Source organism: Trichosurus vulpecula, chromosome 9 (assembly GCF_011100635.1).
Source record: "Trichosurus vulpecula isolate mTriVul1 chromosome 9, mTriVul1.pri, whole genome shotgun sequence".
NCBI lineage: Eukaryota > Metazoa > Chordata > Mammalia > Diprotodontia > Phalangeridae > Trichosurus > Trichosurus vulpecula.
In genome coordinates this window covers 119,710,394-119,841,829 of record NC_050581.1, presented here as the reverse complement: position 1 = coordinate 119,841,829, position 131,436 = coordinate 119,710,394, and the positions used below count along the sequence as shown (strand labels likewise).

Here is a 131,436-nt window from a genome sequence, read left to right as displayed (position 1 = left end):
CTTGGGAGACCTGGGTTACAGTCCTGGTTCAGCCTCACTCCAAGTGTGACCCTGGGCCACTTGGTGCTCTGTGAGACTCAATTTCCAACTCTGTAAAAATAAGAAAATTGGAATAGATGTGGTTCCTTCCAGTTCTATTGCTGGAAAACCTAATTTTATTCCTCCTCTCTGTTCCAGTCCTTCTTTGTCTTTCAGAGTTTCTCCTCCTTTCTCCTATATGGACATCTGGAGCGCTCTCCTCTCCTCACCTCTCTTCTCACCTCTCTCCTCTCTGTCTCTCGTCTCTCTCCTCAAATGGATATGTTAAACTCAGTTACATTAAAGAAATAAGAAATTTGAAAGAGGAGCAAGAGATGACCATGCTCCCATCAAGCCAAACATCCAATATCGCAATTAGAACAGAATGTCAGATAAAAGGGGGACCTTAGAGATCATCCAATCCAACTCTCTCATTTTTCAGAGAAGGAAACTGAGGCACGAAGAAAAGGAGCATGATCAGTAGTAGAATCAGACTAGAATCTAGGGCTCATTCCAATGGGCCACACTGCCTTTGCAAGTGGGCCTAGGTCATCTCCTCACTCTGCCCTTGCCCTGGGCACATGATGCTCCTGTCAGAACCTGTAACCCACTTTCAGCCCTGCTGTACTAAGATATTTAGGACCCACTCAGAGATTTATGGTGGGGAGTTATGGGGGAGTATGGTACAGTGGGAAGAAGGGTCTGAGAGTAACGGTTCCACCACTGGCTAGATAAATGAATGAATGAACAAACGAATGAATGAATGAACAAATGAATGAGTGAATGAACAAACAAATGAATGAATGAACAAATGAATGAATGAGTGAAAAAGTAAGCACTCACTATGTATGAAGCACTGTGCTAAGAATACAAACAGAAAATTGGACAGTCTTTGATCTCAATGAGTTCACATTCCAATCAAGAGAGACAACACAAAAAGGAGGGTTTGTTTGGAGGGCAAATGGAAAAATCTAGTAATCTTCAGGGTGCAGAAGCAGGGTGGATTGTGACTTTGGACAGGTCATTTGGCTTCTCCAGACTTCCTCAGCTTTCCTTATCCCATCCTGCCTCCTTCACAGAGCTGTTGTGAGGACCCATTGAGAGGACAGATGGGGCAGCTCTTTGAAGAATGCAAAATGCTATAATATGTAAGGTATTCTTGTTGCTGGTATGATGCTAATGCCTAATAGACACTAATAGATACTAATGCTACTAATAGATCAAAGGATAGGGGCATTTTGCTGTTGTTCAGTTATTTACAGTTTCATTTGACTGTGACCCCATTTGGGGTTTTCTTGTCAAAAATACTGGAGTGGTTTGCTGTTTCCTTCTCCTGTTCATTTTACAGATGAGGAAACTGAGGCAAACAGGGTTAAGTGACTTGCCCAGGGTCACACAGTTAGTAAATGTCTGAGGCCAGATTTGAACTCAGGAAGATGAGTCTAGCTGACCCCTGGCCAGCGCTCTATGCACCATGGCGCCACCTAGTTGCCCTGGGTGCATTTTTAGGAACGATATCTACCTTTTAGACTCTGGGCACCCTGAAATTGGGCATGTTCATTTCGTTCTCTACTCTTCTCCAGTTTGATGACTGTGGCTCCTTCTTTCCCTGGGGTGTCTTAGCCTCAGTCCATCCACCTCGGAGGCCTGGAGATGGCATTGCATTAACCTCCTCCTACTCTGTTTCCATCCCCAGGGGCTCTTTTCTGTCTCCATCACCATTCACTCTAGCCTGAGGCTCACCATCTGCTCCCCGTCAGCTGTAGAAGATTTAGGAGGCCAAGAGTCAGGAAGGACTCTTGGCTTCTCTTGCCAAATTCCTTCTTCCACTGGCTCATTGTATGACCTTAGCGAAGAAAGGTATTTCATGCCATCTTAACTTCTAGAACTGGGAGATGCCTTAGAGAAAGTTAAGTGTAGCCCAACCCACATCTTACAGATGGGTAAACTGAGTGATTTGATCAAGGTAACAAAACTAGTCATCACCAGGGTCAGACTTTGGTCTCAGGACTTCCGACTCCAACTATAATGTTTTTACCGTTATATCACATGGCCTCTTACCCCCTCTGGGCCTCAGATAGGGAAATATCTGTCAATTTCCACCCTCTTTTAAAAAATAGATTTAATTTTTTTCCAATTACATGTAAGAATAATTTTTAATGTCAGTTTTTTTTCTTTTGAATTTTGAGTTCCACATTTTCTCCCTCCTCCTTAATTCTCATGCTCTCAAGGTTTGATAGGCCACAATATATGAAATGTTTAGAGATAGCTAGGAACCTAGGTCAAGGGTTAAAGACGGAAAGTGTGATACAAGGAGGGGATAGTGAGGGGAGGAGCCTGGATAATTCTAATTTGAAAGGTGGGTTTAATTTTTTTTTTTCAATAAAGTCTCATTCTAAGCAACTGTTTTTTCCTCAGCCCCCCCACCTTCTGCTGGGAAAAAGCCCATTGGAAACTGGGTACTTTCTCCCCTTCTACTTCCCAGAAAACAAAAACTCCCAATTCAGTCCTAACTAAGGACAAGATGACAAATATTTGAAGAAGCAGTGGGCGCATGAATTTACAATCAGGAGACCTGGGTTCCAGGTCAGGCTTTCTGGTTGTAGGACCACTAGTTGGTAAATCATTTTCCTCGTTTGTTCTTTCGTTTACTCATCTGTCAAATGGAAATGATCATACTTGTACTATCTACTTCACAGGGAGGCCGTGAGCAAAGTGCTTTGGAAGCATTAAAAGACCATAGAAATGGGAGTTATTGTTACACAGAAGAGGACTTATTCTACTTAACTGGAGGGGGGACCATGAGCCAATTAATCAATCTATCAAGTAAGTGTCGATTAAGCCCTCTAATTGCATACCTACTCTGTGCTAAGCACTGGGGATAAAAAAAAAGAGGAGGAAACAGCAGTTCCTCTCAAGGACCTAAAGCTCTAGGGGCAAACAACATAGACACTTAGGGAAATATGAAATGCATGAAAGTAATTTTTAGGCAGCCCCTTCTTAGGGCAGGTGGCCCTTGGGCTGAGCTAAGAGCAATGGGCCGGAAGTTGCAATGAGGTTGATTTCCACTCGAGATAAGGGGGACAGTATCCTAACAATGAGAGTTGTTCCCAAAGTGAAATAGGTTGCCTAGGAAGGAAGTGAGCTCCTCATCCCCAGAGGTCTGCAAGTGGAAGCTAGATGACCACTGGTGAAGGGTGTTATATTGAGGAATCCCATTTAGGTCCAAGTTGGACCTACTGAGGATCCTTCCAGATCTGAGCTTCTGAAAGGTTTTAAGGGTCTGTGTGGGTGTTGGCTCCAGCTTGGAAGCCTACGCTTCTTCCTCCCGTGCTCCTGTAGCCAAGGTACCTAGAGAGTGGGTTGCCCCTCCTCCCTGCCTTCTTCCTTCCCCACCAGACAGAATTCGATCCCAAACATCAGGAAATCCCAAACTGATTTCTACTGGTCAGGGAAGGTGTTATTTGATTAGCACCTGTTGCCTGGCAGGGTAGGAGTGCGGGATGGAAATGAAGATTGAGATGGGGGAGAGATTTTCGATCTGATTTTGGTCTGCCTCTGACTGATGACGCCATATGTTTGATTTCCCTGAGTTGACCGGAAACTGTGCGACTTGGGAATATCCCATCCGCTTTTTGGGCCCTGGTCTATGAAGTGAAAAGACAGGACATGATGGTCTTTCAGGCGTTTGAACTTATGACAGCGTCTGGGGTGGGGGTGGGGGAGAGGCTCGGGAAGAACAGGGAAGCCCATGATGAAACTCTTCCTGCAGACGGAATAATTTCTGGCCCAATATTGCTACAGTAGAGAGCAGTAATGGGTGGGGGAGGCAGAGCAGAGGCCAAGCTGAGGCCCAAGGCCCTGTGTGGAGGCAGCTGTTGTTGGCCTCTGCTGTGATGTTGTTGTCGAACCTTTGGGATGAGAGCCAAATCAAACCTCCCACATCATACACCACAAAGTGCCTTGGCCACCACCTGCAGAGCCTCCCAGTTCCAAATGCCAAAGGTCAGGTACCACAGTTGGGCTCCAGCTGACTGGCTGGGACCTGGTAAAAACACCCTGTACCCTCCCCCAGCCTGACGGGAGGGTTTCTGGGATAATGATGAGGGTGTGGCTACTGTAGACTTGACTGTATTGGGGTTGGAGGGGTGTGGTAAGGGGAGCCTCTATCCATTGTTCTCCCTGAGAACTGATTAAAAGCCTCAAGCTACTACCCTGGGCTTGACATTGGGACGACCTGGATCAAATCTTGCCAGCACTTACTAGCTGTGAGACCGAGAGCAAGTCACTTAACCTTCTGGGTCTCAGTTTCCTCAACAGCAAAACAGGGTAGAGGGTTAGACTCAATGACATCTAAGGTGTTTTCCAACTCCAAATCTACAATCCTACTTGGTACCTTGTGACCTTTGACCTGTGCGATCCTCTCAGTGGTCCCTTCCGGCTCTACATTTGTGGTCCTATGATGGGTGAACCACCTAGGAAACAAGCATCAGGAAAGAGCCAGGAATGAAAAAAACAACCTACTCCAAGGATTTGGGTCTTTATCATTGTTGGTCCCCATCACACTTGATGGAACCCTGTAAGTCTTAGTAAATAGTTTTCCTGGATTGCCACAGCCAATTTAATGATGTATCTCTCAGCAATCAGGCTAGCCCTCAGATGACATATATCATCTCTGACGGTGTGGCCAAGATGAAAAATCTTTCTGCCTGGGGAGGGCCCACCAAACCTTATCTTTAAAAAAAATTAGTTTTTACTTATTTTGGAGAAAAGACACCCCAAAGAGGTAGCCTGGTGTGATCTTTAACTGAGGTATATGGCTGGAGGCAGCAGGGCCTGAAAGGTGACCCCAAGACCACAGACATCAGAAACGCTTCTGTCTGGGCTACCAGGCCGGAATAAATAGGTTTTCTCCATGGGTCTCCCTTTCCTTGCACTGACCCAACTACAGTGAATGATATGTTGGTACTGAGGAAGGTGAGCAATGCAGAGAACATGGGAGAACTTCCTGATCTGCAAGAAATATACTCTAAGAAGGCCTCTCCCCACAAATAAGGAAATGGAATAGATCATCCCACACCTGTGGTAAGATGGAAATGAGCCCTCAGTTAGGAGCCAATCGAAGGGTATTGACAAGAGCCTGGCCCCCACAAGAGGATCTCTTCCTGATGGTATCAGAAGAGCTGAAAGATCTTGGGAAAAGGGAAGCTGTGAGCAGAGGTGAGGGCTTATGGTATTGGCCAGGAGGGGTGATTTCCTATAGCGACCTCTTTGTAGGGACCTCTTTCCCTGGAGTTCCTTCAGGTGTTGTGTCGAAAAAAAGTGAGCGAGACCCGGATATAACTTTAGATGTGAATTTATTCAAGAGTGGGACTGTTCGGAGTAATCACTCAAATCGAAGAGCTGTGAGCAAGGGAAGAGAAAGGGTACTTAAAGGGAAAGAACACAATTAGATTTTCGTGGAGATGGGGACACAAACAGTGGGACAAGCTGAGGCAGGATTATTACCGTGGAGAAGGGAACACAAACAGTGGGGTCCATGGAGATGGGAGTACAAACAGTGGGGTCTGTGGAGATGGGAGTAAAAACAGTGGGGTGAGCTGGGGCAAGATGGAGAAACTGGAGGGGGTGGGGCAGGGCATAACACAGGGATTAAGGGGAGGAGTCTTATGTGAAGGCATAGCCTTCAAGAATTCAGGGTCTGAAAAATTTCTGCACAAACAAAATTAATGCACCTAGGATAAAAAGAGAAGAGGTAAAATGGGGGAAAATCATTGTATCATATTTCTTAGATAATGGTCTGGTATTCATGATATAAAGACAATGAACAGAAATATATAAGATGAAAAGCCATTCCCCAATAGATGATAAAAGAGTATCTACAAGCAGTTCCCAAGAGAAGAATTATATTAAAACTGTATGAAAGAATATTCCAAATCAATAATATTAATAAGAGAAATGCACATTAAAACAACCCTGAGGTTTTACTCTATGCCCAGAAAATTGGCAAAGCTGACAAATGATAGGAATAGTCCACAGCAACCCAAGTGAGAAAATAGAGAGTTAAAGTGATTGCCTTGGTCCCAGGATTTATAAGTAGCAGAGGACAGGTATCTTTGCTTTATTTAGCACCATCTCTACCCATGCCCCTGTCCCTGTGGTCCTGCTATTGCAAGGAAGGAGTTAACATCCAGCCAATGTGTTCTCCATCCCAGAATTCTTCCCAGACCAAGACGAAGTGAGAGAAATCCCAGCTTTAGCTCACATAGCACAGGAAGAGTTTTTTTTTGGTACTTGAATGCACACATTGCTGCACCACTCTCCACCTCTAGACTGGGTGGCAAAGCTGTCCTCCCTGTGGGGAAGGGATGTTGGCCTGTTTAGCTGCTAGCCCTCCCCCTTGCCCTAGGAGTTACCCTCATGCTGAGCTCTATATTAGATGTAGAGCCCTGACCATTGCTGCTAGGGTAAAGGCAGACAGAGGAACTCTGTCCTAAGTCCTTTTCTCATTATAATCTTTAAAGCCTTCCTAACAACTAGATAGACTGAGCTGTCTTAGGAGGTAGTGAGCTTCCCATCACTGGTGGTTTTGAACTGAAGGCTAGAAGACCACATCTTGGGAATGTTGTAGAGGGAGCTTCTGTTAGGATGCAGGTTGGATTAGATGCCCCCTCAAGTCCCTGAGATTTCTAATAGCCTGTGATTCCTCTTTTCCACTGACAACATTCAAACCTGGGTCACTTCTGCCATTTCTCCTCTGCTCCTACTCCTGAGCCACTGAAGACATAGTGAAGGACATAAAAATTATGCAAATTGGCTTCACTACAAATTTATGTTAGTAAAACCATGAACTGAACCAAGTGAGAGGAGAAGGACTCATCTTTCCTCTGTTTACCTACTTTGCACCCCAACTCGAAGAAAATGAGTCTGGGGGTATTTATTCATGTCCTGTGTTGTTTGTCCTCATCAGTTTCAAGGGTTAGAGGTGATCTTCAGGGACCCAGAGTCTGACCTATGGTGACCTTGGAGCCAGGATTTCAGGTGGGGTGGTGCAGCAGCCAGACTGACATGGGAGCCCTGGAAAGCCAGGGAATCAGGGACTTGAGTCCTAGGGGGGCATTTTTGGATTTGGGACTGTCTGCATAGGACCCGAGCTAAGCTCTCCCCTTCCCCTCCCCAGAGCTTGAGGTGGTATAGGAAGGGAAGAGAATTATGCCTCCCATGTTTTAGGGAGTATATTTTTATGTTTGTGATTATACTGTTTGGAAGTCAATATGTTCCTTTGTTAAAACGTCACTGTGTTACACTCCACATGTCTTTTGCTCAACTCTAAGGAAGAGCCATATGCCCGTACCTCCTCTGTTTCATCACTAGCTGATGTAATCAACTCTACTGCTCCCACTCTACTGAATCAACTTTTTCAAAGGTTAACCTCTTCATTGCTAAGGCTCAGTTGATATCCTTCCTGACCTTTATGCAGTATTTGAACATTAGCCCCCATTTCTTGTGGATATTCTTACCTATTACAGCACTAATCTCTCCTGGTTCTCCCACTTGGCTGTTCTTTCTTGGCTTTAGTCAATCAGTCAATAAGCATTTATTAAGTTCTGATCAGATGTCAAGCACTATGCCAAACACTAGGGATACATAGGCAAACACATGGTCCCTGGACTCAAGTAGCTCACATTCTAACAGGAAAGATAACACACAAAAAAACCTATGTAACCCCGGTTCATTGACCCCCTAAAGATGGATGTACCCAAGCCTCTGTGTTGGCCTTCTTTTCTTCTCTATGCTATTTCTTAGTCATTTCATCTGCTTTACTGGTTTTGACTCATCTCAGGGCACATTTCTCCTAAAGCTATGTATCTAGCACCAATCTGTGTCTTGAACTCTAATGTCATCTCAACAACTGAATATCTTGCCAGCACCTCAAGTTCAACATACCAAAAACTGTACTAGTCACCAGCCCTCCCCAAGTTCGCCCCTCCTGTCAACTTCCCTGTCTCTTAATGGCACCACTATCTTCCCAGTCATCGGTATTCTCCTTAACTCTAACATCTTGATCGATGTCCCCACCCCCATAGCCAATCAATTGACATATCTTTTCAATTCTTCCTCTCCAACACCTCTCACATCTGTCTTCTTCCCTCCATTCGCACTTCCACCATCCCCGTTCAGGTCCTTATCACCTCTCCCTTAGATTGTTGTGACAGCTTCCTGACTGGTCTCCCTGCCTTTGGTATCTTGCAAGTCCACCTTGAAATAGCTACTAAAATAATACTGTTAAGGCATAGGTCTGACCTACAGGGGCTCCCAAAGCCTCTAAGATAACCTATAAACTCTTTAGTCTGATGGCAATCTCTCTTTCTAGTTTTATTTCACCAAAACCCACGTATCACAGGAGGTGGCCCCTGAGCCGATCCTTGAAGGAAGCCGAGGATTCTAAGAGACTGAGGACAGATAAATCACATTGATTCTGAACACATCGATACTAATAATATCATCTGCATTTAGCCCACTGAAGGTTTTGTGAAGAGGAGTGATAGGATCAGATATGTGCTTGAGGATAAGTTATTTTGTCAGTTGTGTAGACAATGGATCAGAAAGGGGAGAGACTGGAGGCAGGGGGACCAATTAGGAGACTGTTGCAATAATTCAGGCAAGAAGTGGTGAAGATCTGGACCTAGAGAATGGTTGTATAAGGAGAGAAGGGGAAAGATTTGGGAGATGCTATGGAGGTGGAAATGACAAGACTTGTCAACTGATTTGGGTACAGGAGGTAAGAGAAAGGAATAGTCAAAGATGACTGGAGTTTCAAACCTAAGTAATTGGAAGAACAGTGGGACTCCCCTGCTCTTACCAGCAATGGGGAATTTTGGAGGAAGAGTAGTTTTGAGGAGCAATACAATGAACTCCATTTTGGACAAGCAGAGTTTGAGGTATCGGCAGGACATCCAGGTCGTTTGTAATGTAGGACAAGAGTTTCCAGAGAGGTATTAGGGAGGGATGCATATTTTTGGGAGACATTCATAGAGATGGTAATTGAACCAAGTGAAACAGATGAGATTAAAAAAGAGAGCAAATATAGAAGAGACATGAAGGGAGAGGAGAGGAGAAATAAGGGGAAAAGAAAGGAGAAGAGAAATGAGGGAAGAGGAGAAGAGAAGGAGATAGAGGAGAGGAGATGGAGAGGAGGGCAGAGAAGGAAAAAGAAGAGAAGAGGAGAAATGAGAGGAGAAGAAAGGAGAGGGGAGATGAGGGAAGAGGAGAGGGAGAGAGAGAGGAGAGAAGAGAGAGAAGGAGAGGAGAGGAGAGGGGGGAGAGAGAGAGAGAGAGAGAGAGAGAGAGAGAGAGAGAGAGAGAGAGAGGAAGAAAGAGAGAGGAGAAGAAATGGAGAGGAGGAGAGAGGAGGGGAAAGAAGAGGAGAGAAGAGGAGAAATGAGGGGAGAGAAGGGAAGAGGAGGGGAGATGAGAGATAGGGGGAAAGGAGAGAAGGCCTTGGTAACACTGTAGTCAGGGGATAGGAAATGGGTGATGATCTAGCCAAGAAGACTGAGAAACAACTGTCAGACAGATGGAGACAACCAGGAGAGAGCAGTGTCATAAAAGCCAAGGGAGAGCAGAGCATCCTGTAGAAGTAAATGTTTGATAATGTCAAAAGCCACATAGAAGTCAAGTAGGATGTGGATAACCATAAAAAGGCCATTAATTAGACTGAGCAATTAGAGAGTTTTGGTCACCTTGGAGAGAGCAGTTTCAGTTGAACTGTAGGGGTGGCAGCCTGATTGAAAGAGTTTGAGAAGTGAATAGGAGCTTCAGGAAGTGGAAGCAATGATTTTGACTGTGAAAAAAGGAGATATAACATCATAGCTTAAGAGGATGTCAAGGTGGAGTGGAGGTTTTTAAGGATGGAGAAGACCTAGGCATAATTGTATGTGTAAGAGAGAATGGACCCCAGGTTCCTACAAAGTATTTCCCTTTGGATTACACCTCTCAGAAGCCTATGCATGGGTTCCATGGCATGCCAACACCAAAGGTGTGAACTCTGATTGGGCAGGTACACTTTCAGCAAACCCAATTTAAAATCATTGGCTATTTTTTTTTTCTTCAGAGGAGAGGCAGCATGGTACAATAGTGAGGAAACAACCTGGGAGTCAGCAAGATTTGGATTCAAATTCTGCTTAGACTTACTGGCTGTATAACCCTGAGCAAGGCACCTGTCCACTCTGTGCCTCCATTGACTGGTCTATAAAATGAAGGGGTCAGATTCATTGGCCTCAAAAGTCCCTAAACTCTGAGATTCTAGGATTTTATGAAGTAATTTGCCTACAGTCACAGGGCTAGTATCAGAGCCGGAATTTGAACTCAGATCTCCTGACTCCAAGTAGCTTTCCTTGATTCTCCCAGCTAGAAGATCCTTCTTCCTCTTCTGAACTGCTGTAGCACTATTTTTAAGGCAGGATGGTATAGTGGATAGGGTGCTGGACATGAAGTCCAGAAGACTTAGGTTCAAATCCTTCCTCTGATGTTCAGTATGGCCCTTGGCAAATCATTAAAGCTGTCTGTGCCTCAATTTTCTCACCCTTAAAATGAAGAGGTCAGTCTTGAAGGGCTCCCTTCCAGCTCTGAATCTATGATCCAATGATGACAAAATGCTGGAGAATCTCATGAAGCAGACTCCATAAAGAGAGATGGGAAAGGTGGGATCCCATGGATTAAAATTCTGTAGGAAAAGTCAGAGATGGGGAATTCTCCATAATGAAATTCTGGAAACAATATGAATGAGGAGGAAGCACAGAAAGTGTCAGAAGAGACCATTTGATGCACAGAAAATTCACCAAGCAGCAATGATTTAAAAGATATTTATAGAGCAGTAATTCTTAAACTTTTTGATCTCAAGACCCTTTTACACTCTTAAAAATCATGCAGGTTCTATCTATTAGCATTTATCTATTATTATTTTATTAAAATGTATTTATTAACCCATTTAAAATAACAAAAATAAATTCATTACATGCTAACATTATTATGAAAATAAGCATATTTTGAAAAAAGTTATGAGAAGAATGTCATTGTTTTACAAATGTTTTCAAAGCTCTTTAAATTCTGGCTTAATAGAAAACAGCTGGGTTCTCATATCTGCTTCTGCATTCAATCTGTTGGGACTGGTTATTTTGAAGGGAAAATTTCCCTGACCTTTCCTATAGAATTTTAACCTATGATTATTTTGAATGAAGAAAATCCATCCTCACACAGATATGTAGTTGGACAAGGGAGTATCTTAATAAACAAATTAGTGTTACTATAAAAATAACTCTTGAACTATTATTTTCATAATAAATATGATAACAAATAAATAAATGAATGAATGAATGAATAATGAGAGTCCTTGGGCCATGTTTTGGAAACCACTGGTGGAGCAGATGGAAGCACAGGCAGGGGCCAGAGGATGAATATAAAGGCATGCAAGAAGACTGTCAGTAGTGTTAAAGCTCAGAATGAGCTGGGAGTGATTAGCAAAAAGAGCTAAGGAGGAGCTGAGCACTGGAGAAAAAGATGAGGACCAAAGAAAGGAGAGGACCTCAGTTCAAGGCTGATGGGAGAGTGATAACTGGTGACCAAAAGAAGGTAGAAGAGATCAGTTTTTGTTGACTTTTCTTTTGCTCAAAGAGAATGACCTTTGGACTAGAAAGGATGGAACAGAAATGGTTCTAGGGGATTTAAAGCCTGATATAAAGGAGGGGATAGTAAGAGAACCTTACCTACCCGGGATAAATTCAAGTCACCTGACCCACAGGAGCTACACCCTTTCATGTGTTATTGCTGAGCCACGACTGGGGATTTTTTAAAATTACAGTTTTTAAAAATTATCAAGCATTCATTACTTCCAGTCTCTCTCCCCCCTTAATGAAAAAAAAAAGGGAAAAGGAAACCATTGTAAAAAACACATACACACACAACAAAAAACCAAGTATAGTCAAGAAAAACAAATTCCTATGTTGGCCATGTCCAAAAGTATGTGTCTCCCATGTGCATGTGATCCAGCACCTCTCTGTCAGAGGGGGTTGTGTCATTCTTCATCTCTTTCCTTTGAAATCATTATCCATTGGAATCATTATCTGGAATCATTATCATCGATCAGAGTTCTTAAGTCTTTCAAAGGTAACCATTTTGGTGATATTTGTTTCCTTGTTTTAAAAACATCCGTGTCGAAATACACAGTAATCATAATTGTGAAAAAATTTTACAACAAGTTTCTCTGATGAAGGCCTCGTTTCTCAAATAGTTAGAGAATTGGAGTCAAATTTATAAAAATAACAGCCATTCCCCAGTTGATAAATGGTCAAAGGATGTGAACAGGCAGTTTTCAGATGAAATAATCAAAGTTCTAGTCGTATGAAAAAATTCTCTAAATCATCGTTGATTAGAGAAATACAAATTAAAACAACTCAGGTACCACCTCACACCTATCAGGTTGGCTAGTATGACGGAAAAGGAAAGTGACAAATGTTGGAAGGGATGTGGGAAAATTGAGGCATTAACGCATTGTCAGTGGAGTTGTGAACTGATTTAACTACTTTGTAGAGCAATTTGGAACAATGCCCAAAGGGCTATAAAACCCATGCATACATATCCTTTGACCCAGCAGTACCACTATTAGGTCTGCATCAGGACCTATACGTACACAAATATTTATAGCAACTCTTTCAGTGGTGGCAAAGAACTGGAAACTGAGGGGATGCCCATCAGCTGGGGAATGGCTGAACGAGTTGTAGTATATATGAATGTGATGGAATACTGCTGTATTATAAGAAATGATGACTACGATGTTCTCAGAAAAACCTGGAAAGACATATATGAACTGATGAAAGGGAAATGAGCAGAACCAGGAGAACGTTGAACACAGTAAAAGCAATATTGTACCAACAATCAGCTGTGAATGACTTATTACCATCAATACAATGCTCCAATACAATTCCAAAGGCCCTACAATGAAAAATGCTATATCCACCTCCAGAGAAAGAACTGATGGAGTCTAAATGCAGATTGAAGCATACTTTTTTTTAAAAAAAACTTCCTTTATTTTTCTTGTTTGTGTGGGGTTTTTTGTTAGTGTTTTCTTTTATAATGTAATTAATTTGGAAATATGTTTTGTATTACTGTGTATGTATAACCTATATCAAATTACTTGCCTTCTCAATGAGGGGGAATGGAAGAGAGGAAGAGTTTTGAACTCTTTTTAACCTCAGAGTTTTAAAAATGAATGTTAAAAATTGTTTTTACATGTAATTGGGGAAAAATAAAAATTGGGGGAAAAACCAAAATGTTAAATAAATATATTTTTAAAATAAAGAAAAATATCCCTATTTTTTCCTGGAAGTATAGGCAGGAACCACTCCCTCACCCAATTCTATTTGGATTAGCTTGCCTACTCTGTTTCTGATCTGGGCCAATTTGCCTCAAGTCAACCCTTCCTAGGGGCTCGCCATATCAATGGCAAACTTAGCTATACTGCAGCTTGTAACTCCCAAGCTCGAGAAATCCACCAGCCTCAGCTTCCCTGGCAACATGAATTAGGGCATAAATTGATCTCCTGGTTCTGCTCACTTCACTCTGAATCAGTTCATACAAGTCTTCTTAGGTTTTTCTGAACTCATACCTTTCATCATTTCTTTTGGCATAACAATATTCCATTACATTCATATACCATAATTTGTGGGTGCCCTCTTAGTTCTTTGCCATGACAAAAAGAGCAGCTACAAATATTTTCATACATATAGGATCTTTTCCTTTCTTTGATCTTTTTGGGGTATAAGCCTAGTAGTATATGTGGGTTAAAGGTTATGCACAGCAACTTTTGGGTCATAGTTCCAAGTTGCTTTCCAGAATGGCTAGAACAGTTCACACCTCCATCAATAGTACATCAAGGAACTCATTTTTTTTGGAGGGGAGAAGGCAGAGCAATTGGGGTTAAGTGACTTGCCCAAGGTCACACAGCTAGTATGTGTCAAGTGTCTGAGGTCAGATTTGAACTCAGGTCCTCCTGACTCTAAGGCTGGTGTTCTACTCGCTGTGCCACCTAGCTGCCCCGAGGAACTCATTTTTCTGAAGCCCCTCCAGCATGCATCATATTCCCTTTTTGCCAACTTTGCCAATCTGAAGGATATGAGATAGAACTTCAGTGTTGTTTTAATAGTGGTTCGGAGCATTTTTTCATATGGTTTAGATAGCTTAGATTTTTTTCCCCCTTAAAAACTGCCTATTAATATCCTTTGACCATTTTACCAATTGGGAAATGGATCTTATTCTTATAAATTGAACCAGTCTCTTCTACATCTTGGACATGGGACCTTTATCAGAAAAAAACTTGTAGCAAAGATTTTTTTTCCTAGTTAAATATTTGCCTTCTAATTTTAGCTGCCCTGGATTTGTTTGTGCAGTTTGTTTTGATTTTTATGTAATCAATATTCTCTCTTTTGTGATCCTCTCTATCCCTTGTTTATGAATTCTTCCCCTCTCCTTAGACTTGAAAGGTAAATTCTTCTTCATTTCTTTTATTTGGCTATGATGTGACCTTCTATATCTACGTTATATCCATTTAGAGCTTTTCTTGCTATCAGGGGTATTTCGACAAGATTGGAAGGCTGTGAAGCACCAGAGCAGTTCTACAAGACCAGAGAAAAGTGGATGCCCTGATTTTTCAAAAATAGGAAGAAGATAGAAGCTTCGATGACCTTGACTCTGATTCCTGGGAGAATTCTAAAAGGGATTATTGAAAAGATGGAGAGTGAATACCTGGAAAGGAAAGCTGGGAGCACAACAAACCAGTATGGTTTCAGCAGAAAAGATCATATCGGATGAACCCTGCTTTCTCTGCTGTCAAGGTTACTAAATCAATACATCAGGGGAATGTTGTAGATAAAGTTTACCAAGATTTTAGCCAAGTGTTTGCTAAGCATCTCAAGCTGGAAAAATGGGGACTGGATGATAGTATAATTAGGTGAACTTCAAACAAGTTGAATAGCTGTTATTCCACATCAAACTTGGGAGAAGATCTTCAGGGGAGTGCATGAGGAATCAATCTCTGTCTTGGGCTATTTACATTTCTTTTCAATGACTTGTATGAATATATAAATGTTATTCCTTTAAAATTTTCATGTGACTGGGGGCCTAATAAAGCTCAAACAACATAGTAGATAGCCTTAAAGAGTTATATTATTACGCCTCTTCTTCTTCTTGTTCTTCTTCTTTTCCTCCTCCTCCTCCTCCTCCTCCTCCTCTTCCTCTTCCTCTTCCTCTTCCTCTTCCTCTTCCTCTTCCTCTTCTTCTTCTTCTTCTTCTTCTTCTTCTTCTTCTTCTTCTTCTTCTTCTTCTTCTTCTTCTTCTTCTTCTTCTTCTTCTTCTTCTTCTTCTTCTTCTTCTTCTTCTTCTTCTTCTTCTTCTTGTCACTGAGCCTCCAGTCTGTTAATGACTTCATTCCCTGAGCCCTCCACTGCACTCCTGCTAAACTCAAGCAATGTTTATAGAGCTTATGGAGTGAGGAATCAATGACCCCTAGGTTGAGAGCTTAGGTGAACAGGAAGATGGTAGCACCCTGAATGGTTATAGGCAAGCTAGGAAAAGGGGAAGGTTTGGGGGGGCAGGGAGACAATGAGTTCAGTTTTGGGCATGCTGAGTTTAAGAGTCAAATGGGCCATCCAGTTCAAGATGTCTAGTAGTCAGCTGGAGATGTGAGACTGGACATTAGGACTGGCCAAGTAGATCAGAGAATCATCAGCAAAAAGATGATCATCAGTCCAGGAGTGCTAATGAGATATACAAAGCAAAATAGTATAGAGGGAGAAGAAAAGAAGGCCTAGGACAGAAGCCTAGGGGACACCCACAGCTAGTGGTCACAACCTAGATGAAGACGCATTGAAGGAGACTGAGAAAGAGCAGTTAGATTGGTAGAAAGAGAATGAGGAAAGAGCCGTGATATGAAAAAAAGACTGGAATATACCAAAAAAGTATTCACTGAGTCCAAGTGGGATTTATACTAAGAATACAAGGATGATTCAACATGATGAAAACTATTAATATAATTAATCATATTAAAAACAATATGATTGTACTAATAAAGGCAGAAAAGACTTGGAAAAAGCCTAATACTTATTTATGCTAAAAACCACAACTCCATGTAGCACAGACATAAAAAAGCTTAATATGAAAAATATAGATAGAAAACCAAAAGACAACACTATATACAAGGGAGAAACACTAAAAACTCCCAATAATTCCAGGAGCAAAGCAAGGGTTCCCTCTTCCCTGTTGTTTGACTTAGTTCTAGAAGTGCAAGAAATTAAAGGCGCAGAGTTTGGGTGAATTGCCCAAGGTCACACAGCTAGTAAGTATCTAAGTCAGGATTCAAACTCAGGTCTCTCTGACCCCCAGTGTGGCAGTACAACCACTAGGCCTCCTAGTTGCTCAGCATTTATTTATTTAGCTAGTTTTTTTTAGTTTTCAACGTTTGCTTTTATAAGATTTTGAGTTCCATATTTTTTTCTCCCTCATTCCTTCCCCTCCCCCCTTCCCAAGATGCCAAGCAATCTGATATGGGCTATACATAAACAATCATATTAAGCATATTTCCACATTAGTCATGTTGTAAAAGAAGAATCAGAAGGAAAGGAAAAAACCACAAGAAAGAAAAAACAATGACAAAAAGTGAAAACAGTCTGCTTGGATCTGCATTCAGACTCCATAGTTCTTTCTCTGGATGTGGACAGCATTTTCCATTGTGTGTCTTTTGGAATTGTCTTAGATCATCGTATTGCTGAGAAGCTGCTCAACGTTTATCATGGAGTAAAAAAGACTCACTCAGTAGCTGTCTTCAAATACTTGAGGCTATCCTGTGAAGGAGGGGTCGGATACTCGGCCCATGGGCATTGGGTCTGGCCTTCTAGAGGCTTATAATGGGCTGGTCCCTCTGGGGTTGTCTCTGCCTGGCAAGGCCCTTAGAAGTAATTTAGTTTAACCATGCCCCCTCAATATATAGATGAGGAAACTCAGGCTGAGAGAGTGGAAGGGCTATGTCTAAGTCACACACCTATTAGAAACAGAACAGGAATTAGAATCCAGGTCTCCCGACCAATAGTCTATAGCCTATACAGTCTATATCTGGCTGTATAGACAGGTAGCAGTTTATATCATGCTACCTGAACAAGTTTGGGTTTTTGGGTGGGACAGGGGAGAATAGCTCCTTCTTGCCTCAAAAAAGGCTTTCCTCAATGTCCCTGACTTGCAGTTATTCAGATTCATGACAGCCTTGAGGTAGGGAACCAAAAAACTATTTCTATTTGGGCCCAGCAGGAGAGCTCAAAACCCTTTTGCCACTCCCTCCCCATTCGCCCCCCACCCCCCGCATTAATTCCAGCACTAATGATGATAAATACTCTTAATGGTAATGACTTTTGACTAAAGTGGGTCATAAAACACAGCCTAGGTCTAGGGTCAGATTGAATCAGAGAGGGTGGTACTGCTGGCTTCCTGGAGTTCTCAGCATGGTCAAGGGGAGGGAGAGGCCTGACACGATCCTTAACTCTACCTGCCCCCCTCCTCGGCCTCCTTCTGGCCACTTCTCACCTGCCTTCTTAATTCAGTTCCCAGAAGTCCCTGCCCTTCACCTCCCTGAACCCAGTCAAGAACTCCTCCCAGCCTGGTCCCCACTGAGCTCCTTCTGTCTCAGAGTATTAGAATTCCTGACATTCTCCCACCCCACCTCCTCTAAAAAATGTGAAAGAACTTTCCACGTTTCTCTCTCTCTCTCTCTCTCTCTCTCTCTCTCTCTCTCTCTCTCTCTCTCTGTCTCTCTCTCTCTCTGTCTCTCTCTCTGTCTCTCTCTCTCTCTCTCTCTGTCTCTGTCTCTCTCTCTTTCTCTCCCCACCCCGTCCTTCTCACTGTGTCTCTCTCTGTCCTTCTCTTTCTCTCTCCCTCTCTCCCTCTCTCTCTCTCTCTCTCTCTCTCTCTCTCTCTCTCTCTCTCTCTCTCTCCCCCCCCATCCTTCTCACTGTGTCTCTCTCTGTCTCTGTCTCTCTGTCTCTGTCTCTGTCTCTCTGTCTCTCTCTCTCTCTCTCTCTCTCTCTCTCTCTCGCTCTCTCTTTCTCTCTCCCTCTCTGTATCTGTCTCTCTCTGTGTGTCTCTGTCTCTCTGTCTCTCTCTCTCACTCTCTCTGACTCTCTCTGACTCTCTCTCTCTCTCTCTCTCTCTCTCCAGCTCTCTCTGTCTCTCCCTCTCTGTCTCTCTCTCATTGAACTCACAAGGGGCAAAGGGGCAAAGGGGCAAAGCTGATCTGTCACATGGGGAAGGAACCAATGGTGCCCTTTCCTCCCTTCCCTCTCCTCCCTCACTCCATCAGAGGCCATAGCTGAGAGGGAGGGCCCTTCATTGGAAGTTAGCAAGGTCAGGGCCCTGCCAAGGTTCTGCTTAATCTCTCATCAGCCTAGAGGCTTCTGGGCCTCTGGGGCTTCCGCTGGCAGACTCCGGAGCCACCTGGCGTGTGTGAGTGTGTGTACGTGTGTGAGGGTGACCTTGAGGTCTGGCCTGGGAGAGCAGAGGGGCCCCTGCCCCAAGGGGGCCAAGCAAGGGTAGAAGAGGATAGATAGACTCAGGCCCCAGAGGAGGCCAGAATCTTCTCAATGTCTAGGGGCTCGCACTCTAGATTCTCCTTGTCCTCCTCCTCCCTCCAGCACCCAGCACTTGTGTCACCCCGTGTCAGTCTCTCCTCTGATGCTCCCTCCTCCCAACGCAGAGGACCTCTTTGATCCCACAGACTAGAGCACAGAGGCTTCCCTGGCTGTGAATCCAAAGTTAATTTTTATTGATCTTCCTCATTAGTGCCTAATTACACTGTGGGGACGCAGGGAGGAATGAGTCGGAAGCTGCTTTGAGTTCGCCCATAGACTCTCTGGAGGTTCGGTGACTCAGGCTGGTCTTGGAGATCTGGGTTCCAGGCCCTGACCCCAACACTAGGAAAGTCACTTAACATGCTCGCAGCAGCATTTAACCTGTAGGATCAAATGGAAGCTCCTCTGTTTGGCATTTAAAGCTCTTCCCAATCTGGCCCCTCCCTCTCTTTCCAGCGCATTACTCCCCTCAGCCCTGGGCCAGCCACACTGGCCCACATTCTGGCTCCCCGGGATTCCATCTCCGGACTCCCTGTTTCTGTACTGGTGATCCCCCCGTGCCTGGCATGTTCTCCCTCCCAACTTCTGTCTTTTTCTATTCCCTGGTTTCCTTCAAGATCAGCACAAGCACCAAGGATTCCAGGCCCCGCGACTTGCTGGTGGCCTCTCCTCTGAGACTACTTCCCATTTGCTCTGAAATTTTTTTGTATGAACCCAGTTATTGACATGATGTCTCCCCCATTAGAACGTAAGCTTCTTGAGGGCAAAGGCTGTTTTTGCCTTTCTTTGTCTCCCCAGTGCTTAGCTCAGATCCAGGAACGTGGCACGGACTTAAGAATATTTTTTGACCATTCTATATGTACTGGTTTACGCATGTTGACTCCTCTGCTAGAACGCACACTCCCTGAAAACAGGAATTGTTCCTGTTTTTTCTTTCTTTTACTGAACTCAGAGCAATGGTGCCTAAGAAGTGCTTAATAAAGCCCCTATTGATTGATTTCTTTTATCATTAGTGATTTGGAACAATCTCACATAGTCTTAAGAGTGTGTAATTTTTCTTTGGAGAATTGTTTATTCAAGGGGCTGCCCTGGAGTCAGGAGGACCCGAGTTCAAATTTGACCTCAGACACTGTGTGTGACCCTGGACAAGTCACTTAACCCTGATAGCTTAAAGCAAAATTTTTTTTAATTAAAAAAATGGAAGAGAATTATTTGTTCATACCCTTTGGCCATGAAGGAATGGCTTTTGATTTAATAATTTGTGTTTTGGTGGGACTTTTGAGGGGCTATGATTTTATCTGTGTAGGGAACTCCTGGTAAGGAAACCCCCTCCACCGATGCAGTTTGGCAACTGCCCTGAAACTAAGATAGTCTTAGTCACCTGGGCCACTGAGAAATTCAATGATCTGCCCAGAGTCACACTTAGTGATGTGATGGGGTGGGAGCTGATCTCAGGTCTTCCAGAGTGGAAAGTTAGCTCTCTGTCCTTTATCCAGAACTGCCTCTTGGTGGCTTGATATCAGACCCTTAGAACCTTATATAACCCCCCCCACTTATTCTAGTTGCATTAATTTTGTTCCTACAAAACTGTTTCAATTTCATGATCTATTTGTCTTTTGTGATTATTTCTCTTTTGGTTAAGAGCTCTTCCCCTCCCCATAGCCAAAAAATCTATTTGAGCTGGTTCTCCCCTTCGTTTTTTTAACCACATCTGTGGAATAGAGATGCCACCCGTATGGCCTACTTCACAGGGTTGTGTGGAAAGCATTTTATAAGCCTTAAAGTGCTATGGAACTGCTATTATTTAATATAGTTATTGATGCTAATTAATAGGAAAAGAGAGACCTTGTGTAACCTGGGCCACTCGGCCCATTGATGGGCTTTCCAAGAGATGGGCATGGTTGGTCACCCAGCCTGCCCCTCAAAGAACCTCAGCATCCGAGACTCAACTCTCTAGGGTGACCAATGATCTCTAAAGGACAAATCTGATGGCCTTGTCTCAGCCTTCATCCTTCATGCTTATCCTTTTTGGTCCTGTATCCTCAATATTCCTCATCCTCTGTTCTGTAGCACTTGACGCTGCTGACCATCCCCTCTTCCTGGATACTCTCTCCACCTTTGGTTTCTGTGACACCAGTCTCTCTTGCCCATCCAGCTCTCCTTCTCAATTTCCTTTCCAGGATTATCTATCATCCATGTCCTGCCCCTTAACTGTGGGCATCTCCCAAGGTTCTATGTTGGGCCCTCTTCTCTTCTCTACCTTCTCTCCTGGTAATCTCATCGGCTTCTGTGTGTTCAATTATCATCTCTAAGCAGATAACACCAAGATATCTATATCTATAGATATATCTATAGATATATAAATGTATAGATAGATATAGATATATATATGTGTGTGTACGTATATATATGTACAATGCACGTAAGTATATATAGGTGTATACATACATGTATGTGCATGTATGTATAATGTCTCCTGAGCTCCAATCATATCACAAACAACCTGTTGAACCTCTTCAACTGGACATCTCATTGGCACCTCAAACTTGACTTGTCCAGAGCAATTCACCATTTCCCCATCAGCCCTGCCCCAAACCACCTTTTCTCCAGACTTCCCCTGAGGGCACAACCATCCTCTCTCGGGTTTGAAACCTTGGAGGCTTCCTCTCCCTTCCTCACCCCACCCCTATATGTCATCAGTTGCCAAGTCCTGTCCATTGTACCTCCAGAATCATCTCTCATATCCTTCCCTTTCTCCCCATTCACATGGAGTTCAGCCCCTCAATGCCTCTCACCTGCATTTTTTTTCAATACCTTCCTAGCCGAACTTCCAGTGTCTCCCCGTCTCCTATTTATCCTCTACACCAGTGGCCTCAAACTCAAACAGAAACAGGGGCCACTTCATCCACACCTAAGGATCCCTGTGTGTTGTATTGACTTAGTTTTCAAATGTGATATCTATCTTTTATTGTATTTTAATTTATTTTGTTAAATGTTTGTTATCGCTCAGTCATTCCAGTCATGTCTGACTCTTCATAACCCCATTTGGGGTTTTCCTGGTGAAGACGCTGGAGTGGTTTGCTATTTCCTTCTCCAGCTCATTTTACAGATGAGGAAACTGAGGCAAGCAGTGACTTGCCCAGGGTCACACAGCTAGTAAGTGTATTTCCTAATTACATTTTAATCCAATTCCTTGACCCCTGAAGTGTTGCAGGAGACACGCTTGTTTGCCTGCACTCTACAAGGCTGCCAGAGTCATCTTCCTACAGCATAGGTCTCACCATGACACCCTTACCTCCATCCACCCCAATCTACTCCAGATCCCTCAGTAGGTCCCCATTGCCTCCAAGATAAAATACAGACTCCTGGGCCTGGCTTCCTGTCATGTCTCCTGTCTACCCCTCTAGGCTCATCGCTTTTAATTTCCTTCCCCCTCCTTGACACCCCCCCCCAACATTCTAGCCAAACTGGCCTATTGGTTGCACCCAACCTCAGCACTACAGGCTGCCTCCTGGCCTCTGCAAGTCCAGTGGGCCATCCTTCCTCAGCTCCACTCTTGGAATCCCTAAACTGCCTTCATGTTCAGCGGCCACAAGAGATCTTTCCTGACTCACTGAATCATCAGGATTCCCCTTCCCCTTCCCTGTCTTTCCTGAGCCCCCTATTATTGGTACTTTGTCACACCTCTTAAAATTATTTTATACGTACTTATGTTTTTTACAGTGTCGTATTGGCCCTGTAGAATACAAGTAACTTGAGGACAGGATATTTTTTTTTTCCTTCTTGAATCTTGGTGCTAAACGAAGAGCTTTCGCATAGTAGGCACTTGAAATGACTTTTGGATTGGACTGCAATCTCGGGTTGGGAGGGGGTCACTCGATCCAACGTTCATATGATGCCAGGCCTCACCCCATCCCCTGGCATCCATGACAAACTCTGTCAGTGACAGACAGCTCATTACTTCTTGTGGTCTCCCGTTCCGTTAGTGGGCAGCTAGGCCTGTTCAAAAGCATTCATTGTGGCCGGCCTCCTCTGGCTGCAACCTCTTCCCTACCCAGCCAGGAACCCACTCCCTTCCAAAGAGCAAGCCAGGTGCAAGATACACTATTTATTGCTGATTGCTGAGAGTAAATGGTTGAGTCTCTGAGTCCATCTGTATTTGGGTTTCTAGCTGGGGTACACTGCAGATTTTGGGGGTACCCTGTGAAGGGAGCTCACCTCTGCATCTCCTCTGTTTCTTCTGTCTGCAGGGCTGGGCCCAAGGTGGCTCAGTAAAAACCTGGTGATGGATTGATGGGGGGCTGAAGGGGCAGTAGAGGAGCTGGGTTCCAGCCTTGCATAACTTGTTTGGGCTTTGGTTTTTCCAGAATAAAAATTGATCTAGAAGGGGAGGGGACAGCGCTTGGGCTCTATTGGAGTAGGGAACTCTCTCCTTAGGAAAGCCCTTTCTTACCCTACCTTCCCTCTTCTTCCCCCTCCAGCAGTGTACTCCCCTAACCCTTGATGTGTGTGAGGCTCAAGGCTCCTGTTCCCAGACCTGGCTGGATCAATAGAAGCCAGTACTCTGCCCCAGCCCGCCCCTCGGGACCCAGTGGCTATTGGCCAGGCCTTCTGTACGGGCCTTTGCTCCTAAGGATTGTCAACACTAACCCATCCTCCTACTCCTTTCCTGGTCCTTCACCCCTACTCTGGTGCCCATCTGATGTCCCCATGACAGTCCTACTGGAACAAGTCGAGGCCATGGGGGAGCCTTGAAGTGAGGGTTTTTTGGGGGTGGCAGGAGGTGGAGGCCAGCCAGGGAGAAGAGAGGGGCCCTAAAAGGGAAAGTAGCTTAGACTCAGTAGCTCCGCACCCATCCGTCTTGGATAGCTCCCTTGAGCCCCTTAGCTCCAGTGGTCCAGAAGGAAGGGATCTCCCTTAAACCCAGTCATTCAGACTCCCATGTCCCTGGAGTAGGGACAGCAAGGTTTAGGTTGAACTAGGGAGTCCCAAAGATCTCATGCCTCTACCTCTGATATGTCCTTTTTTCAGGAGCTGGGGGAGGTCTTTCTAGGTTAGTTTGGGTTTTGATTCCCCGAAATTCCTTATTGAGTGAAGGCCTTGGAGCTGGTCAATGCTCTCTGCCAGGCTTGGGCACACCAGGTGCTCATTCTCTCACATGGTGGTGACAGGGTGAGGTGGGAAAGAGGTGGGGTAGATTGTATTCCTTCGGGAGACTAGGGGGAGGAAGCTGAGTCCCCTCCCCCCCAGAGTCAGCCCTAGGTCAAGGCCAGACTTGGAAGGCTATTGGTCCTAAGGAGAGGGTGGCATAGTCCTGGCCTTGGGGATCCTGGAGAGAAGGAACCAGTTTTTCCCACCCTCACCCTTCCCCCAGCAGAGGGGTCTTTCTCTTGACCTGTAGGGTACAGGCTGTGGGCAAAGCTGAGTCATTCTGCTTCATTCTAACCAGTGGCCTGACCAGGGCCGGCCAGTGTGGGGCTCAGGGGACTATGAGAGCCGAGCCGTGAAGGGCAAGACTGGGGGAGCCAGGATGTCCTCCCCCCCAATCTTGTTCCTGGGCTGTCCGGCTTGAGGGAGACTCAGCCAGGAGCCTGGGCTATGGTGTCTGACTGGAGAAAAGGAAGGTGGGGTTCATTACAGGTAGTTCCCTGGGGTGTGTGTGTGTGTGTGTGTGTGTGTGTGTGTGTGTGTAGAGAGAGAGGGTGAGTGGGGTGGAGGGTGGAGAGGGGAGTGCTCTGCTCAATGGGCCTTTTCTGAGTCCTAAACCACTTGGACAGTGGCTACAGGAACCTGTCTGAGCAGATGGACTTTGGGAGGGTCTCCTCAGTTCCCCAAGCCCACTTCAGCTCTTACTTCCACTGTTCTTTGAATGCCACCATCCACCTCATGAGAGGTTGCCCTTAGGGAGACCTAGGCCCAGAATAACTTAGAAGGCTGGTACCTGGGCCTTACCTTGCTAAACAGGAGAGCTCTTGGCTGAGCTGGAGTAGGGCTGGGGGCTAAAAGAGATAGCGCCCCTGGAGTCAGTTGGGGTTCCCATTCCTGGGAGAATAAATGAGAGGTCTGGAGAAGGAAATGGTTGGGAACTCAAGGAAATCAAGCTGGGGGGCTACCTATGGGGCAGCATGCCCTAGGCCTAGCAGAAAGCAAGCAGGAGACCTGGCACTGAATCCTGACTTCCTCCCACACTTACTAGCTATGTGACCTTGCAAGTCTCTTCATATCCACCAGTTCAGTTTCTTCATCTGTAAAATGCAGAAAATCATAAGCGCGCTACCTACCCCACAGTGCTGGTGTGAGCAATGCTTTATGCAACTCAGACTGACATCTTAAAGAGCTATGGATGTGGGAAGTGCGTATTCCTAGACAGCTTAGCTTCTGAGGCCAAGATCCTGACTTAGCTAAATTTCAGAGCTCCCCCAGCACGATGCTCTGCACACAGTAGGTTCTCTGTGCACAGTCCTGTTGGAATGAATGAACAAGTGCTGCAGGATGGTTCCATCGTCTGGGCGGCCTGGGGAGAGAAAAAGGGAGAGTAAGGGGTGTGTGTGCGTGTGGTTTGGGGGGGGCGAGGGAGGTGAGTGTGGGTGTGGGTGTGGTTGTTGGTGTGTGTGTGGGGGGGTGTGTGTGTGTCCCTACAGAGCCCCAGGTATCCCATGGTGCTGGTGGCCCTGGCAAGGGGAGGCAGGGGACCCAGGAAGCTGGGGTGGCCTGAGAGGGAGGATGAGGTTGAAGTCTGGAACTTAGTCCATGTCAGTGTCCAGCACAAGATCAGAGTCCAGGGATGTGATCAAAGTCTGGAGTGGAGAAGATGATGACCAATGTGCCCAGACTGAGCTCCGGGCAGGGTGGAGCTGGGGTGGGCAGGGCACCCAGGCGGGGCCTGCGCTGGCCAGGCCAGTCCTCACCGGCTCAGAAGAGGCCGCAGTCCTTCAGGTTCTCCTTAATGATGATGTCAGTGACCGCGTCGAATACGAACTTGACGTTCTGGGTATCTGTGGCGCAAGTCATGTGCGAGTAAATCTCCTTCACGTCCCGCCGCATGTTCAGCTCCAGGAACTGTACCTTAATGTAGTTCCCTGCGTCTTCGTAGGTGTTGGGGCCTGAGGGGATCCAGAAGGGGAAGGGGCTGGTCGTGTGGACTCTAATGGGGCTCAACGTCCCGACCCCCTCCAGTCCCCAGCACCCTGCCCCTGCCTAGGCCACCCAGCTGGGCGCAGGGGAGGGAGTGGAGAAGGATGTCAGAGATGAGGTTGGGGATGAAGTCAGAGTTAGAGATAGAGGATGCGATGGGGAGGGCGGAGTGGGGGTCAGGACAGATATGAAGGAGTCAGGATAGGATAGGGATAGAGGGTCAGTAATGGAGGAGTTAGGACTGGGGCTGTCTGTGTTGGGGAGGTGGGAGTTGGGAATGGAGATTGAGGGCTGGGGATGAAGGAATCATGGATAGGAATGAAGGATCAAGGGCTGGAGGGTCAGGATGTGGGATGAATGGCCAGGGCTGGACATGGAGATGGGTAGGACTGGAGATTGAGGGGAGGGTTCAGGGCTAGAGGGTCAGGCTTAAGAATAGGACGTCTGGGATGGGGGAGAGAGAGCTTGGGGAGGTGTGGTGGGGTCACGGCTGGGAGATGGATGGGTTCAAGGATGGAGACTAAGAACTGGGACTGAGGATCTCCATTCAGAAATGGAAATGGAAAATCACAGTCCATTTCAGGAATCTATAGGAGACACTCCCAGGAGAGCCCTATTCCCCCTATCAAGGACTCCTAGAGATGAGGTGGGGATTTTGGTGGAGATGGGATACCATCTAGTGGTCATCCTTGGAACACAAGGCTCCTGGAAGTGAGGAGGGCAGAGAAGTAGGGAGTCCCTCTAACTTTAGATTCTGAAGTTAGGAGCCTTCGACACTCCTGGCAGCCCAGGCGGCCCAGGGGCTAAGTATCTGGCAGCTGCACAGGGCTAGCCCTCTCTCACCATCATAGTCAGGGAAGCAGATGCTGAGGTGGGCCTTCTTAATCTTCTCAGTGAAAACATCCTTTTTGTTAAGGAACAAGACAATGGATGTTGTGGCAAAGTAACGGTGGTTACAGATGCTGTTGAACAGGTGGAGACTCTCATGCATCCGGTTCTGGGGGCAGGAGTGGAGAGAGAGCAGGTTGGGTGCTGGCAGAACCATAGCTAGGAATTCTAGAGCCCAGGGAAAATTCATTTGAGGGGAAGGGGTAAGAACTTAGGATACAAATTCTTGTGAGGGAAGAGACTTGGTCACCCTGTCACTGTGGATGGGTGGGTGGGGACAAGCTTCAGGTTTCCTTTCTAAGCAGGAGAAATGTCAAGTATGCCCATGAAAGTCAGGCCATGGGTTTCTAGGACAACCTGTCCTGGATAGGTGCGATCATGCTGGGAGATAGGGTGGCCCATGCCCCAGATTCTTACCTAGTTTCCTATTGCATGCCTGATACCCAACCGCTGATCCCTGACTATCAGAGAGAGGGCAACCAATGAAGTGTCAGTTGGGAGCCTAGTGGTAGGCCCTGGAAGAACGGCTTCAAGATGAGAGGCCCCTGAGTATTAGCTAATCTAGGGGTAGGTGAGGGACAATGGACAGAGGACCATGAGATGCAGGGATAGACTGATAGGCCAACAGCGAAGAACACCCTGATATTAACCTTTGACTGAACCCCCAAACCTTAACCAAGGGTTTTCCCTTAGACTAAGGGTTTATTTAAGATAAGGGCCTATACCCACCACTTCGTCATCTTCCACCAGCACCATATCATAGGCGCTGAGAGCCGCAATGAAGATGATGCAGGTGACACCTTCGAAGCAGTGTATCCATTTTTTCCTCTCTGAGCGTTGGCCTCCCACGTCAAACATTCTGCCAGAGAATAGGGCTCCTCCTGGAACACCACCTCCAAATCTCCTGACCCCACCTCCCTCTATCTTTTACCAGAGGAGGAGGGGGCCTGACCCATCATTCTCAGAAAAAAAACAAACCAGTAAACATTTAGTGAGCTTCAATTTTGTTTAAGGAATCTCAGCCCCAGGGCCCGAGGCTTGAGAGGCAGGGGGAGCTCATAAAGGGAGGCTTATGGAGCAGAAATAGAGATGGAGATTGTTATGGTTGGTGCTGGAAGATTCAGTGAGAGGGGTGGAGGGCTCAGGGAGGGGGGATGGAAGTTCAGTGAAGAGAGAGGGCTCAGGAAAGGAACAGGGCCTCAGGAAGGGGGAATGGAGGCTCAGTAAGTTTGTCCTCCTTACCTGAAGTTGAGGTCCTTGAAGGAGAATTGGGTCTCAATGATGCCTGTTGTCTTGACTCGGGACCTTAGCACATCCTGCTCCGTGGGCACATAGCCAGGTGTCACCAGACGCTCCAGGTCTGAGAGGTAGCTGACCAAAGAGTACAACCAGATGGCGTTGGGAAGGACCCCCTAGAAAAAGGGCTCTGTGCTTGGAGACCAGGGGAGACCTCGGGGGAACTCTGAGCTGGGTATGGGGGATGGGGAATGGGAGCTGGACCTGTGATTTTACTGGTGTTCTGACCTCCCTGGTGAGGAAAGTCCTTCTGCCTGTCACTTGTCACTTTCTCTGCCATGTACATACCGGTATAGTGGAGAGAGAGCTGGCCTCTGAACCAGGAAGACCAGAGTCAGCCTCTGAGTAAGGGCCTCCATACTGGGGGCAGGGAGGGTCAGGATGACTCCCAGGGAGATGGAGCATATGCCCAAGGGCTCTTGCCTGGGGGCCCTCTCCCAGAGGGTATTGCAATGGCCCTCCCTGGCCCACCAGCCCAGCCCCTTTTCTCTCCTCTTTCCAATCTACCCTCAGCACAGATCTGACTCAGTCTCCTGCAGACTCATCAGGCATCTTTCCTTTCCTCGTGCCTTGCCCTCGGGCCCCCCTTTCCTACCCTCCCTTCTTTCAAGGCCTGTCTCAGGTATCATTTCCCTCTGAAGTCTTTTCTACCCACAGCCCCCCAAAGTGAAAGGGATTCCTCTACAGCTCTTAGCCCTTTCCTTTTCTGCTCCCCCATGCTCTCTCAGCTATTTGCATGCATATTGTATTCCCTTGCGTGACTAGGTCCTTGAGGAGGAGAATTGTCTTGTTTTCACCTTTGTATTCCTAATGCCCAGCACCAGGCTCTTGCTACAGTTGTTACTTTATAACAGTCAACAAGCATTTATTAGGCGCTTACTCGGTGCCAGGAACAGTGCTGAGCAATGGGGGTACAAAGAAAGGGAATAACATGGCCCCTGACTTCAGGGAGCTCACCCTCTGATGGGGCAGAGGATAGAAAATGTAATTGTGTAAGTGAAATGGAACCTTAGAAGGAAGGCACCAGTGGTATGGTTGCTGTTTGAATTGAATTGGTTTGAGGCAGCAACTGGGTTCCTGAACTGTGCCAACCTCCTGGCTAGGGGCAGACCTAGCTTCTCTGCCCACCACATCTGGTCCCTGGGGTGCCTGGGAACTCACTATCCTGCAGAGTCATTGAGCTGGTATTCAGAGGCTCGGTCAAAGCAGGCCTGGATGCCTGAGTCCTTCCACAGCCGTTGAATGATGTCGGACATCTCCTTGGGCATTGTGCCCTCCTCAATGGTGTCGGCCATATGCATTAGCTTCCTTGCATCATCCTGGGGGTAGTTAAGGTCATGGTCAGAGGTCTCTGGAGTGTAGGTTGGAGGAGACAGGGAAGGAGGGAATGAAAATCGCAGCATGGGGGTGGAGAGTGGGTGGTAGAGGCTGGGTCAGGGATTAGAGGTGGGGAAAGGGAGTTCATAATAGAAATCCTCTCCCTGACATGATTGGCTGTAGCCTCCTAGACCTCACCTGTCCAACCCAATGATTCTTATCCTACCCTTCCCTTTTCTGAATGACCTTACCCCAGGACTCTAGGTCCCCAGGCTCCCAGACCCATCTCTGCCTTGGCTGACCTGTCCCAGGTATCCCTGCCTCCATAATCTCTGAGCAAACCAAGCCTATCCCTTTTGGTGCTCTTATCTGACTTACGGTCCTTCCCAGCCTCCCTGAGTGACCCAGAGCAGAGGTCTCTGCATCCCCACAAGTTCATTTAACCCCACCCCCCTCATCCCCAGTGATCCAGGTCCTACCCATCTGTCCAAGTGTCCTTTATAGACACCTTTTTGAGTGTTCAGGACTCGGGGCTCCTTCCATATTTGGCAAAGTAAAAAGAGTAATAGATTTGGATGAAGAACTGAGTTTGAGGCCCTTCTCTGGGCCTCAGTTTACCCTCTGAAAAATGAAGGGTTGGACTCAATGAACCCTATGGCCCCTTCTAAACCTGAAACTCTGTGATTCTATCAGCTGCATCCTAGGCTCCCAGGCTGTGTCCCTCCACTAGTACGTCCAAGGCTCCCAGGCCGTGTCCCTCTACTAGTACCTCTGTTTTGCCCCTACACTGTGCCTGCTACACCTGAGCCTTACTTGTCTGGCCGAGTCTCCATACTGGATGTTGAGGGTTGTCATGGCCCGGACAATGGCCAGAATGGACTGCAGGGTGTTGCCATAAATGATAGCGATAAACTCCAGGCACTCCTCCAGGGAGTAACCATCTTGATGGATAATTCTGGGGACAGCCAAGAAAGAGTAGGATCAGCAACAGGTTGGAATCATGCCCAAAATGGGGGTGTCTGCAGGTAGGACAATGGGATTGATGCTCTGGTTGGTGGTGGTGGCTGTGCATGTGTGTGGGGGGGTAATATGTGTCTGTGCATATGTGTACAGAACCAGTGTATTTGGAGTCTTCCATTTTACAATCCAGGACTTTCCTAGAAGATGGTGCTGGGGTGGGGGGCAGGGGAGAAAGTGTATAAGGAGAAATACTCACTTCATCTGCTTCACGATGGTGCTTTTTCCCGATTCACCAGCACCTAGAGACAGAAATACAAATCTACTGTGAACTTCCTGAGGGTATGCCCTCTATGAGGATTGTGTTACCTGTGGTTGATAACACCTCCCGTGCCCTGCACCCAGGAAGTGCTACTTGAGTGAATAAAGGCCTATGAGTAAATTGATGGGCTGAGTGGACTCAAAAACACAATTAGGAAGAGGATGGAAAATGCTAGACCTTGGGACAAGGGCTGTACCCTGGGCCAGTTGAGCTGTCTCCAAGAGGTCCATGGCCGGGCCAAGGAACCCAAGGACTATTCCTTCCCCAAGGGAAGGGTATCCAGGGCACCATCCCTCCCCTGCTCTTCCTCCCAGGGAAGGCATGTAGGACCTGGTGCTCCTCCCACTCCCCCACTGGGTCAGGGCAAGGGTGAGGGGCAATGTCCGGCCAAGGATCACCCTGAGAGGCTAAGAGGGAATTAAGTTCTTTCTGGGCTGGGCCTTGGGATCCAGGTAGATTGGGGACATGGGAGCAGGGGGAGGAGGAAAGTAGGGATTAGAGAAGAAAGAAAGAAAGAAAGAAAGAAAGAAAGAAAGAAAGAAAGAGAGAAAGAAAGGAAGGAAAGAAGAAAGGAAGGAAGGAAGGGAGGGAGGGAAGAAGGGAAAGAGAGAAAGAGAGAGAGGGAGGGAGGGAGAGACACAGAGAGAGAGGAAGGAAGGAAGGAAAGGAAGGAAGGAAGAGAAAGGAAGAGAGAAAGAAAGAAAGAAAGAAAGGAAGGAAGGAAGGAAGGAAGGAAGAAAGAAAGAAAGAATAAAGAGAAAGGAAGCAAGGAAGAAGGGAGGGATGGAGAAAGAAAAGAAAGAAAGCTAGATAGCTAGGTAGAGAGAACATTTATTAAGCTTTTAGTATGTATCAGATAGAATACTAACTCCAGGGGACAGAAATACAAGCAAAAAAGGATGTCTCTTCCCTTATGTTCTTTTTCTTTCTTTCTTTTTTGTGGCGATCAAGGTAAATAGCTTGCCCACCATCACGCAGCTAGGACATGTCTGAGGCTGGATTTGAACTCAGGTCCTCCCACCTCCAGGGCTGGTACTTTATCCACTGTACCACCCAGCTGCCCCTACCCTCACATTCTAACAGAAGAAGACAAGGCTGGTGGGGCAGGGGGAAGCATGGACATTGAGCAGAGCCATCGGTGATCAGTCCAGTGTGGTTTTGTGTGCACTGGGGTTTTGGAGGGACGTGGGATGGGGACAGTAATTAGGGCAGAGTTCATGGGATCGGTGGGTTTGCCTCCCAGAGTAGTTTCTGCTACTGGGGAAAAGCTGAGATTCCACATTGTTCACCCAGAGAAGCTGCTAAGTGGTTCCGTAGCTAGAGTGTTGGGCCTGGAGTCAGGAAGAACTGAGTTTGAATCTTAACTCAGACACATACTGGCTGTGTGACCCTGAGCAAGTCACTGAACCTCTTTGCCTCAGTTTCCTCATCTGTAAAATGGGGATAATAAAAGCACCCATCTCACAGCATTGCTGTGAGGATCAAACGATATAACAATTGCAAAGCACTTATGACAGTCCCTGGCACACAGTAAGAGCTATTATTAAAGTCACTTTGCAGACCTTAAAGATATTATTGTTTGTTATCATTAATCCAAAGTTCCATTGTACTAAATGGGGAAATTTTAGCCAAGCTCCCTTGATTCCCATCGATGGAAATTCCGCCTGGCAGAGCAGCGTCCTTGTGGCACCGAGATGACCTTGGGCTCTTAGGGGCTATGCCAGAGGAAAGAAGGCTCTTGCAATTTCTAGCAGGGTGGAAGGGGCCACCGGGTGACAGACAGAGCTCGCTGTCCCAAGAGCAACCCTGCTAAGAAGGGAGAGGCTGAGCAGGCTGGCCACTAAGGGACGAATTCTCTGGCCCTGGTGACCCATGAAACAATACAACAAACATGCTCTGGGAATGTGTGTGTGAGAGAGCCAAACCTTTGTAACTTAATACCCAACACATTTTAAATGTCCTTGGGGAGTTGGGCTAACTGAAGAGTCCTGTGGGGACCACAGTGAAATGAAGATCTGAAGCTCATAGGAGCTTAGAGCTAGAAAGCACCCTGGGGCTCATCTGGTCCAGCGTCCTTATGTTACTGAGCCTGAGGGGAGGGAAGTGACTGGCCCAAGGTCACGTGAAGATCAGGGACAGGAGCACAGCAGCTCTGACCCCAAACCCAATGTTCTTACCACCCCAGTGGGTCAAATCCTTCTCTAAGGTCATGGCTGCCTTTGATGTATCTGTTTGGTAACTGGATTTGTTGTTTGTTGTTCAGTCATGTCCAGATCTTTTTAATAGTTAACATTTCTTGGCAAAGATACTGGAGTGGTTTGCCATTTCCTTCTCCAGCTCATTTTAAAGATGAGGAAACTGAGGCAAATGGGGTTAAGCGACTTGCCCAGGGTCACACAGCTACTAAGTGTCTGAAGCCAGATTTGAATTCAGGAAGATGAGAGAGAGCTGGGATAGAGCCCAGTGCTCTACCCCCTGCACCAGCTAGCCGCTCTGGATTATGTACATGGAACTGGCTTAGAGTGAGTGACTTTTATTCTTACTACAAAAGAATTCCTCATTTTACAAAAGAACTCCCCCAAGAGCTCCTTCTCTGCAGAGTGGTACCCCAGTGGTGCATTTAATTGTTTACAAATCAGATTGTTTGTTTACAGATACAGCAAACAGAGTACACCAGAGAGCTGTCGGGTTTTAAGACTTGGCTTTGTTACTTGCTGTGTGACCTCTAGCAGTGTGCCTCACTCTCTAGCCTCTTATGTGAAAGTAAGAGTTGGACTGGCGAATCTCCAAGATGTCTTTTGGCTCTGACATGCTATGGTTCTCAGGATTTCCTCAACTATAAAACAGGAATGATCATCCCTGCCCGAGTCCCACCTTGGGCAGAAATGAGCCCCAAAAGAGTAACCAACCTGCACATGCTTCACAAACTAAATATGCATGGTGGCTCGGTATTACTGAGTTAGAAACCTGATGTATGGTGAGATTCAGAGCTAGAAGGAACCTTAGAATGTCAATGTGTTACATATACATTGTCTCTAGGACCTGGGCTTTTGCTGCTGTGGGAACCTAGGTAGATGAGAGTTACCTCTAAATTATTTGAGAGGTTAACTGACTTTCCCATGATCATGACATGAGAGGTGAGATTCGAACCCATTAGTCCCAACACCAACCAAGTCTAGCACATTCACCACAAACTACCGTCCCCTTCATTTTCCATATACTAAGGACTTAATCTGTGTTTGTTGATTTGAGTTAAGTTGAATGGAAGTGGGAGGCATCTTAGAACACAGAAGGGGTCTTAAGGATGATCTAGTTGCTCCCTTCTCATTGTGCTGAGAAAGAGAATGAAATCACAGAAAGAAAGGGAGTTGCCTAGCATCGCACAGAGTAGTAGTGATTGAGCTGGTACTCGAACCCGGGACTCCTTGATTTCTATACCTTTTTAGGAGCCTGGAGATGGCCTCAGGCAGAGCCCCTGGACCTCCTAGCACCCCCAGAGAAAACATCCAACCTTTGGGGGAAGGGCCAGGGGTGATGAGGGCCATGGTTAGACTAAAGGGCTACCTCTGCTTTCTCCATCTATCCATTCGTTGATTTATTCAGTGAATATTTGGGGGTGCCTGTCATAGCCATAATCCTATAGCAGAGGCAGTCTAGACTCACCACATAGCTTAAAGGGTAATTATTTTCTTCGCAGAATGTCCTCAGGTAGGCTGAGGGTGGGGGTAGGAGGTGATTATCCACTTTACAAAAGCTTCTCTGGTTAGGGGATATCCATTTTACAAAAGGGTTTTCCCTTTCCAGAAAGAATCCTTCCAAATTCCCCTGTGCAAGATTTAGAATGAGGTTCCGTGGTCACCAAGCTGTTTGGGTGTTCACCAATCACATAAAAGGAAGGGACCTCTGGAATCCCTGCCCAGCCTATCAGGAAAGGGACAGCATGTCCTTTGCCCAAATTTCCTTTCATATACAATGTATGATTTCCTTGCAATGGCATACACTCATTTCCTCCTTGTCATTTGGGAGGCCTGGAAAGACATGCCCATTTTCCCACCTCTCCAGATCTGTCAAAGGTCCCCACCCCAGGGCCCCTCAGTTTACCCAGCAGAAGCAGCTTCACTGTCCTGGCATCCTTCTCAGCATCTTCCTTCAGTTTCTTTTCCAATTCCCTTGAGTGTTTCTCCTCAGCACTGGCTCCAGCCCCCATCTTCTTGGCTGGGCTGGGGTGAGAGGGTGTGCTGAAAGGCAGAAAATGTGGACCTAACTCTTCTGAGGAGACAGGACCTTCAAACCTTGGGCTTAGCCCGGGGCCCCTGGCCCTCTTCCCTGATACCCTCTTGGTCCCAGGGAGTTCGAGGACAGAGTGAGTGGGGCCCTTCCATACCTCCCTCCAGCTGGGGACTACTTAGCAGGATTTAGGGGCAAAGGGGCTGCCTGGGAACCAATCAGGGCCAAGGACAGGTGAATCCGGCTCAGGAGAGCCCCTGTCCCCCTCCTTCCCCAGCCATAATCAGGCAATGGCCCTGTCCCCAATCCCTTACAAGCTGACTCTGTGCTTTCCCCCCTTACCTTCAATCTGGGGGCCGGGCCAATCCTGGAGAGAGAAGAAGCCCCCCACCACTGACATAGGGATTGTCTTTTCTATGTACATCCTGAGCCTTTAGCACATGCTTTGTACATAGTAAGTGCATAATAAATGCTTTTTTTCTTGCATTTGTTAGGAGAAGCCAGAAATAACCTTGAACCTGGAGGTTAGCTCTGGTCCCCTCCCTGGACCACCCCTGGAACCTTGCAGAGACCAAGGGGACAGAAAAGAACAATACTCGAACCATGACCCCACCCCTCTCCATCAACCACAAACTGGAGCTCAGAGACATCCAGGGTGGAGGGGGCCTTGAGGAGTCCGTACCCCCACCCTACATCGCGCCCTCCCTAAAGTGGTGGCAGACAGAGCCTTCCCCACCCCTCCAAGGTGATCCTGGGACATGTGCTCAGACACCTTGCTGTTGGACTGCTTCCTGAGGGGTGAAGGGAAATGACTGGGGCCTGAGCCCCAGGACACCAGACCCTGGGACTCCTTGGGTATAGGGGCAGGAGGCCCTGTGACAGGATGGCCATGAATGAGAGTGAAAGGAGTGTTTGCTGTGTCCACGTGTACATGATTGTGTGCGATAGCGTCTGTAATGTCACTGTATGTCTGTATGTAATTATGTCTTGGGGTGTGTATATATTTGAATCTACAGGTATGCGCATCTCTGTGTATATTTATGTGATCACTAGCTCTAGAGACTTAGAGTTGGGTGGGAAGGAGGGAGCAGGTATTTTTAAAGCACCTAATATGTTAAGTGCTTTATAAGAACTACCTCATTTGATCCTCAGAACAACCCTGGGAGGTAGGTGCTAGGCTCTCCATTTTTTTTTATTGAGGACATAGTAATTTGTCCAGGTCACATGGCTAGTAAGTATCTGAGACCTGGTTTGAACTCCTATCTTCTTCTTCTGTTTTTTTAGGACTTCAAAAATATTTTTATTTTGAACATAACAATTAGCAACAAACATACATTTCAGGACAGATGACCAAGAAAGAAGATTACATAAGAAAGTGTGAACTGTCATATATACTTTTTAAAAAGAAAAACATATATGTCACATACATATAATACATATATAGATGCATGATATATATGTATACATGCCTTCTCATTCTATGCAACTTTTGTCCAGATTGTCCCCAGAATGTCAGGGATCCACCCAAGAAGTGGGAGACTTCCTCTGGTTCTTTTAATATCTGAGGGGCTTAGCATTTGGATAGTCCATCTGGCGTCTCTCAATCTTGATACATGCCTTTTCCCCAAAATACAAGTCCTTGGTAATGTCTTTCCTTTCCTTTCTCCAATTCAATTTTTCCAACACAGCAAATATTTGACATCTACTTACTTTGTACAGAACACCATGTTAGGTGCAGGGGGGATAGAAAGTTTAGTTCAGATGCAATCCCTACCCTCATTAAGCTTATAGTTTAATAGCAAGATATGACACGCACACAAGTTCAGTACTTTGATGGATGAGACCTGATCAGTGTGAGTATTCCCACCAATTGAAGTGGACTGAAACTCATTCATGCCCTGTCATCCTGGGTAATGCTTGTCTGTGTCCTCCTATCGATTCTCCAAAGGGGGGCTAATCCAACAGGATGGGAACCCTTTTCTAATTCTTTTGGCGCTGCGTGAACACCGATGGAGTTGTCCATTGGTTCGTGACCAGACCACCTTCTTTCCTGGTCACCTATCTCTCTAGTGACATTCTCCGGCCAAATTCTTGGCAATAAATAAATCTCTGACGTTCTAGTATGACCAGGTATGTATGGCACTCTGTCTAGATGCAGCATGATCTTTCCACTGCCCTTTGGTGCATTTGTCACTTGGATTCCCTCCAGATCAAGGCATCTCAGGATTTTTGGAAGCCATAAAACATGATAATTGTGGCAGTAGTAAGCATAAGGGCATTGAAAGGTCCCCGGCATTTTCCTAAATGGAATCTTGCCCCATCTTCTGCAGTTCAAGACAAGACCCTAGACTCGTAGGCTTTAGAACTAGAGTCTGATCCCCAATTTTTATAAAGGAGAGAAGGGAAATGACTGGTCTAAGGTCACATTGGAAATAATTGGCAAAGCTGGGATTCTAACGTGAGCCCTCTGACAATATAAATCCGTTTACTCTCGTCACAACACCAGGCTGACTTTCTTCTGTCTTTATTCTGTCACCAGCATTGACATGAGGCGTGACCTTGAGCAAGATTCTTCTGTTCTCTGTGACACAGTTTCACCATCTGTAAAATGAGAAGTTTGTACTGGAGTCCCAACTCTTCTGTTAGGTTAATTTCCTATCATGACTTACATGGACTTGCAATCTTGCGGAGGAGTCTACAGTGGCCACTAGGGGGCCCCAAGTGCTCAGAGACAGAGCCCTCTTGGAGACTCACTCCAGTCCAGGCTGAGAGTCAGGCTAGCCTCAATTTACGAAATCATCCCACTTTTACCTTAAAAAAGTTGGCCATAAACTGAAGTGTCCGAAAATCGAATCTTGCCTTCTTCTGATACCCATTGGAGAGACTCCATAGTTTTCTCATTCTTCTCTTCTTCCCCTCATATTTCTTAGAGGACTTTCTCTTCCCTTGTCTCATTGGCCCATCCCAATGGCCAGGCACTTTATAATTAAGGAAGCTCAGACTCTGAGGGGTTCAAAGGATCATAAATCTACAGCTAGAAAAGACATAAGAGGCCATCTAACCCAACCCTCTCATTTTACAAATGAGGAAACTAAGTATTAGTGAAAAGTTATTTATCCTAAGGTCACAGGTACCAAATAGAAGGATTGAGACTCCTATCTGGGTCTTTTGGCTTTCCATCCTGGGTTCTTTCCCTTACTCTCTGCTAGCTAGAACTTCTGGGATAGCAGGGAGGGCTTCTTGACTCTGTCCTGCTGCTGTCATCACTTCCAGCCTCCGCCCCACCTTCTCCCAGGTAAATTGGGAACAAGTTCAGATGGCACCACCCAGGAAGGCAATGTTAGGCTGGCTCTGACCAGAGCTTCATCATGGCCCATTCCTCTAACTTTCTGGGTGAGGGCACTGGAGCTTGGACTGTAGATTGACAATGACCACGAGCTCCCCCATGGACCACAGGTACAGCACAAGAGAGGAAGGAGACCTGAGACCCAAGACCCACTGTCCCTCTAAGACCCTTGCCCCTTTACTCCCTCTCACCAAATGCTGTCTCTCCTCACCATAGCCTCCAAATACTTGCTCTGACTCTTCCTTGGGCTAGATCACCTATGTCTCAGTTTACTTACCTGTAAAATGAGTAAGTTGGGCTAGATTATCTCTAAGGGGTGGAGAACCCAGGTTCAAATCCCACACTTGATGTTTACTGCCTGTGTGACCCTGAGCAAATCGCTTAATCTTTGGTTTCCTTATCTATAAAATGAGGGAGTCCAAGCAGGTGGTTCTTGTGGTGCCTTTAAGCTCTAAATCCCCAATCCAGGCAGAGACTCAGGAAGGGGGCCCTTCCATCTCTACATCTGCTATCCGAGGATTCTATTCTGATTTGACAAATACATGCCAGACACCAAAAAGAAGTTTTAAGTCTTCTTCCAAACTTCTTTAGGGAAGAAAGTTACCTCACACTGAGGAATGGTCTGAGAACATCTTCATCTGTTGAAAGCCTATGCAGCCTTTAAAGGGCAGTTTCAATGCCCTTCCTTCCAGAAGCCTTCCCGGATCTCCCCATGGCTTGCTGCTTTGCCCTTCAGACCTCACACAGCACTCCATTCAAATGCCTTGAACGCTCCTCCCCTTTTTATTTTTGGACTAGACTTGTGATTTCATTTATCAGTGTACGGGGCTCCTGGTGATAAACTTCCTCCGCCAAAGCAGATCTTGGCCATTTGGAGTCTCGGAGAGCTGCCTAAGGCCCGAAGACCTGACTCCCAAGACAGCTCTCTATCCACCATGCCAGAGACTGTCCCTTGACTACCTTTATTATGTGCCATTGGGTATTCTCAGGATCTGGGTATATCATTCATTATCTGTGTCTTCTCCAGCATTGCTCAGTGGAAGGAGAGCTAGATTTGGGTTCCGAGTTTGCCTCTGCCACAGTCGTTGGCACATCGCTTTCCACATTTGGGCTTCAGTTTCCATTTTGAAATAAGAAGATTGGACCAGACCCAATCGAAGATCCTTTTCTAAACCCCATGACACCTCCCACGCCCTTTTCTAGATTGCCAGCTCCACAAGGGCAGGGACTGCTTGAAATTTCTCTGAAAGTTATCACTCTCTGGGCTCAGCACTGGACTGCACACAGTAGGGACTTAATAAAAGTTCACTGAATTAAAGTTTGGGCGCGCGCGCACACACACACGCACGCACACACATACATACACACTCCACCACCACCGCCACTGCCGCCTTCCTTCCTATGATCTGGTCATCCTGCCTTGGAAGTGTCCTCAGCACCTCCTTCTCCTTGCCTCAGTATCCTTCCAATGCCATTTATCAGCGATGGCCCTCTGCTTGAGGGGTCTCACTTCCCTACTTTGCTGACACTGTAACATTTAGCTTCTCTGCCTGCCCTGCCCTCTCTTCAGGGGGGCAAGTTAATGACCTACTGTAATGCATCAATGCACCAGGGTGAGTGGTGTGTGTGTGTGTGTGTGTGTGTGTGTGTGTGTGTGTGTGAGAGAGAGAGAGAGAGAGAGAGAGAGAGACAGAGAGAGAGAGACAGAGAGAGAGATAGAGACAGAGACAGAGACAGAGACAGAGACTGAGAGGAGAGAGGGAGGGAGGGAGAGACAGAGAAAGCATAATGTCATATGAAGGAGCCACATAGGGAATTCCTCCGCACCGGGGCTAGGGGCTAGGGATCAAGAGCCCAGGCCCTGGTGTCAGAAGACCTGGATTTGCACCCTGGCTCTGAAACTTCCCAGCTCTGTGACACTGGGCATTTTGCTTCTCCCTAAAACTCAGTTTCCTCATTGGATAAATTTGGATGAAAACTACCCCCCAAGCAAGAAAATCATTTCATGAACCTGAAAGCACTAAGGAGGAAGCAGCCAGGTGTAGGGAGAGAGATATGAGTTCAAATCCTCATTCTGCCCCTCTGGGCTGTGACCCCAGGCAAGTCAGGTCATTTAATCCCTAAGTGTTTTATCAGAGAGTAAGTACTGACCAGCATTGGTAGGAGTTCCCTACCTCAATAAAAGCACAGGTTGGGTCTCTATCCCTAGTAATTGTCCTTTGGTGCATCTGACATCCGAGGGTGTTTATGTGTTCACATAAAGGTTTACTGGCCCAGTCTAAACCAATGGGGAGGACAGGGGGTAGAAGATATGGCAATTTTTTTTCCCTTAGAACTCGGCCCCAGAAGGACCAGAGAAGAATACTGGGAAACAGTGGGTGTAGAGAAAGACTAATATGAAGGAAGCAAGTTTCACGATGAAACGGAAATAGTACTGAATTCGGGGCCAGAGAATCTGGGTTCAAATGCCAGCATTGGCCCTTACCAGTTGTCTGCCTTTGGGCAAAATCTGAGCGCTGCCGTCCAACCTCAGAGGCCAAACTGGGCCTGAACAAAGATCCTCTCTGCAACCTTCAGTTTGATTTCACCATTTGCTCAATGTTTACCTATGTCTGGGGCTGGAGGTAAAAAGGAAAAGAAAACCAAATAGCCCCTGTTCTCAGGGAGCTTCCTTTCTTTGGGACAAATGGTCGTCTAGGTTTGTCTCAGAAGACCTGTAAGGAGGCAGCCCACACCATGGGACAGCTCTGTCGATAGGAAATGTGTTTGGGGTTTTTTCCCCTTTAAGCTGAAATCTAAGTTTGTAACTTGAACCCGGCTCCTGGTTCTGCTCTCTGGGGCCAAGCAGAATAAACGTAATCCTTTTCCACAAAAGAGAGCTTCACATGCTTAAAGACAGCTACCTTGATCCCTTGAAATCTCCTTCAGGCTAGATGACCTCCCTTAACTCACTGGCAGGTCAGTCGCCCCAGGTCCCAGTGTCCTCATCTATAAAAGCGGGGTTCCTTTGAATCCTACTTTCCTAAATGTGAGGTTTAGACTTCTGAGGGAGATGGAGGAGGTTACTTAAGTGAGAGGCTGGCCTGAGGGCTCGTTTCTCCAGAGGCCCACAGGACAGGACCCTTTCAGTGGCCTCCTTTCCCTAAGGTAGAGGCCTGATTGCTGGAAAAATGCCACCAGGGAGTCCCAGGGGCTGGGTGGAGGAGACTGAAAAAGCCACTTTGGGACTTAGAATCAGGGCTGAACCAGTCCTTCCTTAGACAATTTAATCCAATTCCATATAAGGAAAAAAGTCCTAACAATTCATTTCATCCAAGTGGGATGGGCTTCCTCGAGTTCCACACAACTGGAGGTCTTTGAGTGGACACTGGCTGACCACTCCTCAGGGAGGCTGCAGGGGGAGGTGGCAGACAGGGTGGGGAGTGACCTGGAAGGGTCCTGAGGCACATGAAATCTAGAAGCATTTATTAATCTCCTGCCATGTTCAGGGCACTGGACTAAGCACTGGGATACAAAGAAACACCAAAACATGAAGTGAACCTGCAGACCGTCCCCTCATCTTACAGATGGGGAAACTGTGGCCCAGAGAGATTATAAATGACGCCCAAGATCACAGATTGTACCAAGTTACTTAGATACAGGTAGAATTGGGGGCAGCTAGGTGGCGCCATGGCGCATAATAGACTGCTGGGCTCGGAGTCAGGAAGACTCATCTCACACACTTACTGGCTGGGTGACCCTGGGCAAGTCACTTAACACCGTTTGCCTCGGTTTCCTCATCTGTAAAATGAGCTGGAGAAGGAAATGGCAAACCTCTCCAATATCTTTGCCAAGAAAACCTCAAACGAAATCACACAGACTTGGACAGGACTGAAAAATGGCCAATCAACATCATAGGTTAAAAAAAAGGAGCTGAGCTTCCTTCCAGCCCTGAGCCAATGAATGAACATTTTACAGTGGGGGAAAGGAAAGCTCAGAGGATGAGGGGGCTTGCCCAGGGCCACGCTGCATCGCAGGGTGGGGAGCTCACCCACAGGAATGTATTCATGCACGTATGATGATAGACAGGGTGTAGCCATTGCCCCATTCCCACCAAGGAATACTCGGGAGTCTATAATCAGAACCAGTGTTTATTAGCACGATCCCATCCACAGGAACTTCCCTTGACCCCGTGGCTCAGGCCCCTTGTCTCCCATCTCCCCCCTCCCCCAAAGTCTCCCTGTACAACTATTTACAGCCCCAGGGTGGCCCCCATGGGAGGGGAGAAGGGGTTCTGATCTTCCATCCCAGTATGCCTTGGGCTACCCCCATCACCACCCCCTTTGGGGCTGGGCTTCCCGGGAGAGAAGTTTTCTTGTAGGGCAGGGAGATTGGGAAAGGCTGTGGTTGACAAATGCTGGCCCAACCAGTAACTGGATTTTCCAAGGCCCCCTGAAGGAAGGAGTCCAGAAAGGTTAAAGGAAGGCTGGGTGGCTGGGAGAGGGTCTGGCATGGATTGCCCTTCCTTCCTCCTTCCCCCAATAAATAGAGAATAAATATCCTAAAATACCCCCTCTGCACCTTCCCACCAGCCCCTTAGCAAGACCCGATCAAGGCTCTCTGGGGCCCGAGTCGGCTGGCTCACAGGTGGAAGGAGGGGCTCTTCCCAGCATCACCCAGGACCTGTGTCCTGCAGCTCGGCTGGAGGTGGGAGGGAGGAGGCCTAGCATAGACTCTCTACCTTCACTCACACCCCCTGCTCTCCTCTGCTCACTGTTCCCTCGCCCCTTCGGTTTGCACACAGTCTGGTCCTTATGGCTTCCTCCTCTACCTCCTCCTGGTCCCCCTGCTCTCCTCTCCTGCCTAGAGATGCTTGTCTGGTTTCCTCCCAGGCCACGGGTACATTGTCCCTGCTTAGGCCCAGACCCATGACTCCCCATTCCAGCCCCAGCCCAAAACACCCATGCCATATTGGCCAATGATCAGCGACCAACCCCATACCCTGACCCAGTCCATCCCTCCCTCTCTTCGTCCTGTCCTCCACCAGCCCCCAAAGTGGTTTGGCCCCTTCCTGCCTGCACACGCCTGCTCTGCACATGCTCATTCTGTGTGTACTCCTATGAGATCTGTGCCCCAACCTGAGTTGGGAAAGGGGTGGGAGGGACTGACCCTCCATCCTCAGAATTTTGGTTGCCCCAGCCCAGGCCCACCACCCTTTCCCCAGATGTGGCTATTAGCCAGAGGCAGCTCTGGTCCCAGCCACAGACACACTGCAACTGCTTAGAGACAAATCCTTCCCCAGGCTTTGGGTCTTCTCACAGCTGACAAGTCCAGGGGATGTTGGTTGGTTGAGGAGCCTGCCATCTTGAGTCCTAGCTGGGAGGCTCTTACTCCTTCTGTGCAGACCAGTCTTTGTCCGAGGTCCAGACTCCCTGCCACATGTTAGGGCTGGGAAGGGGATGGCCCTGGGCTTCCGATCCCAAGGGACTATGTAGGACTTACCAATAAATACTGATAAAAGGGACGTGTGTGTGTGTGTGTGTGTGTGTGTGTGTGTGTGTGTGTGTGTGTGTGTGTGTGCATGTGACGTCTCTCTTTGTATATATATATATATACTATATATAGATATTTATATATATATCTTTTTATATTAAAATGGGAGAGGGGGTAATGGCCTGGGGATGGGGGATGGTGGGAAAATAGAGATGTGATGAGATAGTTTATGGCCCCCCAAGCTTGCAGGGGCAGGGCAGCAGCAATGGTGATTTCATGTGTCCGGCTGGTGATTCCGACGGTTTCGAGGCTTTTTCTGGTCTGGGAGCTCAGGGGTCTTGAGCCCCCCAGGGGCCTCTTTGTGGTTTGGGGGCGCATGGCGCCAGTATCCCTGACAGTACTGGTTGATAAGTCCCATTTCGGGCTGGGCCAGGAGCTGTGCCAGCTCCTGGTAGGGGGGTGTAGGGGGCCTGAGGCTGGCTGTTGCAGGGTCAGCCCCAGGGGGCTGCAGGGCAGCAACGGCGGCTCCTGGTGGGAAGAGCACAGCATGGACGGCTTCTTGGCTGAGGACGTGCAGCTGGACACGAGTGACCACGTGCTTGAAGTTATTCTCTGTGGCTGTACAGGTGTAGAGGCCGGCATCGCTCAGCTGAAGGGCCCGAAGGAGCAGGCCAGGCTCAGTCCGCAGCATGCGGTCCTCTGATCGAAGCTGGAGAAACACAGAGCAACAACCTTAGGGAATCAGGCCATTGCTTGCATCCTTCTCCCCTGGGGTCCCTTTTGCAGGGTCTCCTCTCTGACCTAGGACTTTCACCTCCGCCCCCAATCCTACCAGCCCACTCTAGTTCAGGATTGGATTTTCCTAAAAGGCCAAGGGGCATCTACCTAAGGGCTTTGAGGAGGGAGAAATAAAAACAGCTCCTTATCCCCATTTTGCAGGTTCAGAAAAGTTAAATAGCAGGTCCAGGGACACACTGCTAGTCAATGCCAGATGGAAACTCAGCTTTTTGGATCAATCACAGATTATCAGAGTCAGACAGAATGCCTGGTCTAAACTCTTCATTGTACTAGGGAAGGAAGTAGCCCAGCTGGAATTCGAACTCAGGTCTTCTGATTCTAAGACCAGCGCTCTGTCTTTAACACCCTATGGCCTCTACTTCTGGGGAGGGTACCTCCTTTGCTCACCTCCTTTCTGCGGTCACTGGCATCTCGTTGGAAAAGCCACTTGATGGTGGCCTGGGGGGATCGAGGTTGACACTCCAGGAAGGCAGCACTGCCCTCAACCCCATACTGCACCGACTCCACTGTGTTCTTATTAACTAGGGAAAGAGGTACCCAGATAATTTCAGAAAGTTGATTTACTAAAGACCCCACCCTGTGCATCCTTTCCATGTACCTCCACAGCACCCTCCTCCTGCCACTGAGAGCTTCCACAGGATACATCTCCCATGGATCAAAAGCCTGAGACATTTCTTTTTCTTCTGGCACTCGAGCCCTCTATAATCACACACCACTCTACCTTCCTAGTCAGTTTCATCTCATGAATTCCTCTTCTCCAGTACGCTCCTGGCCATAGCAGACTGTTCTCTCACACCCAAAAACATGTTCTTCTGTCTCAGTGTCTTTACTCAAGCTGCTTCCTATTCCTGGAATGGCCTCTTGCCCACTTCCTCATCTGCTGGATTCCTTTTTGTTGTTGTTGTTTCTTTGTTTCTTTTTTTAAGGCAATCAGGGTTAAGTGACTTGCCCAGGGTCACACAGCTAGTGAGTTAGTCAAGTGTCTGAGTGCAGATCCTCCTGACTCCAGGGCCAGCGCTCTATCCAGTGCACCACCTAGCTGCCTCTCATCTGCTGAATTCCTAACCATCCTTTAAGAGCTAATTCAAACACCACTTCCTCCAGGAAGCCTGCCTTGATTCCTGCTCCTCCACCCCTTCTCTCACTAACTGTCAGATGTAATGGATGTGATGTATTCACAGGAATTTAGAGCAGGAGAAGACTACATAAATCATTTTGGCCAAGTGTCTTGTTTTATAGATGAGGATGCTGAGGTTCAAGGTTGAACCCAGATCTTTCTGACTTTGAGGCTGGCTCTCTCCAAATTAGTTTTATTTTTTCAAAATCAATAAACCTCCCAGGAATTACAGAGAAAGGAGCATGAAATAACATGCCATGACTTCCCAAGGATTTGAAATCATTGTACCCAGTGGTATGTAAAAGTTGGTTAAGCTGTAGGATAGTTTTTGTATATGCACATGTGTGCGTATGTATGTGCGTGTGTGTGTGTGTGTGTGTGTGTGTGTGTGTGTAGTGGATAGAGGCTAATAGCCTACCTCCCTTCTGGACCTCGAGGACCAAGAGGGCAGGGACACACTGGATCTTAGCTAAACTGTGTCCCTCTTCCTAGGGCCCACTCAATGTAGGGCTCTGCACACAGTAGGCACTTAATAAATGTCTGAGACTAGCTAAACCGTGTCTCTCTCCCTAAGGCCCACTCAATGTAGGGCTCTGCACACAGTAGGCACTTAATAAATGTCTGAGACTAACTAAACTGTGTCTCTTTCCCTAGAGCCTACTCAATGTAGGGCTCTGCACACAGTAGGCACTGAATAAATGTCTGAGACTAGCTAAACTGTGTCTCTCTCCCTAAGGCCCACTCCATGTAGGGCTCTGCACACAGTACGCACTTGATAAATGTCTGAGACGAGCTAAACTGTGTCTCTTTCCCTAGGGCCCACTCAATGTAGGGCTCTGCACACAGTAGGCACTTAATAAATGTCTGAGACAGCCTCTTGGGATTTCTTTACAATGAGGCACGCCAGTGATTTTCAAAGTCTGATAGATGGGCTTTCTGCAACATGAGAGACATCTAGCCGACTAACAGATTTGTGGGGGAGGACTCCCAGAAAGGATTTGAGGCCATACGCACCATTGGAATTGAAACCTCTGCACTGACGAATGGGGTTGCCATGGCGGATGTCTTGGCGGCGGCTCCGTCTAAAGGAGAAGAAAGGAGAGACTGACTCTCAAAAGAATCGTCCCTGCCCTTGCCCCCATCCTCCCTAGCTCCCCTCTGACCCAGGGCCCTCCAACGGCAGGGGCCGTGTCTGTTCCCCAGACCAAGGGCACCCTCGGATCAGGGTCTATGTCTCTTTCATAGACCAGACCAGGGGCTCCCTAAGGGCAAAGGTCCTCTCCCATCGGGGCTGTGTGGGCTTCCGCTCAGACTAGGCTGGTCTCTCCCCTGTCCCCTCCCCCTCCCCCTCCACCTCTTACCTTTTGGAGGAAGCTGAGTAGCGGGAGCAGAATTTGCCATCCCAGGCACAGTAGGGGTCCCTGGCAAGACAGCAGTCGGCACAGGCGGCCCCATAGGTGTGGCAGCGATGCAGGCCCAGGTGGGTTACTCCCACAGCGGAGGCCACATACAGTTGTTGCTAGGAAGGCATCAAGGGCTTGGTCAGAGTCCTGATCCTACCCACGCCCCTTAGTTCCCACGCCTCAGTGGGCTAGGGAATGCCTCTCCTTGGGGGGCGGCCAGGTGACATGATGGATAGACCCCTGGCCCTGGCATCAGGAAGACCTGAGTTCAAAGTCGGTCTCAGTCACTTCCTGGCTGTGTGACTCTGGGCAAGTCACCTAAACCTGTGTGCCTCAAATGCAAAATGGGAATTGATAGTAATATCCCTCACCTCCCAGGGCTGCTGTGAGAATGAAATTTTTGTAAAGAGCTATAAAAATGCTAGCTCCTCCTTCCCTTCCCATGTTCAGAGAAGAGTCGTGGGACTTAAAGCTAGAAGGACCATAGACAGCCAGGCTCTGGACAGACAGGGAAACTGAAGCCAAGGCTGGAAGTGGAGCTGGAACACTTAGGTTCAATTCTCCACCCTGACACCTAGCATCTGGGTGACCTTGGGTGAATCACATGCCCCTTTGAGTCTCAGTTTCTTCATCTGTAAAATGGGGTTGCAGTACTAGTCTGGTCTCAGTCTCCTACTAGCTGTGTGACCCAGCACAAGTCACTTAACCTCTCCACGCCTCAGTGTCCCCATCTGTTAATAAATGTGTTGGACACGATGTCCTCCAAGGTCCCTGGCTCTAAGCATATGGTCTTATCATCATCCTTTTCCAGATCCAAATCCCAGGAGCTCATGATTTGCCAAGAGTCCCACACATAGTACACTTATATCCCGGCTCGGCTTCTATTCCCCCCTCCCCAAACTTCCATCTCCCTATACTGTGGGGTGTTGTCTCTAAAAAGCTTTGGAGAAAAGAGCCTTGGGAATTCCAAAGGGATGAGCCTTAGAAATGAGGGATGGGATAAAGATGGGAAGAGAGGAAGGTCACCCTCTTTGGAAAAACTCTGAGATCTTTGTTCATTACAGAAGAAGGGCTGGGGCGGGGGAGGGGGATGGACTCCTGGCCCTGGGATTGTCCTGCTGTGTCCTGCCTAGTGCTGGAGAGGGGATGAGAAGCAGACCCTGTGAAGTGAGCACTGATGTCCCAGGGACTCACCCGCTTGGAGGAGATGGTCATTGTCTTAATGGGGGCTGGAACCTGGAAAGAGAGGTGAAGGTAGGTGGTTAATAGGGGTGGGGACTCCCCCAAGACACTCTTCCCCTAACCTCTGACCTTCCCCACTTCCCCCTCCAGTGATGATCCACCCTTCCCATCCCCCTGGACAAGAAGCCAGGGATGTTAGGGAGAGCCAGGGCTGAGCAGACTCAGGGGTCCAGTTCTGGGGCTCTTTGGGTTAGATTTCAGAGTCAAGGCTTGGGAAGAGCTAGTTTGGGGGACCTGGGGCTTGGGATAGGCTAGGACCAGGTGGGGTCAGGCAGTCACTGGGTCAGGGATGGGGCTGGTAGGGGAAGGTCTTAGGACAGGGGGATTTCCACCTTGAAAACTTCGACCTCCTCCAGCATCAGCTCCTCTGTCTCCATGTCATCCTTGGGGAGCACAATGACTTTCTGCACGGTGCCTCGATCTAGAATGAGGCAGAGGAGCCCTTTAGCAGGTGGGGGATGAAGGGGGAGCAGGGAAGAGGCCAAGGAAGGGAGGGGTCACTGGCCTCTGTTCCGCATTCCAGTCTGGGACCCTGATCCTTCCCTAGACTAGGAAGTGAGCGCTCAGGGCTCGGGAAAGGGAAAGGGAAAGGTCAAGGGAGCCGTTCACCCCATGGTCCCTGGGGCACTAAGCAGCAGAGAACCCAGCCAGGGCCTCCAGCCCAAGGGACTTGTCCCCAGCTTTGGACTAAAGACAGGCCCCAAAGGCAACAGAATCCAGATCCTTCAGAAGGAAGTCACACCACCAGCCCTGCCCCTTGTGGCCATCAGAGAGCCTACAGAGAGCTAGGTTGTCCTTGGCCCCTCACCCAGGGCCATGCATGTGTGCATACATGTGTCTGTGGGGAAACTTAGGCACATGTGTATATGTACATATGGTGGGGGGTGCACACTGGATAGAGCACCGGGCCTTGGAGTCAAGGAGACTTGAATTCAAATCTAGTCTCAGACACTTCCTAGCCATGTGACCCTGGGCAAGTCACTTACTCTGTCTGCCTCAGTTTCCTCGGCTATAAAACGGGTTGTCAGGAGGATCAAACGAGATGATATTTGTGAAGTGCTAAGCACAGTGCCTGGCACATAGTAGGCATTTAATAAACATTTCCTTCTCTCCCCCTGTTCCTGAGCATGAGCACGACCACATTCATACGTCACATGTGTTGTGTGCAAGACTGAGCATGGGCTTGAGAGCACGGCATTGCAATGTGAAGTTAGGAGCCGCGGCTCAGCCTCTGCCCCTGGCACCAGATATGTGGTTTTGGTTGGGTCCAGATGCCCTTGAGGGTTTCCTCCGTTGATGATCTTATAATCTCTGAGCCTCAGTCCCCACATCTGTATGATGGGGATGATAATACCTGCAGGATGGACCTTACAGATAATTATTAAAGAGTTCTACAAACTTTAAAAGCCATATAAATGCCAGGAGGTGTTATTATTTATGTCTCAGATATGGGTGGGTGTGAATGTATATCTATACACAGGTGCATGCGTGGGTTTGTGTGTGTTTGCACATGACAGGCCCCGCCTACTATGATTTGGCGCTGGGCCCCCTTGCCAAGCAGACACAACAGCTGCTCCTCAGGGGAGTCTGCCAGGAATTGGGGGTGCCCACTCCCTTTCCTAACTGCCGGGGGGTAGGGCAGCTCCAGATCCCTGGTTTATGAAATGATGGGGACCTGGGAGGGCCTGGGAAGACTTTCTCTTTCTACCTCAAACACTCATGGGAGGATAAAGGGGAGCAGAGATTGTCCTGGGTCTGAGGCTGGCCCTGAAAGGGGAGGGCCCTGGGTGCTACCCCTCCCTCACTACAGGCTCTAGCCCCCTTCACTCTCTGGACCCTGGTTTTCTCCCTCAAAAGTTGAGAAGGAAGATCAATGGTGGTGACCATGTTCCCAAGGAGCCCTCTCCTCCACGGGGTGGAGTCCCATCCCACCCCGCCCCTTCCCCAAGGCATCCCAGTGTGATGTGAGGGTGCTGGTGGGTGTGGCAGTGGGTACCTGTGCCCAGGAAAAGCACCTCATAGCGCCCGTCGGCCGCATCCACCTGATCCACAGCAATGGTGGTAAAGCGGTAGCGGGCGTTGGTCCTGACCACCAGAGGCCGGCGCTGCAGGGGGTACACCGCGTTGAACATCAGGGGGTGGGTACGCATGAAGTTAATGACCTCGTCTGGGTAATCCTTGGTTGACTTCATAGATGGTGTGAAGGTCCCCCCTGGACACTGGAGTCACCAAACACAGGACCAGTTAAGAGGGTTAGGGGCCCTGGGCCCTACCCCCTTCCACCCCAGCCCTGTGAACTAGCCCCCAAGGGTACCAGGAATGAGATTCCTGCCTGGAATCACCTGTTTTGCCCAATCCTGAAGAGGGACAGCCCTGACCTTGGGCATTAGTTGCCTTATCTACTATCAGGGTCCTGGGACATGGGGAGGATTTGGGGTGGGTTGGGGTGGGTTGGGGTCAGATTTCCAAGATGGGGGATCTGGGATTTAGAATGAGCCAGGATAGGAGGCCCAGAAAAAGAAGGCTGGAACAGGATTAGGTGGGAGACTCTCAAGGTCAGGATCCAGCACCTCCATGCCCACCCCAACACCCCCACCTAATACACACATCCCAGGCCTTCTATCCTGCCAGTCCCTGTCCCTGAGTCACTCCTTATCCCCACCCCACAAACCCACACAAACCCTCTCTTGGAAAGAGGCTTGCTTTCAGCCAAGCACCTTTTCCCCAGTTCTATTCCAGACAGTGGGAGTCAGAATTGGGGTAGGGAGGTGTTCGGCTCAGAGCTAGTGAGATAGGAGGGTTGGGGGCCCAAGGGGGCCATGGCAGTTATCATCAGGATCATGACTCACAGTGCCAGGTCGAGGATACGGCATCTTGCCTGTAAAAGGCATCCATTGGTAGTTGGGCCCCTCCTTGTGGGCAAAGGGACCATTGAAGACCATTCGAATATCGGCCATGGAGTACACACAGACTGCAGAGCCCCTGAACACAGAGCTGGAGGAGAGAGCCGGTGGTGGGTCTGAGGCTCTGGGTCGAGCCTCCTGCCCTTCCCCTGGCTCTCCTCAGCCCCAGAGAGAGAACCCAAGCCCCAGCCCGCTGCAGGCCTCACCCTGAAGATGTGAACACAGCATAGATGACGGGGTTCTTCACATCCTGGGTTTGTTGCACAAACACGTCCTCTGTGCAAAGAAGAACACGGGGTCAGGGAGCTAGGGCTCTGGCCAGGCCCCCAGATATCTAGAGGCTGGCCAGGTTGGCCCTCCTGCCTGAGCATGGGGTGCCCCCATCCTCTGACTGGGCTCCTCTCACCCCCTTCATGGGCACTCACGTAGCTCATCAAAGTGGGTCTCGATGCCATCTGGGCCAGGAACAGAGCAGATGAGTCTCGCCTTCAGGAAGGTGCTCCATTTGTTTACTAGGCAGCAGTGGCCTCCATCATCATTCTGTGGGCACAAATAGCCCCCCTCCTGTGAGACTCCCCCCATGCCTCTCCCCCAGAGTCAGTCCTGACTTCTAAAGATCCCTTAATCTGTCCTAGATCCAGGCCGTGGCAGTGACCCCTCCCCCAGTCTCCAAGCCTCCCAGAGTTAGCCCCCCCACAAAGCCCAGCATGAGAGATGGGGGGTGGTCTGGACTCCCAAAGAGCCCACACACGTGAGAAAGCTTCAAGAGCCTGGGCCCAGATCCCTCCCCGCCATCCCCCCTGCCAATGCTGTACCAGGCAGATGCGGCCAATTCGGGCGTAGACGGCCGGGCTCTGGGGAGCCTCTGTGGACTTCTCTCGGAAGAAGAAATAGAGTTTGTCATCATTCCGCTCAGCGCTGTCCGGGATGAGCTGGGCATGGACGAATGAAGGATCTGGGACCAGGAGGGGGAGTGGTCAGTCTGAGACAACTGTGCAAAATACACCCCTTCACTCCACCCTCCACACACCCTTGCCCTTCTCCCTTTGGTAGAGAAGGGTCTCTGGGTACCCTGGCTCAATGCAAAATCTACCCCTTCACTCCACCCACACACACACACCCTGGCCCTTCTCCCTTTGGTAGAGAAGGGTCTCTGGGTACCCTGGATCCAGGTAGCATCTCACCATTGAGCCAGCGAGAGTTATACTGGTCCGTTCTCATGGCCGTCTGTTTGCCCAGGGTCCGGAAGATGGCTGCGTCTGTGCCCATGAAATCTATGTACACACCAGCATATAATTCTTCATCTGCAGAGAAAGGGGGCTTTGTGAGTTACTCATGTCCCCAGTCCCTGGGAACGGACAGTCGGGAGCCTTTGTGTCATGACACACTGCGCTCAGAGCTTTACTCTCCCAGGTTTCTTCCTGCCCCTAACTCGAACACCCAAATCATGCACCTCCCCAGGTACTTGTGGGCTGGCGTCTGCCCAAGCGGAAGGTGCATTTCCTGGGAGTTTGTTGAGTCTCCCAGAAAAGTCACAGAATCATGGGGTTCCCAGGTGAAGAAACTTTGGAAATCCTCTATTTGAGGCCCAAGGAGGCCGAAGTGGCTCAAAGGCAGGGACCCGGCCTCCTCCTTCCTTGTCTTATTTATATTATCTGTGTCCATGTTGTGTGCCCCTTCCCAGCAGAAGGTAAACCCCTTGAGGGCAGGGGCCCCTTATCTTTGCCTTGGCACTGTCTGCTTAGCTTGGCTCACAGTAGACATTTAATAAATACTTGCTGAATGAACGAATCGACCTCTTAGTTCCTGGTACTGCCTGGCAGTGGACACCTCCCAGGCTGTCCAGGGAGGAGGAACAAGGAGGGGGGCAGCCACCCTCACCCGGCTGGCTGTTCTCAGGCTTCTCCTGTGGGCACTGGGCCTAACAGCTGTTCCCAAATGAATAAAGCCTGGCAGTACATAGCCTGGGAGCCGATGCCAACCTGAGGGGGGAGGTGGTTATGGGCAGGCTGGTCTGGAAGGGGGTGCTCAGACAGACGGACACAATGACGGAGGTCACTTAGCGGTCGCTCAGTGCATCAGTAAGGATATGTTAAGCACCTACTGTGTGCCAGGCACTTTAAGTACCTACTGTGTGCCAGGCACTTTAAGTACCTACTGTGTGCCAGGCACTTTGCTAAGTGCTAGAGATTCAAAGAGGGGCAAAAGACAATCTGTTTTCTAGGAACTCACATTCTAGTAGGAGAGAGAACTTGTAAACAACCACATTCTAAGGAAACACGGACAGGATAAATTGGGGTGAGCAGAGGGAAGGTGCTAGCATTAATGGGGATCAGGAAAGGCTTCCTGGGTTCTAGGTTCTAGGTTTTAGCCGGGACTTGAAGGAAACCAAGGAAGATGCCCCTCTTCCCACACCTGGAGACGCCATTCCCTGCCCCAAGTGTCTCAAATCATAGGAAATCAGAGTATTTATTTAGAGCTAGGAGGGGCCACAGAGGTCATGTTATCCAACACCCTTATTTTACAGATAAAGAAATTCCATTTCAGAGGGGAATTGACTTGATTAAAATCAGACAGCTGGTATGCAGCAGTCAGGATTTGAACCTGGGTCACAGAAGCATAGATTTAGAGCTAAGGGGTCCTGGGAGTCATAGGGTCAAAGAATTAGGGCAAGAAAAGATCTTAGAGGTCATCTCGTCCAACGCTATCACCTTATAGATTAAAAAAGCCCCAAAACTGTAATCCTACAGTGAGGTTAAATCTCTTATCCAAGGTCACACAGGTGATAAGTGATGGGATCAAGATTTGAACTCAGGTCCTCTGACTCCCAAATCCAGAACTCTTTCCACTGCACTGGAGAGGATGCCTCTCAACACAGTAACCTCCTCTGATGCTGCCACTGTACCATACTGTCCCCCTCCCCCCAAAACAGAATTTCATTCTGAGCTGCTTCCCACCTCGGAGGCTGTGCATACGGAGCATCAGCCAGGTGCACCTTCTCTCTCCCACACCCTCAGCCCTCTCCTGATCCTGCTCACAGTCCCTTTGAAACCCTCCCCGGCCTTCTGATCTTGGTGGAAACCAACCTAATCGAGGGAGGATCAGAGAGGAGGACACTCACTGATGAGGGCAGAGACGCTGTCCACCTTGGGATCGTAAGGACACTTGCCCTTTCCTGACTCCAGTTTCTCTGGCTCCAAGTAGAATATATAATCCTGCCAGGGAGAGATGGGGATTCAGAGAGGTCAAGGGAATGGGAGGAGATTCCACACACGCCCTCCCGCCCCTCCCCCCATCAGTGGCCTCGAGAGTTGGAGCCATAAGTAGGAAGGATAATTCACATATTTCCAAGGATTTAAGACTGATAAGTAGGTCTTACAAGTATTTCTATCCCCATATTACAGATGAGGAAAACTGAGGTCCCGAGAAAAATGCCTTGCCCAAGGTGATCTAGTATCACTGCCTGAGCTTGAACCCAGGCCTTGCGGCTACAAGTCCACGGCTCCATTCAGACTCCGACCAGAGTCACCAGCCAGTCCTTGGCCCAGAATGGCTTTTACCCCACCTACCCACCCCCACTGCCCCCAACACTGAAGGGCTAGTTGTCAAGGGAAGGTTTGTGCTAAGGATGAGTGTGACTTAGGGAAGGAATCCCTGGGGTTCCAGTCCCACAGGAGGGGGATAAGTGCCGTCTTTTGGGGGGGACAGTGCTGGAGTGGGGAGGTCCCACCACAGGACAAAGGCAGGTGCCTGGGGGACTGTTTGGGTGGGGAGGGGATACAGCTATCTTCTCATTACCCATTCCCAGGCCTTTTCCTCAGCCTCTCTTTTCCACAAACCCTCAGGTGCCCAGAGAAGGCAGACACAGAATAATATCGGTCTGGAGCCAGACAGTGAGGAGGGCAGGTCTGCAACCACAAACTCTCCCGGGAATTCCCTAGCCAGAGAGAAAACTGGCCTTTGGATTTTCCGGTTCTGGTTGGTACAATCCTTCCATCAGAGGACGGATAACTGAGAGCTGGTTAACTTGACATTTCCCTGTAACCCCAGGTCTGAGGGCCCCCAAACAGGCAGCCCGGCCTAGACAATGTCTTCCAGCCCCAAACACTTCTATGTCAAGTCAGTTCATGTCTGTCTCCAAGGCAAGGGGGCAGGAGGAGCCTAGCTAGGCTGTCTCTTAGAAACTGCTAGCCCAGCTGATTCCTGCCTCATAGGAAGGATGGGGGGAAGGAAGCAGGCACCCTTATCCCTCATCTTCCCCAACTCCAAGAAGCAAGTTCCAGCCCCTCTACAAAGATTCTGTCTGCACTGACTTATGTTAATAGCAGACCAGCTGAGCACAGGCCCAGGGTGAAGAAACCCAAAGGTCTGGGCACTCAGGTGTGGCCCAGCCCTGGTCACTATGGATCCCAGAACCCTGAGATTGCCCCAGGATGGGGGGTTTGTGAGCAGTGCTGGGACCAAGCCCCAGTTAGACAAGGCAGATTCGGGAGTGAAGTGCCACAGACCCAGCCTGGGCCCCAGCAGGGGTAGGAGTGGGGTACACATGGCGGGGCAGGGAAGGAAGGGGAGGGTGAAGGAGGCTGCGGCAACAGAGGAGCGGAATTACAGGAGCGGAGAGCAGGCGCCATGGATGGTGATGGGAAAACACACGAGTGACCCTCCCAGACATTCCACGCCCACCTGCATACAATACAACCCCTTCCACACACGCCATGCCAGGCCCCTGCCCCTCAACACACAGTCTTCCACTCACCAAGCCCCCAGCACTCACATCCATGTGCACACAACCAGGACCATCTCATGGGCACTCTCCCACACAGACCCAGCATCTCACATCTATCTCCCACACGGACAGTCACGCTCTCACCTATCCACAGCACACACAGAGCTCTCACCACTTTCAAGCCAACTCTGGCCTGGAGAGAGCCCCAGGACAGGTGTCCTGTTGACTCCAATGAAGGAGGAATATGTGCTGTGTGTGTGCTGTATGTGTGCTGTGTGTGTGTGTGTGTGGTGTGTGTGTGAGTATGTATGTGTGTAATCAAGTATAAGTGTGTGACATGGGTGCCGTATGTCTGAGCTGAGTCCTGTGTGGGGCTCCTGAGTGACACAGATGTGAGCTTGCTCATTTCTCCTGAGGCCTTGGCAGAATGGGGGGGGGGGGCGGTCCTCAAGGGTTCTGCCCTAGTGGGGCCTTCACAGTGCTCACAGCTCCAGCACCTTGGTTTGGGGCTGAAGGTGGGGATATTTGGGGGCCCTGGGGACAGACACTGGGGCACTTAGGTCAGGAAGGCTCCTTACAAGGATGGCAGGTGGTAGATGGACGTACCAGTGCTCCAGGTAGGATGGCGTGGCTAAGGGGTGAGAGGGCACACTTCTGTGCTGGGCCAGGGGGAAGATGAGGAGGGAGGGAACAGGGTGGAGGGAGCTGTCCAGGGTCAGCCTGGTGGTGGGTCCTGTCTGGTTCAGAGTATCTACAATTCTGGGGGTAAGGGAGTCAGGATGCTGGGGCCAGGGCCTATGCTGGAAAGGGGCCGGGGAGACTGAGGCCTGGGTCCCACCTGGTGCTGGGTGGCCACAGTTGGGCTGACAGCGGCGGCATCCGTGGCTCTGCTGCCCCGGCCTCTGGCCTGAAGGGTGTGTGTCAGCTCCACAGCCTGAGAAGAAGGACAGAGTCAGGTTAGCCCTGGGGCTCGCCCACTGGGGCAGAGAGGGCCACTGAAGGTAGACCAGTCGCCCAGTTGGAGAACAGACACGTGATCATGCATACTCTCCTAAGGATACACTCGCCCCTCAGCACACTCACACACACACACACAGCCGCTCAGGACCCTGTTCAGTCAGAGCCACACTCCAGCTCAGCATACATGTACTACACATCAGCACTGTGGGTGTCTTGCAAACTCCCCTTAGCCCCCAAGCCTTGTCCACACGCACTGGCCCAGCAGCAATCAACCACCATCACACAAGCCCCACTAGAAAGACGACCAGCCACATGAGTTTCTCCTGGGAGAATCCATGTGGCTCAACCAAGAACATGCCTGCTCACACATGTTCCCTGGGAGAGAGGCCCCATGGAGGGCACACACATGTCCCATGACACGCAGGAGCCACAGGGCCCCAACCGAGCCCAGATGGAGATGGAAGAAAGCAGAAGCGGAGGGTGAGGAGAGACAAAAATGGCAGGTGTTGGGAGAAGGGAGAGGAGGCATCCCAGGGTTCCCTCTCCCAAAGACCCCCCTCAAATACTGACATGAATATTGATGAGCTCATCTGCATCCAAAGAAAGTGGTTGTTTTAGGTAAATTTCTTCATCCACCCTACCTCACATCAGTTGGTGGGGGGTGAGGTAGCTCACACAAGGAAACCGAGGCACAGTAAATCCAATATCCCCTCCCTCCAGCCAGTTGGAGGTAGCAGCAAAGGAAAAAGCCCAGAACTCCAGCTTCCCGACCCACCATTCCACTCCCCACATCCTCTGATATCTTTCCTATTGGTGATCTGTCTATCTCAGGGGCTATCCAGAGACGTCCCTCCCCTCCAAGGTCTGAGGCAGGGCCACCTGGCCCCTGGGGTGGCACTGAATCAGCTTGGAACAAGCCCTAGAATCGCAGCCCCAAAGACCTCCCCGGCAGCCACAGAGGAGGGGGTGCTAGGGGCATGAGAATGCTACCCACCCCTCATCCAGCCCAGGAGCACCCCGAGAAACCTAATGAAGGGACAGCGCTAAGCTAGGATTCAAGGGGTCTGGGGAATTATGGGCAGGCCCAGGGCCACACTTGGGGGGGATGGGAGGGGGGACAGGAGGGGTCAAGGAAAAGACGTTCAGGGGGTCTAGACTTTTTGGGTCAGGACTCAGAGGGTCAAGTGCCAAGAGTCAGGGGTCAGAGGCTGGGGGTTCAGACCCTGGGCTATACCTGTGCCTTGCGCCCTCGATTGACATAGGTACACACAGGATTGTAGGCACCTGTCCCACACACATACAGATGTGTCCGATTCCAGGGCTGGATGAGCCGAATGAAGTTTCCACATTCCCCCTGATGGAGGAAAGAAGAGCGAGAGGATCCTGTAAAGCCCCCTCCCTGCCCTTCTCCCCAGCTCCTCCCACGCCCTTAGTGCTCACAGACTCCTTAGGGCTGGAAGAGATCTCAGAGATCTAGTCCAACACTGTCATTTGCAGAAGGGGAAACTGAGTCCCAAAGAGGGGAAAGGGATTGTCCAAAGCAACAGAGTAGTGAGGTAGACGCTCACAGCTGGATCTGCTGACTTTGGGGCCAAGAGGAGGTATAGAAGTAACCTCTGAGGAGAGGGAAGGGGGGAGAGTAGAAGGGAGCCCCGCGAGAGTCACGGTAGCCTCCTGCCTCTTGGTCTGAGGGGACTTCCCAAGGGGGAGTGTCAGCTCTGATGGCACAAGCTCAGAGGCATTGACAGGTGATAGTCAGCTGGGTGGGGGGAGTTCTTGGGAGCTCCCTGGTTTCAAAATCAGCATTCAGCCGTGGAATATTCAATGACTGGCTAATTTGGGGACCTGGAAGAGGGAGCATTGGGGGGTTTAAGTGGCTTGAGTCCAGGGTTATGGGGCTGTGAAACTGGGATGCTGGGCATTGAAGTCAGTAGGCTGGGAGTCTGGGGTCTGAGAGTTTAGGGGCTGTGAGATTCAGGGGCTGAGTGCTCTGGACTTCACGGCTCAGGGGGATGGTCTCGGACCCACGTCTCCTCCCTCCCTGTCTCACCGACATCCACACCTGTGGACCCACACCTGTGACCCAGCCCTTCATACTCACATTACTGTTCTTCCCTGAGAGCACACACTCCTCAATCCTCTGAGGGGAAGCTGCCCAGTGGATCTGGTGGGGATAGGGGAGAGCGAAGGTCAGAGCAGGAACCTCATACTCTCATTCACCCCACTCCCAATTCTGAGACCCCCAGTGAAGCACCCATCATGAGGCAGGAGGCCAGGGACAGGGGATCAGATCAGGAATTCCTCCCTCTCTCCCCTTCCCTGCCCCCCATACCCAACACACACAACCAAGTTGACGGTGCTGTGTTGGTATCAATATCCCAGCTACACACTGTCTTTAGTCAGCTATCTGTTTATCTTGGATATGGTGCCTGTAATTCTGCCAGGCTAAAAGTCCTTAAGGGCAGAGGTGTGTAGGGGTGTGTGTATGTAGGGGTGTGGGTGCGTATTTAGGGGGTGGAAGGCCAGAGCTTCAAGAGTCTGTCCCAGGTAGGCAGCTCTGGGGGAAGTCCTGATGCATCTCCCACTCCCTCCCTTGCCCCCCTCTTACGATGAGGGGCTCTCTGTTGATGTCATGGAGGTCCAAGGACAGGATGTAATCCTTGCTGCCCACATACATCCGGTCGTGGTCTTCATCCTTCAGCAGGATCCGATAATCTGTTGTGTTCAGCAGGAAATTGAAGAAATGAGCAGTACCCGTAGCCTTCAGCTCTGCAGGATACAGAACAGGGAAGGGGCCGGTCATTAGGAGTGGGGCAAAAAAGTGGAGATGGAAGCCTAGGGCTATCTAATCCCCGCCACGTCCAAGCCCCAAGCTGGAGGGTTCCCGTTCCTAAACTGGCCAAGAATCAAGTCCTCTGCCTTCCTCGCCATTGTCCAGAGTAGGGGGCTGGGAGGGGGCCTGAGTACACACAAGGCACTGTAATGTTTAGTTGACTTCAGGGTTATAATAGGAATCTTGGTTTGTTGTTGTTGGGTCATTTCAGTTGCGTTCGACTCTCTATGACCTCATTTGGGATGTTCCTGGCAAAGATACTGGAGTGGTTTGCCATTTCCTTCTCCAGCTCATTTTACAGATGAAGAAACTGAGGTAAACAGGGTTAAGTGACTTGTCCAGGCTCGCACAGCTAGAAAGTGTCCGAGGCCAGATTTGAACTCAGGAAGATGAGTCTTCCTGACTCCAAGCCCAGAGCTCTAGCCACGGCGCCACTCGGTGGCCCCAGGAATCCTGGTACTTGGGGCAAATTCATTTGGATGGTGATAGGGGGACCAATTTCTCAAAGAGTCTATTTAGCCTGTGCCCCCTCAAGAGGTGGAGAAAGCAAGCAGGCTTTGGAAGAGACATCATCATCACCACCACCACCGTCATCATCATCATGAGGGTGACAGCTGGCATTTATATAGCACTTTAAGGTTTGCAAAGCACTTCACATGCGATCTCACTGGATCCTTGCAACAATTATCATTATTATTATTAAATGTCTATTGTTATCCCCATTGATATGGGCTTCTAAATTGAGGCTGAGAGGTATGTCCACTTGCCCACATAGTTAGTAAATGTTTGAGGCATGATTCAAACTCAGGTCTTTCTGATTCCAAATGTAACACTATCCACTATGCCACCTGGCTGCCAGGTGATCCCTGGGTACATTCACGGGGAGGAAAGGGGTGGCTGGTCTCACTGCCTGACTCCCCTGGCTTCTACTGACATGGACTCTGCTTTCTTAACCTCCTTTGACCTCTGGGAAGGATGCCTTTCCCTCCCACTGCCCTCCCATGGGGGTGTGGGCTGTCAGAAGACCAAGAGGCTCTAGGTGCAGGGCTTGGAGTCTCCAGACCAGTAGGGATGAATGTTACCCCTTCCCCTTGAATGTCAGTACCTGGGACAAAAGCCTCAGCTGTCCCATTCTAGTTACTAAGGTCCAAGGTACCAGATTCTTCTCCAGTCTTAGGGCCTGAGGGAACCCATGACCCTTATAACTGGATTCAGGCACCAGTGCTTTTGGTGTTAGGGAGAGAATAATTTGTGCCTCTTCCCCACCTTCCAGGCCCAGCCATCCCCAGGGGCTCCCCTAGATCACTGTCAAGAAGCCCCTTCTCCCTACTCTTTCCCAGGTTATGGATCCGAGGCTCCTGGGGCCCACCCAACCTCCCTTTCTGCCCCTTTGTCCTCAGCTGGGAGTCGCCCAGCCCTAGAAACTGCAGCCTCTCCTGAGGACAGTGAGTGTAAGAAGGCCATGGCGCCAGGCCGGGCTGGGGAGAAGGAAGCTGGGCTGGGCAGGGCCACACCTCTGGGCCAAATCCTTGATTCATCAGCCGTCTCACTAAGCTGGCACCCCAGCACCCCAGCTCCTGGAAATTCAGGATAAAAGGGCTCAAGGTCCCCACCCCAACCTAGCAGCTGCATCAAAGGTCTTTATGGGCATTCACGGGTTAAAGAGCAGCCAGCCCCACGCCTATTGCTCCATCACACGCAGTGCAAGTCAAAGCACCACTGAGAGCTGAAAAGGATCTTTGGGAAAATTTAGTCCAATCTCCTCATTTTACAGATGAGAAAACCGAGGCCCAGGGAGGTGACCACACACACACACACACACACACACACACACACACACACACACACACACGGCAACAAATTGGGCCATGGGAGAGGAAAGGAAAGAATGAGGAAAGCTGAGGAAAGCATCCAGGAATCCTGACCCAATCTTTCTACTCTTAGATAAGGCCTCTCTGGATCCAGAACAGCCCTCAATAGCCATAGAGGGCATCGGGAATTGGTGAAGGGGGTGACCTGCTGGGGTGGGGGAGTGCACAAATATCGCAGGAGGGTGGAGAGGGGCTACCCTGGTGGGTCTTTCAGGGTGGAGGGAGTGAGCCCTGGACATGTGCTTGGGGCTCCAGCCTCCACGGTCTGCCCACTTCCTCCACCAGCACCAAGGGCATCAATTTCAGAATTGTGTAGCACCCAAAGGTTGAGTCCAGTGGATTCAGGGTATGGTGGCCAGGACTGGGACACTAGGGAGCATCTTCCTGCCCCTTTGGGAACTGGCCAACCTGCCTGATACTGGACAAGGCCCCCACCAGCTTGGTTTATGCCTTACTTCCAATCAATCACTCAATAAACATTTATTTATTTATTTTGAGGGGAGAAGGCAGGGCAATTGGGGTTAAGTGACTCGCCCAAGGTCACACAGCTGACACACAGTGTGTCAAGTGTCTGAGGCCGGATTTGAACTCAGGCCCTCCTGATTCCAGGGCCAGTGCTCTACTCACTGTGCCACCTAGATGCCCCTCAATAAACATTTATTAATCACTTACTGTGTGCTAGGGCACTGTGCTAAGCCCTGTAAATACAAAAAGAGGCAAAGGATAATCCCTGCCCTCGAGGACCTTACAATCTAATAGGGGAGACGGTGAGCAAACCAGTATGAACAAACAAGCTGCAGGCAGCAGGTTCTTCTTTCTGGGTGCTGTGGAGCACCACTGGGTCTCTCTCCTCTCCTCCTTCCCCTGAGCCTCTCCCACACCTAGCATGTGGCTGGCACCCCACGAGCTGCCCTCACCGGCTGGCCGGCCCCAGTTCCTCCCCTCCACATGCACTCAACCCCCCTCGCCTCCCTCCATACCCCCCCTCCACCAAATGCTGCCAGACCTGTTTCGACAGCTGGTGAGCTACAACTTCCCCCAGGACCACCTCCCTCCTGTGCCCCCCCCCCATCCCAGAGTCCTGGTCTAACAACTCCAACCTGTTCTTCACCCAGACTTTTGGGGCAGGGCAGAACAGATGCCCAACTGCTAGGCCCCCAAGGCAGGGGAACTACCTTTTTCTTGGCCCGCCCCCCCTGAGCTGGGGCTTGTTCCCAAGCCCTATTTCATGCCTGGTGCTGAGTTCTGAGGAAGAGCTTCTCAGCCCAGGCTGGCCGAGACTAAAGGGCAGAGGCCTCAATCCAGTTTGGGAGTCAGCATCAGATCCACGTTCAGGAGCTGACAGAGGCTTGAAGCTTTGTGGAGTCTTCTCTGGGCATAACCTCATTCGAGGCCCACAATAGTCCTGCCAGATAGGCACTGAGAGCATTATTCTCCCCCTTCTACAGACAAAGAAACTGAGGCTCAGAGCTTAAGTGACTGGTCCAGGCTCCTGCAGCTGGTGAGCATCAGAAGCGGGATCTGAACTCAAGTCCTTCTGACTTCCCAGTTCAGCTCTCTACCCACTAAACCAAGCTGCTTTCTGCTTGCCCCTCCCAGTTCCCTCCTGGTGAAGATGTGATACAGTGGAAGTCAGAGGTTCTGGGTTCAAATCCCTATGATACTCCTTGCTATCTGGCTTTTAAGGCTCTCCACAGTCTTTTTAGAGGCCTCTAAAGTCCTATGCCTGGAGTCAGGAAGCCCTGAGATCAATTCCTGCCTTAGCCACCTAGGCAAATGACTCAACCTCCCTAGACTCAGTATTTCCCATCCGTAAAGTGGGTACACACTGTAAAGTGGACACACACACACACACACCGCAGGGCTGTTTCAAGGACCAGACACCATCATTTATGTAAGGCACCTGGCAAACCTTGAAGCTACTACCTTCCTAGCCTGACGTCATTTGGCCCATCTCAATCTGATAGCTCTTATGTTTCAGCCAGGCCGGGTGGGCCCCCTACAATGTCATCCTCTCCCATCCTGCTACGACCCACTCCCTCCACTTCTTTTAAAAGGAGACCCAGCTCAGACGTCGCTTCTTCTAAGACAACACCTTCTCTGACGTCTCCAGTCAAACGTGCCTTCTCCCACCTCGGATCATCTGCAGTATTCTGGATCTCTCCCACGTGCCCATCACTCCCTACCTTGTATCACACTTATCCGAAGCTATGCCACGCCCCACCCTCCAAAAGCTGTGAGTTCCACGAGGATGGGGACTGTCATTCTTAACTCTTGTGTCCCCACTGCTAAGCTGAAGGACTCTGTCAGCAGAAGATTAATTAACTGGGTGACCTCGAGCAAGTTACTTCTCTCTGGCTCTCAGTTTCCCTGTCTGTAAAATGAAGCAGTTCTCCGAGGGCCCCTCCAGCTGTAGTTCCTAGGGTTCTATGACTGGACACCAGGAAAGGGCAATGCTTAATCCCAGAGGACCCAAGTGCTAGAGAGGCAGCTCCAGGACAATGGAACGGCAACCAACAGGTATTTATTAAAATGCCTACTCCGCGTCAGGCACTGTAGACACACAAAGACAAAAACGAAACAAACCCCTGCAATCCTGCCTTTGACTCTTCATTGATGAGTGGCCCTGGGCAAATCATTTAACTCCAGTTTCCTCATCTTTAAAGCGGAGGTAGCAGGAGCACATACTCCACAAGACTGTTGTGAGGATTCAATGAGGCAACACATAGTAAGTGCTTTGCAAACTTTAAAGTGCTATATAACTGTAAGCTATTATTATCAGGCAAGAGTGTGTGTGTGTGTGTGTGTGTGAGATATCCCAAAAGTCTTAGTGGAATTTTAAGCTATTAAAAGCTTAAAATTCCACTAAGATTTTCAGAATATCCCATACATATGTGCATATATATTATACAAATATATACATATGTATAATATATAATAATATATGTTCATAAATACATACATATAGAAAAATACAAAATGGATAGGAGATAATTTAGGGAAGGTAGTTAAGAGTGTTAGCAACCGGGGGGATCAGGAAAGATTTCTTGGCAGAAAGAGTAAGCATGGAGACCCTCCTGGCATTGGGTCAGTGTCCCAAGAGAAGCCTTGTTTGACCAGGACCACCAGCATTAGTACAGCAGAAGCAAAGATGGCCTGAGTCAAGAGCATAGCGTTCCAGCTCTGCTCTGGACACGTTATGGGACCCTAGATGAGTCAGTCTCCGTCACTGGGTCTTGGCTTCCTTTTCTGGAAAGTAAGGACAATGATATTTGCACTGACTACTAATTCACAGAGTGAAGGAAGTCCTGTGGAAACCACATCTTGTTCAGTGGAAGCCCACAGCCCGGGAAAGACAGGAGGACGGAGGGCAAGGTCGGAGAAGGAAAAAAAGGAAGAAGACAACCAGGCTCCACGTCGATCACCAGGATGGACCATATTCTTGCTCCTTTTCCCATGACGACCCCCTCCAAGTAGTTCACTAAGACAGCCCCCTTGGTGTTTGTCCACTGAGGCCTCAGAGGTTCCACCTTAGAGTGGGGAGGCAACATCACTCAACCCCTCTCCATCCCCCATCCCCCCTCAAGAACCTTATTTTTAGCTCCATGGTTAGAGAAAGAAAAGCACAATGAAGGTCATGAATATTCGAGGTCTGAATGAGGCCTGGCCAGATGGGAGCCAGGAGTCCTACAGATGTAAAGGCTGGGGTCTGGAGTATGGTACCCATATACAGTTATTGACATGTACACGCACACATCTTGGTTGAGGGGGGCCCTAACCTGAGGGAGGAGACTCTGGCCTTCCTCTCTGACCCATGTGTGAGCAGGAGGGCAGGGCGAGGTTCCAGAGGGAGAGCTTGGGGGATACTTGCTGAACCAACACACACTGTTTGGCCAAGGAGCTCCAAGCACCTAGCTGTAGTGGAAGGAGTTTGAATCTAGGCTCTGCATGACCCTGGTCAAGCCCAGTAGTCTTTCTGGGCCTGCTTCCTCATCTGTTGGGTGACTCCTGACATTTCTGACTACTCTAAATCCTATGGAACCTGTAAGACAGCACAGGGTCTAGCCAAATCTTTTGGCAGCCACCCCACTTTGTAGATGGAGGACCTAGGCCAACTCTATGGAGGTAGCCCTGGACAGAAGGACCAGAGACATTGAAACAGTTTCTTATCCCCATGGACCAGTGGCCCACCTCAACTGCTTGAGGTAGGATCCTGGAGGGTTCAGGGCCCTAGCTTGTGGTTCCTTTGCTAAACAAGGCAGAGGCCTTAACACTGGGTGCCAACTCCAGCTTCTGGGGTTGGGCTTTGGAGTGTTTAACGAATGAGGGTGGGCAGGAGCATTGGCCCTGGGCTCCCAGAGCAGAGTAGGGGATAGGCAGGAGCCTCCCTTCTTCCCTCTCTTCATATCCCACTCTATCACTCCCCACTGCCCAAGGTCACCCTTCCTTGCCAGGCAGCTGTCCCTTGGGCTGGCCAGGATCCTGCCCAAGCCTTCTCCACCCCCATTCTCTTGGCTGCTACCAAGGGGACCCCAAGGGTAAGGACCTGGGGGGTGGAGCAGAGAGCCAGCTCAGAAGAACCAGCTTCCAAGGTCATTCACATAAACTCTTAGGGAACCTGTTCCCCCTGGCATCCAGAACTCCCAGACATGGGGAGGAAGAGTTGACTCAGTTTCCCCTCCCTTTGACCTTAGAGCCTATATCCCCCTTTAAGAATGGCAGCAGCCAAAAGCTACAAGGTCACTTGTAAGGCTAAGGCAGGGGGATGGACAAAATGACCTGGGTCTGGGAAAGGGATCAAAGATAATCTTCTCCAATTGAGGCCCTCTCCCCTACCCAGTTAGTCGGTGCCTTTGAAGTCTTAGCCAGTCACCTGTTGGTCAGCTGGACTGGGCTTCTCCTGGGACCAAGATCCTACCCACTCCCACCCTCTGTGACCCCTCCCTAGCCAAGTTTGTGGTGACAAGAAACTAAATAGCCAGAAATGGGGAAGCCGCCAGAGGAAGCCAGACTTGCCAGCTGGAGGTCACCCAGGAGGCGGGAAAGCCGGCCCAGGCGAGACTATTTATAGACAGGATGGGAGAAGGTCTCCCTCCCACCCCCCACAGTACCCCCCACCCCATCCAGGCCTGCAGGGCTTGGAGCTGTGGCTGGGATTGGGGTTTGCTGGGAGACAGGGAAAGTAAGGAACATGTGATTGATGGGAGCTTGCTGCTGGGAATACAGACAGACAGATGGAGGGATACAGAGAGAGACAGACAGACGGATAGATAGATGGACAGAGAGATGGAGGGATACAGAGACAGACAGACGGATAGATAGATGGACAGACAGATGGAGGGATACAGAGACAGACAGACAGATGGATAGATGGACAGATAGAGGGATACAGACAGACAGATGGAGGGATATAGAGACAGACAGATGGATGGATGGACAGACAGATAAAGGGATACAAACAGACAGATGAAGAGACATAGAGATACACAGAGAGAAGACAGATAGATGGACAGACAGACAGACAGAGGGATACAGACATAGATGGAAGGACAGACAGGCCAGAAGGAACCTCAGAGGCCATCTAGTCCAATGCCTTCATTTTGCACATGAGAAAACTGAAGTCCAGGTGTTTAAGTGACTTGTACAAGGTCACATAATAAAAGTCAGATATCAGCAGCAAGACTTTGAATCCAGGCTCCCTGACTCTACAGCTAGCATTCTTTTCAGGACTCCATGCTACCTCCTCCCTAATTCAAGCCCTCATCCTCTCTCACTTAAACTATTTTAACAGCCTCCTAACTGTCCTCTCTGGCTCAAGTCTCACCCCTCTCTAATCTGTCCTTTTCACAGGCACCAAAGTGATATTAAAGCGCAAATCCGACGAGGTTGCTCTCTTGCTCAAGAAGGCTCAGTGACTCCCTATGGCCTCTGGTATAAAATGCAAACCCTTCTCTTTGGCATTTAAAGCCCAATCTATTTTTATAAAGTGATTTCATATAAATCCCTATGGTGCACTTTATGTCCTGGCCAAATCAGTCCACTCGCTGTCCCCTGACCATAACCTAGCTCCTGACTCTGAACCTCTGAACACAGGCTGCGTACCCCTTGCCCAGAATCTTCTCCCTCCTCTCCTCCAGCTCTTGGAATTCTGGGCTTTCTGTAATGCTTAAACGCCACCTCCTTCCTGCAACTCTTTTCACCTCTGAAGCCACTTTCTATTTGTTTATCTGTCATGTTCCCCCAGCAGAATATAAGTTCCTTGATGACAGGGATGACTTTGTTTTTGTCACTTAAGAAATGTTTGTTGACATGACAAATGTAAAAATATGTTTAATATGAACGCAAAGGTAGAACCTATATCAGATTGCACGCTGTCTTGGGGAGCAGAAGGAGAGGGAGGTGGAGAAAATTTGAAATTCAAAAGCTTATGGAAATGAATGTTGAAAACTAAAAATTAATGAATTAATTAATTAACAAAAGAAATTTTTATTGAATTAAACTGAATTGACAAGATTCACAGACAAAGAGACAGGCAAAGTCACAGGCAGAATCTCACAGACATTCTTTCTCTCTCTTCCTTCTCTTTCTCTGTCTCTCCTCTTCTCAATCTCTCTCTTTTTCCTCTCTTTCTCTATTTGTCTCTCTCTCTCCTCTCTTCTCTTTCTTTCCTTTCCTCTCCTCACCATTTTCCTCCTAAGGCCAACAGCTAGAAGCCAGGTAACCCCTCAAGTCTTTGGGATACGGGCCCTGGCAGGCACCTGGAGCCACAAGACCTTCAAGCCACAACCACATCCAATGAGAGCCATCCTACCTACTGTACTTGTGGGGATCCCACCAGGCCCTTCACACCCATTGGTGTCTTCTCCTGCTCCCATAACTCAGCCAGGAACACCAAGGCCTAGGAATTGTAAAAACCTGACCACGGCACCCCAGCAAGCCCAGATGAATCATAGGGGATTCCACTCTCGCTCCTGCTTCTTTCTTCCACCCCAAGTGGATCCAGGTCTGCCCAGATAAGCCAGTGCCAGCAGTCTGCATCTGCTCAGGCCCGGCTTCTCTCCCTTGTGTACCTGCACCCCAGGACTCAGGACCCTACATTGTTAGAATTTTCGATGTTTTACTGGACTGGGGTACACCGGATCCTGGCATTAACTGCCTGGTTGTTTTCAAAGTCCAACCCACTGGGAACTGCGAATTTGTGGAATCTTTTTAGAGAGAATCAGTCAGCACCCGGTAAAAGTTACAAAAATAATCATGCCCTTTGATCTTAATAATGCCATCGCTGGGACTATTCTCTGCAAGTACATTCAGAAACCAAAAAAAAAGCCAATTTTTTCAAAGATTTTCCAAGCAGTATTACTTGTAATTACAAAAATAAAAATAAAAATAAACGGGAAGCGAGCAGCCTGAGAGCCTCAAAACAGGGAAATGGTTGAGTAAGTCAGGGCCCATGAGAGGAGTGTAACACCATATCTAACGAGTACTAAGAATACAAAGGAATCTGGAGAGAGCTTTGGGAAATAATGTGGGGGGTGGGGGGACGACAGGAAGAAAGGAGCTCACCCCAGCTCGGCCAGGCCAAGGACAAGAACAGTGACTAGCAAAGAATCCGGAGGGAGGCCTAACGCCTAGGTCAGAAGAAGTGTTATGATAATTGATGGTGGTTAAATGAACTGAAATGTAAACAGTTACTGAGAGAGTCTGGTGCTCTGTACTGATGTCCAACGGTCAGAGTATCAAAGAAAACTTCAAACCACTTATTCAGGAAAAGCCCAACCAAGCACTTGGGCGTCTGTGGAGGGCAGCTGAAAGGGGTCCCTGAAGCAAGGGAGGAAAGGTCTGGAGTGGGCAAGTGGGGCCGGCTAGGGGCTCCCAGGGAAAGCCACAGAGAAATGAAGAAATTCAAAGACTCTCCAGGAGCAGCTATGAACACTGAGGCAGTGCAGGCTCACAATGGGCTTTCCCATGCCTTCCCTCAATGGCACCACAACAGCCTGGTATAAGAGGCAGGATAGGCAGGGGTTATCAGGTTCATTTTTACAAAGGATGGATAGAGGCCCCAGAAGGAGAAGGGGAATTGTCCAAAGTAGCTCATCAAAGCCAGGACTAGGCACAAGGTCTCCAGGGCCACAGGTCTTTCCATTGTAGCACAGTGCCTTCTCTCACTGCTGGCCCCTCCACACAAAAGGTACCTCCCCATCCCCTCCACCCGGCCTCTACAAGGCCAGGTGGAGGAAGCTGAGTATAGTGGGGACGTCAGGAGAGGGTGACTCAGTGGGATCGGAACCCCCCCACCCCACTGGCTGTGATCTCAGTGGGTATGTCACAGGATATGATGCTGTGGATTGCAGTGGAAGCCCTTTCCCCAGGAGGCTGCTTTCCCATGCTTAAGAGCCTGGGTTGTTTGGGGGTGTATTTGATCCAGGTTATACATATCTCCTCCAGCCAGGGCCTGGAGAGGCCAGGCTGTTCTATAGGCCAAGCCTGGGCTCTGCTTTGTTTATAGCTCCTGGCTCCAGTTTCGAAAACCTGATGAGATGCTGGTGACATTTCTCAGGCCTCTGAACCCCTCTTTCCTTCCACCCCACCCCTGGAATGTTGCTGACCTGTTATAGGGCTAGGGTAGGCAGCCAGAGGTCAAAGGTAGGAAAGAAGATGGAGACCTTTGGGCTCCCTCTCGCAGGGATACCACTGACTCAGGAGGGCTCCCCCTTCTTAGGGGGTGGGGACTGGTGGGCAGCACTGATTATCCTTCCCAGTACTTGAACCCTGGAGGGCCACAAGTCCTAGTAATAATTCAATCTCTTCTGACCTGGGACCCCACCCCCAAAGTCAAGAAAAAGCCCCGGACGATCACCACTAACAAGACCAAGTCCTAGTTGAATTATAAAGTACTTTCCTCACAACAACTCCATGGGACAGTTAGTGCAGTATTTTTATGACCATTTGAGGTGATGAGAGACCCATGGTCACACAGTTAAGTGACATCCTCATCACTGAGTCCACAAGTCTAGAGCTATCCATTATCGCTGATCTCCCAGCCGACAGTGATGATGCTAGGCAGGAAAGATGACTCCTCCAAGGAGCCCTCAGGGACCAGGAAGAAGCAGGGAGAGGCTTACAACTGTTGACTCAGCCTTACCCTCCCCCAAATATGACAGCTGCTTTGCACGTCCTCCCCTCCTACAGTCTCAGGGACACAGGATCGCATTATGGCAGGGGACAGGAAGAGATGGATGCCTCCTGGGCCAGACCTTCCCTAAGCTGGACTACAGTTGAAGAGCTAAATCACCAGGCCTTGGGTTCTGGCTGCCCCCTCCCTGGGGGCTCCAGGGCCAGGCCCACTAGAATGCAGAAGTGCAGAGCCCATGGCTGGAAGTAACCCTTTAATTTCCTGAAATGGGGGTTGTGAATCGAGGAAGAGAGAGGACTCAGGAATCCAAGGAGATTCAGAACCACAGAACTGCTGAGGCCATATTGTCCAGTGCATCCACACAGAAACAGGAATCCATCCCCTCTCTAGCATCTTTACTTGGCCACTTCCAGTGATGGGGAGCTCACTACTTAGGGAGGAAATTAGGATAATAATAGGACCTTCCTCCCAGGGCTGCTGAGCAGATAACATAAGGTAAGTATAAGCGCCTGGCATGGTATAAATACTGGCTACTATTACTCCCCTCAGAATAATGCTTTTAAATGCAAAGAATAAAATACATAGGATTAGAAAACAAGGATTGAAATGTTTTCATAAACAGATCTCAGGTTAACCAGATGATATCTACCATCCTTTCCAAGCCCCAGACCCTATAACCCTTTGAACCTTCCCCTAGGACTCAGCTTCTCTATTTATAAAATGATCCTCTCTAGGGTCACTTCCAGCTCTAAATCCTACGACACCATGACTAGCCCAAGGTAACAGAGCGACCCAGGCCTCTGTCCACAGCCTGGTGATGAAAGCAAATTTCCAACAAAATTGAAAGTGAAAACTTGTGTGACTTGCAAAGACAACAAACAGAAAAGCAACGCCAGTGCCGGGATCTGGGCCTGGGCCTGAGCTGTGGAGGCCATAGGAGGCAGGGAATCTTCGTTATCAATGGAAGGAAAGGTTCATTTCCACTCATCTGAGCAAGAGGAGAAAACACCTTTTCCGGCCTGGAAAGTTTTTTTCTTCTTTGTGAATAGGTACCTGCCAAACAACGCTCTCCACCCATCCTCAGCCAACTCAGCCTGGCAGAGGCACCCACTTGAGCAAGCTTCTGCCTCCCGGGAGATGCCTTTGTCCTCTACCCCCTGAACAAGGACCCGAGAGATCGGGGTGGGGAGGCACTTGCTAGCTGGGTGACCTGCTTTTTCCTTTCTTGAGTTTCAGGCTCAGGAAACTATCCCCCAAAAGTCAGGATAATAATATGTATATGAAAGCGACTCAGTAACAATAACTCCCCCGTTGTCTTTCAGGATCTTAAGGTTTACAAAGTGTTTTTTCTTCCCTCGGAAACAAGTAGTACAAAGATGTTCCTCATTTTACTGGGGAGACTTAGGGGTAGAGAGGGGAATAACTCCTCCAGGATTGCACCTCCAGTTCTGCAGCTGGGTCTCCTTACTCAGAGAGCAGCGGTTGGTCGCCCCTTCCACTCTCCCTGCTCCCAACCACTTTACCCCACAGGGTCTGCCATGAGGAAAGGGCTTCATAAATCCCAGTGAAAACAAGAGCTCTCATTTCCGAAGCACTTTAACATTTCACAAAGAGTTTTCCTCACAAAAGCTCTTGGTAATTATCCTTTTACAGCTGAGGAAACAGGCCTAGAGACAAAGTGACTTGCTGGGTCATCTGGCTAAATATTACAGCAGAAGCTTAATTCCAGTCTCCAGGCCCCAAGTCTACCAACATGCTGTTCACTGCCCCATGAAAGTTGGCATTGCTGTTGCCTGAGACCATCTAGGGAGAGACATAACTCACACACAGGAGAGCAGAGAGGTGAGGGTGAGGGAGGGAGAGTGGGGACAAGGGTGTGAGGGACTGAGAGGGGAGACAGAGACCAGTGGGCTGGGGCGGTACGGGAGGGCTTCCCAGAAGAGGCGATACCAAGCTGGGCCTCTAATGAGAGGCAGGATTGTGGATAGGCAGACAGCTCAAGGGCATTCCAGGTGGCTGTGACCATGATAAATAAACAAAGGTGGAAAGGCCAGAATGAACCTGGCTTGTGTAGGAGAAAGAGAGGAGGCAGACAGGCACAGGGGAAAGAACACTGGATCTTGTCAGAAGACCTAGATTCAAATTCCCATACTGCCACCTGGACCTCCTCTGGCCATCGCTGAGGACAGCTCTAAATTATGATCCTTTGGGACTGGCCCAACTGGGCAGGCCTGTGTGTCAGGGAAGGGCAGGTAGTTGGAGGCCTGGCTCTGGTCAGACACATCTTGAAGCTTGGGTTCAGGTCTGGCCCGAAAAATGTGAGAAAAAATGCTGAAAAGGTGGACCTTGTTCAGGAGGGCAACCTGGCTGTCGAGGGGATGGGAGGCCATGTCACGTGAGGATGGGATGAAGGACTTGGGAGGCTGAGCCTCCCGGGAGAAGAGTTTGATGACCCTAAAATGTAGACAGGGCATGGTAGCTGTCTTCAAACATATGAAGGGCGCTATCATGTGGAAACTTTCGGGATTAGACTCACTGATTTTGTTTGGCCTCAGAGGGCAGAGCCAGGGGTCAATGGACGGAGGCAGCAGAGGGGAAGATTTCAGCTCAACCTAAGTAAAAGCTTCCTAATCATCCGAACTGTCCAAAAATGGAATTGGCAGCTGCTTCCAAGCGCGGGCAGGAGGACTGCTTGTGAAGAATACTGCAGGGGGGGGGGGGATTCTGAGGTTCTGCGATTCCAAGGAGGGATTCGAGTAGTAAGTTAGGGTGAGATCCGGTATTCTGGGCAGGACGGATGAGAGGTGGGAACAATGGAGGTGCAAAGGCTGTCATGAACCTAGAAAGTGATTTTGGTTGGTACCCTGGTTTCCCTCACTGGCAGAATAGAGGGCTGAAATTCCCAAAGCCAAGGCTTGTGAGAAGAGACAATGAGATGGATGGCAGATGTCAGAGAGAAAGGATGTGCCCCCACCTACCCACCCACCCTATAACAAAGGCTGCCCTCAAGGCCAAGCGAGGGCTGAGTGATACAGCCCCTAGTCCCTCCCTCTGCTTCCCCTTTCCGGGATGGAAGGGTGGAAGCCTCCTGGGGAGAGGACAGAGAAGGAGCTCTGGAACGGCAGGGAGGCAGGAGTGGAGGTAGGTGGCCCCACCCCCTCGCTTAGAGGGCCACAAAAGCCCTGGAGAGGCTAGCTGGCCCTGATGGACAGCAGTCACTCCCCCTCAGCCTTGAGGCTGACAGGCCTTAAGCATGATGGACAGGCCCTTGAAGCCCACACACTGACCCCTGACCCTCTCCCCAAAGTCTCACCCTCCCTAATCTCCAGACCAGAGACAAGGGATTTGGGGAGGGAGGGGGAAGGACTATGCTATGTATGACCTCTGCCCTCAGTTGCTGAGGGTGGGGGTGTGGACGTTGTATGTGCCAGACATGGGAGCAGGTGTAGAGATGAGGGGGTAGGGAGAAACAAATTTCTATCATAGAGGGGGAAACTGAGAAGAGAAACCCCAAAACCTTAAATCCCAGGGCTGGGGCAGGTTAAGTTTATTACTGGAAGGAACCAGAGGGATGATAGCCACTGTGATCCTCCCATTCTATAGATGGGAAAACAGAGGCCCAGAGAGGAGAAGGGAACAGTCCCATGTCACACAGCAAGCTAAGTATGTCAGAGCTGGGACAAGAAACCAGGTATATTGGGGCCTAGCCAGACCCATGCCACCTCTGTCTGCTTAGAGACTCTAAGCTATATCTGAGGAACTGTCAGGCACTCTCAGCTGGGGCTGACCTGGCCCAGTTCCGCTCTGAGAGCCTGGGAACTGTCTCTGCAGGCTCCCTGATCCTCCTACCTTTGTCAGGGTCCTTGGGGGGAGAATCTTGGCACTGCTGAGCCCCCACCCCCGACTACCCTAAGGAGCCAACAGCTCATTAAGGTCGGAGGCCCCTAACGAGGCACCGCCCCCAGCAGGAAGGAGCCTGGGACGAACCCCCATTGCCCCCACTGGCCTCCTGCCTAATCCCTTTTTAATGAGCTCCACAGCCCGGAAGGTCCCTGCCCCCTGGCCAAAGCCTGGCAGCACCGAACCCCTTCCCTACCCTAGGCCAGCACCTTTCAGAATGAGGAGGGGGAAGAGAGATGCTACCCTCCCCTGCGCCTCTCTCCTAACTAGTCAGGCCAGGTGAGAGCAAAGCCGAGGTCAAGAGGTGGTGTCAGATTCTATCTATCACCCCACCGTACAAAGAAGACACAGGCGGACGTTTCCTTCTTAAGCCCTGGCCATGGGAGCTCAGGTACCTACTACCCCTGAGGGCTGGCAGAAGAAGAGAGTTTAGAGGCAAACCAGATCATCACCCCACAGGGAGACGCTGGGAAAGTCTCCCCCCAGAGATTAAACTGGTGCTCAGAACAGGGACCGGCTCAGGGAGGCCTCGGAGAAGTCCCTATGGGGTGGATCCCCAGAGAGAGACCATGAGGAGTAGTCTAGGCTCTATGTACTCTGGGAAGCCAGCATCTTAGAAGGCAATCTTTCCTTCCCTCCCACCTCCCACCCCCTCCCTAGCTATTGCCAACAGCCCTGGACTAGAGAGAAAGAATGCAAAGGGCCAGTAGAGTAGGCAGGACCTCAATATATGGTGAACAGGGACAACCTAAGATGTCAAATGAGATGATATTGTACGGTTTGGGTCACACAGTAGGTGCTTAATAAATGCTTATTCACTCCCTCTTCCCCCTGAATACACACCACTCTATGCTATTTCCAGTGCAGGGCCCTTCTCCCTGCTCCTTCCCACTCTTCTCTCCCCACCCAGACTGCTCCTTCTCTGTTCCCACCAGACTAAGAAGCCTGGGCATCCTCCTTCCCTGCTCTTCTTACCCCATGCATTCCCAGAGGGTGCCCAGCTCCTTCTTCATGGAACAGAGCTCCTGACCACCACATAATCACTTGGGCAGGGGATGGAGAGAAGGGGGGATGTCATATCCAAGCACACATTTGCTAAATGGGAATGAAAATTTGCCCAAAGGCAGTGCTTTGGAGTCTAGGAGAGATATCAAGAGCTGGGTTCTAGTCCCAAGCCTGGTACCAGCTTACTGTATGACCTGGTCCCTTCAATCTTCTGGGCTTAAATTTAGTTGGACAAATATTCATTACATGCATACTATGTGCAAGGCACAATCTTAGGTCCTGGAGACACAAAAAAAAAATAATCAAACAGTTCCTGCCTTCAAGAGGCTTATATTCTACTGGGGGTCGGAGAGACAGTTAATATACATACACACACAGACAAAGTAGAACCAATGTAACTTTAAAAGAGAGGCTGTTTCTTTTTGTGGTGGCAAAGAACTGGAAATTGAAGGGATGCCCATCAATTTGGGAATGGCGGAACAAGTTGTGGTTGTGATAGAAAACTACTGTGCTTTAAGAAATGATGAGAAAAAGCTGGAAAGACCTATATGAATTGATGCGAAGTGAAGTGAGAAGAACCTGAAGAACACTGTACACAGTAGCAGCAACACTGTATGATAAACAACTATGAATGACTTAGCTCTTCTCAGAGATACAATGCCACCACACAATTCCAAAGTTATGTTGAAAAACGCTATCCACCTCCAGAGAAAGAAATGATGGCAGTCTGAATGCAGATCGAAGGATACAATTTTTACCTTCTTTATTTTTCTTGCTTTTTTTTCTTTTTGCAACATGGCTATTGTGAAAACATGTTTTGCGTGATTGCAGTGTATAATCTAGTGTTTGCCTTCTCAAGGAGGAGGGGGAGGAAGGAATTTGGAACTCAAATTAAAAAAAAAAACAAATGTTAAAAATTGTTTTTACATGTAATTGAGAAAAAATAAAATAAAAATATTCAGAGAGAGACTGTTCTAACAAGTAGGGGGATGTGTGAAAGCTAGCTCCTCAACTGTGCCTTGAAGGAAACTAGGGATTCCAAGGGGTGAAGGAGTGCATTCCAGATGTGGAGGACCACCTGTGCACATTAATGTGTACATTAGTGGAAGATGCTGGGACATCCTGTATGGGGAACAGCTAGCAGGCCAGACTGACTGGAAGAGGGAATACGAGAAGAGATAGAATATGAAATATGACTAGAAACCCAATTGTGGAGGGCCTTAAGTTCTGTATTTCATTTTAGAGGCAATAGGGAGCCATTGCAGTTCACATAGGGGAGGTAGGGGACCTGACTCTGTCAGAACCCTGTTCTAGCTGTATGGAGGATGGATTGGACAGAGGAGGGGATGGAAACTGAGAGACCTATTAGTCCAGGCAAAAGGTGATAAAAGACCAAAATAGGGTACAGGTCAAGAGAGTAGAAGAAAGGGGATGGATGCAGGAGAGGCTGTGAAAGCCTCAGCTTCCTCCTCAGTGAAACCAGGGACTAGGTGAATTGGAAGGGCTCTCCCAGCTGACTTTCCGTAGAAGGGGAAAGGGGAGAGGCCTGAGCAGAGCTTCCCAGAAAGCACCAGCACTCTCCCCAGAGCCCACCCTCCACTGCCTGACCCTGGATGGCTCCAGACAGCTCTGGACCTCAGGAAAACTGCCTTCCTGCAGTGCTTTGGAAGTTCCCTCTGCCCTCCTCCATCGCTTCCTTCCTGTTCCCCCCTCCCCCAGTTTCCCAGTTCCATGGGTGTTTCTAGTGCCAGAAATGTCGATTGTTGTGTTTCCTGATTGCCTATATAACCTCTCTGGGCTGTGTCAGGAGGGCAGAGGGAGGTGGGAGTGAGGATGAAGATGGAAGCTGTGTGTTTGCTCTTCCTCCTGCATCCTTCAGACTTTCAGCCTCTTAGAACCTACACAAAAGCCGGATGACTGGGCAAGTCGCTTGAACTCTGTGCCTCAGTTTCCACCTTTGACCAATGAAGGGATTGGATTCGATGGTTCTTCCAGCTCTAGCATCCCTCGACTCCTGAGCTATGTTCCCACACCTCGTGCGTCTGCTCTTCTTGCCAACCCCAGCCCCCCGTATCTTCAAGTCTAGACTGGCCTCTCTTTGGGGCTGGGGAGGGAAACTGTGAGATGTGGCTGACCTGGGAGCCAGGCTTCCTGGGTTCTGTTTCTCCTGCCAGACAGCAGGCCCTTTGCGCTTTCCAGGCCGGAGGGCAGAGCACCGAGGTTAGAGAGAGCACATTAGTCATGCTCTCCTGAGGAATTGGACCATCTGCCTCTCTATACCCCAGCATGGCATGTTAGACCTTGATAAGAGGAGACCCATTAAGCACGAAGAATCAATTGGATAGGGGGAGATTGTGGGGGGTCAGGCAGGTACCTTCAGTCTTCCTGGGGCCATCAAAGTCAATTACAAGGGCTCCCACCCAATTATCACCACTAGAGGCCCCAAGCACAGGCGGCTTAATTAACATGTAAATGAGCCTGTGTGTTGTTTATATTCAAAAGCCCAGTTAGGCTGTTCTCCTTTGCCTAGTAGGGCACCTTAGCCTTCAGAGGTGACCAAGGTCAGTATGGATGCCCATTCGGTTGGGTTAGAGACAAACTATCACTGCCTGGACTAGGCACTGGTGATAATCAAGAGGGTAGGGGTGGTGTGCAGAGCCGGGCAGGGAGCAGAGACAGGAAAAGAGCAGAAAGACCAAGCCCATGACCTAACTAGTTCCAGACTGAGCCCTGACCTTGGCCCCAGGCTGAGTTCTAACTTCCCCCCACCCTTCCCCACCCTGCAGTCACAAACCCAAAGAGAGTGTGGATGGCCCAGTGCAGCCCATCTCCAAGGGTAGGGATTGTGTCTTATAGTCAGTCCCACTGATTTGGAGGGCCAAGGGGATGGAGGGGGATGGGGGAGAGGGGGCGGTTTATCAAGGGCACTGGTTCTATGGGCAGGGAACAGCGAATTGTTCATAGAAGATGAGTCCAGGTTAGTAGTGAAAGAATGCCCTGTCAGTGGAAGCCAGGGGTTAGAAGGCCATTGGGATAATGCCAGCTCCTGGCCCTGGCAGGGGTTGGCTACAGTTGGAGATGACTGAAAGGCCAACAAGAGGGAAAGAGGAGAGGAGGATGTAGGATGGGACTAGACCAAACTAGACAGATGGGGGAAATTGGCTATGGAGAATCATCTCTTGGCAAGGGGGATGTGACTGCCCCAGCCCCCTCAGCCCCTGTAAACATCCAGGATGTTCCATAAACACTCTGCAGGAACACAGCTGGAGAGGATAAACCTACCACCCAGGAGATGCTGCCTGCCTCCTTGAGGAGGGGGGCACAGGTGATGGGGGGGTGTGTGGCCAAGGCAACCCCACTGGGCCCCAGTGCCCAGGAATCAAACATTTCTAAGCAGGCTTAGCTATACCTCCCCTCCCCCAGATATGGGTACCAGCTTTGTGCCTGTTGAATGGGGTTTTGGCCCTAACAGTGCTGGGACTCCTCCCCACACACATTAAATGTTCAAATATTGGCTGAAGGGCCTCAGAGAGGCACTACTCTAGCCAAACTGATTTGATAAATAAAAGGATAATGAATAAAATAAAAAATAAATTTAATCGGTTTTCCCTAGCTGTAAAATGAGGGGATTAAACCAAATGAATCAAAGTTTCTTCTAGCTCTGACAATCTGTAATTCTATGAAATGTTGGCCTCACACAGCCTGTCCAAGGGGTGCTCACAGAGGACCCTTACCCTGTGGGTCTTTTCCCAAGGGAACAGGAAGGAACAGCCCAGCATCAAGGCCCCCCAGATACTCAGCCTAAAGACCCAAGCCTCCTCGGGAAGGATTCGACAAAGACTTCTTAGGCACTTATTTTGTCTAGGTTCCTCTGCCCAGATGGTAGGCATTCAAAGACAGAAAAGGAAGGGTAGGACAGGCACCAAAATAATTCTCATACCAGTTCCAGTGCGATGGGCAGGAGGAAAAGAGAAATCTAAATGAAATCACCTGAGGAGATCTAGCGAGACAACAGGGCCAAAAGAGTTATGAGAGCAGGCTTCCTGGAGGAGGCAGCCTGGACCGGAAGGCAAAAATCTGAGGGGGAGAGGAAAGTGAGAGGGGAGAGAAAGGACAGAGCGGAATGACACCTTGTTGTAAAGTCGCGCCCTACTCTTCATGACTCCATTCGGGGTTTTCTCGGCAAAGATACTGGAGTGGTGTGCCATTTCCTTCTCCAGCTCATTTTAGGGATGAGGAAACTGCGGCAAACAGGGTTCAGCTTGGACAGAACATAGTACATAAAGGGCAGATACGGCTAGATGAGTATACTAGAACCAGATTACAGAGGGCACCGAATGCTGAGATCAGAAGTTGAGGTTTTTTTCAGTTGACACTGGAAGGCAGGGAGAGCTTTTGAACAGGTGGACGATGCAGTAACAAGAACATCTAACAGGTCTATCTATGGAGCTTTAGGCCTGGTTATATTCTGTATCTAACAATCTTTACATCTCATACGATAACGCTAGGAGACAAGCGCTATCTATTACGACCTCCACTTTACAGATGAGGAAACAGGGTTCAGAGGCATTCAGTGACTTGTTTGAGTCCTGAAGCTAACTACCAGCACAGGTGGGATTAGAATTCAGGTCTTTCTGACTCCAGATCCAGCAGTATTCCCACTAAACTACAAGCCCGGGGGGAGTAAGTGTGTATTAGGAAGATGATCAGGACCTGGGTGCAGGATAGATCAGAAGGAGGAAAGGCTGGAGGTAGGAAACAATCAGCCAACCATGGCTTGGGGGGGGGGGGCGGAGGGGGGGGGGGGAGGCAGAAATCTCCCACCTGCCCTTCCCCAAAGCTGTCCAGATCATTCACTGCCTCAAGCTTTACTGCACGCTCACTCCATCCCAAAAGAGACAAAACTGGCACTCACAGGAATTTGCCCTCTCTAGGCTGACTGGATCACTCACATGGGCCTCCCACTGCTCCCTGTAACCCAGGACAACGGGGCTAGGCTGGGCCAGGGTGCCCGAAGCCAAAGACCTTTGGCCTTTCCAGTAGAGCAGGTGAGGGGGAGGGGAAGGACCCCCTTCCGGCCTCCTTGCTGACCCATTGCCTCTGCCTCCCACAGTCTGACCTTTCCAGATCACTAGAGATGGCATCAAACCTGTCGCCACCAGCCTGGGCCAGTCCAGACAGGGCTCATTGGCCAAAGGCTTCAAACACAGCACATGTACGGGTATGTGAGCATGTGGGCTCATTTTTTTTAAAAAAAAAAACATGTCTCAGTTGAACATCCTCAAGTTTGCTGTACACTCACACCTCCAGGAAAAAGGATTATAAGTGTGCTCACAGGTGACTGAGGATGGGGGGGGGAGAAGGGACAAGCTTGGGAGTCAGGAAACCTATGTCCTGGACCAGTTCTGATTCAGTATTTGGGAAAGTTTCTCTTCCATCAGTGCCTCAGTTTACCCACAAAATGAACAATGGAGGGGGCCCTGCCTTACTCAAACCCCAAATGATGACAGGGGACCAGGAGAGACAGACAAAGATAATGAAACAGAGAAGAACAGATGCAGAAAAACAGGGGGGAAAATGATGATGGAGAGAGAGGGAAGGAACTGGAGAAGGAAAACAGGCCGGGTGGCAGAGCGGTCAGGGTGCACAAGTCCCAAAGGGAAAATATCAAGGGGAAAAAGACCCCCCAGGGGCCAATGGCTCAGATGTGTGAGTTATCCATTCCATTGGGCTAAGCAGAGATTGGGGTGTCCTTTAGGTTTGTCTGTGTCTTCATGACCACTACAAACCAGGAGAAACCCAGCCCTCAGAGGTGCGGATGGGCCCAATCATGGCCACCCAGGAAGGTGATGGCCCTTGATTCCAAAGTCTGAAGGGACTGAAAGGGGCCTCTGCCTCCTGGCCCCATGGGCATGAGTGCCTATGAACAGGTAAGGTCCGAACACATATGTAGGTAAGTAGGCATGTATTCGTGGAAGCATGCGGGTGCACATGCACATACCCGCATTCACTGGTGTGAATTCGTATGTGTTTCCAGAGCCCTTGAATGTATACAGGGTAGCAGGTGGGCCTTCACAGAGGTACAGGATGGGGCATGGAGGACGAGGCCTCCCAGCTCCCCTGGGGGCCCATCTGTCCCCCCTCACCCTAAAATACTCTCCACTCCACTTCCCCCAGCTCTAAGCACACACACCCTACATCTAGAGTCTTTATCAAAGGATTTGGAAGAATTATTGGGGGGGGGGGTGGAGGAGGGAAGAATTCCTGAGCTGTTTCTGAGGCTGAATTTAGAGATTTTTTTTTCTTTCTTTCTCCAGCCCCTGCCTGTCCCTGGGGAAAGAAAGGGGGGAAAAATCACTGCCTGGAACTTGGCAGGCTGGAGGGGGAAGAGCCCTGGCCTGGAGTCAGGAGACTTGAGTTTGGGTCTTCATTCTGCCTCCTCCACCATCAATTGTGTGGCCTTGGGCAAGTCCTTTTCCCTTCTCTGGGCCTCAGTTTCTACCTCCACAAACTGGGGTTAAGAGCCCCCATCCTTCCCAACTCATGGGATTATAGTGAGACTCCAGTGGAAACACCGTCATCACCTCAGCATGGATGGGATGGTTGGTTATTAAAGGGGGTCTCATAGACTGGAAAACCAAGGCCCATGACAAGCAGGAGGTCCCAGGCCTCTGGGACCTGGTGAAGAAGAGAGCTTGCCTCCCAGGGGAAGTAGGGACCCCCGTCCTCTGTCCTGACTTAGATTTTTCTCCCCCACATCCCTCCCTGCAAACAAACATTCCAGGTCTGGCCCGGAAACCCCTCACCCCTTCCTCCCTGGCTCCTGGTGGGTCCCTGCACAAACCACAACAAACTTTCCATGGCTCATTTACACCCATAAATCACCCTCACTCATCAGTGGTGGGGGGCATGGGGGTGGCAGGGAGGCAGATAGGCAGATAGACAGAAAGGAATCTCTTCTGCTTCCTCAATTCCCACCCCCCAGCTCTCTTCAGGGTCTCCTTCTCTCTAAGTGGGAAAGTGGCTTCTGGCTGGGGTGGATGGTAGGGCCCAGCCTCCTGCCTTGTGGTCACTCATTAACCCCTTCTTGGGTATTATTTCCAGAGGGTCTAGGAGGACCCAGAGGGGGCCTGTTCTGTTGGCTCCTTCCAGGGGTAGGAAAACAGCCAGGACCAAAGCCTTTGGACATTCCACTTGGGCCTGGCCTTTTGCAGACTGGACTGCCAGACTTTTTATGTGGGGCCCCTCCCAGAACATGGCTCTCCCAGCCCCAGCTCGATTCAATTCAAACACTGATACAATATGGCTACTCTGTGCACTGGGCTGGGGGTGGGGGGAACCTCAGTGATCATCTCTCACAGTCCCTTCATTTTATCAGATGAAGAAAGATAGCTGGTCCTGAGAAGGGATGTGAGGAAGGCAGCATGAGGGAGTGGGTGGTGGTGGTGGGGAAGGGAGTCAAGAATGTGGGTTCTATCCCTCACTGGGGGCCTTTGGGGAAATCTGCTACCTTCTTACCCCCCAAAATGGAGGGAGAGGGGTTGGACTTAACCACGAGGGTCCCTTCTAAGCTCTGAAGATCCCAAAGCTTTTGGCGAGGGTCACGGCAGAGCTGAGGCTCCAGTGAAGTCCTACGGGCTCCCAGCTTGAGCCCGACACCCCACACTGCCTTCCCCACGTGAGAGCAAGCCTTCCTGATGATGGCAGTAGCAGGAACAGGAAGGGCAGGCTGGGGGAGGGAAGAAGGGGGAAGGAAGAGGTCTAGGCAGGGGGTATGAAGAGGAAAAACATTGATCACAGACTGACAGGACTGTTGGCCCCACCTTGGAAGCTGCCTTGGGAACGAGGGCCCAGGCCAATCTGGAGCTTACTCAACTACAGGCTGGGACAGGGTGATGCTCATTGACAGGCCTCCGGTATCACTGATCCAGTCAGAAGACCGGAGCCCAAATCCCAGTCCAGTGACTTTGCTGGACTCGGACCCAGCTTGTGGTAACTTAACCATTTGGGGGATATTTTACCTCTCTGGGCTTCAGTGATGTAAATGGGGTATGACACAATGGGACTGTACCAAATGGCCTCTCGGGTCTGGCTCCAGACCCATGAGCCTCAACCACCGACACACCCACCCTCTGGTAGTGGGAGAGCTGCTTCCTTCCTCTAAATCTCAGCTTCCTTCTCTGTAAAATGGGGTAATAATAACCTTGATGCTATAGACCCTTCCCAGGGGCTCTGTGAGGGATGAAATGAGATCTAGGACTGGGAAAACATTTGAGGAAGAAAAAAGGACCGGATGAGTGTGAGAAATAGTCATAAGCTATCTGGCCCTCCTGGGATGGGGACCCAGGCTTCCTGCCTTCCAGTCTTCCCCTGCCTGGGGGCATGCAGACTTTCTTCCAGCCTCAGAGGGTGGCGTGGTCCATCTGCTCTTCTGCTTTGGGGGACAGCAGGCCATAAATAATTCTGGAAAAAGATTCAAATACCAGGCATATGATCCCCTGGCTCCCAACGCTGCCAGCACTTTCCTGCCAAAGGGTTTGAGTTCTCTCCCCTCCCTGAATGAGCTGGGCCCAGCCTGATCTTGGTCTGGAGCCCAGAGAGGGGCAGTGACCTGTCCTAGGTCACACAGCAATGGAGAGCTGGGAATCAAGTTGAGGAGCTCTGGCCCAAACGCTCCCTTCAGTCCAGGTTCCTGCCCACTCCTACTAGTCCAGTTCCATCTGTGAAAAGGACAGCATTCTCCACTCTTTGTTGATGGTATTTCCTTAACCTGGAAGACTCCCCTATTCCCCACCTGGCCCTTTTGGGCCAAAAGGGAAATGCTGATCAGGAGGAAAATACACTCGATTTGGAGTTGGAGGGCCTGGATTCAAATTCTAGCTGTCTCCCCTGCCAGCTGTGTGCTCCTAAGTAAGTTTCTTTCCTTCTCTGGGCTTCAGTCTCCTCTGCTTAGGAGAACCAAACTAGATAAAGATTCCTTGAGACTCTAAATCCTAAGGGCGTAAGTGTCTACTTCCTCCAGGAGCCTTTCCTGATCTTACTGACAGAGGAAGCCCTCTGGCACTTAGGAGACCAAATCACTCAGCCCCCTCTTAGCCCAGACGGGTCTCTCTAACACAAGCCCAGAGCTTACTCCAGCAAGGACTTGGACCCTTCTGGCTCTGCCTCCTCTCCTCCATTTCCCCCAGGGCCTAGCCCGAGGGCCAGGATTCAAGGCTCCCCTTCCCCTAGCCCATGATCTCTCTCCCTCCCAGGTCTGGGGTGTGTGTGGGGGTGGTCCTCCATTCTAGGATGGCCTTAACCCAACCCTCTGGAAGTTTCCTTTCTCCCCAGGACTGCTAACCATCTTTCACTTTAGAGAAACTGAAACCAATTTTTGCCCGGGGAAACTCCCCACCCTAGAATGCTATTCCTCACGCCAAGCCCATGTCCTTAAGGTTGGCAGAGTTCAGATAAAATAAGATAAACCAAACCCTGCCTCTGGATTTATCAAGGGCTTCCTGGTCATTTCTGAGTCTTCTGGGCCATTTACAAAGCATGTGGCCTGGTGTGTAAAAAGCCAACCGTAAACACAGGAATAGCTGGGTTCAAGTCTGACCTGGACAAAGAAGCTTCATGGTGATCCCAACCAAATCAATTCATCCCCAGCACTCTAGGCAGCCCTCCGAGAGAATGTGCTGACCTGCAAGGGCAGAGGGAAGTTCCTCACATGGGAGTGCCCTAAGCCAGTGAAATCACAGGCCAGTCCCTACCCCTTCCTTGAAACAAGTCAGTGACATCGTAGAGAGGGCAAGGATAATTGTCCTCATTTGATGGAGCAAGAAACTGGACTGCAGGAGAGCAATGACTGGTCCAAGGTCATACAATCAGCATTTATTAAGTTCCTACTGTGTGCTAGGTTCTGGGCATTCAAAGAGAGGAATGAAACCATTCGTTCCCTCGAGGAGCTTATACTCTAGAGAGCGACAACATGCCCATATAGAAGACACAGGTCCAGGATGTGAACCTGGGTTCTCTATCTTCCAGGATCACACAGCTAGTAGGCAGCACAGCCAAGTTTAGGTTGGGTCTGGAGCATGAAGGAAAGAGCAGGGCCAGAAAGCAGAAGCTCTGAAACTTTGGCTGGAGATGTGCTTGCTGGCAATGCCCAAGTCCTGGCTACCATTTTAGCTGGAGATCTCTGGCCTCCATTTGTCCCTCTGGAGAATGGGGAGAGCCCACCCTAGTCCTCCTTACTTTGTTCTCTAAGTCCCAGTCTTTCTGTTCTGGCCAGCCAGAGGCCAGAGGCCACAGCCTCCCCTCCTACGTGGACTGGAATCCTGCCCCCTTCCCTCCCCAACCCTGTGGAAGGGGGAGGGAGAGAGGGGGCACAAGGCCAGGGAAAGACTCATCGGACCATGTGGGCTGTGCCGCTGGGCCTAAATTGGAGCCTTCTGGCATCCGAGTTCAGAGCCTCCTGGAAAAGGTTTCTTCCTATTTCTAAGAAATATGTAGCAAGGATCTCTCATCTTCTCAGAGGCTCCAGGCCAAGGGGCCAGGATGCTAACCCCCCCTCCACTCCTGAAGGCTTTGTAGGCAGGAACAAAGGGGGGGTTAGGGGGAGGGAAGGGAGATTGGATTCCATTCTCTCTCCAGGGCTGGGGGTGGGGAGTCTTGGATTTCCAAATGCACACCTCCTAAAGCCTCAGAAGGGGGGACAAAACAGAGGTGGGATCCCCTCCCCACATCAACATTTCAGGGAGGAAGACAAGGCAAACTCTGGCTTTTGCTCCACTGAGGGCCTCCTATCTGAGGCAAAGGAAGGCAGTTCTATCCTGGTCCTCGAGGCTTTGTGGTAAAGAACATGACTTATGAACCCAGAGGCTGGTCAGTAGATGAGCTTCCTCCAGGTAATGAAAGGTCAGGCCAGCAAGACCAGGAAAAGGAAAGCAGCCTAAGGGTGAGGGTGTCAGAAAGCTCTGGTGATCTGGGAAATGCAGGGAAAGTGGGGGACAGGATCAGGAAGAGCTGAGTCTTGGGGGGTTGCCCTGAGGGTAGGCTAAGGCGAGCCTAGCCCACTTCTAAAGAGATACCATGTGGCCAAACTAGTCCAAAACTGGGTGGAAAGGAGACGCTCTCCTTCCCCTCAAAGGCCAGAATCATTAAAAAAAAATAGGATTTAGAGCTGGAAAGGATTTTAGAGATCAAAAAAGCTAACCTCTTTATTTTACAGAGGAAAAAATGAAGGGCCTAGACAAAGCTAGTGACTTGTCCAAGGTCACCTAGGCAGTAAGGAATAGTCTAGGTCTGAACCCAGATTGTGACCCCAAATCCAATGTCCTTTCCACTACAGCATGCTGGCCTCAAGTTCAGGTCTTTTGACTGGCCTATCTTCCATAGTTGCCTTGGGGTGAGAAGGCAAGCCTTGGCTGGTGACCCCAAGTCAGAGACTCAGGCCTCAGTTTCATCCCCAGCCCTGGGCTAATCACACAGACCAGGGTCCCTTAGGCTCCCAGGGATCCATCTTCTGAGGGGCAGACATGGCCTCGCTGCCCCTTCTTTTTTTCAGGACGGTGGCCCTGGCCCTGCTGGTAGAAAGGCACAGGTGGAGGCTTTCCGTGCCCTCTAAGCTTCCAAGGCTTGACGAAAGAAGCCTTTATGAGCCAAGATAAAAATCTCATCTCAGCGGTTTTCCTTTAAATTCTTTATGATTACTAAGAGGCTGGGAGGGCCAAGTAACATGATTTACTTACTGAGTATGCACTAGTGACTCTTGATGCCAATGAAAACCCAAGGCGGGGGGGATAAGCCTTGCTGTTCCCTGGCAAAGCCAAATCTGGTGGAGTCCGAAGGTTAACCCTAACCAGACCGCCTTAAAATCTCAGAACCCCAGTGGCTTCTGCCTCAAAAAAGCCATCCTCCTAATTAGCTTTGCTCAGCCGAGGAACTTGGAACTCCTGAGTCCTTCCCTTGGCTCTGCCACTGACTCTGGGAGACCCACATGACCTGCTCTGGGCTGAGGGAGGAGTCCCGTTCCCCTCCTTGGAGAGAAGGACTTCCCCATACTTCTCATTATAACCTCCTTCCCAAGCTTCTCTCCCAGACCAAGGGAGGGTAGGGAGTGGCTTTGATCTGATGAAGAAATGAATGTGGGTTTCTACAGAACTTTGGGGAGGGAGGCAGAACATGGGCTCAGGGATCAGACTCAGAAGGCCTTGGGTTCAAATCCCATCTCGGTCACTTACTACCTGTGTGATTGTGGGCAAATCAAGCTTCCTCCTCAGTAAAATGAGGGAGGGGGCAGATTAGAAGGCCTCTGAGGTCCCTGTCAGCTTCAGATATAAGACGCTGTGACTATTTCCCATCTTCCCGAGGCAAACCCCGGCTTCGCTCTGCTGAAGGTTTCCTATCCAAAGCAAGGGAAGCCATTTCTCGCCCTGTCCCTGCAGCCTCCAGGCTGCCTTGGGAAGGAATAAGCTCTATGAGCCCAGAAGCTAGTCAGTACTTAGATGACCCAATGAGGAAAACAGGGCCAGGGAAGGAAGCCTAGATCCCTCGAGTCTGCAGTGCCAGGATTTGAACTCAGGTCTCCAGGGCCCAAGCTCTCTGGTATTTTCTGTTCCACCATTGCCAGCATGAATAATAACGGTTCCCCTCCCTAAAACTCTTTGGGTTTGCAAAGGGCCGCCCACATAACAGCCCTGGGAAGAGAGAAGGAGTAGGTTGAAGAAGTGCCTCCCAAATTTTTGGAATACCCGAGTCACAAACTGAGGTTCCCTGAGCGTAAGGTCTCCAGGGCAAGCCCACTCTGCTCCCCTACCCCTGAGGCAGAGGCTGCCAACCCAATGCCACTGGTTATATCCATTCACTGTGCCTCGGGAGGGGCTCTCCAAGAGACAGGAGTAGCCAAACTCCCCACTTAACTCATTTCTAAACCATTAGCCTAATGGCAGTGAAGGGCCATTAACTCAATCCTTAACACAATACACTCTTCCACTGAAGACCCCTCTTCCCTGACCAGAGCTAGCTAAGCCAGGGCCCAGGAGCCTGAGGCCTTGGCTGTTGCCTCTCCTCCAGGGAAGGGGGAAGGCTCTCCCAGACAGAGCTTCCTCCAGGTCACCTCCCAAGAGGCTGGGGGCAGGGCTGGGGGCTGGGGGCCTGGGACCTGGGGGCAGATCAATAGCCTTGAAGCCAGGAGGCATCTCTTTTAACTTTCAGCTCTTCTCCTTCCAACCTAACCCTACTTACAACATATTACTATGATCCTAGTTCCCATACTACTTGTGTGTGCCTGGACAAGTCACTTAAACTCTTTGGGCCTCAGTTATAATCATCTGTAAAATGGAGGTAAGAATACTTTCACCTGCTTCACAGGATGAAATTATGTACGTAAATGGCTTTGCCAGTTTAGGCTTCATAAATGTCAGCTATTGGGGACAGGACAGGATGGGAGAGAAGAAACTGTCCCTAAATCCAGTGGGAACAGAGGCTGAAAGAATGAGGTATTTTTATCTTGGAATCAAATAAAAATAGTTGCCTTCTCGCTTAGGGCTGAAGAGGAGGCTGGGTCTGGTAGAGGCTTAGGCCCAGGCGCACAGCCCCGCCCCCTGCCCTTTCCTTGGGAAACAGACGGGAAGGAAGGTATCTGAGCCAGGAACCAACTCTTGGAAACAACACTCAGCTCATCCCTTCCCCTGCATCCTGAGGGCCAGCTCACACAGGCACACAACACTCATCTCTTCTGCCCAGGAACCACCCAGCCTCTGGGCCCAGGGCCCAAGATGCAGCCACTGGCTAGCCCTGGAGGGCAAGCAACGGATGCATCTTCCCGAACCCACACAGAGGTGCCTAGAAACCAGAGAGACTTCCAGACAGATGCGGCCCTTCTCTGACCTGGCTCCCGGCTCTCCCTTATGAGTCCCACCTCTTCCCCGATGGATCTGCCCCTGGGCCAGTCAGCAGAAGCTGAGTAGGCTCCAGGATCCTTTTATTGTGTCAAGGTGGGCATCGTCTCCACTGATGTAAATCACTGTCCCTCAAAAGGCGAGGTTCAGAGCTTCCAGAGTTGTGGTAGCAGAAACATTCCTCCGATGGCTGTCCATTGGTTAGGAACTTAACTTAAGATAATAATAGCTTTTATCTCTTTAACAATAGGGTCTGCAAAAAGGGCAACTAGGTGGCTCAGTGGATAGAACACTGGGGCCTGGAGCCAAGAAGACCAGAGTTCAAATCTGGCCTCAAATGCTTACTAGCTGTGTGATCCTGGGCAAGTCACTTAACCCTGTTTGCCTCAATTTCCTCATCTGTAACATAAGTAGGAAATGGCAAACCACTCCAGTATCTTTGCCAGGAAATCCCCAAATGGGGTCACAAAGAGTTGGACAGGACTGAGAAATGATTGAGGAACTCTGCCAAATGCTTTCATCAACACAGCCCTAGGAAAGAGGTGGTCCAAGGAGTGTCATATCTATTTTACAGATGAAGAAACTGAGACCCAGTGAGGTGAAAGGCGCCCCACCCCCCCAAGCCAGAGTCTGAACCTAGTCCAAATCCAGTGCCCTTTCTGGCTGGGTATGGGGGTATTTTTTCTGCCTAGGAGTTGCCTGACTGGGAATCTGGCTTCCTGTGCCTATTTCCTCGCTAGCTGTCTCCCCCATTGTGAGCTTTTCAAGGCCAGGGACTGTCTTTTGCGTCTTTCTGTATCCCCAGTGTTTAGCACAGTGCCTGGCAGCAGCAGGCACTTAATAAATACTTACTGACTGACTACCGAGTTCACTTTAATTCAACGAATATGTATTAAGTACTTGTTGCTCGAAGAGCCCAGTACTAGGGCAGGTTTCTGTTCCCAGCCCTGCTGTGACCCTCCCCAAGGGCAGGAAGGAGATGACTTCTGGTCTAGAATCTACTCCCCCTCCATACCTCAGTTTCCCCTGTTGAAAACCAGTTCCCTAGATTCCACCCCAACCCCACCAGCAGACCTCAGGAGACCTGGTTTTAGGATGCCTCCTCCCTGCCACAACACAATTCTGAGTTCACAGCAAGGACAAGGGGTGTGGGGGGATTACCTTCCTGGAGGAGGGTAAACATTTATGAGGACAGAACAATGGCGATGTGGGGCCTTCACACCTCCCCTGCTGCTTAATGGGCAGGTCCCAAAGATTGAGGCTCTGGCTGGGATGGCTCCCAGCTAAGTTAAGTGCAGGGGTGGTGGTGGTGGCAGCCTTTAAAATCCCCATTTACTGTCCCAACCACAAGGAATTTTAAATGCTCCAACCCCTCAGTTATCTGAGCAAGGGGAAAGAGGGAGGGAGGGAGGGAAGGGCAAGAGCTTCAGCAGCAGTACCTATTAAGAGCCATGGCCGTGTTGTCCTGGAGTTCCTAACTTGCCTCCACAGTTATTAGTTCTGGGAGACCATCAGCAAGAATTTAATCTTTGCAGGCTCACCAAAGTTTACTACATGAGTGACTCTGGACAAATCCATTAATCTCTCTGAGCCCCAGGTGCCTTCTCTGCAAAGTGGGGCTAATACCTTCAGTAAGTGAGAATCAGGGCAGCTGGGTGGCAAAGTAGATGGAGTCAGGAAGACACGAGTTCAAATCTAACCTCAATCAGGTACTAGCTGTGAGACCCTGGGCAAGTCACTTAACTCTGCTAGTTTCCTCAACTGAAAAATGATTTATATGAGTTGACGCAAAGTGATAGAAGCAGAACCAGGAAAGGAATATCTACAATGAGGGCGACAATGCAGACTGAAACCGAATGTTGTGAAATGATTACGATCAAGCTGGGCCTCCAAAAGAGATGTGAGCATTTACCACCTTCCCTTCGTTGCTGAGGTGGGGGACTATGGGGATGGTCAACAGCATACACGGTGTGTCCCAAAAGTCTTAATGCGGTTTTAAGTTTCAATAGTTTAATTAAATACTCCCCTTTCACAGGCTCCCAAGGTTCTATAGCTTAAAGCCCCACTAAGACTATTGGACCACCTCATATATACTAACTTGAATGATGTGGTAGGTAGGTAGTTACCTTTGTTAACTGTCTCTGTCTCTGTGCCTGCCTCTCTCTTTTTCTTTAGGAGGCAAGGAGAGTGTCTTAGGAAATGAAGGTGATGGGAAAACAAGAGAAAATAACTTTAAAAACCCCAACAAACCTTCAAGCGCTATTTAAAGACGCCTAGGATTGACATGATCATGATTCTAGTTCGTCAGCCCCTTCCTCTCTAATCTCCTAGTTATCCCCTAGTTCAGGTTCTCATTTCTTCTCTCCTGTCACCTCTAAGGGCCTGCTACCTGCTCTACCTGGCTCCAGTCTCTCCTCCCTCCAATCCATTCTCCAGATCTTCTTGGCACCTGGTTACAATCAGAGAACTGAAAGCTGATCTGTTAGCTCATCTATTCTCACCTCATGGTGAGTTCTATCCCTAAGCATCTCTGACTGGGAAATCTTCCCACCAAGGTGCAGCTCTGGGGCCACCTTTCCTACATGAAGTCTTGGAATCAACACACACACACACACACACACACACACACACACACACAAGGAATCTCTCTGCCTCTTGGGAATCTGCTCAAAGCCCTCTGCCTGGACCTCTTCTCTCCTTTATATCCACCTCCGTCTCAGAGGACATTCAGTGCCTGCTGGGTAGCAGGCACAGTGCTTAGCGCCGAGGGTACACAGATCTCCAGAAGCTGGCACTTCCTGGTGGAGATACATCTACACAACTAACAAATACAAATATATCTATACAACGTAAACACAGTTTACTTGTAGGGCCAGAGCTGGGAGCTGTCTGAGGGAGAGGGATCAGGAAAGAGCCCAGGGAGGAAGCCTGGCCTGAGCTGAGGTTTGAAGGGAACTAGGCATCATTCCTGAGAGGCGGAGATGAGGAGAGAGTGCATTCCAGATATGAGTGAGGGCCTATACAAAGCTTCCGGGCCAGGAGATCCACTATCCTGGATGAGAAACAGGGAGCAGGCAGAGGGGCTGGACCTTGGGAGTATAGGAAGGGAGCAATGGGCCATGAGGCCAGAGGGCTTTAAATGGCAAACAGAAAAGTCTGCATTTGATCCTAGGGGCATCAGAGTGCCCCTGAGGCAGGGAAGTGATGGTCTGCTCCCTCAGCAGAGTTATTCTTACACAAATCCCTCACATGGGGCACAAGCTTCCATAGAGCAAGCTTCTGTTGAATCAACCTTTATATCATCCCCAATATTGTCTGGGGTCTTGAACGTATTGTAATAAACGCTCATTAGATTAAATTGTCAACATTTTTTTAAATTAATGTTAAAAATTTTACATTCAATGGGGAAATACTTCATGAAATAAATGAAAATCTATTAAAGAGAAAAGCAATAAAGTAAATTGGGAAAGAAGGTACACCAAAGGAATCAAGATTTGGGCAAATGATTTGCAAAGACTCTTAAATCCTGCTCAAAATTCACTTTTCAGTACGCCCACTACTGTACTTCCCCAACCCCCTTCTGCCTAGAATGCAAACTCTTTGCTTACCCACACCTATTTCAAAGTTTGGAAGGACTGTCAGAGGTCATCTAAGTCACCCAGTTCTATTTTGCAGGTGGAGAAACTGAAGCCAACTGTTTCATTCTATTTACTAATAATTTTCTTCTTTCCTCTTGTAAGCTGCCTAAGCGGGGGTGGTGGGCTTCTGCTTCTGGCTCACAGAAGCCAGGGTCCTTTATAGTCTAACCTCCCAACTCCTCCCACAAACTGAGGGCTCCATCGGGGTGAGGGTGAAGCTCCATCCCTCTTCCCTGGTTTTTCCCTGGCACAGGGGCCCTTAGCCAGGTCCCCCTGCCTCTGCTTGGTCTCAGTCCAGGTTCCTGCCTTTGTTTTTTATCTACCCTCAGACACTGATCTGTTCCCTCCTTATCAGGGCCAGACTGAGTTGGCCCCTTACTCCATCATCTCCTGTCATAGAGTGTCCAGCCAGAGGTGGAAACTTAGTCTCAGAGCTCAGAGCCAGGCCATCCCTCTCTCCTTTATATCAGCTCCCTAGTTCTCACCCCAGATGCAACTCCCCAGCCTTCCCTGACCACAGGAGGATGCCTCTGGGGATGCCTGGGGATGCCCCTTCCCGTTAGGGAATAGCAAATTTCTGAGCAATTCTAGCAGAACCATGGGAACCCTTTGAGATAATGTGGTCCAAATCTCTCATTTTCCTGAGGCCTAGCGAGACCTGCTTGTCTAATGATATAAAAAGATCGGGGGAGGGGGTGGAAGTCGAGGCAGAGCCGGCGACCTGGACTGAGGTCCCCTGATACCAAGTCCAGTCCTTTTAAAAATTAAAATCCTAGAATGTTATTCTCCTCTGCAGGGAAGTCGGGAGATCAAAGTCCCAGATTGTTTGCATGAGTAGCCCCAGGAAAGTCACCAGAGGTCAGGTCTCCTGGACAAGGGGGCATCACTGCCCTTCTTAACTTCCTGTTAGGGAGGAGAAAAAGGGAGAGGCCTGGGTTCAAGGAACACTCCCATGCTTTCCTCCCAAGCAGGTCTGGCTACAGGCCCGCCTCTGCCTCTGCCTTCTCTTGAGCGTCCAGTTGATGAGATCTGAGTGTAGCCTCCTTTCCCCTAGGTCTGAGTTAGCACCTGCCCTATCCCTATTTCTAGATGAAGCATCTCTGAACTTTTTAGGCCCCAAAGGCACTATCCTGACTGGGTAAAGAAAGAACGTATCATCCTGGGAGGGGGGAAGGGAAGGGAATAAACACTGATAAGGCACTTACTGGGTGCCAGGTGCCTTACAAATATTATCTCATTTGACCCTCACAACAACCCTGTGCGGTTATTCTCCCCATCTTACAGTTGAGGAAACTGAGGCAAATAGTGGTTAAGTGATTTGTCCAGAATCATACAGCCGGAAGTATCTGAGGCTGGATTTGAACTCACATCTTTCTGACTCTACGCCCAGTGCTCCATCTACTGCACCACCTAGCTGCTTGAGCTCTATTCCTAGCTTTGATGCTGGTGTTCCTTTGGACCAAATCGTTCATTTCCCTCCCTGGGCCTCAGTTGCCCCTCTGGGAAGTAGACCCGAGCCCCCCGCTCTAGCATATAAAACTCTGTGGGTCCAGATGCTCACGTCCAACACCTCATCTGTGGGCAAAGCCTCAGCTGAATTTCCTTTCAACCGAAGGATACTAGCACGAGACGAGGGGGTGAGGATGCCAGGGTAGGAGCAAAATGACCATCGTATGAGGAGAGCTGGTCCTGAGAACCTGGGCTCCCCTTTAAGGGCTCCTCTGAGGGAGGTGCATCTCCGGACCTTTCAACACACAGGCTGAACAGCCGAACAGCATCCCCTCCTCTGAAGCACTGGTTTGGTTAGTGGGGGGGCAGACTGGGCAAGTCACTTAACCACTACCTGCCTCAGTTTCCCCAATTGTAATGTGGGGGAGAATAACAGCACCTGCCTGACAGTATCGCTGATCATATTTGCAAAACACCCAGCACAATGACTGATACACAGTAAGTGCTTAATAAATGCTTGTTCCCTTCCCCTTCTCCACCTCTGCTGAAGCCACGGATTTCTGAGCCCACCCTGACTTGTGACCCTGAGACGTAGACAAAAATTCCCATTTTGATAACACTTTGCAATCTACAGAGTGAACTTCCAACAACCAACTTGCAGGGCTGGTAGCGTAAATATGATGACTTTCCCTGCCCCGTCCCCTGTTTTACAGATGAGGAAACCAAGGCCCAGAGGTGCAGGGCTTTGCTCTCAGTTACATGACTTGTCAAGAGTGTTCTGCTTCTAAATCCAGAGCTCCTTCCATTCTCTCTTGGGCCAGCACTGGCTGAGCAGCATTTCACCGTTCAAGCAGCAGCCCAGGGCGCTTAACGCTATGCTAAGCATGGCTGTGAAGGGGCAGGGAGAAGGAGAAGAGTGAGGGGTCTTCCAGCGCTAAGGGCTGGCTACGTAGGCAGAAGGGAAAAGGAAGAGAGGGGGCGGCCGGCCGGCATCCCTCCGATTTATTAATCAGCTGCTGTGTAAAAGTGGGGCCAAGGGGGCTGGGTGGAGGTGTCAGCAGAATAAATCTCTCACCTTTTGGGGCCTGGGCTGGCCATTGAGAAGGCGGGGGAGTTGAGGGGATTTCACAGTCCTAAGCGATTAACTCTTCCTCCTCCCATTTCTCAAACCCACAGCTCAGCAGTTTCCCTGGCTCCTGGCCCCTGCCCCCCACCCACCCCTGCTGAGCCTCACCAGAGGGAAAGAGACTCCACACAAAAGTTATTGAGGCAGAAAAGCTGATTAAAGACAGCTCACTTCCCTGATCTGTTGGCAATGCCAGCTCAAGGGGAGCCTGGAAATGGTCCTGTCCAGAGAGGACTCAGCCTGAGCCCCCCCAGGAATCTCACAGCCTAGGGCTTCAGGGAGGTAAGTCCTGGGGTCCACTGCTCACTGCGCCCAGCCACGTTAGCTGAGGCACACAGGCTTCTCTCTCCATTAGGGGGACCACATCTTTCCCAGCCCTAGGAGTCTCAGGTCCATAGAGACCAAGTGCATCCAATTGTCCCTGGTAAGGAGAAAAATGCCCTGACATCTGTATCTCCAAGGAAGCTTAGAAAGACAACTCCAAAGGACTTATGATGGAGAGAGCTATCTACATCCAGAGAAAGAACTATGGATTCTGAATGCAGATTGAGGCAAACTACCTGTTCCCTTTTTTTTTTTTTTTGGTTTTGTTTCTTCTTTCCCATGATTCATTCCATTGGTCATAATTCTTCTTTGCAACTTGACTATTGTGTAAAGAAGGTTAATGTGAAGGTCTATGTAGAATCTATATTGGACTGCATGCCGTCTTGGGGGGCAGGGGGGAGGCAAGGGGAGGGAAGAAAAGTTGAAACTCAAGAACATGCAAAACTAAGTGTTGTGAACTAAAAATAAAAAATCCAATTTGAAAAAAAAGTCTTTAACAAAGCCAATGGGTGTGAGCGCATACTCACCCCAGTGATTTTCATGGGTCACAATTTCAACCAGGTCCTGATGGGTAGGAATCCAATCCAATCCCACCCCCTAGGAAGGTTTCCCTGATCACTCCAGCTCACCTTTGACCTCCCACTCACGGCCCTTTAAGTATTAATCATATACCAGGGCATTAGCGCAACCATGGAATCATAGAAAGCTCGAGGAGCCTACAGAGAGGAAGACCAGACCCCAGAAGAGAGAAAGTGACCAATCCTAAGTCATACAGGAAGTTAGTGGCAGAGTAAGGACTGGAACAGCCCACCTCACTCCCAGTCCACTTCCTCCTACTGACAGCTACCTGTTGTCATCGGTTCTCTGTGCCCTGGGTTCAGGTTCTGCCTCCCCATCCCAGACTGTGAGCTCTCTGAAGGCCGAGCCTCCACCTGCCCTTCTCTGCTTCCTCAAGTCCCATCCCCATAGAATGGACTGGAGAACAGGGCTGAGCAACTGAGGTCTCTGCTCATGCCCATTGAGTGGTCGATGGGCTCCCTGACTGCTATCCAATACTATCCTCCGGTAAGGACAAATGAGAAACCCCAAAACCACTGGAAGGGGAGGATGGGCGAGGCAAGCCCAGCCACCACCACACTGCTGACCTCCCAAGCCATTAGCCCATTGTGTCCGGGGACCTGGGAGAGGCATTCTTCTCCCTAGCCTGGCTCTCAGGAGGCCCAAACTGACCCCGTCACCTCTTAATCCTCCATGTCCATGGACTGGGGATAGTGTCATGGGAAATCCCAAGCCCCCACTCTGCTGGCAGAGAACCCAAAACGTTGCTTCGCTTTGGTTCCATAACATGATATCCTGCTGCCTCACTTAGTTTGGCTCAAACAAAGATGAGGTTGGGTCTGCCTTGCCAAGGCCTGTACAGACGAAGGGGAAGCCTGGGATTCTATTCTGACCAAAGGGGATTCCTAAAATGGTAAATCCACAGGTATGGATGATTGAGAACCATCTCTTACCTTTGAAGGAGAGCTGGACCCTGGGGGTGGCAAAGAGGTAGTCCTTGGTGAGGGCAGCAGGCCAGGCCCCAGTCAGCAGGGAGGCCCAGAAGAGGAGGACAGTGGCGGGCATGATGGGGTGCATCGGAGGGTGAGGGAGGCAAACGTGGCCCTCGGGATACCTGGAGACAGAATCTGGGTCAGGATGGACAGAAACCTCCACACAAGAGACATATGTGGTTCTACCGCCGCCACCACCACCACTGGCACCAAAAGAACAATCTCACCAAAGGTTTAACGAGGGAGATCCCCGACCAATAGGGTTGTCTTGGTCTATCCCTTCTGGACAAAGAGGCCTTGTTGTCAATATCTCCAACTCTCCACCCCACCCCCCACCTGTTTACCTATCCTAGCCCCAGAAAACCTAGCCCAGGGCTAATGATCTGGGGTCTTAGTCTCCCCAGAAGGCCCCCATTCTCCCTATCTTCTCCACCTCCAAATAAAAGGAGGGTCTGGCCCTTTGTCAAAGAAGCCCAGACCATTCTTATCAGACCAAAGGAATCAGGAGGGTCCCCCTCCCCCACCCTCCGACAAAAGGGGCTGCTCCCCTTCCAGCCAGGAAAGGAAGAGAGATGGGGCCATTCTCGGCCACCTCAGCCAAGCATCTCCTCCCAACTCAAAAAACCTGGATTTGATTATTGAAGGGAGTTGGGGGGGGTGGGATGGAGAGGCGGGAGGAAGGGAGAGAGACAAGGAGTAGGTGGGGGTGGGGGGAGACACAGAGAGAGACAGACTGACAAAGATCCCCAGTGAAATAGAAGAAGGGTTAGAAAGGGGAGCAGAAGAAGCCTCTGACGCAGGAAGAATGTTGAGCCTGTGAATGGGGGTATCGCTTGCTTCTGCAGCAAGAGAAATGCAGATCAGAGGCAAGGGAGAACTTCCTGGCTAGGTCAGACTCTCTGGGCACAATGAGGAGGAAGATGGGCTGAAGGCCGGAGCAGGGGCCAAGGGGTAGGTTTCCACTTCCCACCCAGCACCTGCTCTTTGCCCAGAACCGTCCCAGCCAGTGCCCCAGCACGGCTTCCCCCCCAACTCATCTCCCCCACTCCCCAAACCAGCCCTACTTCGAATCTGTGTTTTTCAAATATTGTCTCCCCAGCAGGCTGGCTGTTTGGGGAACGCCGCCCACACTAGGTGTCCAAGCAGACTGCTTCCTAACCAGACTGTGCCGATTGGCAGAGGCAGTGGTGCCAACTCCCTCCCCCTGTGGGGAGGAGTTACTTGGCATAGAAATCCAACGCCCCCCCCCACACCCCCTAGGACTGGAGCCTGCTCAGTCTTACATTCTCCTGGCAGGACTCCAGGGAATTAGACCCTGACCCTTCGGGTGATTGAGGGAAATACATCAAGAGAATTAAGAGCCAGAAGGGCTCTTCAAGACCACTATCCAAGTCCTTCAGTTCACAGATGAGGAAACTGAGGCCCAGAATTAGGAAGGTACCTGCTCAGGGTCAAACAGGTAAGAAACAGCAGGGATGGGGGATTTGAACCCAGATTCTCTGATTCTACAGAGTCTTCTCTCTCCACCACCTTCACTAGGCCAAGTGTCTTTGCCCAGCTGTTAAATGAATGAGGCATCTGGAAGGCAGGCCTCTGTCTCCACTATCTGTGTCACTATCTTCCTTTAGACTTAAGGGTCACCTACTGAAATGGTGAGTAAAGGGCTGAGGACTAGGAGGGTCTCTGGAACTCAGGGGTGAAGGTGGGGCTTGGGGTTGGGCCCACAGTGGGCAAGCAGGTGGCCATGGCAGTGTTGGTACAGCCTCCAACACCCTAGGTCATATGTTGGTACCAAGCACCCAGTACTGAGTCTGGGCCTTCCTCTTGCCGGGGAATATTAATTCAGGATTAGGCTGCCAAAGCGACCTTGACTGAGACCTTTCCCCTCTTTGGGCCTTAATTACCTTGTCTTGTAAAACAAGGGGGTTAATAATCTGGCTTCTACTCCTCCCCTCCATCCAGCTTTGGTAATGAAGTTTCTGACAAAGTGTGTCATTGAAACACAGCCTTTTAATTAATTAAATTAACGAGATGTGAGGCACTCTACAAATGCCTCCATTCTGGCTAAGAAAACAAACAAGGGGGCTAGACTAACTAATCATTAAGAGCTCTTTATTCCATTCTAAGGGCATTGGCACTGGGGTTTGGAGTCTTGGGATCTGCCACTCGCCAGCTCTGGGTGACCCTGAGCAAAGCCTTGGTTAACTCCTTTGTGAAAAGACAGGTTGGATAAATTGAACTCTTAAGGCTCATCTATTTCAAGCCAGAAGGGGCTTTGTGTTGGACATCCAGGCCAACCCCCTCATTTTACAGATGAGGAAACCAAGGCCCCAAAAGGTAGTGACTCGACTGTAATCACAAGGGTAATGAGCAGCAAAGCTTAGATCTGTTTGTAAGCCTTCAGACCAGCATGATGCTTCAGGCCCTGAACTGTCAAGGCTAGTGATGCTAACCTGGGTTAGTGGGTCTGTCCTTGTGGCAGAGGGGAGGAAAGAAGGAACAAGAGGAGCCCTGGACCATGGACCTGCCTTTTAGACATGGAAGACTCAGAACATTATAGTTGGAAGAAAACTATGAAGCTTTAGCCCTTGGTTTTACAGGTGGAGAAACTGAGGCCTGAGACAGGACAGGATCAGCTTAAATTGAAGGCATTGAGTTAGTGGCAGAGTTGGGAATCCTCAAACTCCATTAAAAAAATACTCAAAAGCCCCTGGCTTACCAAAGTCCCTCTTTCCTCTGCCGCTAACAATATCTTCAGGGAAACAGTATCAGGTGCCTCAAGCCCTTTCCAGAGCTAGGCAGAGGAGAGGGAGAGAAACATGGTCCACCAGGAATCGAGAAGACAAATGTCAGATTGGAAGTGAGGCGGGTCACTGGCTCTCTGACTGGCCACAGAGCCATCCTGTACCTCAGTTTCCATGACTGTAAGCTGCCTCTTAGCAGGGGAGGGAAAGGGTTAAGGTATATAGAGATTCTTGGAAAGATCAGAGCAGAGGAGAGGAAGGAAGGCCTGGGAAGTGAAGGGTACTACCGCCCTCCTGAACTACCCCTACCCCACCCCACCCCTCAATCCACATATTCCTAAGTAGCTCTGTCCCTTTAAGTAGGGTGGAGGGAGGTGGGAAGGGGCCACCCGTTCCAGAGCAGGGATTCTGTGTGTTTCTTTAACCTGTCAAATTGAGACAAGTTGATGAAGCTGCATTTTATCCTGGGGCTGAAGCCAGGGGCCCTCAGCAATCCTGACAGGGACACCCCTACTCCCCCACCCACTGCACTGAACAGCCTGCCTGCCCAGCCCCCACCAGCCTGGGTGGAGGTGGGGGGGGGGGGGAGAGAGAGAGAGAGAGAGAGAGAGAGAGAGAGAGAGAGAGAGAGAGAGAGAGAGAGGAGTAGGGAAAGAGGAAGAAGAAGGAGGCATTGTCTGTTGTCCCTCTTTCTTGCTTTCCGCCTGTCTCCTACCTCCATTCCCACCCCCTTGGACCAGACCAGGCCCAGACCCATGCCTGCCCCTGCTCCAAGGCTCCCCACGTTTCCTTCTGAGCCCATCAGGTTTCCCCCAAACCAATCCAGTCGGGTGAGCTGGGGCCAAGGATGCTCCCTCTGCTCCTGCCGCCACCGCCTGGGAGCCCGCCTGAGCCCGCTAGCTAGCGAGAGCGGGTGAGGGAAGGAGGGAGGGGAGGGAAGGGAAAGAGACAGCAAACAAAGAAAAAGAGAACTGAAGAGCTGGGGGAGAGGGGGCAGAGGGGAAAGGGGGGCTAGGCCCAGGAGAAGGAGGCGGAATCTAGCCAGGCATACATAGAGGCCAAGGACGGGACTCAACAGGACAGGCTGGCCCAGCCGGTTCCTGGAGCAGCCACTACTGCCCCCGCCTTCTCAGGTGTGTGTTGGGGTGGGGGGGGCAAGGTTAATGGAAGGAAAGGCCCAGCTTAACCAGGGTACTGCCAACCCAAGAAATGCCCTGTCCAGCTTGAGAAGGTTCTTTAAGCAGACAGACTGGCATAAACTCAGAAAATCATGAACTAGATGCTGGCCTGTCCTTTCACCCCACCCCACCATACCTCACCGATGCTAACCCAGTGTTGCTGAACTGGAAGCCTAAGACTGAACCTCTAGAGAAGTTATTTGGCCAGGACAGAGGGTGGGAGAAAAAGACAAAATCCAAGCATCTCTAACCCGAACCCCCTCCCCCACCACCAGTACCAAGTATGTCAATGGGGACCCAGGAATCAATCCTGACTTCTCCAAAAAGGCACTGCCCAGCTACCCAGGGAATTCTCCCCCCTTTCTCACTCCCCATCTCCCATTCTTCTCCCAATTCTTCAAGTACCCTGCACCCCAACCCTGCCCACTCCTACCTTCAGAATCTGCAGCCTAGACTTCATACCTGAAATCCCAACTCTTTCCACCCACCCACCCCATACAGGGCAGGGTCTCCTGAAGCCTGGGCAGGCCCCCTCCTGCAGCTCCACTTCAGCCTGACACAGGCCCTGCCCAGCCTCCCCCAGCCCTAGGGACACATTCCTACATCTGCAAAGGAATTGTAGCCTGTGAAGTACTGGGGAAGAGACAATCTCCTGCGCCTTCCCTGGTCTCCATCTCTCCATGGAACATTCCTTCCCAGCAGTGGGAATGGAACCTCAGAATTGCCTTCAGTTTCCTTCTGTGTTCCCCCAAACTGATGGCAACATTCCCAGGTTAAATGGCTGGAGGTTAGAAACCCTACCCCCCCCATTTCTGTCACAGGGCAGGGTCTCCCACCAACCCAGGCTCTTCCTCATTAACCCCTTCCTCAAACCCCAGAAACTGACAAGAAAGCTGGGTCTCTCCATCTGCTCAGTGAGACACTCCCACCCTGTTTAAGACTCAATTTTCCCATCTGTAACATGGGAAGAAATAACCACTATTTCTTTAGGCAAGCTTTTCCTCTGAATGTGCCAGAGGGTGATTTCTATACTTATAGCTAACTGCCATTATTGAAGGCTTAGCATCTTTCCCAAGTCCTCCCCCCCCCAAAAAAAAACCCCACACAACTAAACCCTCCTGTCTAGTCTGCCCTGGCCCCACCCAGAAAAAAAAATCAGCATGGCACAGCAGAAAAGAGTTAGTTTTGGAATCAGACGATGTGGGTTCATATGCCTGCTCAACTATTTCCTACGTATTCATAGGAAATCGATTTATCTTTTTTTTTTAACCTCAGTTTCCTAAATCTATAAAATGGGGGCTTTGGCCTAGATGAGCTCAAGGTCCCTTTCAGCTCTCAATTCTAGGAGGGAGCAGCTGCTCAGACAACCCTCACATTTCAGAGTTGGAAAGGACCTCGGAGATCAGCTAATTCTACTCACTTTCATTCCTGCCCCCTCTACCAGGCCCAAGGACATCTCTGGCCCTTCCAAGTTTCTGGGGTCTTTCAGAGATGGGTCTGGAGGTCCAGCACTCCTGAGCTCCTTCAGTTTTACCCACCCTCCCTCTGGCAACCATTTCTCCCTCTGCATGTGGGCATGATGTAGATAGGCAGGATGGAGATGGAGTTATGAAGGAGTTAATTGGCCAGCAGTGCAGCTATTTGAAGAATTAAGTGTTATTTACCCAGCCGGCCTGCTCCTTCTCTAGCCCTCCCCCATTCTTCCCTCTCCCTGACTGATAGGACTCGGGTCTGTTGGGTTGTCTGCTCTCTGCTCCTTCACTACATCTTCCCATCTTCCTTAATCAGACTGTGGACCGTGACTTTTGAGTCCTAGCCACAATATTTTCCTCTTCCCATTTCACAGACAGAGCCTCGAGCTGATGTAACAAACGACTCCTGGGTCCTCTTCCCAGAGATTCTGCCACAACCCCACTCCTTATTCAGCCTCTTCCCTGAAGGTCTGGATTGTGAGAGTCCCACTTCTTCCATGTCTGAATTCCTTCCCTCTCCCATTGATACAAATAGCCTTGGTCTCCCCAGCCCTGGGGTCTCCCACTAATTACACAGTCACAGAAACAACAAACAGGCAGATGTGGGAGCAAAATTGGCAGAGATGTTCAGGAAGTCTGTTGGGGGTAGAGTAGAGAAGGGATTCTCCCATCATTCCCGCTCCCCCCAATCTACACACACCCTCATAGTGCCTAACACCCCCTTCTTTCTAAATTAAGTCGGGGGTGTGTGTGAGAGAGGAAATAGAGACAAGGTGTGTTAGACCTTGCCCCCCCCCCCCACTACCACCTTTTCCTGATGCTCAAACCAGGTCTCTTCTCCTTCTCCAGTCAGGCCGAGAAAGGAGAAAGGGATTGGATTGCCAGGGAGGTCCCAAGGAACGCTGAGCCAAAAGCCTTAGTCTAGTAAGTTTCACACAGTGTCCCTCTTCTTCCATTGTCATCAATTTCCCCAACACTTTTTTTCTGCCCAGATCTCTCCCACCCACCTCCCTTTCCCACTATCTAGTAAAACCCTAGTAAGTTTCACCCAATGTCCCCCTCCTTCCACAGTCACCAATTTCCCTGACATTTTTTCGGCCCAGATCTCTCCTACCATCCCCTTTCACCCTACCACCACATTTCACAGAAGAGGAAACTGAGGCACATAAGTTGATAAGCTCCCCTGGAAGCTACTGAGGGGTGGGGGTGGGGAGATTTTACCTATGGGGAAGTGGGGATCTGCACTGGGGAAAATATTCCGCCCCTTGGGACTCCCTTCTCCCCAAGCACTGGGCCAGCCCGGGTGGGGGAGGGGCTGTTAGGGTCCACTGCCCCCAAGATCCAGCTTAGAAAAGTTGCTGCCTCCGCTCTCAATCACGCAGAAACTGAGATGCTTCTGCACTCCCACCCCCACCACCAAAGCCCATGTTTGAGGCCCTAAAGGAGTTAACGAAGCTCTACACTGGTTTAAATGGGGGGAGATCATGTCACGCCCCCCTCTAAGGGGCCCACCTGGTCTAGCCTTTCTCAATTCACCGAGTATTGGGCGCGCGGGTCTGTCCCAGTCAGTTCTGTCTGAACCCCGTACTCTCGTCTTACTCCTACCCCCCAAGGCAGGAGTCCTGGCCCAGTACTTTCCCCGAAGCAAACCCAGTGGAGGGTTGGGGGGCAGACTCAGACTTCGGCGGAGTTGGAGCGGGGAGGGGGCGCTATTAGCGGCCCCCAGTCCTGCCCACTTGGGGCGCCTGCAAGAGCCTCCCCCGTTTCTGGCCCCACTCACCTTTCCCGAGGCGCAGGCGGCGGCGACGGCGGCGGCTCCCGGGCTCGATGTCCGGCCCTCTCAGCCCAGCCAGGGCTCCCCACCAGGCGCCCCCCCCCAGCCGAGCCCCCCGCCCTCCCCCCAGTAAGGCCCCGCCCCGCACCTAGCGGGCCCCCCGGGCCATGCCCGCTAGGCGCCCAAGTGCTCCGGCCCGCTCCGCTCCGGGCTGGCTTCAGTGGCTGCCCCAAGAATCCATGCGGGGCGCGGGGCACGGGCTAGGGGCGCGGGGCAGAGTCAGGGACAGCGGCACGAGGCGGGCCAGCCACGGGCGCCGCCTCCCCCGGGACGGGCTGACTGCGCCCCCTGGACCGCGCGCCTGGGGCGCATTCCACCTGGGCGCGGGCGGGCGGGAGGCTGGAGCCCCAGGCGGGGCGCTGGCGGGCCACCGGGGCTAGGACTGGGGCCGGAGCTGGGGCTGAAGTCGGAATCGGAGACGGGGCCGGGCCGGGAATGGGCCGGGGCTAGGGCTGGGGCCGGCCGCGGCGCTCTCCTGCCTGGCTGCCTGGCTGCCTGGCTGCCTGGCGAAAAGCGAGCGCACTGAGCCCGGCTCTCGGCGCGCAGGCAATTGGCCTCTCAATGCGGGAATTTGCATAGCCCGGCCCAGCCCGGCCCCACCTCCCGGGGCGGGGAGCCACCCGGCCCGGCCCGGCCCCGGCCCCGCGCTCCCCGCCCCCTCTTCCACCGCCCTCTCCACCTGTCCGGCCCGGCCCCGCGCCCCGCGCACCCACCGCCGAGCTGCTCTGGGGGCCGTCGCCACAAAGGCGCCGGGTGAGGGAGGGGCGGAGTCGTGCCCTCCCCCGGGTCTGCATCGGGGGAGGGGAGCCCAGGCCTTTTTTTTTTTTTAATTAAACACACATACACACCTCTGCTTTTCGAATATATTTTAAACCATGAGAGCCCTCCACCCACCACCCCCGAGCTAGGGGCCCGGGCCCGGCCCCAGCCCCGAAGCAGGGTGGCTCCCCCTCCTTCCCCCTATCCCAGCCGAGCCCCCCAGCCCGGCGACCGCTTTTGTTCGGCGATAATCAGCCCTTAATCTCTCCCTTCGGCTTTGTCTCCCTTATTTATATACTTGAGTCTAGTGTTTATCCAGGGTCTAAACTCCCCCGGGGAGGGTACAGGAGGGAGGAGGGGGAGGAGCAGCGGGCTGCCAGGGGAGGAGAAGAGGTGAAAAGCTGAGGGCTAGGTGTGAGAGAAGGGGGGAAAGGCGAGAAGGGGAGGAGGGAAGAAGGGAGGAGGTGAGCTGGAGGCGGAGGGGGGGAAGGGGAGAGAGGGAGAGAAAGGAATATTGGAAGCAGAAAGAACGGGGGTTGTGGGGGGGGGGGAAGAGAAGAGAAGGAGATGAGGGACAGAAGATGGGCAAAGAGAAGGAAGGAGAAGGAACGAGGAGCTCTGTCTCTACCCCCTTGTCCCCCACCCACCTTTCCAGGAAGGAAGAATTGACTGTACCCTTAAAAAAAGTAGCCTCCTTTTCCCTAGCTTATCCCCTCAACCCTAGTGGTTAGCGACCGGGAAGGGCAGGATTGGAAGGCAAAGGACTTTGAACCAACCACCTCCGATGCCCCGAGGGGCTAAAGGATCGGAGTGGGGGGGGGGGTAATCCCTTGGGCTTTGGCCTCGTCCTGAGGCAGCCGGATCCAGCCTGAGGGCTCCGGTATTCAGTAGATGGCAGTGTTCGCCCTGCTTCCTGGCAGGGCGCGGGGAGGGGGGGGGGGGAAGGGGGGGCGGCAATCCAGGCCAGAGGGGAGTCAGGGTCTGGACTGCTCCTGGGGAGGGAGCAGCAGGAGGCTCCCCTGTGGCTGAGCCTAGGGCCCAACCCAAAGAGATTTCTAAGCCCCCTTTGGTGAGAAATCCTTCCCTTCTCTCTTCGTTCCCCTGAACCCCTATATTTAAAAGGCTTTGAGCTCGGGGTTCAGGTCCTAGTTTTGGCCGCCTTGAGAATTTTTTGTTCCTGGGAATCTCAGTTAGCCCATCTGTTAAATAGGACCATAATCCTTGGCTAGTTTCTCCTGGGCAGCCCATGAGGAAAGGGAAAAGGGTTCTGAAGTAGAGTGAGATCAAGTGTCTGGTCTCCTCTAGGGAGAGAAGGAAAGTGAGAGCGCCAGGATTGGCAAGACACGGTGTTATTATAACCCCAAACCAGGCGGGACCAGGCAGGACTCTGGCCCCTCCTGTTCAGAGCACAATGGCCCAGCCCCCATCCCTCTTCAGCCCCAACTTCTTGACTCCAACCCCCAAAACCCACCAAGGGGAAACTGGTTTCCCGTACAACTTCTTCAAGGGAGGAGAAGGGGAGGCTGCAGGTTTTGTTGGTACTGGGCAGCCCCAGAGCGTAGCAGAATCACCCTGCCCCACTTCGTATTCATTTCATGCATTAGAGGACTAGCCCCTCCCGTTGGAGGGCTTGCTGAACCCTTTTCAGGGCTGCTCCTCCATCCTCGGTATCCATCTGTCACCACACTCTCACCTGTGCCTCCAAGAAGCTATAGCATGGGCAGCAGCCACAGCCCGGTAAACTGTTTCAGCAGACAGTCTAAACCAGGCTGGGGGTAACCAACGGGACTCAACCCCTTTGGTTAGTACCCTGACCATGTGAAGACTTCCCCTGATGGAACAGGAGGATGAGAACAATTCGTTCCAAGGGCCATGAAGGCAGCTGAAGCAGGTGCTTTAGAGCTTAGTCAGACATCAAAGATGCCCAGGTCATCCACTGCACCCCCAACATCCAGGGTCATCTTGACTTTGTCCTGCCAGTGGACTTAGAGGACTCTGGAAAGAGACAGTGAGGCTGACAACTTTGTGGGAATTCTGCCTCACTTAAATCCAACTCACTTGAAAGTCAAGACATTGGTTCTCTTTGAAAATGAAGGACAAACAACAACAGCAGAGCGTGAGGAGCAATGTTCCACCTCCCGCTGGTCCAGCTAGCCCTGAGGCTAGTGTCCATGACCTAAGGGCTCATCGATTCCTGATCCCAGAAGCCAGAGGTAAAGACTGCCATCTCAGTGATTGGCTCAGAGCTCCAAAGATCAGCCCTAACCAAGTTTGTCCACCCATGCACACATGCCCAGTCTATGACTGAGATCATGTTTTGAGATCAACCCTGGAAGAGGAAGCAATCACCTGGACTCTTGGTAACTTAGTTTGGGGATGGGCTAAGGGGTGGGGTGAGGAAGAGCACAGAAGGAATATTGAATACCAGCCAATCAGAGGGGCAGAGTGACTGGTCCTTTGCTCTGGGTCTGGTCCCCTAGTAATCCAATCTCATACAAATGCCTTCTGCTCCCCTGTGTCAACCTCAAGGTCACGTGGCACTGGGGTACCTCTGCCCATAGGAACCTAGCAGTGGAGGAGGGGACTAGTCATCCATCATGCTTAGGCACAAGGTACTCAGGGGATATCCCCCTCTGGGAACCCTCTCCAGCCTAAGGCCCTTTAAATGGCAGAAAGAAAACTCTTTGGCACATTATCCCCTGGCATGACAATTTTTGCCAAGGGGGAGGTCACCACCACCATCTGCATCATTACTCCCCTTGGCCTTCGTCATCACTAGTCTCATCGTTGCCATCACTCTCCGTGCATCATTTCTCCCATTTACGATATGGAGTCATAGCAACACCCATCTCATCTTTTCACTGAGGGAGGATGTAAGGTCTCAGGAAACCCCTAAGGGAAGCCAAGGGATCAGTGTGACCTAGATGTTTAAGACTCAAATAGATCTGTGATCTCATCAATATGGAAGCTCCTGGCAGTGCCAGGGATACAGATCATAGCCTTCCCTGCTCAACCTATAAGCACTCCAGCAGTTACGGATTAATCTTCTTCCTCCACAACTATCCCATCAGTTCCCTACTCTCTACCACCCTTCATCAGGTCCTTATCAGCTCTAACCTAGACTATTACAGCAGCCTCCTAATTGGGCTTCTTCCTTCCAACCTCTTCACTTTCCAGTCCATCCTCCACTCAGCTAACAAAATCATCTGTGAGTAGCCATGTCACTTCCCTGCTCAAGAAACTTCCATGGCTCCCTATTGCTTCTAGAAAAAATGCAAACTCCATTGTGGAGCATTTAAAACCTTTAATTTCTTCTGCCTACATTTCCAGACTTATTCCATATCACTCCCCCTCGTTGTTGTTTAGTTGTTTCCAACTCTTCCTGACCCCATTGGGGTTTTCTTGGTGGAGATACTGGAGTGGTTTGCTATTTTCTTCTCCAGCTCATTTTACAGATGAGGAAACTGAGGCAAACAGGGTTAAGAGACTTGCCGAGGGTCACATAGCTTGTGAGTGCCTGTTTATACATTTGTTGTATCTCCTATTAGAATATTATCTCTTTGAGGGCAGGAGGTATTTTTGCTTTTGCTGGGCATAGTGTTCAGGCTGATTCAGCCCCACCAAATTCAGCAGACAGTAGTCAGCCCTCCCAATAGGCATGATTGTCTTAGATCTGAGACCCCTTCCTGGGCTAGCTGGAAGCTTGGGACAGCACAGGGATTAAGGACCCCAGTCTCCAGTCTCAGTGAGATTGTCAGGGCCTGTTTCCCTGCTCTGTGGGGCTGAAAGGATAGCACAGCTGTAGTGAAGGCTAGACCACCCCCAACCCCCATCCCCAGCCTGGCTCTGGGGATTCCCATTGATTTTTTTTTCATGTCTTCAGATGTGTAAATGATGGTGGAATGGACAGCCTCCTTCCCTCTGGTCCTACCTCTCCCTCCCTGCCCCCTCTCTTTCTGGCCTTCAAGCCTCTCTTTTTTTTTCCGGCAGCTGTGAAGTTCAGAGTCATGGAAATGCTACAGGGACCCCAAGGCCTGACTAGGAAACCATCCCCCTACTGCTTCAGGGTCCTTCAAAGTCCTGAGGAGGGGGCTGGAGAAAAGGGGTCACACCAGAGCTTCTGCCCCTGATTGCTCCTCCTGCTCTCCCCTCCAGGCACACCAGGGGAGGGGAGATCTGTATTCCCCATCTGAGTGAGTGGCAGCTTCTCCAACAGGCAGGGCCAGAGACATACTCCCCGGTGACTACTAGCCCATCTCTGGCTTAGGGTGTCTCAGCCCCCCACCCGTTGCTCTCTTGCCACACAATGAGTCCCCCCTCACCCCGCCATGAGGCTCATAAAGGGTGAAAATCCAGGTGCCTGGGATGACCAGGCTGAAGTCCAGTTCCATTATCCCTGGTCCAGCATTCATCTGCTGAAGGTGAAAAATCGTCCAGTATCTCTCAGCCAGCCTCCCAACTCCGCCCTCTCCCTGGTGTTCGTAGACGCAGGCAATGAGAAAGGGTTCAGCTGAAAACTCCTTTGAAACGTCCACCAAGCACACAGTGGGGCTGGGTTTCTCGGTCTCTTCCTCTGTGCTGTTATTACAGCTGGGGAGGAAATGACAGAGCCCCCATCTTTCTCTCTCTCTCTCTCTCTTTTTTAATAACGTGTGAACTTAGTCTTCAGACCGGCCTTGCTGACCTGCTGCTCCCAACAGAGACAGGAGAGAGAACAGAATTGCTGCACTAGACTCCTGAATTCAGAGGGGAAGGATGAGGAGGGTACCTGCTCTGTGTCTGTCTACAAATTCCTGAGTCTCTTCTCCAAAATAGGAGAGGATCCAAGGGAGAAATTGCAAAAGGGCAGGGTTAAATGAATAGTCAAAGACTGGAATAAAAGAAGAAAGTGTTGGACAGCCCCTCTCAACACTAGCTTATTTATAGAGAGAAGTTGCTTTACCATGGTAGGTACTATATTGAACCCCATTTTAGAACTGAATAAACTGAGGTTTAGAGAGTTTAAATGACTCATGCAAGTTTATATCAGTGAGTATTAAAGATAAGATTCCAAACCAGGGTGACTTTTTTTTTGAGGCAATTGGGGTTAAGTGACTTGCCCAGGGTCACACAGCTAATAAGTGTCTGAGGTCACATTTGAATGCAGGTCTTCCTAACTCCAAGACTGGTGTTCTATCCATTTAGTGGCCCCCACAACCAGGGTGTTCTTGACTCCCTGGCTGATAGAAGAAAGCTCAGAAGCCAACTCACACATAAAGAAAGGCCCACTGCAGTATACCTGCTTAAAGACCTCCGAGGAGGGGAAACTTCCCAACATAAGACATTAATTGTTAAGACATTTTTCCTGAGCCTTTTGTAAATTCTGATTGCTCCTGGTTCTACCCTCTGCTGGTCCCTCCTTCCAGCCTTTCAAATACTGGAAGGCAGTTAGTTCCCCCTTGAGTCTTCCCTTCCCCAGGCTGAACAGTCATAGTTCCTTCAATTGGTCCTCCCATGGAATCAAGGACCTTCACCATGCTGGTTGCCCTCCTTCGGAAGCTCCCCAGCGTCTTAGCATCCTTCCTAAGCTGAAACACCCAGAATTGAATACAATTCTCCAAACAAGATCTATCTACCATACCATGATCCTTTTTTTTCCTTAGAGACTTGAAGGAGAAGAAGAGAGAGGGCCACACATCCAGAAGAGATGAGTGTGCCAGGATCATTCTTTCCTAATGCCCCAAACTCTAGGTATTTCCTCCATTCCTAACTCAGGATTTGAGGTAAGTAATGGAAAGAGTCTTACCCTGGGAGTTTCATCACTGCCCTTAGCTGGCTTAATTTCAATTTCATGTGCAAAATGGAGGGTTGGACTAGGTGATCTCTAAAGTTCCTTCCAGCTCCGATACTCTGTGATCGTTCTATATGGAAATGTTCTTGGCGAGCCTTCACCCTTCCCTCCCCCTGTCCTCACGCTCAGGGTGCTGAGTGTGATGTCCCAGGGAGTGGAGATGGGCGCCACCTGGCCATCTTCCCGGGCTTTGTTCTTCTGGGTCACGTCTCCAGGAAGTGTGTTTGTGGGATGGTCTGTTAGGGGCTGCCCCTGCTCCAGACACATCAACAGGGTGAACTTCTTCATAAGCGTGTGAGTGGAGCCAGAGAGAGACAGAAGGTCAGAAAGGCTCTGGAGCTCTGAGCTTCCCCCAGGATTATAGGATCACAGGATTTGGCACCGGACAGAACCATAGAGATGCTGTCATCTCACTCCTTCACTTTACATATGTGGCCAAGGGAACTTTAAGAGATTCCTTCAAGGTCATTCTGGAAAAGAAGTAGCAGGCCTGACATTTAAATGGAGTTCTCTGGCTCTAAATCCAGTGCTCCTACCACTTCACCATAGTGGAGATGAGAGAGAAATGGAGGGGAAGGAATCCTGGCTCTGGGAAGGCTAGGAAAAGCAAAGGAGGTTGGCCAGTCCCTCTCTCCACAACTCGGGGGGAAGAGAGATCCCACTTCACTAGGTGGGCTAAGAAGGCTCCCCAGAGAAGAAGGGATTCAAAGGGCCACTCTGGTTTAAATAGAAAAGGGGTGAAGGTGTTCTAGGCAAGGGAGACAGCATGAGGAAAGGAAGGGATGCTGGAATGAGCTTTGCCAGAATATTTGAGACAAAATAAAAAGACCAGCCTGGCTGAGGGATTGTGATGCCTGGCAGTAGAACACGATGTGGGACCTAGGTAGTCTAGACACATTGTCAAGGGCCTTGAATACCAGACTAAGGAGATGGGACTTCTTGCCTCCAGGCCTGGGGGCACTTGAAACTGCTTTCAAGCAATTCCAGGAGGAATTAAGAAATACCCAACTTTAGAGCATTCCCCAATCATCATCTCCCATCTCTCCCTTCCCCAACATGCATTACCTTGGACAGAGGAAGTAGGCAGGCCAACATGTCCAGGCTCTGAAGAGGAAGAAGTGAAGGATACCCCCCACCCCCACCTTTTGCCTCTACTTTGCCTCCACTTACAGGTAGGGGCAAACTTGCTTTCCAGGGGTCATTGGAGATTCCAGCTGTAGGCCCAACCCAGCAGGCAGAAACAGGCCCTGGCCTGCCCAGCATTCTCTGATGCTCAGAGAGGGCTCACATTTCCCTGTTCTTCAGGTTTTTCTGTCTCACCTGCCCCTAGCTTCCCCTCCACCTTCCACATGGCAGAGCAAGCTACACCCTTAACAGCCCCGAGCAACCAGGGACACTATGATCAGGAGGGGCTTGTTGGCCAGTGGTGGCTATATTCTTTACAAGAAGGAAGAAGGTAGAAGAGGAGGAGGAGGAGGAAGAGGAGGAGGAAGAGATAGAGGAGGAAGAAGAGATAGAGAAGGAGGAGGAAGAGGAGAAGGAGAAGAAGGAGGAAGAGGAGGAGGAGGAGGAGGAGGAAGTGAAGGAGGAAGAGATAGAGAAGGAGGAGGAAGAGATAGAGAAGGAGGAGGAAGAGGAAGAGGAGAAGAAGGAGGAAGAGGAGGAGGAGGAGGAGAAGAAGAAGGAGAAGAAGAAGAAGAAGGAGAAGAAGAAGAAGAAGAAGGAGAAGAAGAAGAAGAAGAAGGAAGAAGAAGAAGAAGAAGAAGAAGAGAAGAAAGGAAGAAGAAGAAGAAGAGCAGAAGAAGAAGAAGAATGAGAGGAGGAGGAGGAGGAGAAGAAGAGAAGAAGAAGAAGAGAAGAAAAGAAAAGAAAAGAAGAAGAAGAAGAGAAGAAGAGAAAGAAGAGAAGAAGAAGAAGAAGAAGGAGGAGGAGAGGAGGAGGAGAGAGAAGAAGAAGAGAAGAAGAAGAAGAAGAAGAAGAAGAAGAAGAAGAGGAGGAGGAGGAAGAGGAAGAGGAAGAGAAGAAGAAGAAGGAGAAGGAGAAGGAGAAGGAGAAGGAGAAGGAGAAGGAGAAGGAGAAGGAGAAGGAGAAGAAGAAGAAGAAGAAGGAGAAGGAGAAGAAGAAGAAGAATTGGAAAGGGTAGTGGCAGGTCCTTTGTTCAGAATATTCTTATACAAAAAGATTGGGGATGTCCCACCCTCGACCCAGTTCCCCACTGGCACCTGCTGAAGTGGACTAAGTGTTCAGAGGTTCTGGTCAAATTCTGCCCTCTTGGGGAGGAAGCCCATGATGCAGCCTATAACTGACTCTGCAGAGCCCTGGTGAGCTAGAAGGGACCTTAGAACACAGAATGTAGACTATCAAATCTGGTTGGGAATTAGATATAGAACGTTAATGCTAGAAGAGAAAGCGCAGAACGTCAGAGCTTGAAGGCCTATCAAGTGTGATGGCCTCATTTTATGTTACTCCTTCCATGAAAGGAGGCTGACTTGCCCAAGGTTGCATAGGGAGTTAATAGCAGAGCCAGGACTGGAACTCAGATCTTGTCTCCCAGGTCTGAGTGATCATTCAAAAAGCTCGAGCTGAACTTTGAAAGAAGGAAAGGCTTCTCAGAGGCCATGGTGAGGAGAGAGTGCATTCCAGGCCAGGGGGCAGGTGGGGGGTGCCACTGGCCAGATAGATGGGAGATGGGAATGTGCATGGAACAGCAAGAAAGCCAGCTTGACTGAACCACAGCGTAGCGTGAAGGGGAGTGATGTAGAATAAACCCAAGACCCTCCTGTCCATTCTAGAGCTAGGCTGGAAAGGGCTTTAAATGCCAAACAGGTGTTTATCTTGGATCCTAGAGACAATTAAGAGGGGGAGTTTACTGAGTAGGGGAGTAAATGGTCAGGTCAACGCTTTAGCGATACCACTTTTGATAGCTGTGTGGGGGTTGGAATGGAGAGGAGAGAGACTTCAGCCAGGGGGTCCAATTGGCTCTCATAACAGTCCAGGACAGAGAGGTGCTGAGGTTCTGAACTAGGGTGGCAGCCGTAGGAGTAGAGTGAAAGGGATGTGGAGGGAGAATGGGCAGGGCTTGGTAACTGATTGGACAGGAGACGAAGGGAAAGTGAGGGGTCAGGGGTGACTTCTAGGTTTTGAACCTGAGTGACTGGAAGGATGGTAGTACCCTAGGGAAGTTAGGAAAAGGAGCCGGTTGGGGGAAGGTGTTTCGGGATATGTTTCTAATCGCCCCAGCATACTATCTCCTATAGGGAAAGGATATGGGACCTAGCCTGCCACCTGTCATGTGACTTAGAGGGACTAGGAGATGAGGGGGTTTGGGTGTGTCAGAGTTGGGGCAGGAATGAGGGAAACCTTCCCCTTTTTCTTTGGAAAAATTGGTCATGGGAATAGTCCAAGCAGAGTTTAGGCAATTTGAAAGCTTTTTCCCTCTGAGTTGGAGGTAGGGAGGATGGGAAATTGGCAGTTAGGTGGCACAGAGGATAGGATCAAAATTCCCGGAATCAGGAAGACCTGAGTTCAAATTTGACCTCGGACATTTACTAGCTGGGTGACCCAGGGCAAGTTACTTAACCCTGTTTGCCTCAGTTTCCTCATCTGTAAAGTGATAACAATTGCAGGGTTGTTTTGAGGATAAAATTAAATGATATGTGCAAGGTACAGCCTTTAAAGTGTTACATATTAAGAGGAAGAGGGAGATACTCTGCTGTATGTATAGAACTCAAAGGGGAGTGAGGATGACCGACCTTTACAAGATGTTTTAAGATGTAGGAAGAGCTTTGCTTTCATTATCTCATTTGAATGTCATGGCGATTCCATCAGGGAGACACAATAGGTATTTTTATCTCATTTACACACATGAGGAAGCCATAACTCAGGGGGGTTAAGTGACTTACTTGCCCACAATCGCAGAACCAGTAAGTGTCAGAGCTGGGATTTGAACCAGGGTTCCTGCCTCCAAGCCCCCTTCTGGATCTTGAATGTTGCTGGGGTGGGGGAGGTGACCCTCCAGTGACCCTCAGAGCCCCTCTGTGTCTCTAGCCAGACTGGGACTTTGCTCCTGCTGGGAGGGAGGCAGGAGGCTGGGGGTGACCTGTGTTGGTTTTGCAGTGACCCAGGACAGAAATCGATGGCTGAGAACATCCTGTTTAGAGAGAAGCTAGGGGGGTTGGCCCCATACTCCTTCATTTCCACCTCTGCCCTGGTCCTGGTGGGAGGGCAGTGGAAGGAGGGAGCCTGGCCTGTGTTAATTCTTCTTCATCGCCAGTCCTAGATTCCAGAAATTTTCAGGCTATCTTCCCTGACGGGATGACTTCCAGAACTTGTTCCTTAGCAGAAGCCTGGCACTATTCTTACCTCCCTAGAGGAAGAAGAGGTTGAGTCTCTGGCTCCTGATATATTAGTGCTGTGTTTGGCATTCAGGGCCCAAGCTCAGCCTGCAGAGATGGGGGGAAGGGCCCAGGAGGGAGGATGGTGAGAACTCTAGCCAGGCTACCTCAGGCGCCAACCCCAGACACAGGGACAAGGGGCCTTTGTCCCCAGATCAGCCAGCTGGGGAAGATGCAGCGCAAATCATTATTCCAGCCAGGGAGGTGGGGGTCACAGGGTGTCAGAGTTTGGCTACACATCTGGTGGGACTGACCTTAGGCTAAGTGTTTGGAGTTTGATATCTCAGAGCAAAGTCTGAGGAGGCCCTCCTAGTGCGTAGGGAGGGCTCTCATGTCTGGCTTCCCTCATGTGGGCTTTCTAGCTCCTTTGGGCTAAGTCTGGAGTTGGAATTAGGTCTCTAAGATGGTGCTGAGGTCTCCATAGTAAACCAGGATCACAGCTCATAGCAGGAGAGGTGGCAGAGGGAAGTACATGTTCCAGACTCATTCTGGAGCCAGGCTCAGATCCCACTCTAGAGACAATGCCAGAGCTCATTCTGGAGCCAGGCCCAGAGTCCATTCTAGAGCCAACACTGTAGCCCATTCTAGAACCAATGCTGGAGCCCATTCTGGAGCCAGGGTCAGTAGTCATTTTAGAGCCAGAGTTAGGACTTATTTTGGAGGCAGGGCTAGGATTCAGATTGGGATCAGGGTCAGAGTTCATTCTGTAGTCAGAGTCAGGATCATAAGGGCTCATTCTGGAATCAAGGTAAGGGCTCAGCCTTGAGTTAGGGTCAGGACTCATGCTGAGACTGGGCCTACTTTCTCTGAACTCTTTTCTTCTTTGTCCCTCCCTTTTGAGTCCTGATGAATTCTCCTGAATTCACAGGTTTTTCCTCTTTGCCCTGTAGCTGATGATAGGCCATATTTACCCAAGGATGGTCCTTGGGCTTAAAGAGAAGCTGTCTTGTTAGATAGCAAAACTTCATAGATGATGAAGGCCATTAGATGTCAAGGAATGATTAAGGGGGTTGGTAAGTCTTCACCAAAGCCTGCTGCCATTTGACAAAGGGTTGGTCTTCTCCATCACCCCACCCTGGCCCTCTACTATACCAGTCCTGAGAAAACTCTTCCCTGAGCCTGAGTCTAAGGGCTCAGACTCTGTATCTCCCAGGAAAGGGGACAGGACTCTCCCAAGTTCATGCTACATTTCCCCCTTCTCCCAGCATGCTCTCTCAACTCTTTTAAAACCTCTTAGCTTGGTGCCTTGGGGCTGAGGGTGGAAAGAAGAGGACTCTATTAGCCATCAGAGCTTCTGGGGGATTTGAAGTCTTTTAACAGCAAATGACTGTGCTCCAGCCTGGGAGTCACAGATCCACTGGGATCAGTTGAGAGGACCATTCTCCTCATGGAGTTTGAGCCCAGCTCCTCAGGAGAGGAATTGGAAGCCCAGATACCTCATTCTCCCTGCCCCCTCCTTACCTTACCACTTCTACCCACAGGCTAAGTTACAGTGTACTCACACTGTGAGTGGATTCATTGGATCTTCACACTATCCCCATGAGACAGGCAGAACAGATAGAATTATCCCCATTTTACAGATGGAGAACTGAGGTTGAGAGGGGGGCAGTCACTTGCTGGTAAGTAATAGAGTTTGGACTTAATCCAAATCTTCTAGCTCCCTATTATCTCTTAGACAAAATGAAAATTGCTTCACTTGTCATTTAAAGGCCTTTACATATGGCTTCAACCAACCTTGCTGGGGGAGTGTATGTAGGTGTGGAAAGGTTGGTTGAAAGAGGGGAAAGGAATAAGCAGTGAGATAGCACCTTCTATGTGCTGGGCGCCTTCAATGTGTAAGACACTGTACTAAGACCTTAAAAAATATTATCTCATTTGCTCCTCAAAACAACCCTGTTAGGGAGGTGCAGTTATTATCCCCTTTTACAGTTTTGGAAATTGAGGCAAATGGCAGTTAAATGACTTGTCCGGTAAGTAGGTAGGATTCGAACTTAAGCCTTCCTGACTTCAAGCCCAGATCTCCATGCTGACTGCTATACTAGCATACCCTTGGAGTCATACTGTTGTTGAGTTGTTTTTCAGTCATGTTCAAGTCTTTGTGACCCCATTTGGGATTTTCTTGGCAAAGATACTGGAGTGGTTTGTCATTTCCTTCTCCAGCTCATTTTACAGATGAGGAAACTGAGGCAAACAGGGTTAAGTGACTTGCCCAAAGTTACATAGCCAGTGCCTGAGGCCCGATTTGAACTCGTGGAGATAAATCTTCCTGACTCCAGGCCTGGCACTCTAACCACTGTGCCACCTAGATGCCCTAGCCATACTGTGGAGGGCTCTAAATTGATTGCCTGATTGGCTCTCAATTCAGCCAACAATCATTTATTAAGCACTTAATATGGGCCAGACACATTGGTAAGTGTGGGAGATCCAAAGAAAGAAAAAAAACACATGGTCCCTACCCTCAGGAAGCTCACATTCTAATAATGAGTGAGACAACAGGCAAACTATGTGTCTACAAAATAAAGCCAGTGTAAATGGGAGGTAATCTCAGAGGAAAGTCAACTGAGAGTTTTAAGTTCTTTCTGCTTCTCCTTTCTACCTGACTTCTGTCTGCTCCATAGGGGGTGGGGGTGGGGCTGCCACTTTCTGGCCCTTTGCCTCAGTTTATCATTCTGGAAAATGGAACTAAAGAAGGCCTCCTATAAAGGATCCTGCTAAGGGACATTTGCCTGAGAGGACCAGGAATATTCCACCTTCCAAGGATCAGAAATGAGGGACCAGCCCAGTCGTATGATCTAGAAAGGCAGTGGCAGAGCAGACATGTATCAACAGGGAAAAGGCACCAGTGAGGAGGGATGGACCCCTCTTTCAAGCTCCACCTCCCCGATCTTTCCAGTCCCTGCTGACCTCTCCCTTTCCCGAAGCTCCATCCAGCAGCACTGAGTCTGGAGCACAGAGAGCCTGGGGCTGTTCTTCTTCTGTCTCCCCCAAAGCTCAGCAGGCTGTCTCCTCTCCACCTCTGCGCCCCCCTCCCCAGCTTGTACACACAACTGGCCAAGGGGATCCCTGCCGCAGCCCGCTGTCTTACCGCAGCCCACTGAGGCATGCTGACCATCCGGATAGCACTTTAGAGTATTAATAACTAATAACCATGCTTAGGCAGAGGACTAAAAATACCCCGGCTGGCCCTTTGGAGCTACCGCAGCCACCCAGGCTCCGCTCAGATAAGCCTCTTTATTAATATTAAGTCCCATCAACAGTGGCTAATAACACTAAGAGATCCAAGGGCCACTCTGGCTAAACAAAGCCTGTGCTTGCAGCCTCCTCACTTATCACCTGCTTGGCACCTCACAGGCACCACTCAGCATGGGAGGAGGGGCAACAAGGGGAGAGGATCTGGGACTAAGGAGCCAATGCTTGAGAGATCTCTCAGGCTCTATGTGGAAGGAGGGGGCCGAGCTACCCAATGCACTCATTCTGCTTAGAGTGGGAAGGGTTATATTTCAAAAGACAAGACAGAATGTTTATTATTCATAAAACTAGTTAGAAAGGAGCAGTGGTATGGTTTAATGAATAGAACACTAGATTTGGAGTCAAGAAGTGCTGGGTTCAAATCTCCCCTTTGACCTTTCTGAGGTGTCTGGCCATGGCTAAGTGTCTATGTGCCTCAGGCAGCTCCCTGTAATTTATGTACTAAGTCATAGATGGGTTGGGAGTTCCTTCCCAAGGGATTAATTCACAAGAACCTTAAATTCTTCATTTTATATATGAGAAAGGCACAGGGAAGTTAACTAGATTAACTAAAGTCATGGAGGACTAAGTGTCACGGTGGGATTTGAACGCAGGTCTTATGTCTCAGGAACAATTGCTCTTTTTTCCATTCCTACTCATCAAATTGGCAAAGATGACATAAGATGGAAATGATCAATGCTGGAGGGATTATGGAGAGACATGCACAGTATTCAATATATTGTTAGTGAAGCTATGAATTGGTCCAAACATTCTGGAAAACAATTTGGAATCATGCTAAGAAAGTGACTAAAATGCCCCGTGTCCTCTGACCCAGAGATACCATTGTTAGATCTATGTGTCCCAAGGATATCAAAGAAAGGTCCACATGCCAAAGTATTTATAGCAGCACTTTTCGTGGTAAGAAAGGACTGGAAACAAATCAGATGCCCACTAATTGGGGGAATAGATCAATAAACCATGGTGCATGAATGTAATGGAATAGAGCATGTAATGGAAACAGATTCAGAGTAACATGGACAATTTATATGAACTGATGCCGAGTAAAGTATGCAGAACCAGGAAAACAATATACGTGATGACTAAAACGACTCTTTATGCTGCCTAATTATAGATATAACAGCAACACAATCAAAGCTAAATGCTAGGAAATGATCATGATGAAGCTTAGTCCCAGGAAGAAATAAGAAAACGTACCTCCCTTTTTTGCAGAGGTGGGGAATTACCAGTGTGGAATGTAGCATACATTGCCGGAATCATTTGATGCATCACTAAGTTTTGCTGAACTGCTTTTTTCTCCCTTCCCACCTTGTAGTTCTTTGTTATGAGGGATGACTCGTGGGGTAGGGAAGAGAAGAAATCAAGTTAATGTAAAAACAAATGATATCCATCGAATTATTCCAAGCCTTACAACTGTAAACTGAAACATTCAGATAACACAAACAACAAATTTTCAGAATCCCCACATGGCATTAGAACTCCCCTTTTGTAATTTGTCACAAAGAAGATACGGCCAGCTAGTGTCTGACGTGGGTTTTGAACCCAGGTGTTCCTAATTCCAGGTCCAACACTCATCAGCTTTATCATGCTGACTCCTCCCACGTAGGGTTTTGTTGTTGCTTCTGTTGTTTTTATGGTTATTATCATTGTTTTAGTGTTGGTTATATTATTAACGTAGTGGTGCAGTGGTTAGAGCATTGGGCCTAGAGTCAGGAAGATCTGAGTGCAAATCTAGCCTCAGACACTTACTACTTAACCCACGTCTATCTCAGTTTCTTCCTCTGTAAAATGGACAGTCGTAGAATCCACCTCACAGGGTAGTTGTGAGGAACAAATGAGATGATTCTAATGCGCTTAGCACCATCTACGGCCTATAGGAGGTACTATATATATGTTGGCTATTGTTACTGTAGTCACTGCATATATTGCTTTCTTGGTTATTCTTTCTTCGCTCAATATCACTTCATAAGTCTTCCCGTATTTCCTTAGGGCATAATAACACCTCCTTGCCATGCATGTACCACACTTTGCCCAGCCATTCCCCAGTCAATGGACTCAATTTTCCACAGAAAAGATGAGTCATAAGCTTGTGTCCTCCTCCCTGCCATGGAAGTGCCAAGGAGAAGAACCCAGGTCCTGGGCCTGCTTTCAAGACTGCTGGAACCACAGCAGACTCCGGAGGGGATGCCGTCTAATAGGCCACAGCCCCGGGCCTAGACTTAATTATTTTCAACGTGGAGTTAATCAGGTCATTCCTTGTGAAAAGAACAGATCTGAGATCCCAGGAAGGGGACACTGGTCGTGAAGGCGGGTTTGGAGTGAATGAGGGCAGATGATTCGGGAAAATATGATGGGAAGAAGAAGTAATTAGGAGCAAGGCAGGATTCTGGGGGGGTGAAGAAAGGGCCAGGGAAGTGTGGGAGCCATCTGTACTGATCACTAGCCCCATTGTACAGATGATAATAATAACAGGTATTCACATAGGGCCCGAAGGTTTGCCAAACACTTCACACATGTTACCTCATTACATCCTTACAACAACCTGGTGCGGCAGGAGCTGTTGTACCCCAATTACAGATAAGGAAACTGAGTTCAAAGTTCCCAGAGTACTCCATGTACATGACCTCATTTTATTCTTAATTCAACCTAAGAACCATAAGTCTTACTATCCCCACTTGACGGATAAGAAAACTGAGGTTGAGGGGAATATAAGTGCCTTATGGTTCTCTAGCATTCTATACTCTTCCAGCTGCCTCTCAAGGAAGCTGACACTTGGAGAGCGTGGAATTAGAAGGCAGCACGGAGTAGGACAGCAGAAAGAACTCTTGCTTAGGAATACAGGGATTTGGGTTCATAGTCCTGACTCTGGCCTCAAATTCTTTGTTCCTTTTAGCCAAGTTTTACCAACTCTCTGGGCCTCAGTTTTCCTGTCTGTAAGATAAATAAGTTGGACTTGGCCACAGAATCATAGATTTAGGGCTGTGGAAGGGTCGTTAGAATATTGTTCAGTCCAATGTGGGAACTGAGGCTCAGATCGGATGATGAGCCCAAGGTTCCATAGGTGATAAAAGGCATAATAGTCAGTCGACTCACATTGAATAAGTGCCTACTATGCACCAGGCATTGTGCTCAGTGCTAAGACTGCATTAAGCAAAACAGAGACTCGAACCCAGGTTCTCAGGTCCGGATCTTGTACTTTTCCACTATACCCACCTAGCCTCCTATGGTCTCCAAGATTTCTTCAAGCTCTCAGTCCAAAGGCTTGTGTTTTAAGGACTTTCTCAGCCTTTTTATTTGTTTGTTTACGAGACTTGTCCAAGGTCATATAGAACGTCAAGGCTGAAACTCTAGGCTCTTGACCAGCAGCCCAGGGTTCACCTCACTCCTCAACAAGTCCGAATCAATCACTTACTTATTAGCTTTCCTAAACATTTCTGTGTGCCCAGCCCTGTATTTGCTAGGGCAGAAAGGGGCAGGAGAGAGCAAGAGAGACAGAAGAGGAAAAAACATATCCCTATCCTTGGTGAGTTCCCAACTTGAGGGAGAGGGGATTCACCCAGAGGGACCCAGGTTTGTGCATCAGTTTGTCCTATAGGAAAGAGAGCAGTGAGGAGGCAGAGAAGGGGGAGGTGACATTGAGCTGGGTCTGATAGGGCAAACTGGAGGAGGAGGACATTCTGGAAATGAGATGTTTGGGTTCATTATCAAAGGGATAAATTGTTAAAGATGGGATTTCAGGGGGAAAGTATTTTGTGGAGAAAGAAGGGGTCACAGCATTAAACCAGGGCCTGGAGGTCTTTTTCTGCAGGTTCCCCTTTATCCTTTCTCTACTCCCCCCCCCAAAAAAATCCTTCTGCTTTTCATCTCAGCTTTGAGGGGGGAGGCCAAAAGGATGCCACAGTGGTCCCTGGGAGGCAGTGGTTGCCAGCGATCTATCAGGGGCAGGGATGTATGAAGCCCTCCAGTCGGCTCAGCGGGGTGGCAGCCGAGAAATCTAATTGAATTGTACTAACATCATTAATCCGCAGGGCCCCAGAGGAGGGAGGCATCTAAATTGGCATCAGGATACATGCCGAATCACTCCTGCCGTTTAAGTGGTTGCAGCCCTCTCTCGTTACAAATGAGGGCATCCTGGCTGGGGGCCAGAACGCCTGAGTTCTGCTCCTTGCTGGGCCTCTAGATTGCTGTGCCGCTTTGTGTTACAAGCCTGCCCTCTCTGCACCTCTGGGCTTTCTGCTCTTTGCTGGGAGGGGGAGGGGGAGCCAGTAGGGCTGAGGAAGGAAAGGGGAGGCACAGGGCAGCGCTCAAGAATGGTTTTGGTTTTGTTGATGGGGATTTTATTTCCAAACAACTCTGGGGACCGCTGGGCAAAGAGCTGAGGTTTGGTCTGGGGTGTTCAACTTGAGGAACTTGGCTGGCTTCAACAAAAACCCCGCTGAATGAGTTCAGGAGGCTCTGGAGGGTCCTGACCCCGGTGTGAGCAGACACCTGGTCTCTGGCTCCTGAACAAACTCTTTGGAAGATCTCCCTGCCTTTTCTCTTATTCGAAAAGCTTCACAAAACACTTTACCTGCGTTATCTTATTTTATCTCTCAACCACTCTGTAAGGTAGGGGCTATTATTATCCCCATTTTACAGAATCGGGAAACAGAGGCACAGAAAGGTTAGGTGACTTACCCAGGGTTACACAGCTAGTAAATGTCTGAGGCCAGATTTGAACTCCCCTCTTTCTGACTCCACTTCGTCACTTAGCTGCCTATCTCTATGGAGGGTGCTCCTTCATCCCCATACTTATGAAGGAGAATACAGAACCCAGGGTAGAGACATAGCAAGACTTAGTGAAGCGCAGCCACTTTGTGAAGCGGTGCCACAAGAATACTGTCCTGCGTACCCCCTGACCTTCCCCAGGCTCCAGGTTTGCCCTGTCCTGGCTTAGCAGGGTGAATGTTTCCTGTGGATTAAAGACCAAAACAATGATGTGGAGAACTCAACTGGTAGTGAGTTCCCTGTTATTAGGGGTAGTGTCAGAAACCTAATGACCAATGTTGTAGAGACGATTCCTTTTCAAGCAAGAGTTTGGAGTAGCTGCCCTCCTCTACAGGCCTGTCTCTCTGAGCTGGAGGTATAGTGTGGTCAAAAGAATGCTGGATCTTGGAGTCAGAAGACCTGGGTTCAAATCTCAGCTCTGCCACTTTATTAGTTGAGTGATCTTGGGCAAGAGATCCCACTGCTGTGGGCCTCAGTTTACTCATCTGAGAAACGATGGCTTAAGAGTGGGCTAGAAGACCTCTCAAGTCCCTGCCAACATTAAATTCCATGATCCAGTGATTCTTGCATCCACAACCTTGGCTACATTTCCCTCCAAAGTTGCTTTGCTCTTGGCAGCAAAAAAGGTGTTCTCTCGGCCACCCCCACTCCCCCCCAACCACCTCCCTTTCTGTTTTGGCCCTGGAAGGGATAGGGCTGGTCTGCCATCTTTTCCCTAACTTCCCCCAGTGCCCAGTTGGGAGCCATGTTCCAATATCTGGGCAAGAGCCTCAGAGGGACAAGGGACCCCATTCTCCCAGCCCAGCCCTCAGCCTCTCAGGGACCAGTTCAAACCAGGCCCAGACATCCAGCATCCAAGGATCAGGGTCCAGAGCTTGGCTCTGGCTAATTCCCCTCCACCCCCAAAGCCCACAGGGCAGAGACCCCGCCCTCCTCTCCTGAGGGACTGGTTGTTTAATCTTGAATCAGGAGGACAAGCTCTAACAGAGCCTTTATTTCCCAGGAGGAAGGGAGAAAGAACGGGGAGATCAAGGGATAAGGGGAGTGAAGGCAACCGAGGAGACTAGAGAACTGCTTCGCATCTACAGATCAGAAATGTTGTCACAGGACTCCAGGAGTCATGTCACCCCATTCTCCTGCCTCTGTGACTCCAAACCTCCGAAACAGGGCAGGCCTAGTGGGGTCGGAGGGACGTTGCTTTTCCTAAAAGGCCTCTTGGCACAGTGAAAAGAGCCTTGGACAGAGAGTCTGGAGACCCGGGCTTGCGTCCCAGCTCTGCCATTGACTATGTGACCTTTCCCTTCTAGGCCTTAAATTTCCCTGTCTGTAAACTGAGAGCTTTGAACTCATTCGTCTCAAAGGGATGTCTTGTTTGGAAGTTCTGTGGTTCTGATTCTACATCCAGAGAATTTAGAGCTGTGATTCCTTTATATTGTAGATGGGGAAACTGAGGCCCCAAAACCTGAATTGACTGGAGTCATGCAGATTTGGAGATTTGAGCCCAGATACTACAATACCTCTCTTTATGAGGACCAGGCCACACCCCTAAAATGCTCTCAAACGTCAGAGTAATGGCCATCTTTCATCAGAATCTTCACATTGCACTTTGTAAATTCCATTCATCAACCCATCCACCCTCCTCCTCCTCTGGCCTCAGGGGAAACTGAGGTCAGAAGAATAGGAACTAGCCCCACTCCAGGGTGGGGGTGGAGGTGTGGAAGGACAGAGGCCCCAGAAGGGAGCAGCCTCAGCCAGTCAACTCTGGCCCCTAGTGTCTCCCAGTTTGTTCTGGCCCCACAGGGAGGTTCCCTCCACCTCTTCCAGCCTCCATGACATATTCCTCATCTTACTCAGGCCAGCCCAAAGAGGGACCATTCCTTTTGCCCCATTCTACCATTTTCCATTATGAGAAATTGTCACCAGGCAGGAGACTCGGGCTTACATCCTGGCTCAGGCTGGTGACTAGCTATGTGAAGACACTTTTCTTCACCTCCTTTCCTAGGACTAAAGAGTCTTAGGGTTGGAAGGACCTCAGAGGCTACCGATTTCAACTTGTCCCCGATCAAGAATCCCCTCTAGAACTTGTTGGGGATATTATATGGGGTAATTCTTGTTCAAACATAGGATGGACCAGGTGACCTCTGAGACTGAGAGTCTAGGGTTCCTCACAAGTTGTCATCCAGTCTCTACTTGAAGACCTCCAATGGCAGGGAACTCACTACCTCTTGAGTCATTTCATTCTTCCTTGGGACAATTCTAATCATTAGAAAGCCTTTCTTCATTGTTGTTCAGTTGTCTTTCAGTCTTGTCTGACTCTTTGTGATCCCGCCCATTTGGGATTTTTTTTTTTTGGCAAAGACACTGGAGTGGTTTAGCCATTTTTTTCTCCAGCTCATTTTACAGATGAAGAAATTGAGGCAAACAGGGTGAAGTGACTTGCCCAAGGTCATACAGCCAATACGCATCTGAGCCCAGATTTGCACTCAGAGAGATCCATCTTCCTGACTCCAGGCCTGGTGCTCTATCCACTATGGCACCACCTAGCAGCCCATATCTTCATGTCTAACTGAAATCTGTGTACCTTGTCTTTCTTTGCATCTTCAGTCCAGTGCCTGGAACAAGTAAACACTTTAAAATTTTTACCAAAAGACTGACTAACTTCCACCCAGTGCTCCTAAGTTCTGCCTTCTATAATAGCAGGTATAATTCCTCTCTTATGATACCCCTTCTAATACTTGAGGATAGCTGTCATGTCCACCTCCTACACCTTCCCCCAAAGTCTTCTTTTCTCTAGGCTACATATTCCATGTTCCTTCAACCAATCCTCGAATGACACAGTCTCCAATCTCCTCCAGCCATATTATCCTCTGGACATACACCAGCATGTTAATATCCTCACTAAGAACGTGTCACCCAGATCCAAACACTATTCCAGATGTGCTCTGACCGGGGCAGAATATGTGGAGACCATTATCTCCACGGTCCCGGGCACCAGGGCAGAATATAGGGAGACCCTTATCTCCATGGTCCTGGGCACAATGCATTAGATTGTGAGCTTCTCGAGGGCAAGGACTGTCTTTTGCCTTTCTTTGTATGTTCAATTGCTTTGCACAGTGCCCAATACATAAAGGCACTTAATAAATGTTACTGACTGACTGCTGACAATGACTCTCTTCATGCCACCAAAGATCCCATTAGCCTCCTTATCTACCATATCATCTGATCCAATCTTGACTCAAATCAAGACTCCTGATACAAAAACCCTGACTAATGGTCCTCCAGCCTCTTCTCAGTCATGTCTGGATAGCTCTGTCTGGCAGCTCATTTCCCCTTATCTTGAGTTGAAATCTGCTGCTTTGTAATTTCCAACCCCTGGTCATTGACCTTTTCTTCAACAATTATTTTTTAAGCCTCTATTGTGTGAGGGCCATACTCAATGCCTAAAGAGATCCAGAGTTTAGACTAGCCTCAGTCCTGGTCCTTGTAGTCTGGGGGTGGGTGGGGGAACATGACACAGATACTTCATAGCGACAATGTACAATATTCAGCAAAATGAAGGTCTTTAAGGGAACATCCAACTCTACATCCCATGGTCCTATTATCTATATGGCAGAACTTAGATGGAAGTTCACCCCACTCTAGACAGAGAGGAGGACTGCATCCCAGCCTGCCCGCACACTTTCCTCCTCCTTCACAAAGATGCCATAGACAGTGAAGGCATCATCTCTCTTGCCAGGGACACCAGTTCCTCTTTCTTCCTCCTTGCTGACTGGTTCTATCCCTATTTCCATTAGTGGCATTAGTGCAAAGAAGGAGATGAAGGGCACTTCCTCAGCACTCCTCCAAGACCAGCTTTAGTCACAGTAATTGTACAGCCTCCAATTATGTCGGTTTCTTGCTTCTTTCCATTACATGGTTGTAATCACTGTGTCTAGATCCCCTTCTGTTCACTTCACTCTGCATCCACTTATATAAGTCTTCTTGTGCTTCTCAGAATTCTTCCCATTCATTGTTTCTGACCGGATGGTAATATCCCATTGCATCCATGTGCCCTTTCTGGGTACCATGCTTTGTCACTTGGTGCTGACCTTTAGGGATCTCCATAGTCTCACTACTCTACCTTTTGAGCCTTTCCTTGTCTTCCAGATAAACTAGACTGCTTTCCATGGCCAGTTCTGGTTTTGTCCCATCTTAATCCTTAGGATAGAATAGCACCCCCCAGCTCCATCAGTTACCACCATCCGACTCTTTATTGGAAGCCCAGGTGCCATCTCCTTCTCAAAGCCTTCTCTGATCCCTCAGCAGATATTCCTTACCCTCCAGGATTTCTCTGACTATACATACAAATCCATAGCCTCTTCCCTCTTTTCTGGGTCCTTCCAGGAGGACTAGGGAGATGGGGATGCTCTGCCTCAAAAAATGCATCTCTAAAGGCATCTCCCAGGAGTAGGAAGTACAGGCCTTCCATGGAGCCTGAGGTGGCCCATTCAGATGTGGGACAGGTGAAGGTGAACTATGGAGTTGGAACTCCTGGGTTTACTCCTAGCTTCTTCCTTTGGGCAAGAAGATGGGTAGATATGTGGTCCAGGTGACAGAGCAAAAGGACCTGAGTTCAAATTTGCCCTTAGACATTTACTAGCTGTGTGACCCTGAGCAAGTCATTTAAATTCTATTTGCCTCATTCCCCTCAACTATAAAATGGGGATAATAGTAGTGCCTCCCTCCCAGGGTTGTTTCAAGGATCAAGTGAGATAATAGTAGGTACTTAATAAATGCTTGTTTCCTTCCTTCTCTTCTAGTTCTGGCTATGAGGTCTCAAGGTGCTCCTAACCTCCCCTTTGTCTGTTAGTTGCACCACTATCTTTTCAGTCACTCAGGCTCCAAACCTTTGATTCCTCCCTCTTCACTTCTAGCCATTGGCCAAGTCTGGCTTTCCATTCTACTTTCAGAACATCTGGCATCCCCCTCCTTCCCCCTCCCCACCACGCTCCACCTCCCTAGCGCAGGACACCTCCCCCTTGGACGGCTTTATTATATTCATTTAAATTTGTTATTTTTTGTCTTTACATCACCTTCATTTCAAAACATCAGATAAGATAACAATTTGTAAAGTGCTTAGCACAGAGCCTGGCACATCAGGAGCGCTTAATAAATGCTTATTTCCTCCCTCCTCTGCTAAATACATTCCTTCCTCTCCTACTGAGCTAGCTATTCTTGCAACAGGACATTTTAAAAAGAGAGAGAAAACCCAGTTCAACAAAATAACCAACACATCAAGCGGGTTTTTCAACATATGCAATGTTCTGACTAATGCGGAAATATGTTTAATGCGATTGGACACGTATAGCCTATATCAGATTGCACGCCATCTAGGGGAGGGAGGAGGGGAGGGAGCAAGAAAAAAAACTTGGAGCTCAAAAATCTTATAAAAGTGAGTATTGAAAATTATCTTTACATGTAATTGGAAAAAATAAAATACTATTAAGTGGGGAAAATATATACAATGTTTCACACCTATAGTTCCCCGCCTCTGCAGAGGAGGGAATGATGGGTATTTTCTCAGCTCTCCTCCACGGACAGCTTTAGTCACTGTAATTGCACAGCCTTCATTTATAACTAGCTTTTTGGTGCTTTCCATTATTACATGGTTGTCATTACTATGTCTAGACCCCTTTCCTGATTCCGCTTACTTCACTCTGCATCCACTTATGTAAATCTTCTCATACTTCTTGGAATTCTTCCCATCATTGCTTCCAACAAGATGGTAATATCCCATTGCATCCATGTGCCCCTTCTGGGTACCATGCATGCTTTTTTGGTTGGTGCTGGCCTCTAGGGAATCTCCATAGTCTGACTGATTTACCTTTAGAAGCTCTCCCTCATCTTCTTCATGTACTTATGTTCCAGGCAAACTGGACTGCTTTCTATCCCCAGTTCTGGTTTTGTCCTCTCTTAATCCTTAAGATAGCACTGCCTCCCCACCCCCAGCTCCATCAGTTGCCACCATCCTACTCTTTATTCAGTGCCTCCTTGAAGCCTTCTCTGATCCCTCTGGAGAAAATGTCCTCTCTTTCCTTGGGCTTTCTTAGACTCTGTCTGGGTTCCTTCTTTGTCCCCACCGCTGTGGATTATACTTGAGTGTATAAATGTCAATTACCCCTCAGTAGATTGTAAGGCCCCCAAAGAAAAGTACGGCTGATCCATCTTTTTCTTTTCAATTGGGCACAATTCTTTGGACATATTAAGTTCTTAATAGATGTTTGTGGAATTGAGTTGAATCCCAGAACTTAGAGGCAGCTATTGGATGGCTGTTGGATAGTCCACAGGATTTGTAATCCAGATGACCTGTGTTCCAATCCTGCCTGCATGGCCCTGGGCAAGTCACTCAACCTTTCTCAGCTTCAATTACTTCATCTGTAAATGTGGATAATAATAGCCCCTGCTTCATTGGGGTAGTTATAAGGATCAAATGTGTATACAAAATGCTTCATAAGTCTTACATAAATGTTTGTGATCATTATTCAGAACTGGAAGGAATCTTAGAGGTCCAATCCAGGCCCCTTATTTTAGAAATTAAAGGGGCAGCTAGGTGGTGCAGTGAGTTGAGCACAGGCCTTAGAGTCAGAAGGACCTGAGTTCCAATCCTGCCTCAGACACTTGACACACTTACTAGCTGTGTGACTTTGGACAAGTCACTTAACCCCAATTGCCTTGCCTTCCCCCCTCAAAAAAAAAAGAAATTAGAAAATTCAGGCCCATGGTCACATAGAAAGCCTTTCTGTGGCAAAGCTGAGGCTTGAATCCGGGTCACTTGAATTTTCTCTTTCCTGTATAATCTAAATCCCAAAGGCCTCCCAGCCCATCTCCTCATCATCTTTCTACTTCTACTTTTCTCCCTTTCCACTACTTAGCCCAACTGTGGTCAAGGCCAGATCAGCCTTATCCTTTACTGGGATGACTCAGAACAGCCAAGCTCCAGTTCCATATTCTCCTCTCCCCATCTGTGTGCCAAACTAGATTTCGGGTATCCTAATAAATGAAGATAATCCCCTGGGCCCTGAGGTCCCCCACAACATCAGAAGGGAGGAGGGGAAGAGAGGGCTGGGCCCAGAAGTTTCTGTGGCCTCAGGGAGAAAATCTCCCTATCAGGTCCCATCCTTCCCTTTTTCCTAGCAGAAAAATGCTTCCCTTCAGGGTAAGATTGGGCTGGGCTGGGTTGGGGGGAGGGGGAGAGTTGGCAGGCAGGAAGGAAGGAGGAGTAGAGGTGGGAAGGGTAGGATCCTGCACTGAAGGGTGGAGGAAGGAGCCAGTGGGATAATGTCCAAGGAAAGGGTACATCTGTCCCCATCTCTTCCTGGAGTCTTCCTTTCCCTTTTGAAGATCCCTCGCCCTTTCTGAGCTCTCACCTTCCCCATGAAGTTTTCATCCTCTCAATGAATCTGAATCCCTACCTATCACAGAGCCCCTATCACCTAACTGAGCCCCTCATCACCTCAGTGAGCTTCCTAGACCCTTAATGAACATCCAACCCCAACCTTCACTGAATCCCTGTTCTGGCCCCCAAACCTTTCCCGAATGTCTGTGCCCACCGAACTCTTTCTCTCCGCGCCTCCCCCCCCCCCCATTAAAATCTGCTCTCTGCTCAAAAGCCCTAGGAGAAGAATCTGATGAAGGAATTCACACTGAGGCGTTAATGTGCTATCTCTCCC

The 131,436-nt window shown here is 49.6% G+C and overlaps 2 protein-coding genes across 4 annotated transcripts; both read right to left on the bottom strand.

The window, feature by feature from the left end:
• Positions 1–22,718: 22,718 nt before the first annotated feature.
• On the bottom strand, positions 22,719–38,875 carry GNAT1 (G protein subunit alpha transducin 1). The gene is made up of 10 exons (XM_036738448.1): positions 38,775–38,875; positions 34,699–34,835; positions 30,535–30,577; positions 30,132–30,273; positions 29,163–29,320; positions 27,948–28,076; positions 27,435–27,564; positions 26,661–26,814; positions 25,592–25,786; positions 22,719–25,197 (listed from the first exon to the last, which is right to left on the bottom strand). Exons 2-9 carry the CDS (start codon positions 34,802–34,804, stop codon positions 25,596–25,598), a joined length of 1,053 nt encoding a protein of 350 aa, XP_036594343.1. The 5' UTR covers positions 34,805–34,835; positions 38,775–38,875; the 3' UTR covers positions 22,719–25,197; positions 25,592–25,595.
• Positions 38,876–43,723: 4,848 nt separating this feature from the next.
• SEMA3F (semaphorin 3F) lies at positions 43,724–111,363 on the bottom strand. 3 transcript variants are annotated; one of them, XM_036739334.1, is made up of 19 exons: positions 111,276–111,363; positions 97,465–97,625; positions 59,400–59,560; positions 58,893–58,955; positions 58,026–58,145; positions 56,670–56,765; positions 54,227–54,320; positions 52,290–52,409; positions 51,921–52,060; positions 51,531–51,645; positions 51,312–51,381; positions 51,052–51,196; positions 50,199–50,421; positions 48,535–48,623; positions 48,155–48,196; positions 46,919–47,076; positions 46,572–46,639; positions 44,828–44,961; positions 43,724–44,351 (listed from the first exon to the last, which is right to left on the bottom strand). In XM_036739334.1, the coding sequence occupies exons 1-19, from the start codon at positions 111,320–111,322 to the stop codon at positions 43,917–43,919; spliced, it is 2,481 nt and encodes an 826-aa protein (XP_036595229.1). In that variant the 5' UTR covers positions 111,323–111,363; the 3' UTR covers positions 43,724–43,916. The 3 variants fall into 3 exon arrangements, with proteins under 3 accessions (XP_036595229.1, XP_036595230.1, XP_036595231.1); XM_036739335.1 differs by lacking the exon at positions 111,276–111,363 and adding an exon at positions 104,678–104,740; XM_036739336.1 differs by lacking the exon at positions 56,670–56,765.
• Between the last annotated feature and the right edge of the window lie 20,073 nt (positions 111,364–131,436).

Bases quoted from the DNA above. Each gene is read 5' to 3' on its own strand.
- SEMA3F (XM_036739334.1), bottom strand. From the start codon at position 111,322: ATGAAATTGAAATTAAGCCAGCTAAGGGCAGTGATGAAACTCCCAGG. The intron at 52,410-54,226 runs GTGAGTGTCCTC...CTTTCTCTGCAG, and splicing joins CAGCGTCTCTGCCCTCATCA to ATGAAGAATTATATGCTGGT. The intron at 46,640-46,918 runs GTAAGAGGTGGA...CTTCTCCTTTAG, and splicing joins TACTCAGCTTCCTCCAAAAG to ACGGAGCCGCCGCCAAGACA.
- GNAT1 (XM_036738448.1), bottom strand. From the start codon at position 34,804: ATGGGGGCTGGAGCCAGTGCTGAGGAGAAACACTCAAGGGAATTGGAA. The intron at 27,565-27,947 runs GTAAGGAGGACA...ATTCTCTGGCAG, and splicing joins TTCAAGGACCTCAACTTCAG to AATGTTTGACGTGGGAGGCC. The intron at 26,815-27,434 runs GTGGGTATAGGC...TCCTGCCCCCAG, and splicing joins TGGTGGAAGATGACGAAGTG to AACCGGATGCATGAGAGTCT.